The sequence below is a fragment of the Xyrauchen texanus genome, chromosome 13, assembly GCF_025860055.1.
Source record: "Xyrauchen texanus isolate HMW12.3.18 chromosome 13, RBS_HiC_50CHRs, whole genome shotgun sequence".
Classification (NCBI taxonomy): Eukaryota; Metazoa; Chordata; class Actinopteri; order Cypriniformes; family Catostomidae; genus Xyrauchen; species Xyrauchen texanus.
Window position 1 is genome coordinate 10,695,033 of NC_068288.1, and position 138,477 is coordinate 10,833,509.

Here is a 138,477-nt window from a genome sequence, read left to right on the forward strand (position 1 = left end):
GTACCCGTTGTGTTCCCCATGGTCTGTTTGTCTGCCCCTGGGTCTGCCCCCTCTCTCCTCGGGCCTCCTTTTGCTGGTTTCTTGTCTGTTGGGACCGTCTGGAATCCGGTCCTTTGAGGGGGGGCTATGTTACGATCGCCTGTTGTTTTCACTGTGTTCTCTGTTTCTCTAGTCACGTTCATGTCACGTTTCCATATGGTCTGCCCCGTGTTTCCTGTTTCACCCTCGCCAGTCACGTTCCTTGTCACTATTCCTTGTTACCCGTCCCGTGTTTTCTGTTTCACCAAACACGCTCCCTGTCATGTCTTCCTTGTTGTCCGCCTGTGTTTCACTGTCTCTGTTAAAACTACACTTCCCTTCTTCCTCACTCCTCATCACCGCTGTCACAGCGTTATTGTCTGCACCTGTCGCTTATTTTGTTAGCACTGTGTCTGTCTACTTAAACCCTGTCGTTTCCTCTCTCCTTTGTCGATCGTTGACGTGTCCTGTTCGTACCTACGTTTGTAAAGCTCTTGTGTGTTCTCAGTTCATGTTCCCTGCAGTCTGCTGGTTCGCTCGAGGATAACCCTGGTTCGCTCGAGGATAACCCCGCTGTTCATGTTTTCCTGTTGTTCGCCCTTCGTGGATGTTCGCTCCCTGTTCACCCTTTGTATGTTAACTCATGTTTTAGTTTCTTTTTCCCATTGTGGACTTTTCCTTTGTTCCTGTGTTTGTATTGTTATTATTTGCTTAATAAAACCGCATTTGGATCTGCACTTCCCGTCTGCCTCTTCCTCACATCATAACAGTTTCTCACCCAGCTATTTCATTTGTTTACATGCACACCAATATGCTGCTAACTACCAACAAACTGATGTTTTCTTTTAAGGAAAGGATTTAGCTATATAATGCTAACTGTTTAGTCTAATGATCTCAAATGATTCTTTTCAACTTCAGATGCACCGCTCAGATTTGTCTTTTGCAAAGGCAAAAACTTTCTCACATTCAATGAATTTTCTTAGTTGTGAATGTATGCTAACTAGACATTGTATCTCACCTCTTTCTCTCTCACACACAGCAAAAGCAAACCAAATGCTTCTTTAACACCATGAGCCACAAAACAGATTTAGAAACAGCAAATTGTTGTCCAAGTGTGTGTGAGAGGAATGAGCAATACAATAGATAACAAAAAAGGAGATAAATGTTGCAGTAACTGGGTTAGCATGAATTGTCAAATTTAGGCCACATCAACGCCAACCCGTTTAAGGTTGAAAACTCTGTTTTCAGTTTCCTAACGACAGTGTTTTCCAAAATATGCAGTGATGGGGAGTGTTTTTGAAAGTCTCCATTTTCAGTGGCGGAAAATGCTGTTCTAGTGTGAATTAGAGCCCTAAACGTAGCTAAATGAATGTGCTATAGTGGTACAATAATGGTAGATTAGCTTCCAAATAGCATTTTCTCCCCTCTATTTAAACACACACTGGACTGATCTGTTCTCACATAATCTGTTTTCTTTTATAGGGAGTTTCTATCAACTGTAAACATCCCTGAGTCCAAACTAGATCCATGATTCATGAACTAGATCATAAGATCTAAGTGATGCCATTCTGTGTATTTGTGAAATTAATTTATGAGAAAGGAAGAGATATGGAATGATAAAACATTCAGATGAAAAGCTAAAGAGAAAGGCAAAACATTAGTAATATACATTGCTCCAGATGTCTTTCTGGTACAGAGATTATCCAAGCAAAAATAACAGATTTATTGATACATTTATATCATCAGAATAATTGATCAGTTTTATTTGCATTTCTAAGAGGACCTATGAGAGATTGATGGTTATAAGAATTTGCCATTATTCTTTCATGACCAGGCACACATCCACGCAACTCATTTATCAGTACACCAACTTTTTTTTTTTTTAAAGAATAATATTCTCTCAAATGAATGTTTTAACAGTTTCCATTCAATTCAATAAGAGTGTATTTCAGTGTGCCGTTCTATGCGTTAGTCCCAGTTTTCCATCATCAGAGGCTCCTCTGGCTGTTTAAATCTTATCAAAATACCACAGAGATTCATCAACGACTCGGAGCCCCCACATAACTATATGGCCATCGCAGCAGGACTATGTTACTGGTTTTGGCCTATGGTTCCAAACCTTGGCCAGCGATTTCTCATAAACAGATTTCTCATTTATTATGAACACATGCACAAGCATTCTGCCAATTTTCAGGGTATTGTACAAATCATCAAACTTAACTTTTACAAGTTGAACATCCTCTTATATTTGTTTGAGAGAGTAATAATTCAGTCCGGCTGCCACTTTATCACCAAATGGCTTTATGATGAATGTGACAGAAATCACATTCAGTTGAGGAGTCACTGCTATAAATCCATTAGTTGCACTATACAAACATCTGTTTCTAAAGTTATTGCGTCAGAATTCCAGGTGACTAAAAGTATCATCATCCAAAGTTGCCTCATCAAAATAAAACCAAATTATACAGGTGTGAATCTCACAAACCTGTCAAGAACACACAGTGTTTTACCTCAAAATCAATATATATATATATTGATGTACTGTAATGAATGATTTAAAAGAACAAATTTTGTATTACAGTATTTTGAACTGTAATAAAGTAAACGAATTACAGTAGATGGGATCTATTGGGAAAATAATAGGAATTATAATAGTCAAAATTTATCATTAAGATTTAGGCATTTCGATTTTATAACAAAATTCCATCAAATTGAATTGTGTAATGTTTAACTAAATCATTTTAAGAAAACTTATATCACTTATTAAATATATTTTTTATAATTTTATCAAAGATTGCTCAGTTCGGGGGCCTCCACACGCACTATGTCTCCGCAGTAATGTGCTTATCAAGCCACGTGATAAAATACGCGGATTGACGGTCTCAGACATGGAGGCAACTGAGATTCATCCTCCACTACCCAGATTGAGGTGAGTCACTACGCCACCACGAGGACTTAGACCGTACTGGGAATTGGGAAGAAAAAGGGGAGAAAATAAATAAATATATAAAATAAAAAACAAAGATTGCTCAATTCAATTCTATGGAAATGTATGAAATTGAAATGTGTAAATTTTAAAAATAATTAGTGTTATTGTGAATTACTTACAAAAAATATATATATAATAACTTTTTCGTTTTTTTTTTTTTATACATTACAGTAATGAGTATTTGGTGTTTATCTGTCATGCAAATAACGTCACAATGCAAAAGAGCTTACAGTACTTAAAATTCTTAATTTTCTTAAAGCAGAATATTCTCCTGATCATTTTCTCTTCTTTTGGTTTAGGAGTGAAGTTTGATCAGGACAGGTTTCAGAAGATTCATCCGATGTTTGTCCACCTCACCTCATTAATTTGGCAAAATAAGTTTTCAACTGCGTTTTCTGTCGGGCGCGTGGCGCTCCACCTGGGCATTGCTCCTCTCAAGTACCCAGAGCTTATGGCCAAAAATGTCAATGAATGAACACATGAATATTCATTCTTGCACAAGAAACGCACAGAATCTTAATTAATTTAGGTGACGACACTACATCCCCACCCCTTTTCTGAAATATTCCACCCGATCCAATAACGAACGTTGTGCGAAGAAAAATAGACTTTCCCATTGGTCGGGAGACAGGTGGTTTCAAGGCGCCCTGCAGAGAGGTACTATGGACCGTGAATGAAGGGCCTCTTGAAACCGTTTCATCATTACTGGGGCAATATGTAGTATCAACTTTACACATAGAGCTGAAGAAGATTCAACAGGAGTGGCGGAGTTTTCATACATTGTGTTTTAGGAAAGAGGAGGGCCGAACACAAAACGCAGCAGATGTTTGGGAAGTTTGATAATGAAGTGTGCGGAGGAGTCTCGAAAAAGGGGCTCGTGAATACCTGAAGTGGAGGATATTTTGTATTTCTCCTTGTATTAGCGATTCGGACGCGTGAACGGATTCAAGGAATATCAGCCCAGCACGAGTCGAGTTTTCACGAGACAAGCAAAGTCCAGTAAGTTAACATTTTGTGTGTGTGTGTGTGTGTGTGTGTGTGTGTGTGTGTGTGTGTGTGTGCGTGCGCGCGCGCGCAACGTAAATTTATCAGCTAAGTTTAAGGAAAATGTTTAAAAAGAGCTTTATGTGTGTAGTGTGTTATAATCTTACGACCCCGTCTTTTCTCAGTCCGTTGCCTTGTTTACAAGTTTTCCCGAAACTCCTATGTGTCTTTCAGGGACTCAGTGATGGCGGTGAGGGGAGTCGCTCCGTGTGTTCGGGAGGTGTGCTGCAGGTTCATTGCTCTAGTTCTTCTGTTTAAACTGTGTTCTGCACAGTATCAAGGAGAAAAGGGCATGTCCGTCCCGGAACATGGGTTCTGCCAACCCATATCCATTCCTCTGTGCACGGACATCCAGTATAACCAAACTATCATGCCAAATCTCCTGGGACACACCAATCAGGAGGACGCAGGACTTGAGGTGCACCAGTTTTACCCCCTTGTCAAAGTTCAATGCTCTCAAGATCTGAAGTTCTTCCTCTGTTCCATGTATGCACCCGTGTGTACGGTTCTAGAACAGGCCATTCCACCCTGCCGCTCATTGTGCGAGCGTGCCAGACAAGGGTGCGAGGCTCTCATGAACAAGTTTGGTTTCCAGTGGCCCGAACGACTCCGCTGTGAGAACTTCCCTGTGCACGGAGCTGGAGAGATCTGCGTTGGACAGAACAAATCCAACTCCGGCAGCCCACCAACAGACCCCACGCCATACGTACCTGTCCCGTTGACACCACATGTGAACACGGAACGCCTGAGTCAGGCTTTCACTTGCCCTTTACAACTGACTGTCCCTTCCTACCTCAATTACCAGTTTTTGGGGGCGAAAAACTGTGGCGCCCCCTGCGAGCACAAGCAGCCACACGGGCTGATGTACTTCAAGGAGGAAGAGGTCCGCTTCGGGCGGCTCTGGGTGGGAATCTGGTCCATTCTGTGCTGTGTAAGTACCCTATTCACGGTTCTCACGTACCTTGTGGATATGCGCCGGTTCCGCTATCCGGAACGCCCCATCATCTTCCTCTCTGGGTGTTACTTCATGGTGGCGCTGGCTTACGCAACTGGGTTTCTGCTGGAGAATAAGGTGGTCTGCATTGATAAGTTTAAGGATGATGCTTACAAGACTGTGGCTCAGGGGACTAAAAAGGAGGGCTGCACCATTCTCTTCATGATCTTGTATTTCTTTGGCATGGCCAGCTCCATATGGTGGGTGATCTTGTCGCTCACCTGGTTCCTATCCGCCGGAATGAAATGGGGCCATGAAGCTATCGAAGCCAACTCCCAGTACTTTCACCTGGCTGCTTGGGCCGTCCCCGCAGTGAAGACCATCACCATCCTCGCCCTGGGACAAGTGGATGGCGACCTTCTGACCGGCGTGTGCTATGTTGGCATCTACAACGTTGACGCTCTTCGTGGATTTGTCCTCGCCCCTCTCTTCGTTTATCTCTTTATCGGAACATCGTTCCTGCTGGCTGGATTCGTCTCCTTGTTCCGCATCCGTACCATCATGAAGCATGATGGCACCAAGACCGAAAAACTGGAAAAGCTGATGGTGCGAATTGGCGTTTTCAGCGTCCTCTACACCGTTCCGGCCACCATAGTCATTGCGTGTTACTTCTACGAGCAGGCGTTTCGCGAGCAGTGGGAAAAAACCTGGCACATGCAGACGTGCAAGCGCTTTGCCGTGCCGTGCCCAGCCAACAACTTTGCACCCATGACGCCTGATTTCACTGTGTTTATGATCAAGTACCTCATGACTATGATTGTAGGAATCACATCAGGATTCTGGATCTGGTCTGGAAAGACTCTACAGTCATGGCGCAAGTTTTACAAACGCCTGGGCAACAACCAAGGGGAGACAACAGTGTAAAATGAACTTTCTGTGCACTGCATGTGTGAAAAATACAGGTCAATATCGAAAAGAAACTGCAAATATATCATGTCCTACATTGAACCATGCTGATGGTGAAAGACGCTGCATTGTGAGCCCAGCATGATACTTTTCTCATTTAAAGTGCCCAGACTTTGCCAACACTTTTGATAGAATTTTATTTGAAAAATGTTTAAATAAAAAAGCACAACTCCAAAGAACATGCATTTCTCAAATGGATTACATTTTAGAAAGTACACTACTAATGATTTAATGTAAGTGATGTCACATAACTTATGGATGCGGGTACTTTAATGCTGACTTTTGTTATCAGGAGTTGATGCTACGATTTCTTCACCCCATGGGGGCCAAAAATGTCTGCAATTTTGTCTTGTCTTACAGTACCAAACAATTCCTATTGTTGAATGCCTCTTTCTTTCCTTTTTTTCTACCACATTTTTGGTTGTTTTCCTCATAGATTACATATTTTAGGATCTGTGTGCACATGGCCATTTATTTAGATTTAGACTTAGTTAAATGGAATATTCTTTGGTCACGAGGTGCTTATTCATCAATGTTGCCATGTCAGGTCTCATGAAGTAATTTAATATTCGGGCATTTTAAAGGTGTGAAAGTGATGGACAGAATTAAAAATGTTAAGCAGAGAAGTATGTACAGGAGGAAATGTTACCAGATTTAATTTCTTTGGAAATATCACCTTACTCTTAAAAAGATGTATGTTGTATTTAAGCAGATTAATTTTGTTTAAGGCCTTTTTCCAACAGTTTCATTTAATAAAATGATTAGATTTTTAAAAGCTGTTTCGATTGCTTTTCGTTTCCACAAATGGTGACTTGTGTAGTTTCACCGTTGCTCTGATGACTTTGATCCCCTCCCAACAAGTTGTTAGTAAGGCGTTGATAGCAGCACAGTTTACTACAATAACAGACCTGAAGTGAGTATCCATACATGTATTGGGTCCACTAATGCTTCAGTCTGTAAGATGAACCTAAAGGGGGAGTGGAAAGCAAAGAAAACTGCTGAATAAAGCTGAAAGAATAGTGCGTTACAGTGCAAGAGTAAACATTTCTCTTAAGAAAGAGAGAAACATGTTCTCTACAATAACAGGATATATAATCAGTTATGGTGTGAAGTTTGTCACCCAGCCTCTGGGACAACAGGAAGCCCCTGAGATGCACAGAAGCATGAGATCTCTTCCCTTTCTCTCCAGATGAAACTAGATACTGTTTCATTCTTTAGGCTGAGGGGAACGCCCCAGCCCACGATCTCTTTTGTTGTTGTTTTCCAGGGAATCGGGAGGATTTTCTGTAAGGTGATAAGGGCTGGAATAGGTATGTTATCTGTCATCGTAGATACTGGACTTTTGATTTTAAGGAGGGAAGGATCCAGACTCCTTGTTTGTATCTGGAATACCAACACATGTTGCAACAGTGTTCAAACAGTACAGGACTTTGATTAAATGTCAGTGAGCCAATGATCAACTGCCCTGTAGAACATCCCCTGTATGACTGGGGAAAGTCATTAAAATATATAGTGAATATACATTTTTCATGTCATGCTGTGCTTTTAAATATTTTGGTGGCTAGATAAGATACAAGATGTTGTTTGGTCTAACTAGAGATATTTGTTCACAAAAAATTATAAATGTTTAAATCTGGGTTAAATTAAAGTTGGGCTCAATTAACAGCATTTGTGGCATAATTTTGCTTTCCACAAAAAATCTCCCTTTTTTTTTTTTTTTAAACAAAGACAAAATGGTGATCATAATTAGGTGCTTACAATGAAATTGAATGGGGCCAAACGTTAAAATGCATCTTACAAATGTATAGCCACAAGACATAAACATAACATCTTAACATATTAGTGTGAAGACAAAAAAATCACTTACTAACCTTACCTGTGAAAAGATAAATCCAATAATACAGTTTGGTTGTCAGAATAACGAAACCCTGTAATCCCGCTATTGGACAAAGCTTTACACAGATAAGGTCAGTAAGTGCTTTTATCACACTAAAATAATATAAACACGTCTAATGATCACATCTTGCAGCTATATGTTTAAAACGGTGTGCCTATCTTAGCATTTATGGGCTGGTCCCATTCAGTTTCATTGTAAGTGCCATACTGTAATCACTTTTATTTTAATAAACAAGGGGTGAAATTACTTTTTGTGGTAATCAGCATTATGCAACAAATGCTGATTGAGTTGAACTTTTATTGAACCCAGAACATTCCTTTAAATCTGTTATTATTAAGGATTTGGAACTGACACCAATGGAAATTCACCCCATTGATATCTAGAAAATAATTAAAAAAAAAAAAATATATCAAAAATGACTGGAATGTCAAGGACTTTTATTAGTCAAATGGAATGGGAATCCTGATGTATTTTAAACAACTATAGTGTACATATTCAATTGAAAGGAAAATTACTATGAAATCTACACAAACAGTAGATTGTTTATCCTGTGTAATATTTATTCCCCTTATTTGCATGGGTAGGCTATATGTTGGCAACTAGTGCCTCTAGGGATATGAGGTGTGTAAAATTAGCAGCATGTGCTGCCAAGAAATGTCCATCACTTGGATTGACGGTTGTTTTTTTTATTTTCACAACACCGTAAACTGTCATCACCTGATACGCTCCCCGCCCGCAAACACACACACATACACATGCTTATCATGTACCAGCAGAGAGCTTTTAGAAGGTAGGATGAGGGTCATTATCAAGAAACGGTGCCATTTGTGAGCTATGTGTGTCCACGTGACTTACTACTAACATAATTCAAAAAATACTTCACATTATTTGATCTTTTAAGTTTTTTTCCAGACTGATCTCATAGTGTAATTGGAAACAGTAGGTTGACTTTTCTTTAGCTAAAATTGGTCTGTTTACCTAAAGTGTAACGTTTGAGCTCCATCTTCTGGGTGTCCACAGAGGGGCGCTGGACAGGCTGTGATACAGTGAAGAGGAATGCATATTTTATAAACTCTTCCCCCAACCAAAACCTAAACTTAACCATCAGTGGAATAAAAATGTTGTTATAGGTAAAAATGCAACCTTCGAATCGCGCATGTCAGTGATTATGCGGACACGATTACTTCCTTGTTGTAATGCAGGATCCGAACCAGAGATATTTAGCAGAAATGGGCCACTTCTATTCAAATGGATGGGAGTCTACCACCCCTGGAGTTGCGAGTTCGAATCCAGGGTGTGCTCAGTGACTCCAGCCAGGTCTCCTAAGCAACCAAATTGGCCCGGTTGCTAGGGAGGGTAGAGTCACATGGGGTTACTAATGAATGGTTCTCGCTCTCAATGGGGCACGTGGTAAGTTGTGTGTGGATTGCAGAGAGTAGCATTTGCCTCCACATGCTGGGAGTCTCCGCGGTGTCATGCACAGCGAGTCACGTGATAAGATGCGCGGATTGACTGTCTTCGATGTGGAGGCAACTGGGACTTGTTCTCCGCCACCCGGATTGAGGTGAGTAACCGTGCCACCACGAGGACCTACTAAATAGTGGGAATTGGGCATTCCAAATTGGGAAAAAAAGGGGATGAAAATTTTTAAAAACATATGAATGAGAGAAATTGGTACACTCAACCTCCCGAGAGCATTCCAAAGAGGGTTGACAGTGGACTGGCATGCTAGGGAAGACTTTGATCCAAATTTGAGTCTCTAGTACTGTTGATACAACTCGCTTCCGATCTCGCCACAAGGGAAGGTAAACACATAGGAGATGATGCTTGTCATTGAGTCGATATAATATGGCTGATCCTAGGGTACTGGAACTCTCGGAAACAACATGCCGACTTCCCGTGAGATCATGATGCTTCTTCGTCTAATTATCTGCAAATTTTTAGGTCTTTTTCAGTATGTCCTAATGTTGACACTTATATTACCCTCAATAAGATCAAAAGTTCAAATAGTTTTGGGTAAACCCATCCGTTTTTAACATAAAAATCTAAAGCACAAGAATTTTGACTGTCAACTTTGTAACAAATTTCTTTGTAAGAAATTCTCTGGCACAAATGATGCTTTCCTGAGAAAAAACAGGAAGTGTGTGTGTGTTTTAGGCCCAAGCATTTAATACCGTAGGCCTACAAAATGAACGAGAAGCTTAGCTAAGCTCTGTTTACATACCCGCACAAGCTAACAAAGGAACCCACGGGTGGTTTTGCCACACCTTGACAATTAATGGTCACCCACAGTCAAAATCCTATTTGGTTAAAAGGTACATTTATGTGTGATGTGCTTTTCTGTGTGCATTTTTGTTGAAATCCGCTACCTATTGTGTATCCCAGGTGCCTTCAACCTCCTGAAAGAAGCATGTTGTTTTCCCAGGTAACTGCACACCCTTTATAAGAACTGTCTTTCAGTCTCTTGAGATGCAATTACCTGCATTTGTATCGATACTCAGCTCACAAACAAAGCTTTAACCAATGTTTTTTATGGTGTTAACAATGTTTACTTGTGTAAAGAGCTGTCTCAGCAGATCTTTACACAAGTAATACCTGGTTAAGGTATCTAATGTCTATTCTGTACTCTCTCATTGATAGAAATATGAAAGGGAAGTTGATTGCGGGGTAGCCCAGGGAAACATTCCTTCTTGATATATAAGATTTCTCATATCATTCCCACAGTACAGAGCAGGGTGGTATTGGGCTGAGTTGCTACACTTCTTCCTGTTCTCTCTCTATGTGTATCAGGCATATTATCTGTGCCTTTATAGGGGTCATATCGGAATTCGTTTTTAGATAATTTTTCCCAGAGGTCCAGTTATAATGTTGTTTAAGGTTTTTCAGACTGATCACACTGTGAATTCGGTAACAGCAGGTTGAAAGTTCCATAGCTGAAATCGCTCTGTGCTTACCGAAATTTGAATCACTGCCCCCAGTGGTCGATGCTGGACATTTTGCTGAATGTAGGGGAGCATGAGATCTTCAGTCACAGAGGGGCAGCAAAAGCACGTTGTATTTTTGTTGTAAATTATGTAATACAGTCAAAAGGAATGATTATTTTATAATCCCTATTCCCTAACCAAACCCCAACCCTAAACCTAACTGTTAGTGGAGTAAAAATGTAAATCTAGAGTGAAAATGGAGCCTCCGAGTCACGCTCACCATTGTATGTGTAAACGTGATTAACTCCTGGTTGCCATGGGACCAGAACCCATGTCTTGTGAATTGGTAGCGCCACACACTATCAGTAGACCCTTACAAAAATAGAGATTTCAGGGCAAATTCGCCACTGATTATTTTCACATGCAAATTAGCTTGTGGCAAACTTGAGGCAAATTGTTTTCGACCAAAAAAAAAAAGGTTTGCGGCAGGTACCAGTGAAGGTGCACACTTCTGGCAAACGTTTTTGGCAAATCACAAGCTCATTTCCATGTGAAAATAATGAGTGGCAAATTTGCCAGAACTTTAGATTTTTTTTAAGGGGCACAAAAGGGAAACAAGCCATTTTTGCTGCTTAGTTTCAACAAATGAACTGGGGAGGAAGTTTTGGGTTCTGAAATTTACGAATAAATTTCAGAACAAATAAAATGTTCTGTGAATAAAATGGTTTGGTCATATGTAAAGGAATACAGTAGGTCACCCCAAAATGAAAATTCTCTCACCCTCATGCATCCCTGATGTGTCTGAGTTTCTTTATTCTACAGAACACAAACAGACTTTTAAAAGAATATTTTGGCTTTAAAGATCCACACAATGTAAGAGAATGGTGGCCAGAACTTTGAAGTTCCAACAAGCACATAAAGGCAGCATAAAAGTAATCCATATGACTCCAGGGGTTAAATCCATATCTTCTGAAGTGTCAGTAGTGGGTGAGTAAAGATCAATATTTAAACCCTGTTTGACTATAAATCTCCACTTTCACTTTCACATTTTGTGTGTGTGTTTAGCGATTCGAACTTCATGTATATCACCATCTACTGGGCAGGGTGGAAAATGTATAGTAAAAAAGGACGTTTTATTTTTACCACTATTGTTTTCAATGATGATTCTCATCACTGTAACGCAGTCATTTTTTACTATATCACACATAAAGTGGTACACTACTATAATGTATAAATAGTTTACAATTAAATAAAAAGTTATATTGCAGTAATGAGAAAATTAGTTTGTGAAAATCACAAACTTTTTAATAATAAAAAAAAAAAGAGTTTTCATAAAATGACCCCTTTAATAAAAAAAAAAAAAAAAAGCATGTACACAACATATTTATCAATGTGATCCTTCTAATACATGCAAAACTTCAGTTAAATTGTGGTTAAATAGGAATATTTGCTCATAGGTGATCTGCACCCATCCCCCCAAATAAGCACACACACCAGCTCCTTCTCGACTGCTTGCGAGCCCTCATCTGGATGTGTTTAGGCTTTCGGAGATGCTGTATGCCAGGCATAGAAATCGGATCATCCCTTTGGGGTTCGGCTATAGCAGAGGCCCCACAGCAGAACACATTGTGCCTATAACAACCAACATACACATTCTAAACATTAATTTTTTTCTCTGCATGATGTTTTAACATTGGGAGGCAACCCCCTTGGTGGGATACTTTCTGCACATTTTTGACAAACACTCCACATAAACTACAAACAGACCAGCCTCAACAAGTCTAAAGTAACAATGAGGAAAGAAAACTCTTTGATCTAAGTATTAAAAACCATTTAATCTCAAAGGGGAGAACAGAGTCTTGTTTAAAAAGTACCCCTAAGGCCTATGTATGGCTCATATAGCACAACATGGACACAATCTCCAAGTTTTCCCTTTCTTTCCAAGAACACAATTCCATCCTTTTCGCTTTTGAATCTCATCTCCGTCATTATCTACCCTTCTGCTTTTTACCGAATCCATGTTTCCACTCACAGATCCCCCCAACTCAACACACAACACACACACACAACAAACTTGTTTTTATATCATTGTGGGGACTCTCCATAGACTTCCATGCATTTTATACAGATCTAACGATCATTTCTATCCCCTAACCCTACCCCTAAACACCCTCACAGAAACCTTTTTGCATTTTTACATTTCATGTTAAATAAGCAATTTTCCTCGAGGGGACCGCTGGGTGGGCCCCACAAGGTAGACGATCTCAGGTTTTACTATCCTTGTGGGGACATTTGGTCCCCACAATGTAGTATAAACATGTACACACAACACTCTCTTTTTCCCCAGCCTTAATAGCAGGGCCTTCCTGGAATCAGACACTTAAAATAAACAATCTCTCTGGATGTATGGCACAGTAAAGGCCTTCTCTCCCACCACACTGACATTCAGCAGTGCAGGGCCCTTAACATTGTATCCTTCAATGTAACCCTGGAGACACGTGGAATCAGAAGGTGTATTGTTCTGTTTTGACAAAATGTTCATCTATTTAGAGCTACAGTCTACGAACATTTTAAACGTTACGTAGAACTTAAAAAAAGAATGATCACACACAATGTTAAACAGTTCCAGACAGATCTTCACCTGCGTCCAGGATTTCGTGCCTGAAAACGTCAGCCAACGGATATTACATAATAACCTTGAAATTCTCAAGTAATAGCTTTATAGATGCCCGAGGCAAGCTTAGTAGAAGAAAGGAAACTGCTTCTACTACATGTTTTACTACATTTTCAAATGTGTTCCAGAACGTTCCTACAACCAAGAAAAAACGCTACCTACGTAGCATTCTGAAAGCTCCCAGAACTTTCAAATAACGTTTGAACAACCTAATGGAAACGTTAGGAAAATGTTCTTAGAACTTAAAATTGTTAGCTAGCCTCAAACTGGCCTGACGGAGTTTTAAGTACGTTTACTTTATGTGACATTCCTCATATTGACTATTATTTTTTTTTAAAGTAAATGTTATTACCTATTGTTTAAACATGTTGAAAGGTTTTTGCTATGGTTTTATTAACTAATAATTATGTTCTGTACCAGAAACAAACAAAAAAAAAAAAACAATTAAGAAAGGGGCTACAAACAGTGCCATTGTATTCCTTTTTATTTATTTATTTTTGTGAGAATTATATTAGCTATAGTTATAGGTCATTATAGAACTGTAGTTCCTTTAAATACTTTGGAGTACCATGTTAGTACCAAGATACATGAATGTGGTAATCATTCAGTACCACCACTGTATTTGTATAAGAGTGTATTCACTGTGGTTAAAATAAATACATGTGTGCCAAAGTATCTACCATTGAAAGAACTGTTAAATTAAAAAGGAAACACTCAAACAAAAGTGTTTTTTTACTTTTGCATTTATTTAAAAAAAAAAAATGTTGTGCAATCACACACATGGAGTTACTGCCATCTAGTGCTCATAAATGAAATATTCCCATGTTCATTTCACTCTAGTTATGTTTGGGTCATTTTTGACCCATTTAAAAGTTAAAAAAAAATAATAAAGTGTTTAATAAAAATGCTTTTTGATTCTCCACAACAATTAATAAATATATATAGAGTATTTTTTTTTTTATGATAATTGTTTATATTTATGCAATGTCAGGATGATTTGGATGGTTGTTGCGATAGGGAATCAAGTATTTATGATATCCTGATCCCTAGATATGTTGGGGATTCACTCATTATTCATCTGCCAAGCGGACATGTATAATTTAATTAGTTGAATTTAGTTCAGCAAAATCTTTTATAATTCTCTCATCATTTACTCACCCTAATGCCATCCCAGATGTGTGTGACTTTCTTTTTCTGCAGAACACAAATTGTGATTTTTAGAAGAATATTTCAGCTCCGTAGCTCCATACAATCAAGTGAAAGGGTGCCAAAATGTGGATGCTACAAAAAGCACATAAAGGCAGCATAAAAGTAATCCATACGACTTCAGTGGTTTAATCCATATCTTCAGAAGTGATGTGATAGGTGTGGGTGAGAAACAGATCAATATTTAATTATTTTTTAGCTTGAAAATGTTCTCCCTGCCCAGCAGCGAGTAATATGCATGAACAGTGTGAATCACCAAAAAAAAACAAGAATGTGAACTTTTTTTTATAGTAAAAAAGGACTTACATATTGATTTGTTTCTCACCAACACCTATCATATCTCTTCGGAAGATTTAGATTTAACCATTGGAGTTTTATGCATTATTTTTATGCTGATTTATGTGATTTTTGGAGCTTCAAAATATTGGAAACCATTCACTTGCATTGTATGGACCAAAAGAGCAGAGACATTCTTTTAAAAATTCAGAAGACAGAAAGTCATTCACATCTGGGATGGCATGAGGATGAATAAATGATGAGAGAATAAAAATTGTTTGGGTGAACTATCTGTGATGAGGAAAGGGTGTGGCTGGGCCATGACTAAGCGAGCCCGGCCCCAAATTGGGCTAATCAGCCGAGGAGAGGGATAAATGTGGCGGAACGACCGGGCTTGCTTAGTCACATCAAAGCCCCAGCCTTTCCTCCTCACACTATCCCTTTAATGTAAAGGAAGAGGTGTTCTTTTTCTACTGTACTCTACCAAGAGCTTTTTGGAACAAAAAAGGAATTTTGTAAAATAACTAAATAAAAACGGAGGGGTTATATGCAATATTTGTAAAGAGCACAGGTGAACACAAACTGTTTTATACATTTTATTAAAAAAAAAAAAAAAAAAGACAAAGGCAAAGTAATAATTCTCCTATATCCACAAAAAAACCCATCTGGACCAAATATCCCTCCCCTCTCGCACAGATTTAAAGGAATTGAAAATGAGATGTACATTGCTGTTTCTGTATATATTGTGTGTGTGTGTGTGAATTTTGCCCCTGAGTACTGATCAAAGAACATTATTACATTTCAGGTTTCATTCATCTGACAATTATTCAGGAAAGAGGTCTGTTCTTAGTATATTAATGTGGCTAAAAGAGAGCTAAATATCTAGAACTAGGTAGAATAGAAGGTAACAACACATTTGAACAGGGGCAGCACAAACTTGTATACATTAGAAAAAAAAAAAAAAAGAAATTCCCCACTGGTCGGTTACAACACAATACAGTGACTTCCTATTCATAGTGCACAACTAAACTGTACATAGTTGTTGCAGACACATATTACACTTTAAAATCAAACAACAATTGATCCTAAATAACCCACCGCTAAACATCTCAGAATCTAAAATACTCAACATGTTTCCTATGGCATTATGTCACAATGTGTTCACTGTTGCTTAAAATGAACCAATTTGAGACTTTCGGAGATGTTGTTTCCACACAATTCAAGAGCAATTGAATGAATAAGGCATTAAATGAATTCTAATAACCCTGACAAAAGACTTAAAACATGTCCAACAACATAGAAGAGAACAACGCCTCAGTGAAACAACACTCAAACGGTCTACTTTTTAACAATAAAATTGATAAAACTCCAAAATTTTGTTATTTTATTTTGATAAGGATTACTCTATTCAATTTGATGGAACTTTGTTATAGACCGGAGAGTAAATCTTAAAAAAATAAAAATTAGAATAATTTGAGTGAATGCAAGAATGTCAAAGCTGCCATCAAACATCTGTCTTGATTTGTTGATTGAATTTAACAGCAAAGTCTACAGATTTTTAACACTCTGATGTGATTGTATTTTAAAAGAATAGTTCACCCTGTCATCATTTACTCACCCGTATGTTGTTCCAAACCTGTATGACTTTTACATGGAACACAAAAGGAGATGCTAGCTAGCCAGTATGCTAATCTCAGTCACCATTCACTTTCATTGCATCTTTTTTTCCATAGAGTGAAAGTGAGTGGTGACTAATGGAGGCTAATATTCAGAGAGTGAGTAAATGACAACAGAATTGTTACTTTTGATGAACAACCCCTTAAAGTGAGAAGCTATTCACTCAGCTCAGGAGACGATTTATCACGTGTCATTCCGGAATCCTTTCAAATAGGTGCGTGAGGACGTGACAGAGGATGATTCAAGAGGGGTGTGGCAAGAGGAACATTTTCTATTTCGATTTGCACCAACCCCCTTCCTTTTTAATTCTTCCCTAATTCCTTCATACACAACAGCCCGAAAAGAATATCTATTTGATCCAGATGGTTTTTCTATTTCCCTTTGCGGTGAAGGCAAAAGGAAACAGAAGAAATTTCATACATACAAAATGAAGATAAAAATAAAGAGCTTGAAAATAAAGGTCTAGTCATTCCAACAACCACCAGTCTGTTCCTGATACACCTCGATCACGTCTTCATCTTCCATTCCCAGCTGAGTGAGACAGAGAGAGAGGGAGAGAGAGAGAAGTGGTGACATGAGCGAGTTTGTTCCAACTCTACATGCACAAATAAACATACTTTCATTGGATTGTGGAGTTTAGGGTTCAGATAAACAGTATATTCAGAAACTGCAATCTGACTGAATTGATTCGACTGATGAAAATCTGTGCATGAAAACATGGTCAACAAAACAGAAGCATTAGGTTCATTTAGATTTAGAATTATTTCAATAACCAATTCAATTGCACCAACACATTTCTACAATTAATAAACACCAATCATCCATTTATTTGACCTCAGTTCCTGACCCGAGTTTGATTTGACTAAACCCGTGTAATCTTGTGCAGCATTTTATTAATACAACAAATAAAACTGTGCATTGTACCTCTTTTGGGGTCTGGTTGTCTGCAATTCTCTGTCCCTCGAACAGAAACCGTAGGGAGTTCATGGGTACACCCTGCATACAATGCAAAACAAACATTATTAAAACAAGAAATTACATATGCAATACCTGGCTTATTTATTCCCCCACTTTCTCTAATGTTAGTATAAATTACAACCAAAATTGTAATTTAGTTGGTCATGATCATTTTTCACCCTCTCTCTATTGTGGCAACCTGTGCAGAAATATGCCACACAAACTGTTGAAACTACACTGAAGTGATCAGGGATCTTGTTAAAAATGTACTTCAGCAAATCACTTGTAACATTGGGATCCTTTAGAATAATATGCAGAGTTGTAGGTGCTACACGCAGCCTGGAACAGCAAAACTTTTGATGGATTTCCCCACATTTTTATCCCTATCATTCTTCTGGTGTTTAGGAATTGTAGTATTTACCCTGCTTCTTCCATTTTATCTCACAGTGACTAGACTTTACAAGTTTCTAAATATTCAATTTTAACAAGTAAGTTTGGCAAATAGTTCTGGTAACAAGCAGGTGAAAAAGGTTTTTCACTGGAGAAGTTAAGCAGACACTGAAAACGTTCCAAGGAACGAAAAACAAAAACAAAAAACATTTTGCAGACCGTAACCGAAAAAATAAAGTCCCTTTCAATCGTTTTGGAGTGAAACCGTTATTTTTAAATGTTGGACACCGGTTAATAACCAGTTCATTACAATGATTTAGTTCATTAAAGTGTTAGTTCACCCAAAAATGAAAATTATCCCATAATTTACTCACCCTCAAGCCATCCTAGTTGTCTATGACTTTCTTCTTTCAGCCAAACACAGTCGGTGTTATATTACAAAAATATCCTCCTTTATTGCTTTATAATGGGAGTGAACGGTACCTTTGATTTTGAAGTACAAAAAAGCGCATCATCCATGAAAAAAGTAATCCATACGGCTCCAGGGGGTTAATAAAGGCCTTCTGAAGTGAAGTGATGCATTTTATAACTTTATAAACTACAATCTCTGGCTTCCAGTAACGGCCGTCCACGTGTTCACAAGAGAGTCGAGTTCGGGCGTATGATGTAGGCATAGCGTAAGCTCCGTTGAGAAGTGACGAATTGCAAAGTTTATTTTAAGACTATAAAGTTATAAATATGGTTATTTTTCATACAAAAACGCATCTCTTCACTTCAGAAGGCCTTTATTAACCCACTGGAGCCTTATGGATTACTTTTTTGGGATTCAAAATCTAAGTTACCATTCATTCCAATTGAAAAAAAGCTTGGAAGAGCCAGGATTTTTTTTATAGAACTCCAATTGTGTTCGGCTGCAAGAAGAAAAGTCATATACAACTAGGATTTCTTGAACATTAATTATGGGATACTTATCTTTTTTGGGTAAACTAACCCTTTAAACCAATGTCTAAATGGTTTATCCCATTAAATATTCTGAATTACATCACTTCCTGTTGCCCAAAAAAATGCATGTGCTTTGATTCTGAAGGAAACTGCTGCATCACACATTTCTCTCATTCACATTCTGGATTGTAGCCTACAAGCCTTCAGTGACAAGCTGAAGACCTTTTAGACAACTATATATAAACATTTCATTATATATATATATATATATATACACACACACACAGTTTACCAGATACAGGGAAAAATATTGAGGGAACAATTGTATTTCTGAGTTGTTTCCAAGTCTTTACTGAATTATTGTTTGATTAGATGCATTAATACAGATTTAATGCTGCCGGGTTCTGACCGAGAATCTGTAATTAAAACAAAATAATGTTTAAAATAAAATGATTCTGCCCGCATTACATTTCATTACATTTAGTCCAAACAGGCCCAAGCAGCGTGTGCATGCATGCAGGTGAGAAATTTTGTCTGTTAATTGATTTAGATGGCCAGATGTATTTTTGAAATATTTGAAACATTTTTGGGGATGTATTTAATACTGAGAACGTATTTATTGAAAATAAGTTATTTTATATAGGCTACTGTATACTTTGCTTGTTATGATTCTTGTTAAGCGACTTACAGTGCATTTATTACAGGGAGGGCGCAACATTTTAGCTTATTATCACTTATTTTGGTTGAGGAAAGTCCCTCATTTTAAGCTTGTTTTTCAATCTAGACCAGTTCTTTTTTTTATTTTTCTTGAGAGATCTGGTAACACTGCAACTGGTATATCATCACTCTTAGCACAGAGTACTGTCATTTGTTTTGTTTTTTTTATTTCGTTCCCTGGTTTTGAGTTCTGAACATTGTGTTTTTTTTTAAAGAATTGATCACAAAATTATATATAATATATATATATATATATAATGTGCCTGAAGTACCTCTTTTAAAAAAGCAAAACACCAGAAATCTTATTCAAAATAATTTCTCACACCTAGGTATCTATGCCAGGAAACTAACCATTGACCATGTTGAGCCGATTTTCATCCAGAATTGAATTGCACCACTATACTTCCATATCTATTGCAGTGTATAGTGAACTTACAGAGATAGATGGACTTTTTCTAAACCCTGATCAGAAAGATGGGCAAATGTGTGCTACTGATTACTCACCTGTCTCTGGCTGTAGGATTCTTTCAGCTTCTTTAAATGTGTCGTCATCTTCACTTTGAAGTGAATTTCACTGTTGTCCTGCCAAATGAAATGAAGCCATTACGTCATGGCAGTTGAATGATAATAATAACCTCTTGCAGAATGATCACAGATCAGCTTCATCATTAGTTGCTGTAGTGTCAACCTGGACAGTATCATGTTGAGACGTCTACTGTTATTTGACATCCTGACTTTCCAGGTGAACTACCAGAATGTGCCTTGATTTACCTGACCGATCACTTTCAGCTTAATATATTCTCCATCCTTCTTCTCACCTCCGTCACTTGAAGGCTTGGTCTCCTATTAAAGCATAAAAGAGTCATTAGATTAAGCATGATTATCCATAAACCCACAAATTAAGCATATTTAGTTTTGAACAGTGTTGAGTAACTGTTACTCTAAAAAAGCAATTAATTACATATTCTACAGTGTAATAAGATTACTGTACTAATTACTCTGTCTAAAAAGTATTTGCATTACTTATTACTAATTACTTTCTAAAACCCTGATCAACCTCGACCAGATGAAAAATATAAGTATAGACATGAAACTGTTCTTTTAATTCTTTCAAATAAATCATACAAAATCAAATAAATAATTAATGTACTTGACAAATAATTTATGGCGTCTGAATTAAATTAGAATATATACACTTTAACATTAGACGTTACATTTCTATTAAAATGTACTATTGTTTTATATAGAATTTCTCTATAGTCTATACAGTATTTAACGCAATTACATAATAAGTAACTGTAATAATCCCTTACGTTACTTTTTTCAATGAAAACGTAATTTAATTACAGTAATTAATTACTTAGTAATGCATTACACCCAACACTGGTCAGTGTGTTTAGTCAACTTTTTCTTGGATATACTATAATATTTAAAAATGAATGTTACTTTATTTTCTTTTTCTGATGCAAAATAACACTGTTAGCCTAGCATTGTAGCACTCAGGCTATGAAGGATTGAGAAAGCCATTCGTCTCTTTTTACGTTTTCCGTCAAAGGTAATTCATATTGAAGTTAGGAAAACAAGAGCCAAAGGTTACATAGTATTTAAAAACATTATAGATATTTAATAAGCTAGGCTTTGCCCAACCATAAGCCAGTTAGCCATAAAAACACAGACAGGCTAAAGATGGGCCCTCTAATATTCATTATCTTGCTCAGGTCGTCTTACTCTACAGCTCATTCGAACAAGCTTATTCGAATACAGCTTTACACTCACCGTGTCTGACATTATATTCCGCAAAGTGCCGCCCTACGTTAAAGAACGATGGCTTGGTTTAAATAATGAAGTGTAGTGTTCAGTAATGTGGTCTTTCGCTTTTCTACCAGCAGACTCACAACACAGCGCTGCTGGTGTCACTAAACATGGGCGGGACTTCCGTTGCAGGCTCAACCAATCAGTGTATGTTGTTTTATTCATCAAACTCTTTCTGATTGGTTCAATTTGGCCTCGAGGAGGATACATCGGTGAAATGTTGTGGAGAAGCCATGTGTTTGGCTAAAACCTAAAACAAGATCTTGTACATTTTTCATGATATTTTTTGATCGATTAACCCCTGTGCGTCAATTTAAAAAAGTTACTCAGAAGTCCTTATGGGACAAAAATGTCCGCGTCAAAAAAACTGCCATAATAATATTATGTATTAATATTATTTTCCATTTTCAATTAGTTAATTTCTTTAACCAACATCAGTCCTGATCATAACTACCAAATATTCATTAATTTTCAGGATTTTGACCCTTTAAATGTTAGTTTATATAATGCCACTGTTAAACACACTCACACAAAATTAATTATTTTCCACATACTATATGCCACAGGGTTTTTATTATTTTATTTTTTTTATTTCATGATTTTATGCTTTAGCGACACCGGGATAAAAAATTGGAAATTTTTGTCCTGAAGGTCCTGAGTGTAACTCTTTTGTTTACAAAGTGTAATATAGATGTACAGGGTGGGGAAGTAACAAAATACATGTAACAGGATTACGTATTTAAAATACAAAATATAAGTAACTGTATTCCACTACAGTTACAATTTAAATAATTGGTCATTAGAATACAGTTACATTCAAAAAGTATTTTGATTACTGAAGAGATTTTATTGCATTTTACTGTCATTTGTTTTATTTAATATTTAGTCCTTTCAGATGGAAAACATTTATACATATAAATTATGCGATCCAAAGTGCATTTGAACAGCGGTGAAACACTTTCTTATGATGTGTGACATTCATACGAGCGACAGAGAAGTACGTTTGAAGTAAGTTTGGAGCAGAAGAAATAGAAATAAACCTTGTGTAAATTGTTAGCTTTACGCTAAGCTAAAATGCTATTTCTAGCATGTTTACATGCACATGTTACCAAGAATGATTATATTTTTTTATCAAGAAAATTCACATTGATCATAATTTATTTTTTCTAGTAAGACCTTTGATTTTAGAGCAAACATTTTATTCTTGATAATAATTTTTATATTGTTTTCCTGTAAAAATATCTAAAAATCCTTAAAACAAGATCAATTAGATTTATTTGTTTTAGAATCAACACTGCGTAAGATATTTGGGTTTTTCAGAGAATGTATTTTTAACGTGTATTTTGTCTTACTGTACTGCCAGAGTTTTTATAGCTAAAACAAGTGGAAAAAATCTTCCAGTCCTGAAGAAGTAATCCCAAGTATTTAGACTACGCTACTTACCTTGAGTAATCCAATGGAATATGTTACAAATTAAAATTTTCAGCACGTATTCTGTAGTGGAATACATTTCAAAAGAAACCCTCCCAACTCTGTAGATGTATTATAAGAACGGAGGTTGAAATAGAACAATTCCCCAAAAAATACATGTATGCCATTGGCATTAACGAAGTAATCGGGGGAAAAAAAAATTAACAAGACAAAAATGTCCCGGAGGACACACAAGGGTTAAAGACAGTGCAAAATAATAAACAGTATTAATCCACGTGTAAATTTCCTCGTGACTTTTTTCTGTGTTGGACTGTGAACATTCAGCATTGCCCACAGAAATCAATGCACAAAGTCAACATACACAGCTGTTAAAATGAATGTGAACGAGCTGGTGAAACGGTTATTAGATGCATTAACACTCCTCCAGACCGCATGTGAACTACTGCGCACACATGCGCAAAATACATTGATAGTACTGCGCAGGCGCAGACTGTCCATGTGCACCTCGTGGAGAGAAACTCCTGGTAGCGGAAAGCTCTCGTGCGGGGAGCTCAGTGTTAAACTTTATTTAGAGCTAAATAAACAATTTAAGCATGTTAGTGTTATTTGAAACCGCCGCCGGATATGCCATTTTCAAGGTAAGCATATTTATTATGTTGAAAAATGAACACCTAGACGCTCTTTGAAGTAAAATTAATAGATTTTGAACATGCTATTAGCTACCCGGCGCAGTTAGCAGTGATATCAGACCAAAGCCTTCGTTAAGTCGCACAAATTAAACGTTCTTAGTCTTTTCGTGAATGCGTGCGGCATCTCTTTGTACAACTACAGTTTTAGCGTGTTTAGTTTAGGTTGATATGACTTGTGAAAGTGTTCCCTGCGGGCCTGCTGTGCCACCACGTTGTGTCTTCTGAAGAGAGCTCTTCTCTGGCTGGTCATCACACTAGGACGACTTTCTTGTAGAAAAGTCGTGGAAAGTGCAGTTTAAATCTGGCTTATCACTACTGGAGAAAGAATCTCATCAACTGTGATTAAACCACCTAATCTTGTTTCTTTTGCTGTGCAGGTCCTGGATGAGCAGAAACTCCAGCAGGTGGACAGCCTGTGGAAAGAATTTGAGACACCAGAAAAGGCCAACAAAATGTTAGTAGTTTTTGTGTGTGTGTTTGTAAATAGTCTTGCATTAAGAGTTTATTATAAACTACTTTGTAAAGGAAAAGTTCACATTAAATGATAATCTGGTCACTTAACCTCATACCATCCCAGATGTGTATGACTTTGTTTCTTCTGCTGAACACACTAACATTTTTGAGTAATATCTCAGCTCTGTTGGTCCATACAATGCAAGTGAATGGTGACCAAAATTTTTAAGCTCCAAAAAGGACATCAAGGCAGTATGAATGTAATTATACATCTCAAGTGTTTAAATGAAGAGATTTAATACACTTGGGTGAGAACAGACCAAAAATAACCCCTGTTTCCCTATAAATCTTACGACAGCAGTCTCAATGGTGACTATGATTTCGAGCTTGATTACACTTCCTATAGCGCCATCTAGTGCCCTGCGCATGCATCTAACACTAGAAAATGTAATTGAACTTGAAATCATGATTGAGCCTTGAGACTGCAATGGCAAGATGTACAGTGAAAAAGGAGTTACATTTTGGTTTGTACTAGCCCAAAAACAATTGGATTTTTTCTGAAGACATGGATTTAACCACTGAAGTCGTATGGACTTTATGCTGCCTTTATGTGCTTTCTGGAGCTTCAAAGTTTTGTTCACTTTACTTGCATTGTATGGACCAACAGAGCTAAGATATTTTTCCACAAATTCTTTGTTTTTGTTTGCAGAGTATTAAAATCGTATACATCTGTGATGGGATGAGGGTGAATAAATGATGATAGAATTTCATATTAACGGTTTTCATGGTTATGGAAAACCTGGAAATAACAGATTTTAAAATAGGTAATGGAAATTAATATATAAAAAAGTTTTTGAAATGTATGTGGTGGGTACAACATTTTCTATGTTTGGATCAAATAAATGTAAACTTCAAAATGATGTCATAAAAATCCTTATCCAGTAATCATAACTAGAAATGTTGTGAAAATTCATTGGTTAAAAGGAGTGGAAACCCTTAACCCTTTTTTGTTTCGTTTTATTTTTAAAACTCTTTGTATGCTCCTTTCAGTGTCAAACTGAAGCACTTTGAGAAGTTCCAGGACACGACAGAAGCTCTTGCAGGTAATGCTGTCGTCATGATGAATTAATACCTGAATGCCATGATATGCATTAGTGATGGACTCAAAGCAGTTTAAGATTCATTCGGCTGTGTGTCTATGATGTATCTGTGTGTCTGACTCAAACATGAGGTCACCCAACAATAATTCGTCACTACCACTGAGACCACAGCCATTCAGATTATTGTGGATTTGATTCTGCCTAGTGGTTGATCGATATATCGCAGAGGCTAATCAAATGGCAGATATTCACATACATTTTCCCATTTGGACGGTTTAAGGCCACGAGAGCGCAGAGAATCACCTGCTTGTGCATAAAGAGCCATCTGAGACAGTTAAATGACCTATCACAGACCTATCACAGTTAAATGTGATAGCTAATGTGCACATGCTGTCCATGGTTACTTGACTACTGCAAGCACTACTATTTCCCTCTACCTAATATATTAAACATTTATTTATGTGCAATTAAATGACTAAAATTGGATGACCAAACGGAAATCAGAAGAAACTGCTGTCTACCATTTAAAACACAATCTTATTTTTATTAAATTTTTTTATTCCTTTTTACAAAATAACATTTTTGTGTGAAATCCAGTAAATATAGTGCTAATAAGTGTTTATAATTCTTTTTAGCAATTAGATGTGCTTGTTGTTTACTGTATTAAATTGTGATATATCAGCATTATATCAGCCACCCTGCTATCTGGATATTGGCCATAAAATAAAACCATAATCGATTGACCACCGATATTGTGAAAATATAAGACTCTTTAAGGACTAGCTCATACAAAAATTTCTTCTGCAGAACACAAATTCTTTTGAATTTAGAAGAATATGTCAGCTCTGTAGGTCCATACAATGCAAGTGAATGATGGCCAGAAATATAAAGCTCAAATGCAGAAAGGTTCTGTAAAAAGACTCCAGTGGTTTAATCCATAATCTTCTTTTTCACTGTACATCTTGCCCTTGTAATCTCTATGCAGTAGGCAGATCATAATTAAGCTCGATTACGCTTTCTAGTGCTTGACGCATGTGCATAGCACTAGATGGCGCTAGAAGTATAATCAAGCTTGAAATCAAGATGTACAGTGGAATTGTTTTGCTCTGTTATCAAAACCATTTGGATCATTTCAGGATTACTTTTATGTTGCCTTTGTGCTTTTTGGAGCTTCAACGGTTTTGGTCACCATTCACTTGCATTGAACGGACCTATAGAGCTGCGAAATCTTTCTAAAAATGTGTTCTGTTGAAAGTAAGTCATACAAATCTGGGGTGGCATGAGGGTGAGTAAATTATTAATTTGAATTTTTGGATGAAATATTGCTTTAACAACAAGAATATAAACCTTTTGTAAATTAGTCTAAGCTCAATCTCATTATCTTGTCATGTCTATGCCAGCGGCCACAGCGATGGTGGAGGGGAAAATAGGCAAGAGTCTGAAGAAGGTCCTCAAGAAGGTTGTAGCAAAAGAGGCTCACGAGCAGCTGGCCATCACTGATGTTAAACTAGGAGGCGTCATCAAGGTAAATGGCAGGCCAGTGCAATTGCAGATCTGTAATTTTACTGATGTGTGCGTGGTGAAATGGTACAAGCTATGATGATGATGACCTTTGCGTCACATTGCTGAAAAATCATGTGGCCCTTTAAGTCACTACCTCATCTGAGCTTGTGTTTAGGACAGCTGGAACAACCATTGGGGTTAGTGGTAGCTTTATGTTTAAGCATCAGGGCTGGTAATGCAAAGATAGCAGGTTAAAAATCAGAAAGGAGTTAATAATAGGCTGTTTCTTTAAAGCTTTTTTTTTGGCTGAGACTTGCTCTCTGTCGCCCCCTGCAGGATAAGCTGAACCTGAGCTGTGTGCACAGCCCTGCTGTGGCTGAACTCATGAGAGGCATCAGGAATCAAATGGAGGGACTCATCACAGGTCTGCAGGCCAGAGAGATTAGCGCCATGTCTCTTGGTTTGGCACACAGGTTAGTTTTTGGTTATAAAAAATTATGTTATAGTCCCCGAAATAAAAATTTTTCCACCCCAGTGACTATTCTTTGCTCCTGTCAATGATTATCTCCTGCTGACTGATTTCTCTGAGGATTCTAATCAGCATTCGTCACTACCACTGAGACAACCTGAGCAGAAAGTGCAGTGATTTCTACATGCTTACATTTGTTTCGCGACTGACTGATTTTCTTTGATCTGTCCTCAGTCTTTCACGCTACAAGCTGAAGTTCAGCCCAGACAAGGTGGACACCATGATTGTTCAAGCTATTTGTAAGGAATGCTTTTATTACACTTGTATGTGCTGCTATACTTGCATCCAGAAAAAGGCTTAACTGTCATCCTGTTTACTTATTTGTCCAGCTCTCCTGGATGACCTGGATAAGGAGCTCAATAACTACATCATGCGCTGCAGGGAATGGTATGGCTGGCACTTCCCAGAGCTTGGCAAGATCGTCACAGATAACCTGGCATACTGCAAGAGTGTCCGAAAGATCGGTTAGTGGAAGCACGTGTGTGCATTACATGGGGATATCTAGAAACGCATCAGGAACCTTGTGGATGGCAACATGTGTCTTTTTCAAGTCAAAGTTTTTATTTCCCTTAGGGTCAGTGAGGGTTAGGCGTGTAACGGTTCAAATTTATCACTGTTTTAGGGTCAGAATACCAAAAAATTTATTGTTCAGAATAAAAATATTACTGCCAAATTCAATTTAAGAATACTCTATTTGGTAACAAACACTTCAACAGGTTTGCCCTTACTAAAATCACCATGATTTTACTACAGTAACCATAGTTTAACCATGGTATTTGTTAGGGATGCACCGGTACCTGGATCAGTATCGGAGCCGAAGTTTTTAAACGGATCAGGTATCGGTCCGACGAACCCGCTCTAAATCTGATACTGTGTGTTAGTCATGTTCATTACTGTCAAGCTCAAAAAATGACATAAAAGAACTATAAATACACGATTTTATTCAAAGCCACTTGAAGATGTGCGATAGCTCTGTGTATCACAAATGTTTGTGTTTAATAAGTAAATGTATAAAATGCACACACAGCACCAGCACGTGATTGAATGGTGCTGCTCTGTTTACACACATACAGGCTGTTTTTAGCCTTCACAACGGTGCGCAATATTTGAGCGCTACTCGCAAACATTACCAAATTAGTTCCACACAATAATGTAAAGATATTCTAAACTGATTATGCAAAAAAAATCTCACTGGTATCCTTTCGGCCAATACTGAGATTTTCGAAATCAGAATGGAAGTGAAAAATGATATCGGTTCTCCCTAGTATTTGTAGTAAAATCATAGTAACCAAAAAATGTAAATGGGTACTGTCATGGTTACAATACTATAGTAAAATCATGGTTACTATATGGAAACTATTACTGTTGTAAAACCATGTTTAATTGTATCAACTGATTTCTGCCATGAAAACCACGGTGACTGCAGTCATAGTTATTACAGTCATGGTTACTATAATATTACAATAGTAATACCATGGTTAACTAAAAAAAAAAAATTACTTAATCAACATTTTAACTTGATACCTGCATTATTATGCTCCATGCATCAACAAAGTGCATTTCAGACTCAACAGATGGTCAACATTCATGCGTCACTATAGAAGTTATAACTTTGCTGTTAAAATCGATACGAGAAGGGATGTTGTGATGCGACTCGAGTACTTTAATCATATGCGGAAATCCCACATCTACAACAACAGAGCAGGGCAACACGACTTTGGCAATGAACACCCCAAGTGCTTTAGATAAGTCAGTCTTACAACTTCAGATTAAATATGATGGCTAAACTTTTCCTTGTCTCAAATGTGTAGGTGTTCGCACAAATGTGGTCTCAACTGACTTGTCTGAGATTCTTCCAGAGGAGATTGAGGCAGAGGTAAAACTGGCTGCAGAGATCTCCATGGGAACAGAGGTGTCTGAGGAAGACATCACCAACATCATGCACCTGTGTGACCAGGTGTGTTGAATGAGAGAAAACAATACTTGTACACTGTGCTCATGAGCAAAAAATAGATGGCGAAGCACTTTGTTTTTATTATTGATTAGGTATGTTATTTTTAATGTTGACTGTAGAGTATTGATGCAGTTTGTTTGGGGGTTTTTCCCTCTAGGTGATAGAAATCTCACAGTATCGTACCCAGCTGTACGATTACCTGAAGAACCGTATGATGGCTATCGCACCCAACCTTACAGTCATGGTGGGAGAACTGGTAGGAGCCCGTCTCATATCTCATGCAGGTGAGCACTAATTGGCCAGGAATGTGATGATGCTTTAATGCAACCAATCAGCAGTTTGGTTGATTACTACTTGCATTGCACAACTGAAACTGTAATCAGTTATGTAATCTTTTAGAGTAAATTTTAGGCAATTTAATTTGATTACTTGGTGCATGTTTTGATGATTCATCCACTTTTAAGGGAAAGTACCCATTTACAATCCTTCTATTAAATGAGTAAACATGAAATCAAAACAACAATTTGCTATCCGTCTGTCCCTGAGTTAGTGCTGATGTTTAACCATTAAGTCTGATTTTATTTTACATAAAACAATGAACTCAAAGATAATTTTTTTGTGTGCAACTCATCAGGATCCCTGTTGAACTTGGCAAAGCACCCTGCATCCACTGTACAGATTCTAGGGGCGGAGAAAGCACTCTTCCGCGCACTGAAAACTCGACGTGATACGCCCAAATACGGTCTCATCTACCACGCTTCCCTGGTGGGGCAGACCACAGCCAAGAACAAGGGCAAGATCTCTAGAATGCTGGCTGCTAAAACAGCCCTGGCCATCCGTTATGACGCCCTAGGTGAAGATACAAATGCAGAGATGGGTGTGGAAAACAGAGCCAAGCTGGAAGCCCGATTACGCTACATGGAGGAGAAAGGGGTGAGTTGCAGCTGATAGATGCCCAAAAGATCCCAAAGTTTAATTCATCCATGATCAAGCGGTGATGATGACGACTTCATGTCACAGTCCTGAAAATCCCCTGTGGGTCTTTAAGTCACTACCTCATCTGAGCTTTGTTTTGTTTGCTGTTTATGTGCAAATGTTTTATACAGTCGTTCATTCATGGGAAAGCTACGTTTTATCATGCAAACAGTGGCACACTATTTGATCTTAATGGGTCTAGTGTTTGTGTTTTTGCTGTCTCAGATCAGACGCATCAGTGGGTCAGGCAAAGCTCTGGCAAAGGCCGATAAATATCAACACAAGAGGTAAGCATCATCTTACATCCACGTCCTTTTTGGCATACTTTACAATGGTGTTATTGTCTTGGTCCTAATACAGTCTTAATACAGTGAGATTCTTCTGATCTATAAAATTAGAAAAGATTGCATAGGCCTTTTGTGATCATTACAGGTTGGCCATTTATGATAATTTGATTAAACCCAATTGAGCACTTAACTCGCAATCCTTGTGCACTTTTAAGCATTCCAAGCATGTATTGGCATCCAAATAAGGTCGCTCCAATATCAACATTTTGGCTTCGGTACGATACCAGCCCTGGTACCTCGGTATTGATACTATAATCAACAAATAAAAAGCCTCGGATTTTTGATGAAATTACAAGGAATATGACTTGATTAAAAGAACTGCATAAAGTCTCACAGATACAAATTATTCATTTTCCATTTAAAAAATGTCTGGATTCTATATTAAATGTGAGTGACTGGTGGTGGCGTAGTGGGCTAAAGCACATAACTATTAATCAGAATGTCGCTGGTTCGATCCCCACTAGGGTTGTGCCGATGGACGATATCATCGTCCATCGTGATGGCTGACCAACATCACGATGTAGAGCCACCATCGGGATGCCACGCCCCCTTTTGCGAGTCTTGCTAGTGTGACTCACTAATCCTAGTCTCTTCTATAGTTAACCTAAAAACTTTGCAGGGATTGCTCTGTAAATTAAATTGAGAATATAACTAATGCATATTTGCTATTTTAAATACTGTAGTATATGCCAGAGACGTGACGTGTTAGTCTGTGAAAATACCGTGTCAGGCAGGCTACACAAATATTGATCTTGACATTGTTAGCTTCTTGTCTTTTTTTTTACATGTCTTACACTGTACATTTAGATAAAAATATTTTATGTTGTAGGCTACAAGAAAATAGCCTTTATTAATTAATTATTAGTAGTTGTAGTGTCTCAGAAAATCTTGCTCATTGTCACATAACTCTTGTATACACTGAAGCGGCAGTTTAAGATAAACCCAGACCAGCGAACGTCAAATAACTTTTGTCTGGTTAATACTTTTAAAGAAAAATTTCCTTGGCCATAAATCCATAATGTCAAATCAAATGAAAGAAACAAGGTGAATATGAATAACACACATTTATTAAAACATAGAAGAACAACAAATAAAGAACAAGAAAACGGGAACAACACTCAGACCGAAACTCGGCATTAACATTTCACTTATAATTAGCAGCACAACTAACTTCAGCACAGGCTACAAAATAAATTATGTTATTGAAATATTGCAAAGTGGTCATATGAACTACACAAATGAACGTTTAAAAATAATATGCAAAATCGAATAGCTCACAGAACGGATGGCGAAAAATGCGGAAAGAAGTCTAATATCTTTCACCATAGACCATGTTTAAATTTCGATGTTTCTGGCCAGAAATACCAACATATTCACTTTATCTGGTTTTAATAAGCTGCGGATTGGAGTAACTACACTACCCGCTGTGCTGAAGACCCGCTCTGATGGAGTACTGGTAGCACATATGCACAGATATTTCCGTGCTAAACTTGCCATGAACGGAAACATTTTGTCGTTTGTTTTCCACCAAGTCAGCGGGTCCTCTTCCCCAACAATGGCCATTTCCTGCAGGTACATGGTCATGTCTGCCTCGACCTTTTGCTCATCAGTGAGTAAAATAACGAAATTATAGTTTTTAAGTGGAAAATAGTAATTATGTAAAGAGATATATTAAAATAAAAAGTGCACAACTCTTAAGTGAAAGCTAAAAAAAAAAATGCTTCACATGTCGTGCAACCATTAGTTGGGTTAGTAAAATAACAAAATTATAATTTTTCATATAATTTTTGAAAATTATATGAAATTATATAATCCCCCGCCCCACTCCACCGACGATATCATCGTCCATCGCAATGTTTTACTGTCAACATCGTCAACTGCCAATTTAGGGGACATCGCCCAACCCTAATCCCCACAGTCACCACCATTGTGTCCTTGAGCAAGGCACTTAACTCCAGGTTGCCTCCGCGAATCTGTTGCCTCCACGTCTGAGACCGTCAATCCATGCATATTATCACGTGGCTTGTTGAGCGCATTACCGCGGAGACGTAGCGTGTGTGGAGGCTTCACGCTATTCTCTGCAGCATCCACGCACAACTCGTCACGCTCCCCACCTTGAGTGAGAACCACATTATAGCGACCATGAGGAGGTTACCCCATATGACTCTACCCTCCCTAGCAACCGGGCCAGTTTGGTTGCTTAGGAGGCCTGGCTGGAGTCACTCAGCAAACCCTGGGATTCAAACTTAAGACTCTAGTGGTGGTAGTCAGCATCAATACTTGCTGAGCTACCCAGGCCCTCCCTGATCAAATGGTGTTTAATCAAATTGATAGACAGTTTTAATAAAATAAAAATATTTATTTATTTTACCAAAAATTGTTTAAAATGCTGCACAATAGGGCTGAAACGATTAGACGTTATAGGCAACGTCAACAATAAAATAAATTGTCGACTAGTCGTTTGATCTCATTTAACGGAACATGAGATCACATTAAACTGTAATGATGACTCGTGATTTTGGGGGGGTCATATGACATAACAGAGTGGCACCTCTTGTTCATTCTGTAGCATGAAGCGCATGTGACTGTATAATATTTAATTAAATTACATCCTTCTGCTTTTTAATGGTCACACTTGGCCATATCTGGAAGATTTTTTTTTTTATTTCAAATTGTCATTGATTTAATCTTAAAACTGGCACATCTCATATCATTTTGCTAATGACGGCATACTGCAATATGGCACTAAAATTAGATATCATAGCGTTTAAAATTTTGGCATCATGATACTTCGTTAGTACCAGTATACCGCACAACCCTACATCCAAATATGAGTGTTTTAAGCGAATATTAATTGCACAAAAAACCTTTTTGACCATTTCCGATATGCAATTTGCATATCATACATTGTAATTGTAACATGCTCCAGGTTTGCTTTTTCACATTAGTGAAAAATTTTTGGCCATTAGAGGTTACAATCTTGAGGGGAATTACAGTATTTCTCTAGATTTGGCATTAGTATGTCAAAATAACCGAAAATACGAAATAATAATTCTTTAACCTCATGAGACCCCCTCGTGACCGCTGTATGCATTTTCCATTTCACTTTTTGATTTGTAACTTGTAGCACCTAGGACTACATTGTGAAATATTAAGTTATACCAAACTATAGAGAGTCAGATTAAAATTAAGTGAATGATGTTGAAAGTTATTCAATAATAATTGAACATGTTTTTTTTTTTCTTTTGAGGGAATAAGGTCCCAATTTCCACACGTGTGTACTTCATCTTTATCAGTGCACTGAAACGCGGAAAATGATTTTTTAAAAAGCGGCATATCAAACAAAACTATAGATACTATTTACAACCAAACAGGTTTTAATCAAAAACGTTAAGGTTTCTTACCAGAGGCACTTTTGTTGGCGCTGCACCCGTAGGAGCGCTTAACAGCGTGACGTTGATTTCTGTGATTTCACGTGACACAGTGCGCCACAAGTTTAACCCTTAAATGACTGTAGAGTCAAGTGTACAGTATTCAGTCAGTTTAATTGATTTAAATTATTCGTTGCGTATAGCAAAGCCAAAATACAACGTCCACATATGTAGATGCAGGGTCACACAAGGTTATTACTAAAATAGAACATTAAGGCCTGTGTGTGAATCACAACTAAAGTGGACCAAATTAGAAATGTAAAGAGTAAATATTTAGAAAATGATGCTTGTCATTTTACTCTGTAATTGCTATCCGTCCCTGATTACTCTGTAATCTGTAATTTACATGAAAGTAATAAATCGTTAATCACAATTTATTTCAATGGCAATTGTCAGCCAGTTTAATTGCGACACCCCTTAACTTATATTCGTTTTTTTTCACTTCCTGACAGTGATGTAAAAATATATGACCCATCTGGTGACTCCACACTCCCCACTGTCTCAAAAAAGAGGAAGATAGAAGAAGTAGAGGAGGGTGATGAAGAAGAGAAGCCCGTGGAGGTGAAAGCCAAGAAAGTAAAGAAAGAAATCCCCACAGAAGGTAGGGTTCATACACTGCAACACAACGGTTCTGCAGACACTTGTTAGATGTGCAGTTAAGTTACGTTAACAACAATGACCATTTAATGAATATGAATCACAGGTGACGTAGAAGCCCCTGCAGAAACAGAAACACCAAAGAAGAAGAAGAAAAAGAAGAGAGTAGAGGAACCCAAGCAAGAGGAGGAGACGGCTGTCAGTCCAGCAGAGGAGGTTCGAGAGAAATCCTGCTCCACAATGTCATTAATATGCAGCGTTCGATCGTTTTCAATATACCAGAGCTTGTCTAGGGACTAGATTTTACTTCCTATTGGCATAAATTAGAAAAGGGCATTTTGTGTAACCTTGTAGTCTAGTACTGTAACAGATAATTGATTAAATGTAATCGATTACAAAAAAATCTATGTGTTTAGCTAGTTTATAACTCGTGCACACGGAATGAAATGCAGACCTACATGGAAGGGTTGAGAGCACTGTTATAATGGAATATGGTGTATTGATTGTTTTCTTTTATAGATTACAGAAAAGAAAAAGAAGAAAAAAGAAAAGAAACGAGCAGCTGAGGAAGAGCTGAAGGAAGAGGCAGAGGTGGCGACAGAAGAGGTGAGGGTCAACATGTCAAATACATATGTGTTTCTTTTTACATATCATTGTTCTGGAAGTTCTCAAATAATTGCTTTCATTTATAGACGACAGAAAAGAAGAAGAAAAAGAAGAAAAGGGTTAAAGAAGAGGACTAATAAAAAGAACAGGACTTTGTTCTATGAACTTGTATATAAAATTACATTTTATAGTGTTATTGGACCATTATAGTGATGTCACATCCCCCTTTTGTGTGTCTGGCCCAGTTCGCTGATCTTTTCTTTTTTTTTTTATATAAAGCATTTTTAATTATTGGACCCATTTTCTCTGCATATAGCTTGCAAGTGAAACAAAAATGTCATGCTTTTCTTTGTATTGAGTTGTAAGATATCATGCTGTTCAGTTTGTCTTTTAAAAAAAAAAAAATTTTTAAACAAATGTTTTTAGTTTTTTTTATTGAAATTGGGTCACATTTTAAAAATACATGTTTTTAGGGAGCGAGTTTTGTAATGTAAGAATGGGTCATTTGTGTCTGAGGATTATTAAATACTGTACGTTTCTATATCTTGCATGTGGTCTCCTTGACTGATTGTTGGGTTGACTGTTTACATAAGAACATTCTGATATCAGAATTTGGTCCTATTCTGATTATGTAACCATGTGTGTAAATGATAACCAGATGAGCACTGTGACATGGACTTTGAGGTCATAGCTCAGTAAATATTTGGTTTTCTCAATCCAATTAAGACAGCTGGCATATTCCCATATTAATCAGAATTTGGGACATTCAATAAAATTGATTTGTACTTTACCAAGACACTTGTCATTGAACTACAGCCAAAGAGCTTCTCGTCAAACACTGTAATGCTGCAGTTGACCAGTTTTAATTAAAAATACCTTCGGTTATGAATCCAATGGGTGTCATTACAATTTATCTAAATCCCAAAGAGGAAGTAAGATTTTGCTTACAAATTTAACACGAGATGAAACTCCGGACCATATGGATATCTAGCCCGATCTCAGGAAATGAAGTACTTTTTGTTTTATTTGTGTGCTTTTACATTCCTCTCTGGTTCCTCCTCTTTCCATGTTCCAGTAAATTCGGGCCAAGTTGAAAATCTTGGCAAAAACATTGCATAAATTTAGAAGCCATCAGCGTGTACTAGGTCTAATGAGCAGGAGATAGAGCAGCTATTTTGATATCTCTAACATGAGGAAGTGTCAGAATTGAGATCCATTGGTCCTCTGAGCCAAGAGATGGTAAATCACAGCGTCTTAGGAAAAAGCAGGCAACTGTGCTTTTTTCTTTTTTAATATATATATACTTTAGTCTAAACATGTAATTCACCCAATTTTATGTTGTGAGAATTATTAGCTATGCAAGGAACTATTTTCCAACACTCATTAGTTTAGCATTCAAATGTATGTAGATTTAAACCTATAATGTCTGTACTAAAAATTCTTAAAGGAACGTTCCGGGTTCTATACAAGTTGAGCTCATTTGACAGCATTTGTGCATAATGTTGATTTACCACAAAATGTACTTTTGACTAGTCCCTCTTCTTTTTTTAATTTGATCCCCTTTTCTCCCAATTTGGAATTCCCAAATTCCACTACTTAATAGGTCCTTGTGGTGGCACGGTTACTCACCTCAATCTGGGTGGCAGAGGACAAGTCAGTTGCCTCCACTTCTGAGACAGTCAATCCGCGCATCTTATCACGTGGCTCGCTGTGCATGACACCACGGAGACTCCCAGCATGTGGAGGCTCATGCTACTCCCCACAATCCACGTGCAACTTTCCACATGCTCCATTGTGACCATGTTACCCCATGTGACTACCCTTTCTAGCAACCGGGCCAATTTGGTTGCTTAGGAGACCTGGCTGGAGTCACACGGGGTAACATCCTCATGGTCGCTATAATGTGGTTCGCTCTCATTGGGGCACGTGGTGAGTTGAGTGTGGATGGCATGAAGCCTCCACTCGTGCTTTGTCTCCATGGCAACGCACTCAAGACACATAAGTTGCACGGTTTGACGGTCTCAGATGCGGAGGCAGCTGAGATTCGTCCTCTGCCACCAAGATTGAGGCAACCACAAGGACTTAAAAGCACATCGGGAATTGGGAATGCCAAATTGGGAGATCATTTTTAAGGGTGGAGATGAGTTTGGACATATTGAATTTCTTCGATTAACTCCGTGTTCTCAATAGGCCACAACTATCTTCACCTCCACGTTACAAATCACCTTAAATGGTGAGAACATGTTGTTTTGGTGGCATGCATGCAAACATTTGCCCCTCATTCTCTGTCTCCATAACCCTTGCCTTAGTATAGCACTGTTCTCTCTGGACCACTTTGGCTATTAATATGAGAAAAAAGTTTTATCTGGCATTTAGACAGATTTATAGAGTCAGCCTTGACCGTTTCTTATGGACAAGAGCCCATGAGTCCATGTGCAAGACCTGAATCTCTGGATGTGAATGAATGAGGATTGTTGTGTTCCTCACTGCATAAACGACACAATTATTCATGTTTTTGGTGGATATTTCTCAGCAAAGCAATTTGAGTATTTTCCACAATTTAGAATCATAGTAAAGTCATGAAAACTATTAAATAACACAAAAGAAAGTTTGGAAATTGTGTAGAGACCATAAATGTTGAATCTTGTATTTTAGTTTCTTCAAACAAGCCACCCGTTGTCTAGATTTCCAGCTGTGCACACTCTCTGGGCGTTCTCTCAGCCAACTTAATGAGGCTCCACATGGGATGCTTTTTTAATGTATGCTGGGCAATAGTTGAAAGCTACTATACACCCCTTAAAGCCTTGAGATCACATGTTTGAGAAATGCATTGTCAATTTGTCCAAACTTTTGACTGGTGGTGTGAACATTACATTGTAATGCACATTACCAAATTACAAACAAACTAAAAGTTGACATGGGAGTCCGAGTATCTGGGAACACATTGTACATTTTTTTTCTTTTTTATTCTGTATTTTGTCTTGTCTTGTCTTTGAAGATCAATTTACTTGAGAATTAAAGTGTGAGGGTCTGGGTAGCTCAGCGAGTACTGACGCCGACTGCTACCCCTGGAGTCGTGAGTTCAAATCCAGGGCGAGCGGAGTGACTCCAGCCAGGTCTCCTAAGCAACCAAATTGGCCCGGTTGCTGGGGGGTAGAATAACATGGGGTAACCTCCTTGTGGTCTCTATAATGTGGTTCTCGCACTTGGTGGGGTGCGTGGTGGGTTGTGTGTGGATGCCGTGGAGAATAGCGTTGGCCTCCACATGCGGCCTTTATTGGCTTTAGCTGTCACGTGAAAAGTTGTCACAAGAGCTTTATCTTAATAACTATAAGGTTTTGAGTCAAAAATCCAATTACATAAAGGTATTCTTGTGTTTTCTCTCACAGTGGTTCTGTGAGTTTGTTTAAAATTTGTAGTTCGAAATCTTCTAAGCATAATTGTTGTGAATTTATCCACCAAACTATAATTTTACTCTTATATTTTTGCTATAGCTGTTTGGTAAATAAGTGAACTAGCATACATTCAGGCAAAAGTCCATATTTTAAACTAAAGGTCATGAGTATTATTCATCAGTTCGGGGCAAGTTGTTAATTTTTGTTGGGGCAGTTTTTACATGTTTTATTTTTAAATTACAATATTCGCTTCCCTAAAAATACTTTGATATTTTTATAAATTACCTATTACATTTTTGCTGTTTCTTAAATAGTTTTTTGTTTCATTATTGTTTTACATTTAAAAATTTCCTGAAAGCCTAAAAATAATTATCAAAAAAGAAAACTGGTAAAAAAAAGGTAAATAACTGGCAGCAGTGGTTCGCTCATTTACTGTAAAAAAATTCAGTGATGCTTCCGGCATTACAGGATGTCAGTTTGATGCCTGTATATTTTACAGTTCACTACCGAACACTAAAAAAAATTCAGTAATTTTAACAGTAAAATACTTAAAAAATGCTACAGAAATAAAATGTTAATTGATTAACAAATATTAACTGTAAAATATACAGTAAAATGTTTTAATATATTTTAAAAGACAATACAGTAGTTTTTACAATAAAATGATGTCAAAAATACATTTAAATGTAAAAAGTAAGATTTTCCTGTATAATTAATGGTAAAAAAGAACAAGAGAGTACATGTACTTTTTACAGTAAATTATTGTTAAAATTACAGTAATAAACGGTAATCGGGCGTTCCCACAATTCCCTGCATGACCCATTACATTTCATTGTATTTTATGGGAATAGTTGTTTCATCATATTTGTAATATCAGTTACATACACTGGGGTGTTCTGTGTTTTATTTGATGTAACTTAGTTAATGTTTACTACATTATTTAAATCTCACATGTGTTACCGTGATGGTGTTCAGTGTTTGTGTGAGTGACACTGAGACTGTCTCTACATGTTTACTGGTCATTGCTCCTGGAAGAGCCACTTCTGATGAACTTCATGCCATCATGTGCCATTCTGTAGTTACTACGGTGATTAACAAAATACCTTATAAAGTAAACAACAGATTTTTAGAAAGCATGTTTATGATTTTTTTTACTGTAAATTTAACAGAATATTTTTTTTATACAGTGCTAGTGTGTATATTACAATCATAATTTAAAATGTACAGGTTGTTCTGTAAAGTGGTTTACATTTTAACTGTATTTTCTACATAATTATTCTGGCAACCACAGCTGCCAGATTTTTTTACAGTGATAATGTTAATATACCAATCTGCTTTGCAATTTCAATGTACTATTAACCACCACAGATAAAACACAGTAACACAGATGGTACAACTATAGACCACGTGATGGCTTAAATTTCATCAACATCATAAAATAATGCAATAAATATGAACTAAACTGCATCAAATGTCACATAGAACAAAACTAATTGTCATTACTGATATCAAAAATAGAACAAACCATTATTTCAATAAAATCATGTCAAATGTGATGGGCCACACAGGGACTTCTGGGAACACTCAATTATTGGTTTTCACTGTAATTTTAACAGCGTACCGTAAAAATACATTTATTGTCTTGTTAAACATAAAATTAAATTTCACCATTAACTAGGTTAGGTAAAACATAATTATTACTACTAAAAACATTTTGTGTAAAATTACATGTATTGTCTTTTCGAACTTACATTTTCACCAGTTTATCAATTATAAGCTTTCTACTGTTGCATTTTTACATTATTTTTCTGCTAAAATGTATTAATATTTAAATTTTTTTCATATTTAATAGCTAGCCATTTAATAGCAGGATCCATTGTGCCAACTTACCTATAGCGGGGCATGTTGTCACAAAAGGTCAGATCTTTTTTTCCTGGGTAATAACAGTGGAAATCTTCCAAATCTTTTTAGTAGTCAAGAGTTTAAGGTGCAGTATGAGGCTATACAGAAATTGACTTTCAAAAATAAAACAGAGAATTGTGAATTTAGAAAAAACAAGCCTTAATATCTCATGCAATTTTGCTACTCAAGTAAAAGTATCTTTATTTAAGGACGAGTAAAAAGAAAAAGAAAATATTTAAGATTTTAAGAAAAAGATTTTTGCTGTGAAGACATGCAGTATCTGGTGTTCACGAGGTCGTACAGACTTAAGGTTTTGTTGAATGCATAATATACTGTACAATACAAAATATGACGTATGTAACTCCATTCTACAGTCATTTAAAAGTAAACATTAATGTTTTGTGTACCAAGCCAATACCAAAAGAACACTCACTCCTTCAAGGCTGAGCTCTTTGTGAGGGCAAAGGATATCACAAGACTGTCTATTCTGCATCTAATGATTTTGAACGATCACATGGGATTTGTGCAGTTAAATAAATAATGAACAAGCTGTGTTTTTAGAGGATTTAAAGTGTAGTTCTGCTGAGCTGTCCATGATGGAGAGGACATGGGGGTTCTCCACTCATGTGTGGTTGCCAAGTGTTCCTTATAACAATCCTCCCTTCCCACTAATCAAGTGCAAAACACACATTAAACCCAAACACTCAAAGATACCAACAGTAGAGATAAAGTACACTGTTAACCAAGCAGTCAACGGGTAAGATGTTAAAGGAATATTCTGAGTTAAATACAAGTTAAGATCTACAGTATATACAGCTTCTGTGCAAACATTTGATAACCACAGTCACTTTTACAATCATTTTGACTTGCACTTCCGTTTGTAAAAATAAAGAAATGCAATTACAGTAACGCACTTACAATGAAAGTTTATGGGGCAAGTGCACAACGGGGTCTGGACGAAAGCAGTAATAATATTGTTTTATCAAATAAAAAGGAAATAATGTGGAATTATTTTTAACTTGAGTATTAGTGTGGTTATAAATGAAAACAGACTCTATTTAGCCTGTTCAAATCCATGTCCCATTCCTAAATATACATCACTGTTTTCCAACAATTATTGAGTATGCCCTCTCAGTCCATTAATCTGCTTTCACCTTAGAGGCACAGGTTGGTGGGCAAGATCCCTCTTGATTGGTCTGAGCTCCTGTCAATCGCTCTCCGATGTTCCCACAGTAAAGAAGAGAGCGCATGGGCCATTTCTGTTTGAGAAAATACAACTCCATCACTTTCACACCTTAAGCTTTAAAGAGATGGTTCACCCAAAAATGAAAATTCTCTCGTCATTTACTCACTCTCATGCCACCCCAGTTGTGAATGTCTTTCTTTCATATGCTGAACACAAACTAAGATTTATTTATAGCTCTGAAGGTCCATATAATGCAAGTGAATGGATGCCACAATTTTGAAGTGCAAAAATCCACATATGGGCAACATAAATGTACTCCAGATAACTCTGGTGGTTAAATCCATGTCTTCTGAAGTAATATGATAGGTGTGGGTGAGAAACAGATCAATATTTACATCCTTTTTCCTTCACTTTCACTTTCTACTTCTTCTGTATTTGGTGATTCGCATTCTTCATGCATATCGCCCTCTCCTGGGTAGGCAGGAGAATGTATGATAAAAATGATTAAATATTGATCTGTTTCTCACAGACACCTATCATATTGTGTCTGAACACATGTATTTAACCACTGGAGTTGTATGGATTACTTTTATGCTGCCTTCATGTGGATTTTGACGCTTCAAAATGGTGGCACCCATTCACTTGCATTGTATGAACATACAGAGCTGAGATTTCTTCAACAAACCTTCATGTGTTCTGCTGAAGAAAGAAAGTCACACACATCTGGGATGCCAGGAAGGTGAGTAAATAGAGATAACTTTTGTTTTTGGGTGAACTATCCCTTTCAAGAAGACCAAAGAACCAAATAAGGTTAAACATACATGGTCTTGCCTTAAGTAATGAAACTTATCTAACTGAATCCATAAACAAAACATGATAAAGTGATCAAATATATTTCTAAAGCACATTTAACATGCTATTTTTGACTGGATCCCTCCTTTTAGAATATAGCCTCCTGTACATTAGGCTACAATAACAAGCTTCTCTGGTTTCTCCAGTAGAAACACAACAGTACACACATGGGTAAAGTTTATTGGTCTAAACCGGAGAACTGTATATGTGGCAAAGAATCATTCACCTTGATCGGGTGTAGGTATCCCTCTGCTCTCTGCTGGAAGGACTGGTCGCCCAGCACTCCACCCTGGTCCAGGGTTTCAGTTAGGTGGGCGATGTAGTTGGTGGCCAGGATCAGCACATCTAGCTTGGAGAGTTTTGTGTCAGGAGGGACGGAGGGTAAAGCAGCCTGCAGACTGTGGAAGGCTTGTCGAAGGTTACGAACACGACTCCTTTCTCTCGCTGCAATCTCTGGGGAGTTCTGAGTCTTACATACCCTTGATGCAATGGTCTGCCCTGACTTTACCTAATAAAATCAAAAAGGCACAGGGAAAGATTTTGTACTATATTACGAAAGTAGTTTCGATGTAGGACGAATTTGTAAAATATTGATGGCAATGAGACATTATTAATTAGTCTTGTTGTAAGCAATGCTTGCAGACGACATCTTAATACTATTTGAATAAGAATGGATAACCTTCGCACTCTGTTTTTAACAAATATAGGAAAATGTAAAACACATACAGTTAAATCAATATTTTGCACCAAACGGATGTTCTCCTACATTAAGAATTTGGGCATTTAAGCCATTACTGTAAAATAAATAAAAATAATTATAATTAAAAATCTATAACATTCATGGATACCGGCAGATGTGGCTGTCAAAAATTATTGGATGTAATTTTGATGCCTGTATATTTTACAATTCACTACTTTTATATTAGATACAAACTTGATACCTTCTGTAACTATAAAGTGCTTTTCACATTAAAATGTATTGTTAGTAACTGTAGTTACTATAAATGTCCACATGGTGACTTAAAGCTCATCAAGACTAGAGTGGCACATTTCAGCAGCAATAATTAATACACATGTGCACGTTGTCACTCACCCAAACACAAAACACCATTGGGGGAACACACATACCTGTCAACACTCTCGTATTTTCCGGGAGTCTCCCGTATTTCACACTCATCTCCCGCCCCCCTCCCGTTTTGTTATTTCGCTCGGGAAACTCCCATAATTTGTATGGCCCAAACCTCGTTATATGATAATCACATCAATATATTATTCCAAGGTTGTCCAGTTGCCAGATCTTGTATCAAACGCAACCTATTCACACACTCGACCCATAATACAAATTTCAATTCATTTGTGACCTCAACCAGGCAACCTACAACCCAGTTGCGCAGTTGATATCTGCGCAGGTAGAAGACGCGGGAAGTTGAATCAAGCGTCACTGATAGTTGGGAGAAGACTCAGCTGGTGCTCCGGCGAAAAAACTAAATATACTAGTAAATTTAACAACAGCTGGACGGAAGAATTTAATTTCATATCTCAAAGCCATATCGACAAAACCACGCCTTTTGTAAAGTGTGTCGCTCTGATTTTAATATCTGACAGGGTGGTAAAAATGACGTTACTCAACATATTAAATCACAATGACAAAATGTGTATGTATTTAGCCTGCCTCTGCCATCCAGCATTATTGTTTTTTTTTTTACTGTAATTTTAAAAATAGTTTACCATAAAAAGTACATGTATTCCCGTGTTAAACAAAAGTTACATTTTTACCGTTATTTATACTGTTAAATCATCATTTTTAAATCTACAAAAAACAAAAATGTCAACATTTTACCATAAAATTACATATATTCTCTTCTTAAATATATTATAATGATTTTTTTACCTTATATGTTAAGGTTTTTTTAATGTTGTATTTATACATTCTTTTACCGTTAAATCTATGGACATTTTTTTACAGTAAGAATGTACAATTGTCTTTGCGTTCGATAACAACATAGCAAACCAATTTGTGTTTATTTTAAAGAATAGCACAAACAGACTTTTCAAGCAAAATGTTTTTTAGGTATCAAATTCTAAAATAATATGTATATTGGTCAAAAAATATTTAGATAATTTCTGGTTGAGAAACATAGTGCATGTCCATAGCTGATGTCATGAACTGTCATTACACTTTTAGGACACCTGTGTGAACTTGAGGCGAAATGACTTCGTACATCCAGTAAAGGTTACCTTGGGACCAGTTAGTTACAAGTAATATGCTAAGAAAAAAGTTAGTTTTGACAGAAGCTCCAGCATCATTTGTTTGCAAATGCCACCTGGTTGATATTTTGTTAATGCAATTAAATCCATAAGTTTTTAAATGTGTAACTTAAGTGGATAAATACTTTTAGGGCCACTGTGTTGCTCTTTACATCCAAAGCATATAAATTCCCTCTCTTCATCCGCTGATTCATTCACTCACCCACTTTGGCTCTTGGTGCATTTGCTGTTTCACGCCTGGCTGTGTCCATCTCTGACTCTGTAAACTCTTTCCTACCACATTTCTCCGCTCCTGTCCCACAGTCTCTTCCATCACTCGCTCTGCCAGGGGAACCAACGGCACTACCACCAAACCGACCTCTAAATGACAGAGCTCGAGTGTCTCCTCTGAGCTGCATGAAGGGGCTCTGCCCTCTCTTCCACCCAAAGGCCCAATGTCCACTCTGCCTGGCTCCATCTTCCTCCCTCTGCCTTATCTGGTGAGGTAATGTAGGGATCTTCAAGAGGTACGTTATCTCTCTGCTTGCCTCCCCCGGGTGCTCATTGCCAAGGGAGCAGACTCAGGGGAGTAGCATGGTGTCCCCAGGCAGGTCAGCAGCCGTGGAGGGTCTTGGGAAAAGCAGAGGGCCCTCCTGCAGCTGCAGACCCACAACAGACACAACCTTGACCCCACAGGCCTGCTGGGGCGACGTGACCTAAACAAAGTTACTGTGTCGACTGTCAACATGATGAGTGTTGTTCAGACATCATGAGCCCAGTTAATCAAGGACATCTGGATAAAAGGATGTGATGTTACATTAAAACATGGAACGTGCTCTTAGTCCAGACCTGTATATGTAAGAAAGAACACAACATCACGTGTAGGATAGAAGAGGAGAGGACTGGATGGGACGGGATGGGACGGGACAGATGGGATAGGATAATAGTAAAGTCATTAAAACTATCAAATGACACAAATGGAAGTATAGGAATATGTACTGATTAAATCAAAACTATATTTTATTTTCTTCAAAGTAGCCATCCTTTGCCTAGATTACAGCTGTCATTCTCTAAACCAACTTGAAGAAGAATTCCAAGACCATTTTTGAGTTCATATTTAGATCTTTTGATTGCAAATTAAATCTGAGCATATTGTCAGACATTGTTAAGAAACTCAAAGATGAGAGATGTGAGATTACTGACGTCTTTGTTACCTGTTGGGAAAACAAACAAACAAACAAACAAACAAACAAGAAAAATAAAACCGCTTAAACCCGCAAATCCAATTTGGATTTCAATATACAATTTTTAAACATATTTTAACACTCTTTAACACATTTTAGCTTAAAGGAACATTTTGAGTTCAATCGACGACAATTGTGGCATAATGTTGATTGCCACAAAAATTCATTTTGACTCGTCCCTCTTTTTGTTTCAGTCAGGCGTGACTGAAGTGAATGGGGCCAATTCATAAACATTAAAAAACTCACTGTTTCAAAAGTATAGCCACATGAGGTAAAACTAAATGTGTGCTACCATAATTTAGTGAGATAATATCGCTGACTAAACTTATATATCAAATTTTACAACTCCGTTGTCATGACAACATAACACTATAAACCCTAAAACGAACATAAAAATAACAATTGAAACAACTTAACTGCACTCAAATAATAACACACAAGTTTTAACAGAACAGTAAATGTAACTGCTTGTATAAAATTAAAAGCTTCACGTTGCCCTCCAAAATTTGGCCCCATTCACTTACATTGTAAGTGCCTCACTGTAACCTCAATTTTTGTTTTAGAGAAAAGGAGGGACGTTTCAGAATTATTATTTTTTCTTTTTGTGATAATGAACGTTGTGCTATAAATGCTGTCGATTGAGCTAAACTAACGTACTCGATCTTAGTACATCAGTGAATGGAGCTGAAAACAGACATTAACAGTGGCGCGCAAATTCGTCAAACCTCGATAGCTCTGCGATCGACTGTCATGTCTTCTCCACGCACGCCTTCGCCTTGGGAACCACATGGTGGCAAAGTATCCGCATACAGAGTGAAGTTAGCTGATAATCAGATGTGCATTTCAAATATTTGCTGTCAAATAAGATAACATGTCGCAGCTACAGGCACGGTTCTTCACCGAAAACAAAAAGTGAGTATTACTCGATATGCATGAAGCAACAGTACAGCTAGCTGTTAGGTTTTGTTATGGTAGCCAAGAGATGTGAAGCTGACTTCTGCTCAGTAAGAGCTGTCGTGCTCCCAGTGTTCAGATGATAGAAATTCTTGAATTATATCCACTGTTTTTACATTATGTTTGTGTTTTACATTTTTAAGATGTGTAGGTGTAGTCTGTGTTTGCATCATAAGTTATGCTCTTTTCTGTAGGTATCTGATAGATGATGTCCCATTCTCCATCCCTGCTGCTTCTGATGTGACAGATCTCAGCGGTGTCATCAACAAACTGCTCGATGCTAAGAATGGTGAGCTGACTATTGATGTGTTTTTCAGGCATTTCTTTTAATGACTTTTTTGGCCACCATGTAAGATTCCTATTAATTAGTCTTTTATATTCTATTGATCTAATGATTAGACTTTGACTTTTGGAGCAGCAGTGCTTAGTTATTATTTTCCATGTAGTGTGTTGTTATTAATGATGACGTATGTGTGTGTTTACAGTGGGACACAAACATGTTGAGTTTGACTTCCTGGTCCGAGGACAGTTTCTGCGCACCTCACTGGCAAATCATATGGAGGCAGAGAACATCTCAACGGTATGGCAATGTACTTAAAGGAATAGTTCACAGAAAAATTAAAATCCTCATTATTTTCTCACCCTTATGCCTTCCCATATGTGTATGACTTTCTTTCTTCTGCAGAACACAAACAAAGATTTTTAGAAGAATAGCTGAGCTCTGTTGGTCCTTACAATGGAAGTGAATGGTGACCAAAATTTTGAAGCTCCAAAAAGCACATAAAGGCAGCATAAGAGTAATCCATATGGCTCCAGTGGTTTAATTCATGTCTTCTGAGGCGATCCAATTGGTGTTGGGTGCAAACCAAAATAAGACTCGATTACAATAGGAATTGAAATCGAGCTTGAAATCATGATCGTACCAAGAAATTGCAATATTAAGATGTACCGTTTAATAGGAGTTATATTTTGCTCTGCGCTCACCCAAAATTGCTAAGAGTTTTTTTGAAGACTGTTTATTCATGTGGATTATTTTTATGCTGCTTTTATGTGCTTTTTGGAGCTTCAACGTTTTGGGCACCATTCACTTGCAATGTATGGACCTGCAGAGTTGAGATATTCTTCTAAAAATCTTAGTTTGTGTTCTGTGGAAGAAAGTAAGTTATACGCTACAAAAGGGCTGCAACTAACGATTATTTTGATAAACGATTAATCTAACGATTATTGAAACGATTATTCGGCTATTCTGCGATTGCAGCGATTAATCATTAGCTCTTAACCGATTATCCAGCTTCTACCCTGACTTAAAAGGTTGTATTAAACGTGCTTACTAACAATAAAGAGGACAAAATCATCTTTTAAAAATACCTCTAAAAGACATTCACTGAACTAACGTGGAAAAAAATACTTTTTATTAAGTTTAATTCAGTAAAGAAATTCACTGCAAAAAAACTATTATCAAGTGTTTTTGTCTTGATTCCCATTTAAAATTGTCTAAAAATCCTTAAAACAAGATGCATTTACTTGAGAAGCAACATATAAGCTATTTAGACTTGCTTTAAGAGAATGTATCTTAAATATAAGTGTATTTTGTATATAAGTGTATTTTTTCACTTGGTTATACTTCTGCGAGTGCAGAAAAGACAAAATATAAAATCAAGTCTAAATATATTATATGCTGCTTCTCAGGTGAATGCATCTTTTTTTAAAGGATTTTTAGATATTTTAAAATATTTGTATTTTTACAAGAGAGAGTGCTGCTCTCTCACTTCATCATTAGAGTTTAATGTGATCTCATTTTATGTTAAATGAGATCAAACGACTATTCGACAATGAAAATTTTAGTTGTCGATAACGTCGACTAATCGTTTCAGCCCTACCCTTCAATTCATCAGCTGTGTAGCAGGTTGCTAATAAAAAAAAAATTACAAAATGGTAAAGGAGGTGTTTCTAAACTTTTGACCTGTTTTCTATATCGCCTGTTTATAAGCTTCATCTGTGCACTTGTGTCCTTCCAGGAAGAAGTGGTGGAAATAGAGTATGTAGAGAAGTTTACAGCCCCACAGCCAGAGGAGTGTATCATGCATGATGACTGGATCAGCTCTGTGGATGCAGATTCTGAATGGTGAGTTTCATGTGTCCGTCGGGACACACCAGGGTACCCTTTCAGTCTTCTTACTTTCACACATTATTTCATTCTTCATTCCTCTTAACTTTCTCTCAATGAACCATGCTGCACTCCTACAGTTGTAGTAAAAAAATTCTTAACAGAAGGCAGAAATCTGTGTGCTTGAGCAGTTTCATGGCAGCTGAATCTGATCTGTTTAACTTGTTCTTCTGCCTCGTGTTCAGGATCCTCACAGGCTCTTATGATAAGACCGCACGAATCTGGTCTTTGGAGGGAAAAGCAGTGATCACTGTGGCTGGACACTCTGATGTTGTAAAGGATGTGGCGTGGGTGAAGAGAGGTTAGAGACTTAAACAAACTTAACTCAATTAGATCATCTATTTGTTAGATAATCAGCCAAAATGAAAGGATGAGACACCTAATTGGTATTTGTTATGGCTGTCAATCGATTACAAATTGTAATCGCATATATACATATTTGCAGAGAAGGGCCCCCAAAGAACAATAATTCAAAATGTAATGGTTAAATGATTATATTGAAATATTTATAAATGTACATAAATAAATATCATATGCGGTTGAAGTCAGAAGTTTACATACACCTTAGCCAAATACATTTAAACTCAGTTTTGTTCAGTTGCTGACATTTAATCGTCTATTATGCCAGAATAATACTTGAGAGAATTATTATTTCAGCTTATATTTCGTTCATCACATTTCCAGTGGGTCAGAAGTTTAAATACACTTTGTTAGTATTTGGTAGCATTGCCTTTAAATTGTTTAACTTGGGGTCAAACATTTTGGGTATCCTTCCACAAGCTTCTCACAATAAGTTGCTGGAATTTTGGTCCATTCAGACAGAACTGGTGTAACGGAGTCAAGTTTGTTGGCATCCTTGCTCGCACACGCTTTTTCAGTTCTGCCCACAAATGTTTGTTGTCCTTAAGCCATTTTGCCACAACTTTGGAGGTATGTTTGGGGTCATTGTCCATTTGGAAAACCCATTTTCGACGAGCTTTATCTTCCTGACTGATATCTAAAGATGTTGCTTCAATATATCCACATAATTTTCCATCCTCATGATGGCATCTATTTTGGGAAGTGCACCAGTACCTGCTGCAGCAAAGCACCCCCACAACATGATGCTGCATCCCCATGCTTCACGGTTGGGATTGTGTTCTTCGGCTTGCAAGCCTCACACCTTTTCCTCCAAACATAATGATGGTCATTAAGGCCAAACAGTTAAAAATGTTTTATATCAGACTAGCGGACATTTCTTCTAAAAGTAAGATCTTTGTCCCCATGTGTACTTGCGAACTGTAGTCTGGCTTTTTTATGGTGGTTTTGGAGCAGTGGCTTCTTCCTTGCTGAGCAGCCTTTCAGGTTATGCCGATATAGGACACATTTTACTGTGGATATAGATACTTGTCTACCTGTTTCCTCCAGCACCTTTACAAGGTCCTTTGCTGTTGTTATGGGATTGATTTGCACTTTTTGCACCAAACTACGTTCATCTCTATGAGACCGAATGAGCTGTATGATGGCCGCATGGTCCCATGGTGTTTATACTTGCGTACTCTTGTTTGTACAGATGAACGTTGTGCCTTCATGCGTGTGGAAATTGCTCCCAAGGATGAACCAGACTTGTGGAGGTCAACAATTTTCTTATTGGCTGATTTCTTTGGATTTTGCAATGATGTCATGCAAAGAGGCACTGAGTTTGAAAGTAGGCCTTAAAATACATCCACAGGTACACCTCCAATTGACTCCAATTAGCCTGTAAGAAGCTAATTGCCTAAAGGCTTGACATAATTTTCTGGAGTTCTCCAAGCTGCCTAAAGGCACAATTAGCTTTGTGATCCACTGGAATTGTGATTTAAATTTAAATTGTGAATTAAAAGTGAAACAATCTGTCTGTAAACAATTGTTGAAAAAAATTACTTATGCACAAAGTAGATGTCCTAAACGATTTGCCAAAACTATAGTTTGCTAATATGAAATCTGTGGAGTGTTTAAAAATATGAGTAAATAAGTTCACCCTAAGTGTTTGTAAACTTCTGACTTCAACTGTACCTATCGTATCTAATAATTAAGATAATTGAAGTGCATTACATGAATGTGGCAGATGAGTAAAGCATTGATAATTAAAAAATATATTTTTAATGCAATATATTGTATATTTCGATATTATTGAACATAAGACTATCATTGGCCTACAGTCCACAGCAATCCATTTTGTAATTTAATTCATCAGTCTGTCCTAGATAGATTTATTATAAGGGCTTTTCTAAGAATGTGTCAATGTACTTGTGCGCATTTAGAGCATCTCACTTTGGTTGCCTTGTGTCATACACACCCAGTATTTAGGTTGCTGCATCAAGTTATACGTAGTTTGAAATGTATAAAAACATGACTCAAGGTCCCTGCATTCGGAAAAGCACTCTGTCCAGCAATGTATGAACGCAAGAAGGCGTTCAAATTTTTTATGCGGCCTCTAGCGTCAAGCAAGCCTCAGCGTTGTCTGTACAGCTGCACGATGCCTATACAGCTGGAGTTTTGCTTACTGCCCCCTGCTGAAAACAGGTGGTACATCAAGCTTGAATTGCTCAGATGGGGGGATATGTTCCTTTTTATAGTCTTGATTAATTACGCAATGATTAATTATAAGAGGCATTTGTTTCATCAGCCAAGAAGGAAAGTCTTTTCAGAGGCGGCGCATGTTTTAACATTTTAATGACAGGTTCTGAAGACAAACATTTAATTTACTTGTAATAATGTGCACTGAAAATCAGAAATGTACAAAATCATAAAGGGGTCAATTATGATTTCATGCCGACTTCAACAGCAGAATGAAGCATGAGGTTTCTGTATGTGTAATTTCTTCCTCTGGTTGATGGTTGTGGTTCTGTGGTTGTTAGATGGTCTGAACTCTGTGCTCCTGACTGCATCTCTGGATCAAACCATCCTAGTGTGGGAGTGGAACTCGGAACGGAACAAAGTGAAGCCCCGACACTGTTGCCGTGGACACGCAGGAAGTGTAGACACAGTTGCTGTCGACCCCAGCAGGACAAAGGTTTGTGCATGTCCATCTATAATGGTAATCATTGAGAACGAATTTCATTAGCAATTAGTTGGATATGTGCGGTGAGCACGGTGAAGCTACATATGCATGTAAAATCTCGTGGCTAACATTCTTCCGGTATCATATGACGCAAAATTGTCAAGAGTTGTAGCAAACTACTATTCTTTCTAAAATAAAGTGATTTATTTTTTCACTACAAATGTGATTTTATTTCGTAAAAGTATACAAATATTCTCAGGAATGAACTCAAAAGTGTAAATACATATGCTTTTAAGCTTGCAGAATGGCCGCGCACTGCTATACCGTTGTGTAAGGCTTCCTCTGTGTACAAATTATTTACATCCAGCGATTGTAGTGATTTACAAGTGAGAAATCCAGCATCACAGCATTATGGGACAGCTGCTCCATTACTCAGCTGAGCGGTGCCATCCGCTGGGTGACGAAACATTGATGACACTTTACACCGTACTGATGTTTTTGGAAATTATTATATTTTCCACCTATCAAAGCATGAGATTACACATGAGTTAAGCATTACTGAGAAAAAACACTCAGTTGAGGATTTTTATTCATATAATCTGTAATATTACACCACAATATTCATAAATAAAATTAATAACACAGTTGGTAACATTTAACAATAAGGTTATTTGTTAACATTATTTAACAACATTAGGTAACATGAATTAACAATGAACAATACTTTTACAGAATGTATTAATCTTAGTTAATGTTAATTTCAACATACTAACAGATTACACATTTTTTAATTGTACATGTTAACATTAGTTAATGCACTATGAACTAACAATGAACAATTATATTTTTATTAACTAATATTAACCAAGTTTAATAAATACTGTAAAATATATATTGTTAATTGTTTGATCATAATACATGAATGCATATTGACGAATTGAACCTTATTGCAAAATGTTAACACACAATTTAATATACATTTATTGTGTCAAATTACTGCATCATTGTTAACTGTCTTTTTTGTAAATAAAAGAAAAAAGGGAGAATAAAAATTTCACTTCTCATAAGCATTTATCCATCATCAGTGCTCTCTTCAGTTCAACAGAGCCCTGCACACGCACACATGACAAATCTCTCAGAAATGGGACACGATATTTATTAACGTAAATTTTACTGAAAGTGAAAATGATAAAATACTGCATAAGTACAATAAAATAATATTGACCACTATTAGGCAAATTGTATTGTTAAAGTAAGAGTCACTGTTAAGAATACTGTATATTATCGTTCACTCCAGCATTTGCTGTGAAGCTGGAGTATTATAAATTGTCGTGTTACTTTAATTTATATCACAGAGGGATATACTTTATCTAGCAAAATTATTAAAAATAATTATACGTGTAATACAGTCGGAAACATTGACCTTGCAATTTGATGGCCTCATTCCTTGATCATAGTGAAGCAAAAGTGTGTAAGCCCCCTAAAGCAACATTGACGCTTCACAGGATGTGTACATATCTTGGTCTTACAGATATTTGGAGACTTTTGAAATCTGGTAGGGACTATACATGTTTATCATCAGTCCAAAAGATTTATTCTAGAATCGATTTTATTTTTATATCTAATTCCATCATTTCATGTGTTGTTGATTGCTCAATTGGAAACATTTTTGTCTCAGATCACACCCTGGTGAGATTAGAGGTGTTGCCACATATGGAGAAAAATAAATCATGTAGTTGGCGCTTTATTGTATCCCTTTTGCAAAATCCAGAATTCCAACAAATGTTAAAGGCTGCAAACAATGTTTATATGGAGATAAACTGATCCTCTGTGGGCGTGGCTTGGGAGGCACTGTATGCCTCATTCACCAAAAAATCCACATTTTGTGGAATTGGAAGGGAATATTAAAAGTGCAGAGACGAAGCTGAAGCACTGAAGGTTATCTAATGGCCTCAGAGAATTGACCCAATTGAAATACAGATATAATACTATTTTGTATTAAGGTGGAGTTTTAGCTGTTCAGGACAAGACGGTCATTCTTTGAGTCAGGGGACAAGGCAGGGAAACTCTGGCTATAAAATTGCTTAAAAGTATTTTTCTACCATTCCCTCCGTGAAATCTGCTGGTGGTAAAATATTTACTTCGGCCATTGATATTAAATAATGCCTTTTAAGAATTCTATCTTGATCTCTATTGTTCCACGTCTTCATCTAATGATGAACCGTGGAGGAGCTTGGCGAGGTAATTAAGGCCTTGCCTACACGCAAGGCTCTGGGGCCAGATGGCTTTGCAAATGAGTTATTTAGATCTTATCCTACAGAACTGGCTCTACATTTGCTAGATTTTTATACAGAATCATTAAAGAATGGAAAGCTTTCGCCAACCATGACACAAGCACGGATCTGTCTGATTCTTAAAAAGGACAAAGATCCAAGCAAGCGTAAGAGTCACTGTCCAATTTCCCTGATCTAGATATTGCCAAAAATCTTAGCTAATCGATTAAGTTATGACATCTCTTATACATCTAGATCAGGTGGGGTTTATTCGGGGCAGTAGGTCTTCGGATAACATTAGACGTCTCATCAAAATCATGTGGTTGTGGCGAATGATAAGATCTGTTCACTGTCATCTCACTTGATGCCGAAAAGGCGTTTGATATGGTAGAATGGGATTATGTTTTTAAGATTTTGGAAATGTACGTGTTAAGGAATACTTTTATTGGTTGGATTATGCTACTTTATAGACAGCAGGTAGCAGCGGTACAAACTAATGAGTTAATTTCCGATTATTTTACTCTGGATAGTCTTTCCAATTATTGTTCTGTCTTTCCCTGGAACCATTAGCAGCCAAAATAAAAAAGGAGGATGATTTTCCAGGGGTGATTGCGGGAGGTGTGGCGCATAAGCTTTTGCTTTACGCAGATTATATTTAATTATTCATCTCCCACCCTACTAGATATATGCCTTGCCTCCACAGAATTATTAATTCCTTTTCTAAATTCTCAGGATACAGATTTAATTGGTGTAAATCCAAAGCTTTGGCTCTGACAGCATATCACTTCCCAATAATTTATCTATTATTGGGAAGGTTCATGTTATTAAAATGAATTGTATTCCAAAATTCAACTACCTGCTACAGTCTCTCCTTTTAGATATCCCCCTCTCTTATTTCAAGCAATTTGATAGCATAGCAAAGTCCTTCATTTGGAATGGTAAACGTCCCAGACTACATTTCAGTAAGCCGCATAGGCTGATTGACAAAATTGAACTAGGCCAACCCAAGATTTTGTTTTGTTATTCTGCATTTGCAAAGGCTTTCTATCAAACTAATTGGAGAAGTTAAGGTACACCCCGTTATCTAATGTTTGCGCTCGGTATGGACAAAAGTGTCCAGAGTGTTTAATTCTGGCATTTATTTAAATGTTGCCTCGAGCATATGGCCAACCCAAAATTATGTATTAACAAGTCCCTTTCTGCTGGTATTGATTGTGAGGGAGGTTAATACACTCAGTGACCTGTATAAGAGTGGAGTGTTGAGATCCTTTTAAAAATTGGTTCAACATTTTGCGATTCTCAGTTCTTTAGGTATCTACATCTGCGCCACCTGCTCTGTAGGTCAAGTGGTTTTTATTGTCATTCAACCATATACAGTTAGTACAGTGACAACGTTCCTCCAGGACCATGGTGCTACATGAAACAACATAGGACAAACACAGAACCACATGAGACTACACAGACTAAATAACATTTCTACATAAAGTGCACGTGCAAACGTGTGCAAAAAGTACGGGACAGTACAATAAATTACTAAAAATGAACAGGACAATAGGCACAGTGAGAGACAGTGCAGTGCCGACCAGTTCACAGTAGTGCAAAAGATGACAGTTTCTAAAAATGCCAAATGTAAACATAACATACTATGAGATAGCAGAGCTGTGCAGTCTGAAACGGTGCAAGTCCCAAACCAGGCAGTGATGCAGCTGTTCAGGATGCTCTCAATAGTCCCTCTGTAGAATGTAGTGAGGATGGGGGTGGGAGATGTGCTTTCCTTAGCCTTCGAAGAAAGTAGAGACGCTGCTTTCTTGGTAATAGAGCTGATGTTGAGGGACCAGGTGAGGTTCTCCGCCAGATGAACACCAAGGAATTTGGTGCCCTTGACGATCTCCACAGAGGAGCCGTCGATGTTCAGCGGAGAGCCAAAGAAGTCCCATAAAGAAGAGGTCATGAGGCATCAGTGTATTACTCCCTGCTAATTCAGAGTCTGGTGGATGGAGCTTCAACTTCTCTCAAGAGATTATGGGAGAAACATTTAAACTTGGTATTGAAGGAGGGCGTGTGAGCTAGGATTCTAAAAAACGTCAAGTCTGCATGTAGAGATGCAAGGGTTCGCCGTATGCAATTCAAGATTTTACATAAATTCAATTGGACCCCCTCTAGATTGTATAAGCTTGGTCTTAAAGACACGCCCACCTGCTGGCGATGCCAATCAGAGGATGGAGATACAACCCATGTTTTTGGTGATGTGTTAAGATCCAAGAATTTGGGTTGAAGATCAGAGTATGTGACGTATTGGGCACTCAAATTTCATTGCGTCCCAGACTCTGTATTTTAGGCGATGGGGCGGTCATCAATATAAGGAATAAACACATAAAAAATTGGATCCTAACCAGTGTTATGATCGCCAGACAAGTTGTTTTAAGGGGATGGAAGTCGGCTGGAGCCCCCCATTTCAGGAGTGGTGCTTGGAGATAAGAAGTTTTGCGCTTTCGAAGAAAGGTCATTAGAAGACTGGGGAATTTGGATTTGTTTGTTGGGAAATGGGGCAGATATTTGGCATTGTTTGAGGGCTCTCTGGATAGGGCATTGGAGAGAGAGTTGTCATTATTAATGTGTGTGGTTATTATATATCATTTTATTTTTTTCATGTGTGTGTATGTGCTCGTGCTCCTGTGTGACACGGGTGTTTGTTGAGGGGTGGGGGAGGGGTAGTAGTGGGGGTTAAATGTTGATTATGTGTATATGTTTTGCTTTTCTTTGTTTGATGTGTGAATAAAAAACTAATTTAATCACAAAAATACATTTTGTTTTCATTTTCGAAAGGCTCTAGAAGTTTCTCGTCTACACTGACACTGATGAAAACGCTTGCTGCGTATGCGGAATATTCCATACCGTTCCATGTACGGTCTGAAATTGAATTATCCTGGTGTTCCGCCACTGTACACCAGTTCTGAGTAAACTTCCCGTCACCTTTAAACGAATGCAATGCTAAGGTTGTACAAAGTAATATTTATCTTTAACAATGCTGTCAAAGTGGATATCAGGCACAACAAAGCTGCTACTACATGGGCCGCCATCTTGATTGTTTTGGGTTGAATGGATCACATGTCTGCGTCACATGACAACAAATACTTCAAATATTTCCAATGTCTCCGTTTGCCCAGTCCACTCTACAATTCGAAGACGGCATTTTCAAATGTATCCACTTGGGAGGGCGTTTTCGAAAAGCTAAAATTTTGCAGTCAAAAACGCTGTCTCAGTGGACGGATAGCCAAAACGTAGAGAAGAAGATGCGTTTTCAAATGAAAACACATGAGTGTGGACGCCAAACACATTGTCTTAATTATTTTTTTTATCGTTTAAAACTTTTTTATAATTTAAAGCATCAAAGTGGCAAATACTTTATTTATCTTAAATTGTTTTGCATTTAAAACCGAGAAACAGAGAAATTGTCATGAATTGTGTTTGTGCTATATTTAAAAATAAATGCCACATGGTTTGATATTTTGTTATCCAGTGCAATTACATTAAAAAAAATGATATGCTGTTTGCAGTATCAGCGGTTGCTTGCATATTTTACTAAAGTGAATACTGAACTGGTTCATACTAATCTTTTATGCCAGACATTTGCACCGAAATTAACATAATAAATCTGATCAGCTACTCATAAGTTTCATGTTTTGTATCCTCTTCAGTTCTGCAGTGGCTCATGGGATAAAATGCTGAAGATTTGGTCAGCAGGTATGCTTTCTTTAGAATGTCTTTAGATAGGGTTCAAACTTGTGATGTGTAATATAAAATATTTGGAAACCTTCCACTTCAAAAAAGGAAATTGATGTCAATTAATTTAGCAGCTTTTAAAATTGTGATAACCATTTATTTATTTATTCTGTTTAGTGCCGACAGATGAAGAAGATGAGATCGTGGAACCCAACAGGCCACGCAAAAAACAGAAAACGGACCAGATGGGGCTCACACGGGTCCGAATCTATCTACACGTCCTCTTGATGCATGGATTTTTGTCGATTAATGATTGACAATTTAACAAACTCTTGTTGTTGTGCTGTAGACTCCGCTCATGACTCTGTCTGGTCATAATGAGGCCGTGTCGTCCGTGCTCTGGATGGCTGCAGAGGAGCTGTGTAGTGCATCATGGGACCACACCATCCGCCTATGGGATGCAGAGACCGGTGGGCAGAAGAGTACTCTAGTGAGTCTAATGATTGAAGAGTCTATTGGTTAAAAATGTTTGTGTGACTGGATAGTATAAGAGCTGATGTATTTACATGGTGATGTTCTTGCATTGCAGACGGGCAGCAAGGTTTTCAATTGTATCTCATACTCTCCACTGTGTCGTCGCCTGGCCTCGGGAAGCACTGACAGACATGTGCGACTGTGGGATCCAAGATCTAAAGGTAAAAATCAGAGATTTCGTATACCGACACAGACTTGAGCTGCTTCCTCTTAAACTACTTTTGTCATCTCTACTACACTCTCTCTATCTCTCTCTTTCAGATGGCTCTTTAGTTCTCCTCTCTCTGACGTCCCATAATGGTTGGGTGACGGCAGTCAGGTGGTCTCCCTCTAATGAGCATCAATTAGTGTCAGGATCTCTAGACAACATGGTTAAACTGTGGGACATCAGGAGGTGTGTGACTCCCATGTACACTACATTCTTAACATATTCTATTATCAGTAGGCTGCATTTTGTTCCCCATCTGTCCCTAATCATCTTGGTTTCTTCTCTCTTGTTTATAGCTGTAAGGCTCCGCTGTATGATCTTGCTGCCCATGAAGACAAAGTACTATGTGCTGACTGGACAGCGAATGGGGTACAACATCAAAACTTCCAATAATTGTCTGTGTATTACACTTTAGTTCACCCCAAAATAAACATTCTGTAATTATTTACTCACCCTTACCAAACCAGTATACTGTTGAATGAATGAACATCTCTTAATGTCTTTTATGAGAGAGTGAACTACAATCCCATGAAGCATTGCTAGTGACATACTATTATTGAATTAATAACACTGGAAAAATTTCCATTCAGATATATACAAATACATACAGTAAGTAGTTTGAGTGTGTAGAGAGACCAAATCGATCAGCCACAATGCTTCATGGGAATTGGTGGTCACTTCTGAGTTCTTTTGGTGTGTTTTGATTGCTGATTGGTGGATCTCTCTTCAGAATTCTGGGTAGTGTAGTTCTTCACCAGGAATTACACTACTAGACACAATTTTTAAATAAAAAGTTAAAATAACACAGAGTGATGGCTTCAACAGAAGCATATACACTCACTTAACAACCCCAGAGCTCACAGTAGGTCTATCTTTAAAGGATTATACGTTATTGTTAAAAATCAGTTACTCTACGGAGAATATGAATGGGATTTTTACTTCCGCAACTTGTGTTTTTCTCTGTTCCTGTGGTCTGTAGATGTGTCATAACCTCTCTTTTTCTAATACTCCTTATCTTGTTTTCTATTTCTAGTTGATTTTGAGTGGAGGAGCCGATAACAGACTCTACACATACAAATACTCGAACTGCCTTTGACGCAGGAAGAATTGAACACTGTTCATGGTTGCCATGCCAATAGAACAGCCTCATTTTTCATCAGTGTCACCATGGAAACGGTGGTGCAACATGTGCTTTGCTTCATAACCTCCAAAAAAGAAAAAGATAAAAGTACTTGTGTACTAAAACACAAGACCCACAGCCTTAAAAATGTTTGATTTTGATTTTCAGTGTTTATTCCTCCGATGTTCAATACAATGTCTAACAGCAGTCATGTTGTGTCTGTTTTTACTCTGTTGCCTTTTCTTAAATTACTAAATATTAAATTAACATTGGCTAATGTTGTTTAATGTTGGCTGGTTATGTTAGATTTTGAAGTGTTCTGTAGTTTTATTATTTTTACAGAGAAAATCATGAACTTTATGAATATTTGTTGAGTGTGGTGTTCAGAAGATCTTCAAAACATAAGAATCTGTAAGAAATATTTCACTATTTAAGAAATATGTTGATTGTTGGACTGTATTCCAGTTGTTCCAGTGAAATAAATTCGACATTACGAGTGAAGTGGCAACTTTATTTTGTGTGTAGTTTAATGTGGGTAGTTGACATTAAATTTCAAGCAGTGTACTTTGTGACACGCTATACTTAAAGGTACACGCATTTTTTTGTTTCCTTACTCTTAAATAAATTAATAGTCATTTTTAAACATGTATAAAAAGCATGAACACTTACATTAGATGAAGACAGAAGGTTATACACATCTGGGATGGCATGAGGGTGAGTAAATGAGAGAATTTTCATTTTATGTTTTTAAAGACGTGTGTGCACTTACATCTCCCGCCTGCAGGAGGCGGTAAGGGTTTGAGGTTTGGGTTACATTGCTTGATTGCTCTCTGCGTAGAGGAAGAATGTGCTGCCATGGCCGCACAGCAGTTGCGTTATCGTTAAAGTCATGCAGATGAATTCATGAAAAATGTATTAAATCATCACATAATTTACAAAAAGCGGACTGAATACTACAGGACAGCATGGGAAAGAAAGATAAAAGTGATCGAGGTAAGAGAGACGCCATACTTTAAAAAGAAATACACAAATTTAATGTACAAAGTTACATGAACCGATGTAAGACCTGCTGCTTCTATTGATATCTAGTATATGAATGTATCTAGTCTTTATAACGCAGACAATATTACCTATCTGGCATCTACAGTGTATGAGAGCCACTGCTTAACCAGTAATATTATTATATATCAAATATTCAATAGTGGTTGAATAGCTAGGGCATTTTTGTCCTCCTGAGCGCTGCTGCTTAATTTCTGACACTATTTAATTTCTGGCTTTAGAGAGAAAGTCCAAGAAGCGTCATTACGATGAGGAAGAAGAGGACGAAGAGGTGACGGGCAGTGAGTCTCAGGAGGCCGTCCCTGCAGCTGCTGGGAAACAGGTGGATGAATCCAGCACTAAACTGGACGAGTATGGAGCCAAAGACTACAGAATACAGATGATCCTGAAGAACGACCACTCTGCACGACCGCTATGGGTGGTAAGGCTGAACATATTTGTTCAGGTTCTGTCACAGCCTGTAAAGCTTTGCCACTTTGCCACTTTATACACACATTGGCATCCGTAGCTCAGTTAAATCTCATTTGTAACTTGATGTAGTAAACCCTTGTGAAAAAAACAACAGTGGCATTATATAAACAAACTGGCATTTAAAGTTTTAAAGTCCTGAAAATGAATAAATATTTGGTAGTTATGATCAGGACTGATATAGGTTAAAAAAAAATTAACTCGCTGAAATTGGAAAATAAAATTACTATATAATATAATGGCAGATTTGACAGACATTTTTGTCCTCTAAGGACCTCTGAGTAACTTATAAAAGGGTTAATTTATAACTTGAATAAGTTGTAATCAATTACTCGTAAATTCTGGTTCAGATTGTAGTATATTCTAGCCTTGAACCGGCCACTAATACCGGGATTTTAATTCAGATTTGATGCCATTAAACTGGCAAAAACTGGTAATTAGTTTTTCCTCTAAAGCAATCATTGTAGCAGCCTTGTACCTTGTAAGGGACAGACTGGTGCACCCTCAGACTCCTTTAAGTTGTGTAGTGCCCACTAATCTGATCGCAGTTGCTGAATTCATCATGCACTTGCCATTTAAATTTTTTGGAAATTATATTTGTAATTTTGATTGTCTTGTAGGCTCCTGATGGTCATATCTTCCTGGAGGCTTTCTCTCCTGTGTATAAATACGCTCAGGACTTCCTGGTGGCCATTGCAGAGCCGGTGTGCAGACCCATACATGTACACGAGTACAAGCTGACGGCATATTCTCTGTACGCCGCTGTGAGCGTCGGTCTGCAGACCTCTGACATCATAGAGTACCTGCAGAAACTCAGCAAGACCTCTGTGCCAGATGGAATTGTGCAGTTTATTAAGGTCTGTGTATGAGCTGCCAGATAATCAAATGCATCTGAATTTTACAGGGAGTTTAAAAGCAATCCCTGTGTATCAAAGCCAGTTTCTCTCACTTCATCAATTTCTGTTTTTCTCTCTTTTCTCCTGCAGTTGTGCACAGTGAGCTATGGTAAAGTCAAACTGGTCCTGAAACACAACAGGTGTGTTTATATTTCAGAAATTTAGAAGTCAGTTTTTACATCTTAATGTTACTTGTGGCTGTGGGTTTTTTTATTTTCTCCACTTTTCTCCCCAATTTGAAATGCCCAATTACCAATGCGCACTAAGTCCTCATGGTGGCGTAGTGACTCGCCTCGATCCGGGTGGTGAAGGACAAATCTTAGTTGCCTCTGCATCCGCGCAGCTCAATCTGCACATCTTATCATGTGGCTTGTTGATCTTGTTACCGCTGAGACATTGCACGTTTGTAGGTCCACGTTATTCTCTGCGGCATCCATGTACAACTCACCACGTGCCCCACCGATAGTGACCAAAAGGAGGTTACCCCATGTGACTCTACCCTCCCTAGCAACCTGGCCAATTTGGTTGCTTAGGAGACCTGTCTGGAGTCACTCAGTACATCCTGGATTCAAACTCGCGACTCCAGGGGTGGTGGTCCGCGTCAATACTCACTGAGCTAATCCAGTCCACACTGGTGGCTGTGCTTTATGTAGTCTGCATTTTTAAGATTCAGTACATTTATTTTGTATTATAGTAATGTTTCAAAGGTTAACAGTTTAATTTGCATTTTAAGTTCAATCATATGCCTTTTGGTAAAATAAGTAGATTTTTTGGCTATTCCATGCATACAATTCACACAGTGTGTATTGGCTGTACAGTATTCTTTCTGCATTCTACAGAAATGGTGTTAGATGTTTGGTATTGTTCTATTCCAAACACAGCCGCATGTGACTTGGAATTAGAAGGTGACCGATAATGGATTTTGCCTAAACGTTGCAACTAAGGTGGTGGAAATTGCTGACAGCAGATTTTTATTATATATACATAATCTATAGCAGGTGGGCTACAACAGCAGAAGACCACGCCGGGTTCCACTTCTGTCAGCCAAAAACAGAAAGCGGAGGCTGCATTGGGCACAGGCTCACCAATCATATATCCTGATCTGATGAATCTCGATTTCTGCGAGTTACACAGTTGGTAGGCCCACTGCAGCCTCAGTTTTCCATTCTTGGCTGACAGAAGTGGAACCCGGCATGGTCTTCTGCTGTTGTAGCCCATCCGCCTCACGGATCGACATGTGCATTCTGAGATGCTATTCTGCTCACTAAAATTGAACAGAGGGGTTATCTGAGTTACCGTAGCTTTTCTGTCAGCTCGAACCAGTCTGACCATTCTCCGTTGAGCTCTCTCACACCAGCCCTTCTGGCACTGTCAGTCATGGTCGAAATCACGAAGATAATACATTTTCCCCATTCTGATGGTTGATGTAAACATTAACTGAAGCTCCTGACCCATATCTGCATGATTTTATGAATTGCGTTGCTGCCACATGATTGGCTGATTGGCCCGTAGCCACTCATTTGTTATCTTGGCTGTGTGCTTAGGGTCGTTGTACTGTTAGAAGATGAACCTTTGCCCCTGTCTGAGGTCCAGTACGCTCTGGAGCAGGTTTTCATCAAGGATGTCTCTGTACATTGCTGCATTCATCTTTCCCTCGATCCTGACTAGTCTCCCAGTTTTTGCCACTGAAAAACATCCCCACAGCTCGATGCTGCCACCACCATGCTTCACTTTAGGGATGCCAGGTGATGAGCGGTGCCTGGTTTCCTCCAGACAAGACGCTTGCCATTCAGGCCAAAGAGTTCAATCTTTGTTTCATCAGACCAGAGAATTTTGTTTCTCATGGTCTGAGAGTCCTTCAGGTGCCTTTTGGCAAACTCCAGGCGGGCTGTCATGTGCCTTTTACGGAGGAGTGGCTTCCGTCTGGCACTCTACCATACAGGCCTGATTGGTGGAGTGCTGCAGAGATGGTTGTTCTTCTGGAAGGTTCTCCTCTCTCCATAGAGAAACACTGGAGCTCTGTCAGAGTGACCATCGGGTTCTTGGTCACCTCCCAGACTAAGGCCCTTCTCCCCCGATCGCTCAGTTTGGCCGGGTGGCCAGCTCTAGGAAGAGTCCTGGTGGTTCCAAACTTCCATTTACAGATGATGGAGGCCACTGTGCTCATTGGGACCTTCAATGCTGCAGAAATGTTTCTGTACCCTTCCCCAGATCTGTGCCTCGATACAATCCTGTCTTGGAGGTCTACATTCCTTGGACTTCATGGCTTGGTTTGTGCTCTGACATGCACTGTTAACTGTGGGACCTTATATAGACAGGTGTGTGCCTTTCCAAATCATGTCCAATTAACTGAAATTACCACAAGTGGACTCCAATCAAGTTGTAGAAACATCTCAAGGATGATCAGTGGAAACAGGATGCACCTGAGCTCAATTTTGAGTGTCATGACAAAGGCTGTGAATACTTATGTACATTTGATTTTTTCCCCGATTTTTATTTATAATAAATTTGCAAAGATTTCAAACAAACTTCTTTCACGTTGTCATTATGGGGTATTGTTTGTAGAATAAGGCAGTAACATAACAAAATGTGGAAAAAGTGAAGCGCTGTGAATACTTTCCTGATGCACTGTATATATTGTAAGATAAGGTTTAATGAGGTGTAAGTTTATTATTATTCAAAAGAATATGAAGTTGGAGACACAATGTATGTGCTGCTGGAGCACGTTTCCATATACTCAAAATAGTTCGTGCCCTCGCTTCAATTTAGAACAAGCATTGAAGTGAGGATGAAAATATGGGTGAATATTGTCAAAGATGTAAAAAGAGTTAAACTGCGTGAGGTGTCAGTGATTTTATTTTGCCTCTAAAATAAACCAGAGGAACAATAAATAGATTAGGCATACATTTTTGCCAAAAACTGATTCCAAAAAGAAACCAATTTATCGATAAAATGGATATATCAGTCTACCTCTACTTTTAATGGCCCTAATACTGGTCCAGTTTCTCTGACTGTGAAGTAACATTTTGGGTATAAGCAATTTTGCTTTTGTTTTGTGTGTGTGTATGTTGAAAACAGGTACTTTGTTGAGAGTACTTTCCCTGATGTCATTCAGAGGCTATTACAGGACTCAGTGATTCGAGACTGTCGTCTTCGGTCAGCTGTGGGGCAGGAGACTGAGCTCATCACTGAGGTCATCTCCAGCAAATCAGCTGTGAGTATGCGTCACCACATACGCATATGCTCTCAATGTTCCTCTTTCTCTTTTGCATTCTCCCCCACACACTAATATAACATTACACTAACATTTACCACATCTAAATTAAACATAATGAACATTAAGAGACTTAATCCTCCAGTGGAGAAATACTTATTTCGCTTACTAACGCCTTTTGTATGATCCTGTCCAGATCTCAAAGTTTCAGCAGGATAACGGAGGTCCATCCACCTCTCAGCCTGCAGATGGGCAGCACTCAGGAACTCAAGTGCCTGAGGACATCTTCAGTTACTATGAACAGATGGATAAAGAGGAGGAAGAAGAGGAAGAGACACAGACAGTGTCATTTGAGATCCGTCAGGTGTGTGTATGGACACGAGTAGGGATGCTGCGGTGTGATTTATTTTTTTTGACAGTGAGATTACAGCCTGAGTAAAAATCATGGTTAACCGGTTTTGCGATTATTTGCCATTTTTATAGAACAGCACTGATGCAAAAAAATGCGTAACATATAACAAATAAAACGTCTTTGTGAACGTATTTCTGGGGGATGTGTGGATGCTAAGGGCAGCCCTAGAATAAGAATACTGATAAATACACAAAAAATAAATATGATGTATATAATAAGAGACGCTCCAATCTAGGGCACGGCACCGCTTATACGCATCCCGAGCTCAGTGATGTGCTCCGGAGTGCTTCAAAAGAGCTTAAATGCATGAATATTGTGGGTGCGCAACATGTAGCCTAGTTCAAGGCATCCAACAGTTTTTTTTTCTTCTGCAACAGTTTATTAAAGAAATCCATTGTCTGTCTGTTATCAAATTCGGTTGGAAATGCAGTAAAGTGCTGATGCATGGTGAGTTAGAGGTGATATGATAGATGTTGGTGAGAAACAGAAACATTAAGTCATTTTTGCTAGAAACACCTCTCTCTGTTCTGTAGGGGGCGGTGTGCATGAAGAAAATAAATCACCAAAAACACAAGAAGAAGAATGTGAAAGTTTTCTGTTTCTCATCCACACCTATTATATCGCCTCTGAAGACATTGATTTAACCACTGGAGTCTTATGGATTACTTTTATGCTTGCTTGTGTGATTTGTTTGAGCTTCAAAATGTTGGCACCCATTCACTTGCATTGTATGGACCAAAAGAGATATTCTTCTAAAAATCTTCATTTGAGTTCAGCAGATGAAAGAAAGTCATATGCATCTTACTTGGCATGGGGGTGAGTAAATGATGAGAGAATTAGAATTTTTAGGTGAACTATCCCTCGATATTTCTGACTCCACTTAAAGGGCACATTAATGTTCACTTGCTGTGATTAATCTTCACCACTGGGTGGTGCAATCACATGTTAATGAAGATCAAGAATAATAGTTTTGTTCCAAAGACATTTGTCATTAATATACTTCTATATCTTATTGTTTTCTGTGGAACGCTAAAGGAAATGTTAGGCAGAATGACAGTGCCTCAGTCACCATTCACTTTTATTGCATTTTTTTATTTTATTTTTTCATTAAGTGAAAGTGAATGGTGACTGAGGTCATTCTGCCTAACATCTCATTCTGTGAAAAAACATTCTAATTATTGAACATTGAATATTTTTTTTTGCTGTCTGTGTGTGCCTTCAATAGGAAATGATTGAGGAGCTTCAGAAACGCTGCATTCAGTTAGAGTACCCACTCCTTGCGGAGTATGACTTCCGTAATGACACGGTGAACCCCGACATCAACATGGACCTGAAGCCCACCGCTGTACTAAGACCCTATCAGGAGAAGAGTTTGAGAAAAATGTTTGGGAACGGCAGAGCTCGATCTGGAGTCATTGTGCTGCCTTGTGGTACACAATGCATTATTCACTCTCTAATCGTGTGCTCATGCTACAGCTGATGTCTAGTCCTGGATTTGATAGCATTTTTAGCAATCTTTCATGGAATATTCATTTATATGTAATCACAAATCAATCGTCCCAATCCAATCAATTCGTACTAAGAAAAAAAATATACCGTCCTACTTTTATTCTCATTGAAAATTCAGTTTCACTTACAAATTACAAGTACAATAGGTTGTAAATAGGTTTGTTCAAGTGTTTTATTTATCCTCTTGTTTTATCGTACAGGAGCTGGTAAGTCACTGGTGGGCGTAACTGCTGCATGTACAGTTCGTAAGCGCTGCCTGGTGCTGGGAAACTCCTCCGTATCAGTGGAACAGTGGAAGGCTCAGTTTAAGATGTGGTCCACCATTGATGACTCCCAGATCTGTCGCTTCACTTCCGATGCGAAGGACAAGCCCATCGGCTGCTCGGTGGCCATCAGCACATACTCCATGCTGGGTCACACTACCAAACGCTCATGGGAGGCTGAAAGGGTCATGGAATGGATGAAAAGTCAGGAGTGGGGGCTCATTATACTGGACGAGGTGCACACTATTCCAGGTAGGTTGTGTGTGTGTAACCTCTCACTTCTAGCCTTTCCATCAAACGTGTGCACAATCTGGAGCCATTCCAACACAGAAAATGCAGTTCCTTTAAAACCTGCTGGTCTCAAACCAGAAACCGAACCAAAAGTTGTGTTCTGATTCATTCAATTCTGTCAAAAATGATTTGCCGCTGGAAACTTAAAGGGATAGTTCACCCCAAAATAAAAAGACTCTCTTCATTTACTCACCCTCATGCCTTCCAAGATGTGTTTGACTTTTACAAGAAATATCTTGGCTCTGTTGGTCCATTTAATGCAAGTCAACAGGGTCCAAAACTCAAAAAGCACAAAGGCAGTGTAAAGGGATTAATGCAAAGGAGGAGGCGAGAACCGGGTTTAGAATATAAATAATATTTTAATAAGAAACTTAAACAAAAAGACAAACACACAATGGTGTCGGACAGCTTTCCGGAATCTCTCTCGATGACCCGGCAATTTTTGGCGAATTGCATTCTTTGTGCATATCGCCACCTACTGGGCAGGGACAATTTTTATGCTGCCTTTATGTGCTTGTTGAGCTTCAAATTTTGGTCACCATTCGTTTGTGTTCTGCTGAAGAAAGTCGTACACATCTGGGATGGCATGGGGGGTGAAGTCAGTAAATGATGAGAGAATTTTCATTTTTAGGTGAACTATCCCTTTAAGAAAAAAAAACTACATTTGTGAAAAGCCACATAAATGGATTGTAAAGAAAACATGCTGCTGCTTCAGTGTCTCTGTTTGTCTTGCAGCAAAAATGTTTCGTCGTGTTCTGACAATAGTCCAGGCTCACTGTAAACTGGGTCTGACTGCCACACTAGTGAGAGAGGACGATAAGATTGTCGATCTTAACTTCCTGATTGGGCCGAAGCTGTTTGAGGCAAACTGGATGGAACTGCAGAACAATGGTTACATTGCTAAAGTCCAGTGTGCTGAGGTAAGAAGACCAAAAGATACAACATCTGTGTAATAGGAAAACAAAATCAAAAGACTTTCTCCCTAAAGTACAAAAAGACAACAAACAATCATTTCATATGTGCGAATGATGGAGAAATGGTTCTAATCATTAGAGTAGGTCAACAGAGTGCATAGACTTGTGAAACAGATTTGAAGCCTGCTGTACAAAAATTAATACCGTTACTCAATGTTCTGTCTAGTTTATATTGTGCAGATCCTTTGTCCACTTGTGCAGAAAAATGCCATGTCATGGTCTTTAATTCACAACAGCTAATTTCTTTATTAGGCACATTTATCACAATCTTAAAGATTAAAAATAGAGTTGGATTTAACCGATACCAATAACTAAGGTGGTGAAATTAATCGGACAATTGTTTTTAAAATTGAGTCTTTTATTACCATGATGGGCACAGACACAACCAGAAATCCCAATAATAACCAGACATGCCAAGTCATGCCGTCAGAGAAACACATTTATTAATGGCTGTGAGAGTTCATTAGACAAACGTTTGGCTACAGCTTTGAGAAGCTAATCCATGGGTGAAGTAATCCAAGGGATGTCGTATGGAAAATGCGTTATGCGGTCAGTCAGTGTTGTCCTCATGCCACAATTAGCCTAAATAACTACTTCCTTCTGTGTGTGCTTTAAGAGTTACCTTTAAAATGTTCCCTGAATGTTCACTGTAGGTGTGGTGTCCCATGTCTCCTGAGTTTTATCGTGAATACGTGGCCATAAAGACAAAAAAGAGGATTCTGCTCTACACCATGAACCCCAACAAGTTCCGTGCATGTCAGTTCCTGATCCGCTTCCACGAGAGAAGAAACGACAAGATCATGGTCTTCGCCGACAACGTCTTCGCTCTGAAAGAATACGCCATTCGCCTGAACAAGTAATCCCTCTTTTCGTTTGTACACAAACACATGTGCAATAGTGCCTTACCATAACAACATTGTGCTCTGTCATTTAAATGACAGTTTTAAAGTTTTAAATTGAATCGATCACTTCCTCCCACCACAAGTATTTTTCTCATTCACTTTCTCCAAATTAATTTAAAATAATTTTTAAGAGGCTAAGCCATTAATCAAACCAGCCAGAGATTTTTTATTTTTAAATAAAAAAATTTAAATCAAAAGTTGTATTTTGTTTTCCCCTCCACTTTTTCTCCCCAATTTGGAATGCCCAATTCCCAATGCGCTCCAAGTCCTCGCGGTGGTGTTGTGAGTCGCCTCAATCCGGGTGACGGAGAACAAATCTCAGTTGCCTCTGCGTCTGAGACCATCAATCCATGCATATTATCGCTTGTGGCTTGTTGAGCTTGTTACCGCGGAGACATAGTGCGTGTGACGCTGACTACGACACCTGGAGTCGCGAGTTCGAATCCAGAGCGTGTTGAGTGACTCCAGCCAGGTCTCCTATGCAACCAAATTGGCCCGGTTGCTAGGGAGGGTAGAGTCACATGGGGTAACCTCCTTGTGGTCGCTATAATGTGGTTCTTGCTCTCAGTGGGGCGTGTGGTGAGTTGTGCGTGGATGCCGAGGAGAATACCGTGAAGCCTCCACACGCGCTATGTCTCCGCGGTAATGCGCTTAATAACAAGCCAAAAGTGATAAGATGTGCGGATTGTCTGTCTCACTGAGATTCGTCCTCCGCCACCCGGATTGAGGCGACTCACAACACCACCATGAGGACTTGGAGCGCATTGGGAATTGGGTATTCCAAATAGAGGATATTTCTAAAAATGTATATAAAGTTTAAATAATATATATAAATTGAAATCACTATGACTGGGGGCTTCATATAGCATTGTTTGAAAGGTTTTAAACATTATTACCAAAATCGATTTGACTTTGATTTTCTCTTCTTATGAGAGTTTTGTAGAAAACAGTAAAAAATTGCCCTTTGGTTTCCTGGTCTGGTCAGGAGCTCGGAGCACTGCAGAATGGACAAAGTCACGGGCTTTATTAAGCTGATATGGAGCACTAAGGAGCTCAATACACCACATGAAATCTAGTATCCCTGATGCAGATTGTAATCAGATTTACTTTGCTGTTTTGTTAATCACCATCAAACTTGCCAAATGAAAGGGCTTTTCCAAGAAAACTTTCCAAGCAATTGTGAAAGGCGACACACTAAATCCCAGAGGACACACTTTCTGCAGAATTTATATTAGGACGTTGCTGGGCTCTGAGGGTTTGTGAGGTCAAATTTGCCAACTGAAAACACTGTCTTCCTGTGTGTTTGTTTACTTATTATATTTTATATTGTTTATTTATATACATTTGGATATTATGACTGTTAGCTAATAGATTGTGATACATTTATATAATTAATTTGATTATTTATAATGAATATTTTATTAGTAGTTAACACGTTACATTTTTAAAGACAAAAAACATAATATGTGTTGGATGTGACAATTTGACATCATGAAATGATGCAAAAGTTTGTAGTGACCCCAAAATGTTAAAACACCTGCAATGCTTTTTAAACAGTTTTGAAGGAGTTCCCCATTTGTACAGCCACTTATTGGCTTCTTTTTTCCAAAAAAAAAAATAGTTGTTTTGCATTAAGCTTTATCCTTCAGGCCAAAAGGATTTTAAGATCATGTGAAACGAATTCTGTGACCTGTGCCCAGACTTGACAGATATCTAGAGATATATACTCTTCATAATGGATGCACACAATGAATTTTCTTTTACTCTCTTTATTTAGACCGTATATTTATGGACCCACATCACAAGGAGAACGTATGCAGATCCTTCAAAACTTCAAACACAATCCCAAAATCAACACCATCTTCATCTCCAAGGTAAATCTTCACAGATAAAGAATTGAGGAAACACTTTTAAAATGTGAGGGATCCTTAATTCAGGTTTTATGCTATTGATTTCATAGATTTCTTTAAAAAAAAAAAGCCCCATACACTATCGTTCAGCTTGTAAAACTTTAGAAGCTTACAGCATTTTGGTCAAAAACCTTTCTCCAATTTCCAATTGCAAGGGAAATATCACTGTTACCATAAGATTGGGGGGGGTTATAACGCGGCGCCATTTTGTGGTCCGTTCTGCATAACACGGCAGCTCATTTTAGCATTTCACGGCCGTCCCCCTGGCCCGCTCTGTTCTCCCGATGGCCAGTCCACCCCTGAATGGCCCCAAAGTGTGCCGGCCCACCGGGAAAATGCCCGGTATGCCAGATTACCAGTCAAGCCCTGGTTGCCATCATAATTTACCTGAAAGGTTTCACCAATGATGCTGGCCATGTGCTCAACTGAAGGTGGTTAACATCCTCCTCCCAGCGTGAACTGAAATTTTTTTATGCTAAAGCTTTATCAAGCTATTTTTATTGACCTCTTGGATGGTTTGATTAAAAAATTAACCTCCGATGACAGTAAATTACTCACATTCTTCGTGACCACACCAGGGTGTTTGCTAAACCAATCCCTTTCATTTCTGTTCCGCATATCCCTATTCACATTTGCCAGCACGTCTGATGCCTTCCTTATATGGTGTTTTTATGGTCATGGATTATGATCGTTGTGATTGAAAGTGCACATGCCCCATATTTACACATGCAAATAACACATCTGGGGTGTGCGACGGATTTATAAATACAGAGGAACGTTTTCGGGAAGGTCTATGTTATGTGCAAATTACTCCTATATTTACTAAAGTTTCATGAATGAGGCCCATTGAGTCTAAATAGATTTAAAACGGACAGAATTTCATTTGGACACCCAAATGACAATTGCCAAATCAAACTGTTCATGTGTTGTACTTTCTATAGTTTACTATTGTGTTGCGTCTTCATCAAACAGCAATGCCAAGTGGAAATCAATTCAATCAGTGAAACCGTAAGAAACAAATAACACGCATAAGATGTATGTGGATATGCATATGTGATACGGATCATTTACCATAATAGTGCAGAAAATCAACATGATGTAGTAGTAAACTGTATGAATATGACACTCATTTGTCTCATAACAAACTAAGAAATAGATATCCTTTGATATTAGGGCTTCAACTAACGATTATTTTGATAATATAAATATATAAAATAAAAAATATACTTATATTCAAGATATATTCTCTAAAATCAAGTCTAAATATCTTATAAGCTGCTTCTCAGGTGAATGCATCTTTTTTAAAGGATTTTTATATATTTTAAAATATTTTTATTTTTTTATCTCTGTCTTATTAATAAATCTGCATACTGCCAATTGTCTTCACGAATGAAATGCACAGTGACAAATATATTATGATTCAATAAATCACGAGACATCACGTTTTAATCTAGCTGTATTAAGCGCGCGCGCGCTTGAGAGACGAGCGTCCCCGTGACAGAATGTGCCTCAGCCGGGTGCAGTTGCAATCTCAACTCCCTTAGATCGGGACATTTGTGCAACTCATAGAAGAGGCTGCTCTGCCAACAACGCTATTGAAAATTTGTGGACGCTCTGACGTATTTATTATAGGCGGTAACGTTCGTTGAGAATGCTTGGTTTTGTGAACTATATTTAAAGGGGCCACAAAACATCCAGACATGTCGACTTGTGATATGTTTGACAACATATCACAAGTAGTGTATATCTTCATGAAATATTTTAATATATTATTATATAATATTAAATAAACCATAATATCCACTTCATCAACTCACCTGGCACACCAACAATTTCAGACACCTTTGTCCACTCATCGTTTTTTTATTTTATTTATATCCCTTACAGGGGACAGATCAAGTATTACGGGAAAACCCGCCACTGCAATAATCAGTTTCTCCTCCATTTTGTCTTCGGAACTATTGTTTGGTGGGAACCAAAGTTTACACGGTTGTGTTCTCTAGACTTAACTAGAGCGGAGCACTTCTATATTCCAATAGTTTGCAGCCGCACCGCGTCAAAGCTCGTTACCATAATGTTGGCTGCACTTGAACTTACCTCTGACGCCCACACCGCCCAAGACTCGCCGCGCCGCTTCTCGCTGCCGAGAGACGCTGGCTGTCATAGACAATGAATGACTTCCGGTCGATTTGACGCTCTCGCCGCCTGGTCTGAACGCACGGTCAGGCGCAAACTGCAGTGCTGCTCTCTCGCGCCATCATTTACAGTTTAACGTGATCCCGTGTTACGTTAAATGAGATGATTACTATTCGACAACGGAATTTTTTGTCAACAATTTTTTATTGTTGATAATGTCGACTAATCGTTTCAGCTCTATTTGATGGTAAACTTAAACAGATATGAAATAGTCATACAAAATGATTTTTAGAAGTGGAAACATACATTGCGACACTATTACATATCTTGATTCACTAAAAACCCCTATACACTTTTGGTAATTAAACAGTTAGTGCAATTTTGGCTTTTTTTTATTGTTAGATGATTAGTAAAGAGAATGGTTGAGAAATACTTAAAATGTGGGGGCATAACACCAAACTTTGGATGTGGTAAAGGAGGTGAAATGATTTCCGGGGTCGCTAAAGACCCAATGTATGCTTTTTATATTATAATTATTATTTTATAATTTATCTCCTTTTCCGCCCAATTTGGAATGCCCAATTCCTACTTCTTAGTAGGTCCTCGTGGTGGCACTGTTACCTCAATCCGGGTGGCGGAGGACAGGTCTCAGTTGCTTCTGCGAGATCTGAGAGAGTCAATCCGCGTATCTTATCACGTGCCTCGATGTGCATGACACTGCGGAGACTCGCAGCATGTGGAGGCTCATGCTACTCTCTGTGATCCACGCACAACTTACCAGGTGCCCCATTAAGAGCGAGAACCCCTAGTCACATCCACGAGGTGGTTACCTCATTTGACTCTACCCTCCCTAGCAACCAGACCAATTTGGTTGCTTAGGAGACCTGGCTGGAGTCACTCGGCACACCCTGGATTCAAACTCGTGACTCCAGGGGTAGTAGTTAGCGTCAGTACTCGCCGAGCTACCCTGTACCCCAGTGTATGCATTTAAGGGTTAACCTGAAACTCTTTCTGTGAGACTGCGTTTACCTCAGGCAGAGTTCAGTGGAGGTGACACACTGATCTGGTTAAACCCGTTTAATTCTTCTCAGAACTCAAAGTGACGTCCCCTTCCATGTTATAAAATAAACAGGTTCCATTGTTTATAAGATGATGGATAAAGTGTCATGGCCTCAAAAATCTCTCAACAACAGACCACATCCTCTTTATCATAATCTACTACAAACCCTCTCTGCTGATGTTAAAAACATGCATGTCCTTGTGTCCCTAAAAATTAAGCAGACCTAATGATTTGCTGAATGTTGTCCAGAGTAAACCTCTTGTGGCCAAATCAAGCATTAAATTGTCAAAATAATAAATTAGATTAAGGTTGGGTTTTTAAAAAGCACACCTCAATGGCTATGCGCAAACCTAAAACATAAGACACCACTTGCACACCAGAATAGTTATGGGCTGGTGTGTAGCAACTAGCAGAAGCTTCGTCTCGAACAGTTTTATGGACTTGATCTTATGTGCACATTCTGATCTGACCTGCTCAACTTTACATCCTCAAATGTAAATGATTGGAAATGATTTAGTGGGAAACTGATGACAATGTGCTGATATAATTGTCCACAAATGTCAGGCTATTCAAAGAAGATAAGAGGAGCTCGATAAGAAAGAGCTGAAGGTGAAGGGGTGCTAAAAGGGAGATATGCAGTATATAAGCAGTGTGTAGATTTTAGATGCATGTCCTATAAAGCCTACAAATAGCTCATTTTAAACAATAATAACAAAATCATATTTTGGTTAATTTATATCAATGTTTGGTATATTTAGATCTAAATACATGCCTGTTGCGCATTCTGCAACAAAGTGGATGCTCATCTAAATGATGGAATTATTTAAGGAAACCCTGTGTTGACTGGTCAGAGATTCTCTCCGTTCAGTTGTATTAAACGCTGAATATTTCAGAGACATAACTGAGAAAATGAAACAAGATTCAGTTCAAGGAATTTGTTGGCAAATTAAAGACACGAGCCTGGCTGTACACGGTTTTCACAAAACTCTTGTCCTAAAACATAATGCCATAAGCCTCACAAACGTGACAAATCCTGCTTTTTTTTTTTTCTTTTCTGTAAGTCCTCATTATAACAGTATGCTAACTCCTTAAAGCACTTAAACAATGCCATGATAAAAAGTCTTTTTAACTATGGCATTTTAAACAATGTAGAGTAAAAATAATGCTCTACAGATTTGTGGGGCATTTTTAGTTGTAGCTCCAGTGAAATTGAAATATTTACTGCTTTAAAATGACTGATTACTGAATCCTTGTTTCAAAATGTATTTGACTGTGTATTTATAATGATATTTCATCAAAGGATGGTCACAATGTTGGTGTTTCCGACCGCTCAATAAATTCGATTTTTGGTTCAGCTTGACCTGGACTCTGTGTCATGCTACTTAAAGGTCTCTTCATAAAGAACTATGAAACTGTTTGCGGTTTCCTTCATATGTTATCTAAGCAATTCCATGGCATCTCCTTCAAAACACAGTGTCTCAACTTACAATGCAATTTGTACATGTCCTAAAGCTCTCAAACTATTTGGGAATTGGTTTTAACATGTTTGTCCTTTTATTCCAGATACGCATTAGAGCTTTTCAGACTGAGCAAATGAAAATTCTCTCATCATTTACTCACCCTCATGCCATCCCAGATGTGTATGACTTTCTTTCTTCAGCAGAACACAAATTAAGATTTTTAGAAAAATATTGCAGCTCTGTAGGTCTTTAAAATTCAAGTGAATGGTGATCAAACCTCCAGAATCCATACGACTCCGCTTCAGAAGCAATATAATAGGTGTATGTGAGAAACGGATACAAATTTAAGTCACTTTTACATCTGAAAATCGCACATGGTGCCTGATTTGTATTTTTTTTTGGAGCTACAAAGGTCTGGTCACCATTAATTTGCATTGTGAGGACCTACAGAGCTGAAATATTTTTCTAAAAATCTTAATTTGTGCTGTGCTGATGAAAGAGCAGGGTTTACCCAAGGGTAAAGATGATCTGGGTTAACATTTCCAAATGTTAAAATCCCTATCGATGTTTCAGGCATTTTTAGATGTTTTCAACCGTTTTGATCTGATAATTGTTGTACAAGATGTTGGTGCATCAAAATTATTGTCCTCCACTAGAGGTCGACTGTCAGGGGATTTTGTCGACACTCATAACTAAGGTGATGAATTCTTGGGTGAAAAATGTCTTGGTCTTTCATTACTATGATGGGCACAGACACCGAGGCTACAGGTTCAAACTAAAAAGTCTATGGTAACTCAGATAACCGCTCTATACAATTGTGATGAGAAGAACAGCATCTCGAAATGCTATTCTGAGATGTGGGTTGGCGATGTTTTGGCTGCACGAGGGTCAATGTTTGGTCAAAAATGGCAAAAAAGAAACAACTTTATCTAGAATCTCATCAGTCAATCATTGTTTTGAGGAATGAAGGCTATACAATGCTTTAAATTGCCAAAAAACTGAAGATTTCATACAAAGGTGTAACTACAGTCTTCAAAGACAAAGGACAACTGTCTCTAACAAGGATAGAAAGAGATGTGGAAGGCCAGATGTGCAACTAAACAAGAGGATAAATACATCAGAGTCTCTAGTTTGAGAAATAGACGCCTCACATGTCCTCCGCTGACAGCTTCATTGAATTCTACTCGCTCAACACCAGTTTCATGTACAACAGTAAAGAGAAGACTCAGGAGGACATGTGGGAAGAATTGCAAAGATAAAGCCACTTTTGAAACAGAAAAACATAAAGAAAAGGTTTGAGTGGGCAAAGAAACACAGACATTGGACAACAGATACTTGGAAAAGAGTGTTACGGATCTTCACCCCATTGAGCATTTGTGGGATCAGCTAGACTGTAAGATGTGTGAGAAGTGCCCAACAAGACAGCCACATCTATGGCGAGTGATACAGGAAGTATAAAAATATAGATGAATATAGTCAATTATGAAAGATTTGGACACAGTAAATTCCAATGAGATGTCTGTGATTGTTTTTATTTCACCTCTGCCGCTGTTGTAAGAACTGTCGAATCCTTCAGTGCTGGCCACAGTGTGTAACAGAGGAATTTGTTTTTAAAGCAATCCAAAAAGCAAAAATTGGTAAACCGATATATTGGTCTACCTCCATCCTCTTCCTTTCTTATTCTATCTTACTCTCTCGTTCTCTCACACTGTCAGGTAGGAGACACTTCATTTGACCTGCCTGAGGCAAACGTACTGATTCAGATCTCTTCTCATGGTGGTTCTCGCCGTCAGGAAGCTCAGAGACTGGGCAGAGTGCTGCGAGCCAAAAAAGGTAACCAGCCATGGGAAGTCAACACCTTCAACATTATTATAGAAAAGCTTTTTGTAACCTGCATTTGTGTCAATTGCTCTGTGGCATGATCAAATATTCCCTGTACTTAAAGGGATAGTTCAACCAAACATGTACATTTTCTCATCGTTTATTCACCCTCGTGCTATCCCAGATGTGTAAAACTTTCTTTCATCTGCTGAAAAGATTTTTTGAATTTAAATTTTTTTAGAAACATATCTCTGCTCTGCATGTTCACACAATGCAAGTGAATGTAACCAATTATTTTAATCTCCAAAAAGCACATAAAGGCTGCATAAAGGTAATCCATACGACTCCAGTGGTTTAATCCATGTCTTCTGGAGTGATCCAATCGGTTTTGGGTGAGAACAGACCAAAACTCCTTTTTAAGTTTTTATTTTGTTCTGTTTTCATTCAAAGCCAATTGGATCGCTTCATACAGTGCCTTGCGAAAGTATTCGGCCCCCTTGAACTTTTCGACCTTTTGCCACATTTCAGGCTTCAAACATAAAGATATAAAACTGTCATTTTTTGTGAAGAATCAACAACAAGTGGGACACAATCATGAAGTGGAACGAAATTTATTGGATATTTCAAACGTTTTTAACAAATAAAAAACTGAAAAATTGGGCGTGCAAAATTATTCAGCCCCTTTACTTTCAGTGCAGCAATCTCTCTCCAGAGGTTCAGTGAGGATCTCCGAATGATCCAATGTTGACCTAAATGACTAATGATGATAAATAGAATCCACCTGTGTGTAATCAAGTCTCCGTATCAATGCACCTGCTCTGTGATAGTCTCAGAGGTCCGTTTAAAGCACAGAAAGCATCATGGAGAACAAGGAACACACCAGGCAGGTCCGAGATACTGTTGTGGAGAAGTTTAAAGCCGGATTTGGATACAGAAAGATTTCCCAAGCTTTAAACATCCCAAGGAGCACTGTGCAAGCGATAATATTGAAATGGAAGGAGTATCAGACCACTGCAAATCTACCAAGACCCGGCCGTCCCTCTAAACTTTCAGCTCATACAAGGAGAGGACTGATCAGAGATGCAGCCAAGAGGCCCATGATCACTCTGGATGAACTGCAGAGATCTACAGCTGAGGTGGGAGACTCCGTCCATAGGACAACAATCAGTCGTATACTGCACAAATCTGGCCTTTATGGAAGAGTGGCAAGAAGAAAGCCATTTCTTAAAGATATCCATAAAAAGTGTCATTTAAAGTTTGCCACAAGCCACCTGGGAGACACACCAAACATGTGGAAGAAGGTGCTCTGGTCAGACTTTTTGGCAACAATGCAAAACGTTATGTTTGGCGTAAAAGCAACACAGCTCATCACCCTGAACACACCATCCCCACTGTCAAACATGGTGGTGGCAGCATCATGGTTTGGGCCTGCTTTTCTTCAGCAGGGACAGGGAAGATGGTTAAAATTGATGGGAAGATGGATGGAGCCAAATACAGGAACATTCTGGAAGAAAACCTGATGGAGTCTGCAAAAGACCTGAGACTGGGACGGAGATTTGTCTTCCAACAAGACAATGATCCAAAACATAAAGCAAAATCTACAATGGAATGGTTCACAAATAAACATATCCAGGTGTTAGAATGGCCAAGTCAATGTCCAGACCTGAATCCAATCGAGAATCTGTGGAAAGAACTGAAAACTGCTGTTCACAAACGCTCTCCATCCAACCTCACTGAGCTCGAGCTGTTTTGCAAGGAGGAATGGGCAAAAATGTCAGTCTCTCGATGTGCAAAACTGATAGAGACATACCCCAAGCGACTTACAGCTGTAATCGCAGCAAAAGGTGGCGCTACAAAGTATTAACTTAAGGGGGCTGAATAATTTTGCACGCCCAATTGTTCAGTTTTTTATTTGTTAAAAAAGTTTGAAATATCCAATAAATTTCGTTCCACTTCATGATTGTGTCCCACTTGTTGTTGATTCTTCACAAAAAATGACAGTTTTATATCTTTATGTTTGAAGCCTGAAATGTGGCAAAAGGTCAAAGTTCAAGGGGGCCGAATACTTTCGCAAGGCACTGTAAGACATGGATTAAACCACAGGCATGATATGTATTACTTTGAGGCTCCAAAAAGCGCAAAGGTAGCATAAAAATTCTGTAAATCATTAATTTGCATTGTGTGGTACTACGGAGCTGAACATTTGTTCTAAAAATCTTTCATGTTCTGCAGAAGGAAAGTAAGTCATGGACATCTGGGATGCAATAAGAGTCAGTAATTGAAGAGTTTTCATATATGGGTGAGATATTCTTTTAAGAATGATCAGAGCAACTTGCTGAAGGGCACAATAGTGACTGTTCATGAATCACCCCATCCAGGATTTGAAGCTTCAACCTTTCTTGGCCGATAACATGTGACTCCAGCAACCTTTGTTTTAGCGACCCTTGCGTTTAATGCATATAAAGCCGACATATTATTGCTGTTTTGCACAGGTATGGTCGCAGAGGAATACAACGCTTACTTCTATTCACTTGTCTCTCAAGACACACAGGAAATGGCATATTCCACCAAGAGACAGCGCTTCCTGGTGGACCAGGGCTACAGTTTCAAGGTTTGCCGTATTTTAAAATGCAAATACACATATTTGAGTATGCTAATTAGAAATTATATCAAAGTATTTATTAAAGTGCTTGGTGAGCGCTATATTGAAATCCCTTTTAATTCCTCATACATATTTTTCTTCTCCACATATGTCTACAAGTAATTCAGCCTGAACTTCTTTACATACAGGCTTGTAGTGGGATTAAAGGATAACAGACAGTGTTTGCCGGTCATTAGTTACCCCGAAGGGGCTTTTATTGCACAAATGGCAGAAAAGTGAATGAGTTATCTGGTGTTTATGATTAAACTCCATGGCTGTAGTGCAGTGGTGTGTCCTCGGTCCCCTCAGGTGCAAACCACACAGTGGAGCAGCCTTCTAATCACTTAGTCCTATTAATGAGAGAAAAAAGGGAGAACGCAGTGTTAGTCTTCAGCATGGAGTCTCAGCTCACCCTTCTCTTCCAGCATCGTGTTAATATCCCTGGAGAGCGATTTGTGTCAGTTGAGCATGATCAGCCTGCTCCGCCTCTTTCTGGTTGCTCCTTATTGCCAACTCCAAGGGCAACGCTGGTATATGCATGGAATGCTGGCCACAGGCTCAAATAAAAAATACAAATATAATATATTCAATTAAAGTATTTAGGTTGTCAATTTTGGGGTTTTGTAAGATCCAAGTTTGAAAATATCCCATTGAAAGAGCTCCTAAAACTTAAAGGTTTTAAAAAAAATTTAAAAAATTAAAAATTTTTCTCATCATTTACTCACCCTCATGCCATCCCAAATGTGATTTTCTTTCTTTTGCTGCACATAAATGAAGATTTTTAGAAGAATATCTCAGCTCTGTAGGTCCATACAATGCAAGTGAATGGGTGCCAAACCTTTTAAGTTCCAAAAAGCACAAAGGCGGTGTTACGTCCAAGGACGTATTCATTTATTTATTCATTTACTTATAGTAATATAAGTATCTTCTTCTGAACCTTTGATTTACTTTATTTCTGAAAGTGTGGGCGTGGTTGTGTGCCCTGTGTTTGTTTTGCTTGCTGTCTCTCCTTCACTCTCTACTCGCTCTCAGGCCTAATCATCAGCACCTGTCACTCGTTTGTGAGTGTGCCTGAGATGGAGAGTATAAGGTTGCCGTCCAGTGTTTGCAGAGGGAGACGCACTTCTCCGCTGCTCTAGATTGAACACTGGTGTTAAATTGGGCTAGTTTCTGATTTAGACACTGTAGTTGAGAGTTAGCTGTGGCTAACTGAGAGTCACTGACTTGTGTTAATGAGATCCTGAGCTCATTTCAGCTAAATACTAGGCAGAAGTTAAAGTTATTGTGTGATTGCTAACCTGTTTAGTAGTTATTGTTGTGAGGGGAGCTGTAGGGGGTGAGTGCCTTTTTCTTTGAACTCTGTTTGTCCTTGTTTCTGCATAGCAAGGGAGTTGAGGGAAGTTTGGTGTTGTTTATTTCTTTTTGGTTAACCTTTCTTAGGTTAGTTAGGACTCCTCCCAAACTTAGTCAGTGGGTTGTTTTCTTTGTTATGTTAGGCCTTGCTCACCCCTGAGCCATTGCTCCCTGACAATGTATGTTCTGTCCTTATTTTCTTTTTTTTTGTAAATAAAATCCTTTTGTTGATATCCTCTGGTGTTGTCTTCACTCTGGGACAGAGGTTTGAAGTGTGTTCGCGCCTTTCTTTTTTTTTTTATCTCTTCGTTACCTCTCCTTTCGACCCCTAGACGGATAGGAGAACGTAACAAGTGGGGGCTCGTCCGGGATTTGAACCCAGGACCTCATAAAAAGTAAGGTATCTTCTGAAGCAATATAAGTGTGGGTGAGAAACGGATCAATATTTAAGTTAACTATACATTCTCCTCCCTTCTCTGTCAAACTCCACTTTAACTTTCACATTCTTCTTATTCTTGAGTTTTAGGTGATTCACATTCTTAATGCATATCGCCCCCTACTGGGCAGGGAGAAAAATGTCTTGCAAAAATTGAATTAAATATTGATCTGTGTTTCATCCACACCTATTATATCACTTCTGAAGACATGGATATAAAAACTGGAGTTGTGTGGATAACCTTTATGCTGACTTATGGGATTTTTGGAGCTTCAAACTACTGGCCACCATTCACTTGCAATGTATGGACCTACAGAGCTGAGGTATCTTTAAAAAAAAATATTCATTTTAGTTCAGCAGAAGAAAGAAAGTCAGACACATCTGGGATGGGGGTATTTTCATTTTTAGGCGAACTATCCCTTTAAGCTTACTTAATACTTCAACACTTTTGCTGCCTTGCAAGCACTGGTATTTCCTTCTGGAAATACACACACAAAAAACATCTAGAGAACAAAATGAGTTGCCTTATCCACTTCTTCTCATTCTCTTTGTCTGTGTCACACATTTGGTCTCTCTTTTTTCCATCTCTTTCTAGGTGATCACAAAATTGGCTGGGATGGAGGAGGAAGACCTAATGTTCTCCTCTCGAGATGAACAGCAGCAGCTCTTGCAGAAGGTTCTTGCAGCATCAGATATCGATGCAGAAGAAGAAGTTGTGATAGGAGAGATTGGAGGGAAAACACAGGTATGATGCACTTTTCATTTCCGTTTTGTCCTGTCCCTCACTCGTGCTCCCTGTGTTACACTCGGCCAGGATCAGTTTTTGTGCCGATCTTGGTCATTATAGTAGAAATGGCAAAAACTGGTCTCAGGTCTGCATTAAAGAAATAGTCACCCAAAAATGTCAATTCTGCCATCATTTACAGTACTCACACACATGTTATTTTAAACCTATCTGACTGACTTATTTCTGCGGAACACAAAAGATGAGTCTTGCAAGCTCTTAAAAGCACCATAAAAGTAGTTCACACAACTTCAGATGTCATATAATGATTATTTGATGAACAGGCCATAATACATTATTCACTGAAAATCATTCATGCCTCATATTTAATTATGATGAATTATGATCCATTGCGCCATGATGTCATTGATGCCAAATGACATTGGTACTCGCGTGTCTCATAACATTGATTAGCCATTTCAATTTCGGCCTTTTCTGCACACATAGTATGTTTTCTTTCATCATTTATTGATTTTATAACTGTTGGCTCTTTGTCAATATGTACTGAGCCCTAAGAGATTTTTGCTTGTTTTATAACATTAAACCAGATTCATATATAAAAAGGATTGTATAAGCTGTATTTGTGTTGTAGCGTAAGAAGATTTATGCTACCGTGCTTACCTTATCAGTTTAATCGGTCCAGATATAGGCTAAATTATTCATTTGTTTCTCTAGTTTTCTCGTCGTATGGGAACTATGAGCTCCATGTCTGGCGCAGATGATACAGTCTACATGGAATACCAGATGTCCCGTGGAAGCAAGTCTTCAGCCTGCAAGAATATCCACCCTCTTTTTAAACGTTTCCGCAAGTAAAGACATTCACAGCCCGGCTGCAGCATTAAAGGGACATGTTGAGCCAGAGGGGTGTAAGTGGACACATCTTAATCAGGTTGGCCAACATAATGATACAAGATGGTTCATGGCTGCTTGTGTTTGACAGAGCCAATTAAGGGGATAGTACACCCAAATATGAAAATTCTCTCATCATTTACTCACCCTCATGCCTTCCCAGTTGTGTATGACTTTCTTTCTTCAGCAGAACACAAAGGAAAAGATTTTTTGAAGAATATTTCAGCTCTGTAGGTCCATCCAATGCAAGTGAATGGTGATCAGACATTATGTAGCTCCAAAAATCACATAAAGGAAAAAGTAATCTATACGACTCCAGTGGTTAAATCTACGTATTCTGAAGCAATATGATAGGTGTGCATGAGAAACAGAACAACATTTTCAGATGTAAAAGTGAAAGTGGAGATTTAGAGTACAAAATAACTTACATTTTGAACTGTATCTCACCCACACCTATTATATTGCTTCTGAAGACATGGATTTAACCACTGGGGTCTTATGGATTACTTATATGTTTCCTTTATGTGAGTTTTGGAGCTACAAATGTCTGATCACCATTCACTTGCTTTGTGAAGAGTCAGCCGAAGAAAGAAAGTCAAACACGTCTGGGATGGCATGAGGGAGAGTAAATGATGAGAGAATTTTCATTTTTGGGTGAACTGTCCCTTTAAAGACTGTCAGAAAAAGATTCAGAATGATTCAAGAGTCTAATATAATCAATATTACAAACAGGATGTTTGAATTTGTTCAATGAAATAGAATTGTAAAGAACTTTAATTTTGTAAGTTAAAAGCCAAACATAACCCTGCCTTTGAAATGTAACAGGAAGCTTTTATCAACTTAAACTTTGGTAACACTTTAGTAAGGTAAATGTTAATTTTTATATAAAAAGTTCATTTTTTTTTGTGTTAGAGCGCATTGTATTGCTAACGTGTACCACTTACAGGGTTAAAAATATTTGAGTAAATGTAGAAATTAACATTAAGAAAGATTAACAAATGCTGTATAAGTATTGTTCATTGTTATTTGATTTAAATTATTGTGTTAGTACAACCTTATAATAAATTGTTTACCACACTTTTATTTACAAGTGTGGAATAAATGCATTTGCAATGAAGCTTTTGTATTTCATCCGTCTCTCTTTCCCTCTTGCAAAAACAATGATATTTCCCATTGAACTTTGTTGAACTCTCTAGTCTGTATATAATCTTCTTCACACAGTGGTGGTAGAGGTAGCACACTCCAGTCATGGTCCTGTCCCTGTGTAACTTAATTCGATTTGCTGAATCATGTAATCCTCCTACTCTGCCCCACATTTCAGGGGGCGTTTCCTGTCCAGCATGTATGCCTCTGACGTTCAGTTGAATGTCTTCCCAATCCCTGAGTTTGTAATCATATTACAGATGAATGTTAAAAGAACAAAGCTTATATTCTTCATTGTGCAAACCTGTGGTTCAGCTCCAGTGGTTTACCTTTGTAAAACTAATAGCTAGTTTGTTTTAACATCCTCAGTGCATTCATTCATTTACTAATAATGTACAGATATTTGGCAAGTTGATATGACATGTCGCAGCAGAATTTAAAACAAAACATTTTTACAAATCATTTATTATTAATGTACATGCAGTTTTTAATTACCTCATATTAATTGAGAGACTCAACACTGATCAGCCACAACATTAAAACCACCTGCCTAATATTGTGTAGGTTCCCCTCGTACCGCCAAAACAGCGCTAACCTGCATCTCAGAATAACATTCTTAGATGCTATTCTTCTCGCCACAATTGTACAGAGTGGTTATCTGAGTTACCATAGACTTTGTCGGTTTTAACCAATCTGACCTTTCTCTGCTGAACTCTCTCATCAACAAGGTGTTTCCGTCTGCAGAACTGCCGCTCACTGGATGTTTTGGCACCATTCTGAGTAAATTCTAGAGACTGATGTGTGTAAAATCCCAGGAGATCAACAGTTACACAAATACTCAAAAGAGCACATCTTGCACCAACAGTCATTCATGTGATTAATCAGTCAGCCAATCGTGTAACTGCAGTGTGTAAAATCATTCAAATATGGGTCAGGAGCTTCAGTTAATGTTCACATCAACCATCAGAATGGGAAAAAATTGTGATCTCAGTGATTTGGAGTGTAGCATGATTGCTCCGGAACGGCTGGTTTCTTCGTAAAAGAAAATGTATACAATACTAAATTTTTTTACAAAAAAATCTGTTTATTGTGTAATTCTAGGGGTTCAAATGATGCTGAAAAATTGCACTTTCAAGACATATCTATGCCTTATTTTTATGTTCTAGTTTTATGTAATCTCTCAAGAGGGGAAAATCATATTCACACATTACTTCAGGTCACAGGCAAAAAAGATATACATAAGTGTATGATGGTATGGCTCATGTAATCTGTTAAAAAAAATAATCTTCTCAACTTAATGTTCAATTTCAAATTTAAATCAATAGAACTTGTTAAATGAGTGTTATGTATTTTTAAGTAAACTTGATTTTCTTAGTTTAACTTCATTCTTACTCATTTCAGACTGAATAGAAAAGTTAAATTATTTACATTATCATTTGATTTTATTCATAACCATAAAAGTAATTAGTCTTTTGTCAGATGTAAAATAAATATAATTTGATGGTAAATGGCCAGTTGATGATCAAAGGTCAACAATTGGTCCCTCTATCATATTCAAATTGATCAAGGAGACTTGCATGATCCTTCACTTTACATGCAAATCACAATGATGGTGACAATCATCAAACATCTCATTAAAGACATGAGTTTGAATCATTGACAAATGTCAAATAACTGAAAGTGACAACAAACACAACAACCAACTGCATAAATAAAAGCAGCAAACAGTAAAAAAAAAAAAAAAAAGATAAGACCAGACAGTAACACTGCAATTTGCATTATTTATTCATGCCGCAGTGCATTCTGGGAATCCAAATACATTAGCGTGATTGTGTAAATAGTATCTGCCTTATTATTTAGGCAAAAAATACAGACATGTCATGCCCACAATTTGAAAAAAATTGTGTATGTATGAAACGCATTGGCAGAAATCATATTTATCCTTACAGCTATTGTGTTGCTTACATAAAGTGTTTTTTAGTCATGTCTTACTTTCCCGATCACTGTAAAAAATGTACAGATTCTCAAAGCACCATATAGGGTTGCTCAGATGCCACAATGGTGGAACCCTTTGGAGATCCTCTAGACAACCTTTAGAGGTGCCTCATATATTCTATTTCTCAAGAATCTTGAAATGATTTATTTTATTATGATGGGGTTACTGAAGGAACAGTTGATAATTTCTAGAGTACTTTAAAAGTTCTTGTAGGAACAAAGAGTAGGTTTCTCAGATAACAGAAATGGTGCATGGAGGATCTTCAGAAGGTTTCAATGTGGCATCTGAGGAACCCCAAATAGTGCCTTAAGTACCTTATCAAGTGAGCCAGGAGCGAGGATCTGAGCAACTTTGACAAGGACCAAATTGTGATGGCTCAAAGACTGGGTCAGAGTATCTCTAAGACGGCAGGTCTTGTGGGGTGTTCCCGGTATGCAGTGGTTAGTACCTACCAAAAGTGGCCCAAGGAAGGACATCCGGTGAACCAGCGACAGGGTCATGGGCGCCCAAGGCTCATCGATGCATGTAGGGAGCAAAGGCTAACCCGTCTGGTCCGATCTCACGGAAGAGCTACTATAGCACCAATTGCTGAAAAACTTGATGCTGGCTATGATTGAAAGGGGTCAGAACACACAGTGCATCGCAGCTTGCTGCGTATGGCGTTGCAGAGCCGCAGACAGGTCAGAGTGCCAATGCTGACCCCTGTCCACCACTGAAAGTGCCTACAATGGGCACGTGAGCATCAGAACTGGACCATGGAGCAATGAACGAAGGTGACCTGGTCTGGATAAATGTTTTCTTTTAGATCATGTGGTAAAGAGACATGGGAAAAGAGATGGCAGCAGGATTCACTATGGGAATTCACTATTAGGCTGGCAGAGGCAGTGCGATGCTCTGGGCAATGTTCTGCTGGCAAACTTTAGGTCCTGACATTCATGTGGATGTTACTTTGGTACGTACCACCTACATAAAGATTGTTGCAGACCACGTTCACCCCTTCATGGGAACGGTATTCCCTGATGGCAGTGGCCTCTTTCGGCAGGATAATGTTACTTGCCACACTGCAAAAATGGTTCAGGAATGGGTTGAGGAACATGACAAAGTGTTCAAGGTGTTGACTTGGCCTCCAAATTCCCCAGATCTCAATTCGATTGAGCATCTTTGGGATGTGTTGGACCAATTAGTCCAATTCATGGAGACCCCACCTCGTAACTTACAGCACTAAAGGATCTGCTGCTAACGTCTTGGTGCCAGATACAACAGGTAATCTTCAGAGGTCTTGTGGAGTCCATGCCTCGACGGGTCAGAATTGGTACCTTCCCACTGTGCTAAAACTACTAGTAACTGGTTTACTGACCATGGTATTACTGTGCTTGACTGGCCAGCCAACTCACCTGACCTGAACCCCATAGAGAATCTTTGGAGTGTTGTCAAGAGGAAAATGAGAGTACCAGACCCAACAATACAGATGAGCTGAAGGTCGCTATCAAAGCAACCTGGGCTTCCACAACACCTCAGCAGTGCCACAGGCTGATTGCCTCCATGCCACATCGCATTGATGCAGTAATTCATGCAAAAGGAGCCCCGACCAAGCATTGAGTGCATAAATTAACATACTTTTCAGAAGGTCGACATTTCTGTATTATAAATCCTTTATTCTAATATTTTGAGATACTGGATTTTTGATTTCCATGAGCTGTAAGACGTAATCATCAAGATTACAACAAAAAAAGGCTCGGAATATTTAACTTGAAGTGTAATGAATTAGTAATACATTTTTAAAATCAAAAGTTGTATTTGTTAATATTAGTTAATACACTATGAACTAACAATGAACAATTGTATTTTGATTAACTAACAGATCAAATATGTTGTTTTTAAAATAATAATAAAGTAGATTTGTGTGGCATGAGAGAGGTTTTGTAAATACAATAGCAAGTGTAAAGAAAACAATGTATTTAGTATATTTGTAAGATCTATTAATTAAAACAATAAGTGGATATTGTACTGGATTAGTGGACCTCGTGCGCTGATGGCCGCCAAAACCCTGGCACAACAATTTTACTAAGTACCTCAGAACAACAGCGGCTACACATCTTTCAGAAGATAAGTGGACTGGCACTAGTGTTTGTCTTCTGGCATTGCTCGTGCTGTTGATGGTGTTTGTTGGTTTTTCGGTGAAGTAGCGTTCCACTTGTAATGAGTGACCATGTGAATATGAATTCTTCAGAAAGGATAAGCAGCAGAGAGTTTTCCTAAAAAAACCTTCCCTCAACGTGTGTGTTTGCATGTGCAGTTGAACGTGAGGAGCTCTAATATAAAGAAAAAGACTAGATTTATATGGAACACAAAAATGGTTTTCAGTCTTATCAAACATGACTCAGGTTTACATGAAAAACATGGCTTCAATTCATATTAAGATGCGAGAATCCGGAATAAACACACTCGTCCTGAGCCTGACTCGATCCCTTTATTCAAAGCAAATCAAACAGAGCAACTAAATAAAACAGGCATCACATAAACAAAACTCCTCAAGTCCTTTCATGCAGCATTCATTTTCATGATTAGCAGTTAAGCTGCTGCATCCCCCAAAATAACATGAATGGGTTCCAAAGAGGTGAATTCCCCTTTATGCCAGGAATACTTAAGAGGCTTGTGGGAATGTGCCCAATAGTGTACCCTGCCCAGTGTTCTGGTGAGGTTTATTATTCATGTACGGTACAGTTCTTCCTTACCCCAGGTGCCCCTAAACCACAAACTCTTTCAGTTATAACTGCCAATAGTGAAAGACCTGGTTTGACATGAACTTAAAACACCTTTGACATAATGCCTGTGAGCACTAGCGTAAGACTTGGCCAAGGACGGATTATAGTCCCGTGAGGCCCAAACACACACATACTTGAAAGGGAAGGACATAAAATACGCTTATAAACTTTTTGGGGAGTGTCAGGCCCTTCCAGGTCTCTCAGCTTGAGACCCCTGGCAGTCAGGGACCCCCAAAGCACCAGCCATAAAGTGTGAACCCCAATCCTTTATACATTTGGCATAAATATTACAATTAATAACATAATAGTAAATCCCACACCGTATATATTTCCCATCTATCTATCTATCTATCTATCTATCTATCTATCTATCTATCTATCTATCTACAGTGAGGAAAATAAGTATTTGAACACCCTGCTATTTTGCAAGTTCTCCCACTTAGAAATCATGGAGGGGTCTGAAATTGTCATCGTAGGTGCATGTCCACTGTGAGAGACATAATCTAAAAAATAAAATCCAGAAATCACAATGTATGATTTTTTAACTATTTATTTGTATGATACAGCTGCAAATAAGTATTTGAACACCTGAGAATATCAATGTTAATATTTGGTACAGTAGCCTTTGTTTGCAATTACAGAGGTCAAACGTTTCCTGTAGTTTTTCACCAGGTTTGCACACACTGCAGGAGGGATTTTGGCCCACTCCTCCACACAGATCTTCTCTAGATCAGTCAGGTTTCTGGGCTGTGACTGAGAAACACGGAGTTTGAGCTCCCTCCAAAGATTCTCTATTGGGTTTAGGTCTGTAGACTGGCTAGGCCACACCAGAACCTTGATATGCTTCTTACAGAGCCACTCCTTGGTTATCCTGGCTGTGTGCTTCGGGTCATTGTCATGTTGGAAGACCCACCCTCGACCCATCTTCAATGCTCTAACTGAGGGAAGGAGGTTGTTCCCCAAAATCTCGCAATACATGGCCCCGGTCATCCTCTCCTTAATACAGTGCAGTCGCCCTGTCCCATGTGCAGAAAAACACCCCCAAAGCATGATGCTACCACCCCCATGCTTCACAGTAGGGATGGTGTTCTTGGGATGGTACTCATCATTCTTCTTCCTCCAAACACGGTTAGTGGAATTATGACCAAAAAGTTCTATTTTGGTCTCATCTGACCACATGACCTTCTCCCATGACTCCTCTGGATCATCCAAATGGTCATTGGCAAACTTAAGACGGGCCTTGACATGTGCTGGTTTAAGCAGGGGAACCTTCCGTGCCATGCATGATTTCAAACCATGACGTCTTAGTGTATTACCAACAGTAACCTTGGAAACGGTAGTCCCAGCTCTTTTCAGGTCATTGACCAGCTCCTCCCGTGTAGTTCTGGGCTGATTTCTCACCTTTCTTAGGATCATTGAGACCCCACGAGGTGAGATCTTGCATGGAGCCCCAGTCCGAGGGAGATTGACAGTCATGTTTAGCTTCTTCCATTTTCTAATGATTGCTCCAACAGTGGACCTTTTTTCACCAAGCTGCTTGGCAATTTCCCCGTAGCCCTTTCCAGCCTTGTGGAGGTGTACAGTTTTGTCTCCAGTGTCTTTGGACAGCTCTTTGGTCTTGGCCATGTTAGTAGTTGGATTCTTACTGATTGTATGGGGTGGACAGGTGTCTTTATGCAGTTATCGACCTCAAACAGGTGCATCTAATTTAGGATAATAAATGGAGTGGAGGTGGACATTTTAAAGGCAGACTAACAGGTCTTTGAGGGTCAGAATTCTAGCTGATAGACAGGTGTTCAAATACTTATTTGCAGCTGTATCATACAAATAAATAGTTAAAAAAATCATACATTGTGATTTCTGGATTTTTCTTTTTTGATTATGTCTCTCACAGTGGACATGCACCTACGATGACAATTTCAGACCCCTCCATGATTTCCAAGTGGGAGAACTTGCAAAATAGCAGGGTGTTCAAATACTTATTTTCCTCACTGTATCTATCTATCTATCTGTCTGTCTGTCTGTCTGTCTGTTTTTCTAGCTGATTGTTTATTTGACTGTCTATCTATGTCTGATCTATCTATCTATCTGTCTGTCTGTTTTTCTAGCTGATGGTTTATTTGACTGTCTGTCTGATCTATCTATCTATCTATCTGTCTGTCTGTCTGTTTTTCTAGCTGATGGTTTATTTGACTGTCTATCTGTCTGTCTGATCTATCTATCTATCTATCTATCTATCTGTCTGTCTGTCTGTCTGTCTGTCTTTCTGTTTTTCTAGCTGATGGTTTATTTGACTGTCTATCTGTCTGTCTGATCTATCTATCTATCTATCTATCTATCTATCTATCTATCTATCTATCTATCTATCTATCTATCTGTCTGTCTGTCTGTCTGTTTTTCTAGCTGATGGTTTATTTGACTGTCTATCTGTCTGTCTGATCTATCTATCTATCTATCTATCTATCTATCTATCTGTCTGTCTGTCTGTCTGTCTGTCTTTCTGTTTTTCTAGCTGATGGTTTATTTGACTGTCTATCTGTCTGTCTGATCTATCTATCTATCTATCTATCTGTCTGTCTGTCTGTCTGTCTGTCTTTCTGTTTTTCTAGCTGATGGTTTATTTGACTGTCTATCTGTCTATCTATCTATCTATCTATCTATCTATCTATCTATCTATCTATCTATCTATCTATCTGTCTGTCTGTCTGTCTGTCTTTCTGTTTTTCTAGCTGATGGTTTATTTGACTGTCTGTCTGTCTGATCTGATCTATCTATCTATCTATCTGTCTGTCTGTCTGTTTTTCTAGCTGATGGTTTATTTGACTGTCTGTCTGATCTATCTATCTATCTATCTATCTATCTATCTATCTATCTATCTATCTATCTATCTATCTATCTATCTGTCTGTCTGTCTGTCTGTCTGTCTGTTTTTCTAGCTGATGGTTTATTTGAATATCTATCTATCTATCCATCTATCTATCTGTCTATCTAACTGTCTGTCTGTCTGTTTTTTTAGCTGATGGTTTATTTGAATATCTATCTATCTGACTGCCTTTTTCTAGCTGGTATTTTATTTGTCTGTCTGTCTGTCTATATTTTTCTAGCTGATGGTTTATTTGACTATCTGTCTGTCTGATGGTTTATTCTATCTGTCTGTCTGTCTGTATTTTTCTAGCTGATGTTTATTTGATTATCTATGTCTGTCTGATGGTTTTATCTATCTATCTATCTATCTATCTATCTATCTATCTATCTATCTATCTATCTATCTATCTATCTATCTATCTATCTATCTATCTATCTGTTTATCTGTCTATCTGTCTATCTGTCCCTGTCTAATGGTTTATTCTATCTGTCTGTCTGTCTTTTTTCCGTCTGTCTGATCTCTCTCTCTCTCAATTCAAATTTCAATTTAAAAGTACTTTATTGGCATGATTGTCTTTACATACAATATTGCCAAAGCATTAATACACAAAACAGATAATGACAAGACAAATAATAATAATAAAATAGTAACAAATAACAATAAAGATAGAATTAAAATAAGGTGGCAGGTAATGAATCAAATCAAATAAAAACTATAATAACAATATAAAATAAAATACGCATTTAACAGGACATTATGAACATAAGAGAATAAAAGTACTGTGACTGAAGTACATTAAGGCAGTAATTGGTTTCTGAGGAGGTGCATCTCAAAAATGAATTTTGTGGCAACTGGTGCATAATGGTCCTCCCCCAGTAGACTCATTCATGTTTGTCTGTGTCGGCCTTTTTCTACGGCCAGACTGTGATCACTGAGTCTGTATTTGGTGAGGATCCGTCTCTGTTTTGGATCTCTTACATGTGCAGATATTCTGCCAGATTATACTTTCTGTTTAGGGCCCGATAACATTCCAATTTACTTTGTTTTTACTTTAATTTTCCCAATGGTCCAAATATGCATTTTTGCTTTCATTTATGATTTGGTTTATTCTGATTTGGTTTTGTTCAGCAGTGCTGGTCTGAAACTGGTGTTTGTAAGTTGTTAGTGAGTTTCAGAGCCAGCTGACACAGGAGACTGGTTTTAGGCTTCAACTCTTGGGCTTTAAGGGCTTCATGTTTAGGAATACACCATGTGGGAATTTAGGTGTGTCCAAAATTTGAGGGATCATTTTTCAATATGTATAATAAGGGGGTATCTGCCTAGTTCGGCCCGGCATGCATTAGTAGTTGTTCTTCTCTGAACTCTTAGAATGTTTCTACAGAATTCTGCATACGGGGATTCTATGGGGTGTCCCATCTCGAGTAATCTGCCAAACAGAGTGAACCCCAAACCTCACATCTCTCTCTCTCTCTCTCTCTCTCTCTCTCTCCTCACTCATGGGTTAAATGAGGACTACGAAGTCTTGCGGTTAAAGCGGGTGAATTCAAGAACTTCCACACACAATCGAGGTAAACCAGCCAAGTGTGTGATATAATCCCCAATTTATTTTGCAACAAAAGAAAATCCCCACACTCAGTTTTTCATCCGACACGCCCACTCCCTCGTTGGGTGTGACTAAGGACCACTATTCATCCCAGTGCCAAATTCCAGTGTCCAATCCCCTTCCCTAATGCTGCACTTCTCCCGTGAATCGTTTAAAAGCCGCTGCGCTCCACACATCCAGCACACATTCGCTTCTGTCTTCTAGCGGTGTCTCACCTCAGCTACAATAAACGCGTAACTCGTTGTCGCCTCGTTACACTTTAGAGATGGCACTTCAGAGCACTATTCTTCACTTGGGCCGCATGAGTCTGCTCCAGAAGACTTGCAAGCAGTTTTTCCTGCAAGCCCACGGGCTGCACAAGTCCGTGGCGAGCGGCTCTCTGGAGATCGCGGCACACAGTCCGGAGGATGTCAAGGAGGAGAACATGGAGGAGACGCAGAAGGTGGAGAGAGTAAAGACCCTCCAAGAGATGCCCGGACCCAGTACTATCACCAACCTCATGGAGTTCTTCTACCGGGATGGCTTCAGCCGCATCCATGAGATCCAGGTGAGTGGAGACTTTTGTGCATTCACATTTGCTTTGAACTTCTTTGGTGCATTTTTAATCGCACAGTTCAATACACATGGATTATTATTATTTTAATTTTTTTTACCATAAAATGTGCTTAACGTGGTAACTAAATAAACTGGTTTTATGTAAGTCAAAATATTATTGAATATAAATTAATGTATTAATTTGGTTACATCAACAAAACTTATTTTAAGGGTTAATCAGGTTAAAAAATTGGGGTACACGATTGCAGTTTACCGCTTTTTACAGTGCACGATCAGTGGAAAATATATTTTAAAAAGCGCAAAATACATTAGCCAATCAGACTCGTGCTTTTGTCCTCATTCGTCCTTTGCACTGCAACTTTACCTTCCAAGTAACTTTATTTTCTTTCTTTTTTACCTCACAGAAATGTCGTTTCACTGCTAGTAATCACTGTTACATGAGTACTGTTGCGCGTTTGATTAATAAACTTTGATTTTAGTGGATTGGGATACAATAAAAAGGTTGCTTGGGACTCTACAGTGCGGACACGTGAGGGGTGTTGAATTACTTTTGGAGTTGCATAAACTGGCGAGTCTCCACCCCATCCTTGGGGTGAGTTGCAAAACCTTATTTTGTCGCAGGCACAGTCTGGCGAGGGGTATCAAATGAAAATGATATAGCAGGCAATAAGGTGTCCCTGCCAAACACTCCTGGAATGCCCAACTATAAAGGATATATTCTTAGAACTGGTCTAAGAAAACTGTCCCAGTGGAGTCCAGTGCTTTTCCAACATGATCAGCTCTGAATGGAATGTATAGATTTGGTCATGTTGAGTCTTCTCAGTCTTAGTACAGTAAAATGTCTTCCAGGATATCTCTCACTAAGGAAACTGGAAGGGGAGACAGCACAGAGGTGTCTTTGTGTTGTCTTCACTTGAATAGGTTGAAGACTAAAATTGGCCAACCTTATTCAACTCTCACTGCAAGAGCCGCATTTGCAAACGACCTCAAGCATTTGCAAATGGGCAATCTTTACCAGGAAATGGGTTCTCACGCATATTGAAACAGTTGGCTAGCAGTCATACAGTCTTTGTGGAGACGTAGATAATGTCAGTAAGGAAATTACATTGTTTTAACAGTTTCCTCATATATATATATATATATGCTTCAATAAAGCTTTCACAGTTTTAAGAAGGTTTCACGGTGTTGGCGAAAGTTAAGATTAGATTAACTTTGATAGGATAGACTATATACACTACCAGTGAAAACTTTAAACACACTTATTTCTTACATATTTGTGAAGTCATCGAAAATATGAAATGACACAAATAGAAGTATTGGAATTATGAGTGACTAAAATGTTAAACAAATCAAACCATCTTCTATTTTAAAGGTTCCCCATTTAAAAAAAAGTTTTACACCTAAAGCCACGAATAGTACTTTTGAAACATGTATAAAATGATGAGCACTCACATAAGATGAAGACTCCTGTCATAATAGTAACCTTATAAATTCTGTTTTATTGTACACGGAGAGGGTCCCCTCATGGGGCTGCCACATTTGAGATCACATGATCAGCCGAATTCTACTCGCTTAAAGTAATATTCCAGGTTCAATACAAGTTAAGCTCAACCAGCAGCATTTGTAGCATAATGTTGATTTCCACTAAAAAATATTTTGGCCCTACGTTTCTTTAAAAAGCACAAATCGTTACAACGACGCACTTACAATGGAAGTCAATGGCGGCAAATTTTTGAAGGGTTTAAAGGCAGAATTGGGAAGCGTATCATTTTATAAAAGCACTTGCATTAATTCTTATGTTAAAACTCATGTATTATTTGAGCCATAAAGTTGTTTTAATTGTCATTTTAGGGTTTGTTGACATTACAATGTCATGGCAATGAAGTTGTAAAATTGTCTATAACTTTACACATAAAAGTTTAATAAGTTCAAATGGATTTTTGTGGTAATGAATATTATGCCACAAATCCTGTCGATTGAGCTTAACTTGTATTGAACCCGGAATATTCCTTTAATCTCAGTAACCTCAATAGAGCACAACTGTGCCCGTCCACTGTTTTGGCTGCTTGAGTTCTGGAAATATTTCTCCCAATGATATCTTTCATAGACTTTTCATAAAATAGTAATAAAAGAGTTCTAAAGCATGAACCAAACCAACCATCTCCGACGTGAATCACAACATTACAAGAATGCGTACTTACAGTCTTTCACAAAGGCATGAACGACAGTCCCATGAAGTAGGGTTGTGCCGATGGACGATACCATCGTCCATCGTGATGGCTGACCAACATCACGATGTAGAGCCACCATCGTGTTGCCACGCCCCCTTTTGTGAGTCTTGCTAGTGTGACTCACTAATCCTAGTCTCTTCTAACCTAAAAACTTTGCAGGGATTGCTCTGTAAATTAAATTGAGAATATAACTAATGCATATATGCTATTTTAAATACTGTAGTATATGCCAGAGACGTGACGTGTTAGTCTGTGAAAATACCGTGTCAGGCAGGCTACACAAATATTGATCTTGACATTGTTAGCTTCTTGTCTTTTTTTACATGTCTTACACTGTTCATTTAGATTAAAATATTTTATGTTGTAGGCTACAAGAAAATAGCCTTTATTAATTAATTATTAGTAGTTGTAGTGTCTCAGAAAATCTTGCTCATTGTCACATAGCTCTTGTATACACTGAAGCGGCAGTTTAAGATAAACCCAGACCAGCGAACGTCAAATAACTTTTGTCTGGTTAATACTTTTAAAAGAAAAATTTCCTTGGCCATAAATCCATAATGTCAAATCAAATGAAAGAAACAAGGTGAATATGAATAACACACATTTATTAAAACATAGAAGAACAACAAATAAAGAACAAGAAAACGGGAACAACACTCAGACCGAAACTCGGCATTAACATTTCACTTATAATTAGCAGCACAACTAACTTCAGCACAGGCTACAAAATAAATTATTTTATTAAAATATTGTAAAGTGGTCATATGAACTACACAAATGAACGTTTAAAAAATAATAAACGTTCAATACAAAATCGAATAGCTCCGCAACGGATGGCGAAAAATGCGTAAAGAAGTCTAATATCTTTCACCATAGACCATGTTTAAATTTCGATGTTTCTGGCCAGAAATACCAACATATTCACTTTATCTGGTTTTAATAAGCTGCAGATTGGAGTAACTACACTACCCGCTGTGCTGAAGACCCGCTCTGATGGAGTACTGGTAGCACATATGCACAGATATTTCCGTGCTAAACTTGCCATGAACGGAAACATTTTGTCGTTCGTTTTCCACCAAGTCATCGGGTCCTCTTCCCCATCAATGGCCATTTCCTGCAGGTACATGGTCATTTCTGCCTCGACCTTTTGCTCATCAGTGAGCGTGGCTGTGGCTGCTCTCTTCGCAAGAAGGCTGCCCAAAGACGACTTTTTTTTCTTAGGCGCAATATATTAAAAAGCCCGGATGAGTACTAATTAGTTGGGCTAGTAAAATAACGAAATTATAGTTTTTCAGTAGAAAAAAAATATCTATGTAAAGAGATATATTAAAATAAAAAGTGCTTAAAAGTGCACAAATCTTCTTAAGTGGAAGAAATATTTTCCCCCCTTACGTGCAACCTATTGGAAAGCGCGGATGAGTCAGTTGGGATAGTAAAATAACGAAATTATAGTTTTTAAGTGGAAAATAGTATTTATATAAAGAGATGTATTAAAATAAAAAGTGCACAACTCTTCTTAAGTGAAAGCTAAAAAAAAATGCTTCACGTGTCGTGCAACCTACTGATAAAGCGCCGACGAGTCATTAGTAAAATAACGAAATTATAATTTGTCATATAATTTTTGAAAATTATATGAAATTATATAACCCCCCCCCCGCCCCGCCCCACCGACGATGTCATCGTCCATCACGATGTTTTACTGTCAACATCGACAACTGCCAATTTAGGGGACATCGCCCAACCCTACCATGAAGTGTTGCGAATGACAAAATCGATTATAAAATGATGGAAATATATAAAACTATTGATTTTAGGTCATTGATTATACGTATACAAGCAATATAGTTGCGAAATTGTTTGCAAAATATTACGATCTATACAAATATATGAGTAGTTTGAGTGTGAAGGGAGACAGACTCTTTTGTCATTCACAGAACGCCATGGGAGTGGTCGGTCTTTCCTAGGTTTGTTTGGCAGGCTTTCTTGGCCACAGTTCTCTGATTGGTGGATTTTTCTCTGCTGGATCATGGGTAGTGTAACCAGGGTCGCCTTAATGTATAGGCTTATATTGGCTGAACCCCAGGGGCCTACAATTTTCCCATATTCATGTTCGCGGGAGGATCGCGAATAAATGCTTTCATCAGGAGACATGGTTTTTGACGTGGTGACAGTGCACAACTGTTAAAGGCTTCTGTGTAGTGCTTGTTCAGTGCACAGCAGTCCCCCCCCACACATGATAATGAAGTTGAAATAACGTGGACAGATGGCTTCAACAAAAAATCATCAATGAACAGCCTCGGATCTCACTGGAGCTCTGTCTTTAAAGGTTTGCAAGTTATCAGTAAATATTAGTCTATGGAAAAAAATGTATGCCATTTTTACTTCCAGAACTTGACTGTTGCGCTCTCATATATACATTTCTGCAATGCATCAGTCATTGAAAGCTATTGCGTTTATGAATAATGCGGCACCCATGCTCCTATTGTCAGTGTAAGTCCAAGCCAACATAAACAAAACAAAAAATACAGAGTGCACCTTTCAATTCTTTAAAGAAGCCACTTAGAATATTAGATTTGTAAAGGAGGTCATATATAGGCACAATTTAAATTGGTCTACAAAACTAATTTAAAGCATTTAAGCATATGCTTTTAGAGCTAAAGGTTTTTATGATGACGAGAAGGTGTATCCTTCGACTGACAGTGAGTTTATACAGTATATTTGAGGTTTATACCATATAAATTAATAGTAATTAGTGATGATGACCCTAATGCAGATTAGCAGGTGCTCAGCTTCAGAAATCCAGACTTTGTTAAGCTTTAAATCCAAAGTATACTTGACTTATTATCAGTAATCCACTTAACAACACTAAGAGTGAATGAGTGGGCAATTTTTCCACCTGCAGGAAAAAAATCTGTTTAAAGTAAAGTACAAGGAGGTTTAGGTGAGAGCTTTAAATGATTAAATTACATTTGCGAGACCCACATAAGTCAAGTCCATGAACTAACATATCATAACGTTCCCTGTTCCACCCTCTCCGGTAGATGGAGCACTCCCAGAAGTATGGCAAGATCTTCAAGTCTCGATTTGGACCTCAGCTGGTGGTGTCTATCGCTGACAGAGACATGGTGGCTCAGGTTCTTAGGGCTGAAGGTGCGGCTCCTCAGAGAGGCAACATGGAGTCTTGGAAGGAGTACAGAGACTTGAGGGGGAGATCCACTGGACTCATTTCAGCGTAAGAACCTACTGATGTGCTTTCTGGATGAGTGGTGTTGTTAAGAGGTTAAAGAACTCAGATGGTAACTGAAATGTTGAAGGTTCAAACTTTACAAGGGTTATTCATAAACATATCATCAATGCTCCTGCTGAAAAGACTAGCTTAGGCCAGCATGAATTTCCATGCTGGTCCAGGCGGATTTATGCTGGTTTGGTTGCTGTCCAGCAAACATTGCTTGTCAACCAGTATGATCTTTCTGGTGAAGCTGGTTGACCAAGGAAGTCTTGCTGGCTATGCTAGATTGAAGCCTTGTGGAAACACCAGCATACCAGCATTCCATGCTGGAGACCAGCATTCAAAGACTAACTGCATAGCAGCAATGCTGGTATTTTAAAGGGTGTGAATATGTATGCAAATATTCCATTGTTAGATGCCATCTTTCTGCTGGTTTCTCAGTCTCTGCTAAAAAAGATGTATGATGTACGACGTTTTCTTTATCCAGCGAGGGTGACGAGTGGTTGAAGATGCGCAGTGTTCTTCGTCAGCTCATCATGCGCCCAAGAGATGTGACCGTTTTCTCCCCAGATGTTAACGCTGTGGTGGCTGACCTGGTGGACAGAGTCATGACACTTCGAAGCCAACATACAGATGGCCGTACTGTCCTCAACATCAATGACCTGTTCTTCAAATATGCCATGGAAGGTGAGGCAGATGTTTTTTTTGTGATGTTGTGGTAACTGGACATGGTTTTTCCTTCATTGTGTTCTGATCTTCACTACCGTTATGGTAGAGACTATTTTTTTAATTAAGAAGAGAATCAGTTAGCACTGTATATTGGTCTTCCTGAATTAATCTGGAAGGGAATTTTAGGGCTTTGTCTAAATGAAATTAGATCCAGCTACCTGGGTAGTCTGTTAGACAAGGAGGATTACTACTCATTCATAAAATTCAATAGAATTAATCAGGTGTTCCACAGACAGAAAAGCCCAAGGATTTGAATTGTGACGAAATGGAATTTATTCACAATGGAGCATTGAATAGGATAATCTTCCAAAACCAAATTATTCTGAGTAAACCCTTTTTGTTTAGGGGGGATTTTTTGGGATTTGGCCTGGAAACGTTCTAGCGAACTCTTTTGACTGTTGAAGAACATTGCCTATTAAATTGATTAATGGAAGTCCAATGTATTGAAAGCCTTCAAAGTAGGATAGTTTGTGGAATCTCACAACACTAATAAGAAAAGAAAAACAATATTTTGAGATTCACATCAGATCTGTGCTATTATTTGTAAAACATAATTTTCAATATGCAAAGTATATAAATGTAAAGAGACACACATTGTTTAAATGTTAAATGTTTTCTAGGTGTCGCAACCATTTTGTACGAGACCCGCCTGGGCTGCTTGGAAGACAAAATTCCCAAGATGAGTCAGGAGTACATTGCTGCACTGCACCTCATGTTCAGCTCTTTTAAGACCACCATGTATGCTGGTGCCATTCCCAAATGGCTACGTCCTATCATTCCCAAACCCTGGGAAGAATTCTGCAGCTCATGGGATGGCCTCTTTAAATTCAGTAAGAGCAGAGGGAACTGTGATGGGGTTTAGTGCTATTGTTAGTCTTCTATTTACGGTGTCTATTTGTGGTTCTGTTTAAAGTTTATATATATCTGTTTTTTTAGGCCAGATCCATGTGGACAAGAGGCTTTCAGAGATCAAAAAGAATATGGAGAAGGGTGAAGCGATTAAAGGAGGGTTGTTGACTCACATGCTCGTCACCAGAGAGATGAATTTGGAGGAGATCTACGCAAACATGACAGAAATGCTCCTGGCTGGGGTGGACACGGTAAGCTCAAGGGCTTCTGGGAAGGTTTTATTGCTCGGAGGTTGCTCTTTCATTGCTCACGAGACTTAATGTGATCTCAGCTTCATTTTAGTTTAACCTTTGTCTCAGATGTTTCTCCTAAAGTTCCTGCGGAATTCAAGTAGTGTCAAACGAGACAATGTTGACATCAGACTGTTAACACGGTGAATTCGGCAAAAGGAGTTAGAAAGTTCTGCAGCAGAAATTGGTCTGTTTACCGAAATACAAACCACTGCCCCCAGTGGACGAAGCTGAAAGTGTAATTAAAGGGATAGTTCACCCAAAAATGAAAATACTAAACAATTTTACTCACCCTGATGCCATCCCTGATGTGTATGACTTTCTTTCTTCTGCAAAACACAAATTATGACTTTTAGACGAATATTTCAGCTCTGAAGCAAGTGAATGGGTGCCAAAACTTTGACTCTCCAAAAAGCACATAAAAGTAATCCATACGACTCCAGTGTTTTAATCCATATCTTCAGAAGTGATGACAGGTGTGGGTGAGAAACCTTTTTTTTTGCTAGGAATTCTTCTCCCTGCCCAGTAGGGGGCTATATGCAAGAATGTGAGTCGCCATAAGCACAAGAAGAAGAATGTGAAAGTTAAAGTGGAGATTGACAGAGCAGGGAGGAGAATTTGTAGTAAAAAAAGACTTAAATATTGATCTGTTTCTCACCAATGCCTATCATCTCGCTTCTGGAGACATTGATTTATCCACTGGAGTTATGGATTACATTTATGCCGACTTAATTTTTGTAGCTTCAAGTGATAAACATCTGGGATGGCATGAGGGTGAACTATCCCTTTAAGGTGAATGTCCACAGGGTGGCGCCAAAAGCGACTTGTATTATTAATTGTTAGACAAATTGTTAATTGTTATACAGATTAATTGTTATAAAATGTTGTACAGTAAAAAAGAATCCATATTTTATTAACCCTACCCCCTAATCCAAACCTCAACCCTGAACCTAACCGTCAGTGAAGTCAAAATACTGTATTAATAATTTAGAGTAAATAATCTTGTTTATGTCTCGAAGGTTGCTCGTATATCCGTAACGCCACAGGAAAAATGGTTTGAAAGTTTGAATCGATGCAAAAATATCTGATGGGTGATCGATCGTCTGTTACTTGGTCGAATAGGGTCGATTTCAGGGTAAACTAACTTATGTGGTTGACCTACAGTTAGAGCCATCACATTAACATGGATAGCATAGAATAGATAATTTGGTCTTGTAAGGATTTGTTGACAAATATTTGATTTCATATAGAATGACTTTTGATGGCAGACTTTGTTATGCTGGTAAATCTGAGCACATTTTGAGGCATTTTTTAGATCTCTTCTGAAACACTAGAGGAGACCAATATGAGATTGTTTGAAGCCTTTTTCTTTGGAGGAAACATCTTAGAAGCAGGAGACTTAAGCAAAGCCCTCCATTTAATCTCACTGCTGTCTAGGATAAACCGTGAAGAATTACAGTTTTTAGTTACACAGTGTGAAATATGACCTGTTGGCAGTGCCTGCACTGACATGATGCTTTGTTTTAATTATACAATGCATCCAAGCTGTGAGTGTGTGCGCATGTTGATGCAAGAAGCCAAGACACACTTTGTATTGAGACAGCTGGAGAAGCAGTTGCCTCTAATGTTGATGACAAACGAATTTTCCCATCAGGATGGTGTCACCGGGTGCCTTTTTCTCTTCCCATGAACTCTTTTCAAATGGTCAGATCGTGACGGGTGTCCAAGGTCTTCATGGAGAACTCTGTGTTCAACTGACCTCATGCTGACCTCTCCCAATACGTCTCACCGCCAGCCACCCACAAAAAACTAGATTTGCCTAGACTCTCTCATTTCACTGATGTGTCTGTTGGCATCTCCTTCCCTTTGATCTGTCCCTCTCTTTTTGTTTCAACTGTAGGATCGTGTTAGCAATCATGAGCCAAAGCTGGTCATGTAACTTCTCTCTTTCTTTCCGTCTCAGTTTCTCTTCATCTCTGGGAGCCAAGGTGCATGTTTTGGGTTATTGCTCCAAAAAGGAATTAGTCACCCAAAAATAACAGAGGAGGGCATAAAAAGGCTTTGTTCACACTGCACACAAATCTCATTTGGACTTAAATCCGATCTTTAGTACTAACTATTTGTGAAATCTAATCCATTTGTTCCAGTATGTCTACATCATTTGCTATAGTAACTATGTAAGTAGTATCACGCTGCCAAGAGACTTTCTCATACAACACCTGCAAGTGAGGACAGGAAACTATAAATATAATAAAACCACTTTTGGATGAGTAACCTTAGTGGGTTTGCAAACATTGGGCTTCATGTTGTATTTAGCTGTTCAGACTACAAAAAAACGAAACAGATTTGGGTCAAATATGGTCAAAAATGAGATTTTTGCTGCCTGTCTGCACAAAGCCAAAGAGTTAGTGAAGGGCTGTGTGATCACTGGAGCTGAACACAAATGTCATATGCATTTTGGGTTTTGGTTGCTGAGGAATTGGTGTTAGCGTGGCAGGTGTTTGATTACAGGATAATGGGGCCAAAAAGGGAGAAAGACCCCAACAAGCGGTAGAGAGTGAATGATGTCAGCTGGGCGATCTTTGAAAGAAAACTGGAAAGAGCACCATGGGGGGAGAAGTGTTTTTTGTCCATGGACCTATAGAAAATCAGTGGTTACGTAAAGCAGCATCTTATGCAACGCTACAAGACATAGTGGTGAACCATTCTTGAACAGTCTGAGGAATTAGATAATGTAAATATTGCTAATCTGCTTGAAATCTTCAACTTTTTCTTCTCTCTGTCCTCCTTCTCTTCACCTCCCCTCTACAGACCTCTTTCACACTGTCATGGAGCACGTACCTTCTGGCAAGACATCCCATGGTACAGCAGGATATCTTTGAGGAAGTGGACCGTGTGCTGGGTGGGCGGGTCCCAACTGGAGAGGATGTTGCTAATTTACCCCTGATTAGAGGGCTTGTCAAAGAGACCCTCAGGTAAGCTCCACCCAACAACGGTCAACAGGCATGTTCTTGTACTGAAGACATCTTAAATGATCAAACATCAGAACATCAGTAACTTAAAAAAGTTTGTTAAGATGGCTTGACAAAGCCTTGACAGAAAGTTTTAATAGCTTGAAAGTATAACGGTTATAATTTAAAGGTTAAACAGACCTTAGGGTGGTCTGGGTGGTTGCTAGGACATTGCTATGGGGTTGCTAGGGTGTTCTGGGTGGTTAATTGGGCATTGCAAGGTGGTTGATAGATAGAGGAAACATTTTATTCACTTACATTCTGAGACAAAGGTCAGTCTATGGGACTTTGGGATTTTTTTTAAAGTCTTTGGACCCGCTTTATATTAGGTGTCTTTAACTAATAGGTACTTAAAGGGATAGTTCACCCAAAAATGAAAATTCTCTCATCATTTACTCACCCCAATGCCATTACTTTTTTCTTCTGCTGAACACACTATGATTTTTAGAAGAATATTTCAACTCTGTCGGTCCATACAATGCAAGTGAATGGGTGCCAACATTTAGGCAACCAGGCATCATAAAAGTAATCAATATGAGGGTTTTATTCCATATCTTCAAATTGATCTGTTTCACACCCACACATCATATCACTTCTAAAGACATTGATTTAACCACTGGAGTTGTATGGATTATTTTAATACTGACTTATGCGATTTTTGGAGCTTCAAAATGTTGGCACCCATTCATTTACATTGTATGGACCAAAAGAGCTGAAAAATTCTTCTAAAAGTTCAGCACATAAAAGAAAGTCACACACATCTGGGATGGCATGAGGGTGAGTAAATGATGAGAGAATTTTCATTTTTGGGAGACCTATTCCTTTAAGTATTTGAAACAATGTACTTATTATGTACATACGTGTTGTTGCATTGTACTTACATTAGAAGTACCTGCATGTAATTACATCTGTAGTTATACTGTTAAACTTATCTCTAAACATAACTCTACCCTAACACTTAACCTAGACCCTAACACCTAATCTTTGGGGGTTTTGAGCGTTTGCTGTGGGAAAACTGTTGGTCTGATCAGAACAGGCTGTAGGACTGTGCTGAGTTTGAAGGATATGTGTCTCAAAAGCTTTAGGAGGAATAACAGTCAGAAGTGTTCAATGAAAGTGTATTGGATTTGTGATTGTTTGCTATGGGAAAACAGTTAAAAAGATATATACGGCTGTAGGACTGTGTTTGGTGGATGTAGAAAGCTCTAGGAAGAGTTAGAGTCTGTTAAGGTTCTGTCAAGCCGACATATTTTACAGAATTGCATAGTTTGTTCAGTCGATGTGCTCTTTAAATTAACAAGCCTTATTGATCACGATTTAAAGAATGTCTAGTCATAAAGATTCCGGGCTCATTCATCTCTCTCTAATGTCTCAGGCTTTTCCCTGTTCTCCCTGGAAACGGCCGTGTTACACAGGATGATTTGATCATTGGAGGTTATTTCATTCCTAAAGGGGTAAGAGCAGATATTGTGTGATTGTGTCAATGCATTAATCAAGTTACAAAGTCCATTGTCCTGCAATTAAACTTAAATCAAACACTCGCCAATGAGTCATACCGTGAAAAACGAACAACCTCCTGTATTCGCAGACTCAACTGGCTCTGTGTCATTACTCAACCTCCATGGAGGAGGAGAACTTCCCCCGCGCTGATGATTTCCGTCCGGACCGCTGGATCCGCAAGGATGCCTCTGACCGCGTCGATAACTTTGGCTCCATCCCGTTTGGCTACGGTATCCGCAGCTGCATCGGGAGAAGAATAGCCGAATTGGAGATGCATCTGGCTCTTACACAGGTGTGTGTGCATGTACAGCTCAATAAATGCAGCATATTTATACAATATAAGCAGAGCGTTTGAATTCAATGTTTAATGGTATGTCGGTGTTCTTCTCTATCACAGCTCCTTCAGAAGTTCTGCATCGAGGTGTCTCCCCAGACCACTGATGTGCGTGCTAAAACTCATGGCCTCCTCTGTCCGGGAGCAAACATCAACCTGAGATTTGTGGACAGAATGTAGACTGCCATTACACTCTGTAAATACAGGATAAACCTTAGTCCACCTTGTGCTTTTAGAAGTCCAGAGACGGTTCGTTTCATTATGTACTATAGTGCCTTTTGCTTTGTGTCTTTTTAAAATAGTTTTAAATAGACTTTTTTTTTTATTTTGTATTAATTATTGCTGCTTTGTAAGAATGTACATATCCAAACAGAAGACCAAATGTTTTGAAAAATGTAAAAAAAAAATTTTTTTATTACAAATCAATAGCGATTATTTTTAGAATTGTGTTTGAAATTGCTAATCTTTTTTAAAAATGTTTTATTCAAATTCATTTAAATTTCTCTTACTTTGAAATATGAATTCACGTGAAATATGGTCAAGGAGACTTTGTATATAGAGGTTTTACTGTTGCATTAGCTTTAGTGATAAGCTCATTATTTATTTAACATGGTTACTTATCCCTAATCGTACACATGCAAGTATGCTCATATGCGCTTAATGACTTCTAGCTTACAAGCAAGACTTTCCTAAGCAAACATCAAACATAAGTAAATCCTATCACAGCTGCAAAGCTACTTTAGAAAATTAGGAGTTGTGTTCATATCCTGTCCCGTGGACACTATTGTCATAAAATAGTGTGTACATGAAACACTTATCAGAAAGACGTCCATCTTGATTTCAGAGTGAATGTGTTTTTCTTATGAATATTAAATATCATGTCACTGTCGTATAAGAGCAGTGATTTTGTAAATGGTTCCTCTGAAGAAAACATTTAAATGCCAACTACAAATGTGTGGCTCTTTGTTAGTGCACTTGCCTGGTAGGCAAAAGATGGATATTGGGACATGTTGAGAATGAACTTCTTGAAGGTAATCTGAAGATAGTTTTTGGGGGTGTGAAGCCACTCAAAGCATTGTGTCAAATTTGAAAGGTTTTGGTATGTTGACACTGTTGAATGAGTTACTGAATTTTGTAAGAGAACGAATAAATGAATGAATTGCATTTTATTGCGTCTGTTGTATTATTAATTAATTATAGGCTACCATTAATTATAAATGTGTTCCCAATATCATAATTGTCTTCATTATCAGCTAATATTTTCTTAAAAAAAGGGTCAGTAAATTAGAAAGAAAGTAAATGTATTTGTCCAATAGTCAATACCTGCCATATCTATCTATCTCTCTATGATGTAATCGTTATCTCTCTCCACCAGATGGCAGGATGGTATTAAGCAAAGGGAGGGGCAAATTATTAAATTATTCCAAATAACTCAAGTCACGTTTGCCGCTTAGAGGCATAAGAGTGAATTATCGAAAACATCAATGCCTATAATACAATGAATAAATATAAAAAAATGCCAATACCAAGTGCGGTTCTATGTTCATTGCTTGTGAGATGTAGAAAATAGGATATGGAGCTAAATTCATGTCTAAAGTCTTTGACGCGTAAAAGCATGTTGAATTGCTCTAATCAAAAATCGAAATGCATTGTATTATCTGTGCTTGCATTTAAATGTGTTGCATTTACACGGCTTGCATTTTGGAAGGCTGAAATTTAACATGGTTTTATTTTTAAGTATTGAATATTTCATTTAGAATCATTTCACAACTCATTTCAGTGTTAAAAATTAAACCATAAATATTCACCTTCCAAAGTTTGTTTCCAAAATATTCAATTAATTTGAAAATACCATCTAGATTTTTCGAGAGGTAAAATTCATCCCATTGCTTAACAAAATTTGCTTCCTCAAATTCTGTGGAAATTCGGTTGGATATTCAACCTCCCACATCCGAGAACTGCAGGAAAAGCAGCAGAGTACTGATGCACAATCTCAACCTGGTGCTATTCGTTCTCACCAGTAGGTGGTGCAATACGATCCGGTGTGGACTGCTGAAGACCAAAGCTACAGGTAGAGAGAACAGTCATGTATAGTTTATTTTTCAAAATTGTTCATGGGTAGAAAATAGATATTTGATTTGCACATGTGGGTGGGCATAAAACACACCTTTCCATTGATTGGTCAACCCATTTCATCATCAGTTCCTCAATGCCGTGCAACAGAATAATTAACCGTTGCTCAACTTTTATTGCAAGTACATAGTATCTCTCTCTCATTAAGCAACCGGACTAAGGAATGCTTGTGACACAAACCGTACTAGTCAGGGAAGGGTCTATAGACAAGAAGCCCTGTCTGTAGACACGCCAACATTCTTCGTCATGGGCATGGGTTCTGCAACCTAGGTGTGCCAGAGAAATATTAGTTTTCTGTTGTAGAAATAGCCTATTGATGTATAGCCTTTTTTCTTCTAACTTTAGAAAAGCTGTATTGATATTGACGTAGTTCAGGAAATGCAAATAAATAAATAAACAAGGCTCAGTTTTCACCAAGGTACCATGTTAAATAAAAAAAAACATTTTCCAGCAAATCATATTAATGGAATAATTGCATCTTGCATATTAATTTAATAAACTGTGGTCACCCCACTTTATTGTGCCTTTGTCTACCTACACAGCAATTGAGATTCAGGGCCGGTTCAAGACATTGAGAAATGTATATTTTTTTTACTTATTTTTATTATTTAATGTGGCATGACATACAACAAAGTAGTAGCTCATTCAAATAAACTCTTTAACAATCGGTTTCAAGCAGTACTCTTAACTCTTTATTTGTTTATTTGCAAGCTTAGGAAAATCTAATCAAAAGTCAAGTAGTTTTCGACTACTTCTGCCACAGAGGTGCTCATTTTAGGCTGGTATCTTCTAAACAACACTTTGTTATCTGATAAAGGGATAAAAGCCTGTGCACCTCATAAGAGCTGCCAGCCAATTGAATGGATTTTCTGACATCTCTTGCAGATTTCATGCCGTCTGAGACCGAGACTAACCCTTAGCATTGACCAAATTAAATTCACCTTCCAACATTCTTGAATTAACTATTTAGTGAATGGGCAGTTCAAGGGGGCACAAGGGGCAAGGGGAGCAGAGGAACAAAGCAAAGTCAGGGAGGTTTGAGACCAAGGTGGAGCCGAAGGGATGGAGAGCGAGGGCGACACTGCAGGCTCAGAGGACCAAGCTGGTTCCAGAGGTTCAGAGGGCTGAGGTGGAGCTGGGGCTCGGAAAGCTGAGACAGAGCCAGTGGGAGTGAGGACCCAGGTGGAGCCGGAGACCAAAGAGGCCAGAGCAGATCAGGCCGACGGCCAGGAGACCAAGGAGACCAGAGCAGATCAGGCAGATGGCCAGGAGGCCAAGCAGATGACCTCAGTGTGGGTACTGGGCATGGAGGCCTGGGAGGCGGCCACAGGGCTGTGACAGGGTCAGCAGGCCTTGGAGGTGGCCGCAGGGCCAAGACAGGGTCAAGAGGCCCGGGAGGTGGCTGCAGGACAGGGACTGGTTCAGGCGGCAAATCCGCTGTAAGAGAAGTCTCTGGTAAGGCAGACGGAACCGCTGGAGGAGGAGTCTCTTGGGGAGCGGGTGGAACCGCTGGAGGAGGAGTCTCTTGGGGAGCGGGTGGCACCGCTGGAGGAGGAGTCTCTGGAGGAGCGGGTAGAGCCGCTGGAGGAGGAGTCTCTGGAGGAGCGGGTGGAGCCGCTGGAGGAGGAGTCTCTTGGGGAGCGGGTGGCACCGCTGGAGGAAGAGTCTCTGGAGGAGCGGGTGGAGCCGCTGGAGGAGGAGTCTCTTGGGGAGCGGGTGGCACCACTGGAGGTAGGAGTCTCTGGAGGAGCGGGTGGCACCGCTGGAGGAGGAGTCTCTTGGGGAGCGGGTGGCACCGCTGGAGGAGGAGTCTCTTGGGGAGCGGGTGGCACCGCTAGAGGTAGAGTCTCTGGAGGAGCGGGTAGAGCCGCTGGAGGAGGAGTCTCTGGAGGAGCAGGTGGAGCCGCTGGAGGAGGAGTCTCTTTGGGAGCAGGTGGCACTGCTGGAGGAAGAGTCTCTGGAGGAGCAGGTGGAGCCGCTGGAGGAGGAGTCTCTTTGGGAGCAGGTGGCACTGCTGGAGGAAGAGTCTCTGGAGGAGCGGGTAGAGCTGCTGGAGGAGGAGTCTCTGGCGGAGCGGGTGGAGCCGCTGGAGGAGGAGTCTCTTGGGGAGCAGGCGGAGCACGAACGCGTGACTCACTTTTAAGTGCTTCTTTGCTGTCCATTGTTAAGTGCTGAAATCTGACCGTATAGTGTCGCTCATTCATAGATTTGTTCATTACTTTATAAATACTTGTAATTTAGCTTGCTGAGAAATGTTCAAAGTTATTTTCTTTCATAAATAATCTAATAAACTACATAATGAAATGCATAGTTTTGTAATTATTTTTGTGCTGGAGGCTACGATCTACTGTTTTTTGTTCGTTTGCAATTTTTCTTTTATCATCTGTGGGTCGACCATCGGGGTGCAAGCTTCTAGGGTCTATGAAGACTAAATAATAAGTATAAAGCGGTATATGTGTTGGCAGGTCTATTTCATGTGCACAAAAGTGTGGTGGAAGCACTAACATAGGGTAAATGTACAAACATTAACTGATTAAGCGGAGATATGCGCTTTGTGCCCAAACTGATCATCAATGCATATCAGTGTGCACGTGACAGCACTCTTCAGTGTCAGAGAGGAAGATGAGAGTTTATAAAGAGAAGGAATGTTGGAAGACGCACCAAGATGGACAATTTCCCCGTAAATACAGTGTAATTTCGGCATCATTCCTTCTGAATTTAATACTATATAATGCGGCCACTTTGTACCAACTCGTGCACAAAGATAGGCCTATTTTTTATTGATTTAGGCATAATTCATTGTGTATTCATTTATTATTTTTATTGTAATATTTTATTAAATGTTCTTGTTTCTTCTCATTTATTTTAAAATTGAAAAACAAACTATGAAAACATACACGACTGTTCTCTCTACCTGTAGCTTTGGTCTTCAGCAGTCCACACCCGATCGTATTGCACCACCTACTGGTGAGAATGAATAGCACCAGGTTGAGAATGTACATCGGTACTCTGCTGCTTTTCCTGCAGCTCACGGATAAGGAATGTTGAATTTCCAATTGAATTTGAACCATTGAATTTGAGGAATCGAAATAGAATGGGCTGAATTTTACCTCTCGAAAAATCTAGATAGTATTTTCAAATGAACTGAATATTTTGGAAATTAACTTTTGGTTGAATGTTTATTGGTGAATATTTATTGTTTAATATTTAATAATTAAATGAGTTGTGAAATGTTTCCAAATTAAATATTCAATGCTTAAAAATACAACCATGTTTAATTTCAGCCTCCCAAAACGCAAGCACTGTAAATGCAACACATTTAATTGCAAGAACAGATAATGCAATGCATTTATTTTTCCGATTAGAGCAATTCAACATGGTTTTACTCTTCTAAGACTTTGGCCATGATTTTTGCTCCATAATAGGAGAGCACTCAAGTAATCATTGGTCCAGACAAAGCACACCACGCTCTTTGATTGGCTAGAATGCGCTGTCGAGTCTCTGGCCATCCGAGCCGAGAGATACTATTATTATTTTTGAGCCGGTAGATGACGCTGTGGAGCTTCCCGAGTTTTTGAGCGAACGGGCGCATCACTCACTCTGTTCACTAAACTGAAGTCTGTGTGTACAATGTTGTTTCAAAAAAGTGTACTTAATTCCTGATATTTTTCGCTGTATGTGTAGTTATGCTCTCTTGGATTAATTTCCTGTCCAGACCACCTCTGTGTTCTCGCTGTTATTTTCCAAGTGCGGGGATTTTAATATTATTCTCTCAGTTGAAATTGACAGCAGTTGCGCGCGTTGAGCCTAATGTAAACATACCCCGATCGGCAGTCGCAGATTAAGTGTTTTTTGTTAATCCACTGATTCACCTGGAATCACCGTCAGCGGCTGCCAAAGGCTTCAAAGTGTGTTAGAGTCCGTGGGAAATGTTTCGGTCTATTGTTTAGGCCCTGAACTGAAGTTAACCCGTTTATTTGAGTCTGCCAGAGTGTGTCTGGTTTATCCCGAGGCCTCAGATCTGTGGATGAGGAAGTGAACGGACCGAGCTCACCCAGGTCATTAAATGCTCTTTATTTTGTGTCGGTTTTATCATATGCATGCTTGATAAAGACATCGTATCCGTTTATGTCTGTCACGAATCGGTTTATTTGCTTGTAAAGCGGGAAGTGTCTCTTTAGCATGTTAGCACGATGCTCATTTTGGCCTACAGTGTCAGGCGGCTAACTGAAAATTAGGATTTTAACCTGAAAACTGATATGAATGATTGATTCAAGGTGCCATGGAAAATGCATGTGTTTATGGTCTTAATTATGTGTTAACATCTAAACACAGTGGCTGAATTGAATTGGCAGTACTTTTGACAGGTATGTATGACAGCGAGCTAAATGATTAGCTTCATGAACCAAGAGTAAGAAAATTGTATTGGCTTCTTAATTTCAGCTCTTAGTTTCTTCAATTGATTACATGTTATATATATTATAGGTTTAGGAGTTGTTATTCTGTTGTACTCTTTAGACGGTCATACTTAGACATAACTGTGTCTTTTATGATCAGATAAGCTATTGTATCAGTATTTTGATATTTACTTGTATTTGAGTTGTCATATGATTTGGGGTAGATTAAGTAGATCGGTAAATGTTTGTATACACTTAATTGATCATCAAAATAAATTCTGAAAGTTGAACTAACTAGTCTATTTCTTGTGATTGTGAAACTTTATTATTCTGATGTCATGAGATGATACTGTTTCTTTCCAGTTGTATTTTAACCCTTGTGCTTCAATAAAATAGTTACTCATTCGAGGGCACAAATGTGCGTCAAAAAACCGCCATAATATTATTATTTATTCATATTATTTTCCACTTTAAATTTCAGTCATGATCATAACTACCAAATATTCATTCATTTTCAGGATTTTAACCCTTTAAATGCCAGTTTGTTTAAATAATGCCACTGTTGTTTTTCACACACACACACACACACACACACACACACACACACACATTTCTCAATTGACTCTTACAAAACGCACTCTGACATATATACCAACACACCCACACAAGTTTAGCTGCATCATTAATTCAATTGGGCTGCAGTGCTCTATAATACAGCAAACAGAAAATAGGGAAAAAGCATGTATTTGCTCCACAGGCTCATGAGAAAAATGGCGCCATCTGGTGGAAAATATAAAAAAATAAACAATTTGAAGCCAGGGCTCCGGAATGAAGGCATAATATCATAGAATTCATTATTTTATGTTTTAATGGCACTGGGATCAAATATTGCTGTTTCAATGGGGACATTTTTGTCCTGAAGGTCCTGAGTGTAACTATTTTGTGTACACAGTGTACTATAGATGTATTTTAGGAACTGAGGTTGAAATATTTACCCCCAAAATACACCCCTTTGGCCAAATGTATGCCGTTGGCATTAACAGCTAAAATAATCAAAAAAGACAAAAATGTCCTGAAGGTCGCACAAGGGTTAATATAAACCATCTACTGTTCTAAAACAAGAAATAATTAATTCCCAGTTATTGTGTAATTGATTGTTTATAGTTTATGATCACATAGCAGAAATATTAGCACACCTATGTTTATGGTGGGTTTATGCAATAAACTTTTATTCTTCTTGTCTAGGAGAAAGGATCCCATTTCATGGGAGAATCCTCTGTCCTTTGCTCCTGGGTGAATCGGTGATCTGTCAAAATGGGTATGTTATCAATCAAAAGACCTTCGTTAACGACTGTAAGATAAAATATACTGAATGAATGTAACTTTTATCTGTATATTGTTATAATTATGCAAACTGACACTGAAGAAACAGATGCTGTTATGTTTAATTTAATTGGTCATAATGATTTTACCCTTCAGATGAGCAAGAGGCCCTGAATTCCATAATGCAGGACCTGGTGGTATTGCACCGATCCAGCCGACCATCCGGTCTGTCTGACCTGGGGAAACCCAAGGCCTCCTCCCCCAAGAACCAGGTCTGACTCAGCACTCTTTTGTAATCCACTTCAGTACCCATAGCTCAAACATGCCTCTTCAAAAACATGCTTGACACACTAAATATGGTGATCTAACCAGTATTGTGTAGCTGAGATCGAAGCTGCTATCTCACTGTAAAATTATTTACATGTGAAATAGCAGCTTCGATTTCATCTACACAATATTTACAGCTGTGGTTGAATAAGAGCGATGACATAATTTAGCAGTTCGGGCTCTGGCTCATACTGTTCTGATTGCACATATCTGTGCCATATTATATGTTTGTGAGTTTGTGTAAAAATGTGCGTGTTTGTCCACAGAATGATGTAAGGGTGAAGTTTGAGTACAGAGGAGAGAAGAGGTAATGACCACAAGTGCTGCTTCTGTTGTACATCACTTCCTATATTTAGCACTTCCCTCTCGAGCTTTCTCTTAATTAAACCTGTCCAACTGAGCACTGTGCTCTCTTTGCAATGGATGTTGCGCTGGTTTCTCTAAACCTGCGTTTTGATTCCCAGTTCTTGAGGATGACTTAACACAAGACGTTTTGTTCTGATCCTAATGAACTTAGTCACTTTATTTAAATTGAATTCTACTTGAAATATGTACATGTGTGTATACAAAGGCTTGAGACTAAACACTGCCAGAGGAGATGTTAGGACTGGGAATATTAATGATATTCTTAATTTTTTCCTTGTCATTTTTATGTGATCACTTACTCATTAGGAGCTATGTATCAATGAATGAGTGTGGAGGAACTGTTTGGTTGATTCTGTTGAAGAACCAGATGATGTTGTGGTTAATAATGCATTGTCTGTTGCTTTAGGATCCTACAGTTCCCACGACCTGTCAGTCTGGAAGATCTGAGCACCAAAGCTAAAGTAGCCTTTGGGCAAATCATGGAACTGCATTACACCAATAATGAGGTAACAGATATGCCACTTTTATCACATTTATGATATATTTATTTGAATATATTGAGAACTTGGAGAATTTATTATGCAGTCACACCTCTGCCTTCAATCACTCTTGTTTGTTTCTGTTAATTTTTGCTTGTAGCTTGTGATTCCGTTGAGTACTCAGGATGATCTGGATAAAGCCGTGGAACTGCTGGATCGCTCCGTGCACATGAAAAGCCTGAAAATCCTACTGGTGCTCCCCTCCTGCACTCAGGTCAGTGAGCGATTGAGATGTTCTGCATTATAAACCATCCTCAGAGTGGGGGAGCTGATCTGAAAGCTGGTATTGTGACCAATATAAAAAAAGCGAGTCTGTGATAACTTGAAAACGTAGCTAGATAACAAAACTCAGCAAAAAAAGAAACATGATGACGCTGACACTTTAATTTAAAGATAATTTTGTAAAAATTCAAATAACTTTACAGATCTGTATTGTAAAGGGTTTAAACAGTTTTCCATGCTTGTTCAATGAACCAAAACAATTAATGAACATGCTCCTGTGGAGCAGTTGTTAAGACACTAACAGCTTACAGATGGTAAGCTATTAAGGTCACAGTTATAAAAACTTAGGACACTAAAGAGACCTTTCTACTGACTCTGAAAAACACCAAAAGAAAGATGCCCGGGCTCATCTGTGTGAACGTGCTTTTGGCATGCTGCATGGAGGCATGAGGACTGCAGACGTGGCCAGTGCAATAAATTGTAATGTCCGTACTGTGAGACGTTTAATACAGCACTACAGGGAGACTGGACGGACAGCCGATCGTCCTCACATTGGCAGACCACGTGTAACAACACCTGCACAGGATCAGTACATCCGAATATCACACCTGTGGTACAGGTACAGGATGGAAACAACAACAACTGCCCAAGTTACACCAGGAACGCACAATACCTCCATCAGTGCTCAGACTGGCCGCAATAGGCTGAGAGAGGACTGGACTGAGGGCTTGTAGGCCTGTTGTAAGGTAGATCCTTACCAGACATCACCGGCAACAATGTCGCCTAGGAGCACAAACCCACCTTTGCTTGACCAGTCAGGACTGTAAAAAAATGCTCTTCACTGACGAGTCGCAGTTTTGTAACACCAGGGGTGATGGTCAGACTTGCGTTTATCGTCTGAGGAATGAGCGTTACACCGAGGCCTGTACTCTGCAGCGGGATCGATTTGGAGGTGGAGGGTCCGTCATGGTCTGGGGCGGTGTGTCACAACATCATCGGACTGAGCTTGTTTTCATTGCAGGCAATCTCAACTCTGTTCGTTATAGGGAAGACATCCTCTTCCCTCATGTGGTACCCTTCCTGCAGGCTCATCCTGACATGACCCTCCAGCATGACAATACCACCAGCCGTACTGCTCGTTCTGTGTGTGATGTCCTGCAAGACAGGAATGTCAGTGTTCAGCCATAGCCAGTGAAGAGCCCAGATCTCAATCCCATTGAACCTGTTGGATCAGAGGGTGAGGGCTAGGGCCATCCCACCAGATACTGACTGGTACTTTTGATTTTGACCCCCCCTTTGTTCAGGGACGCATTATTCAATTTCTATCAGTCACATATCTGTGAAATATTTTCAGTTTATGTCTTAGTTTAATCTTTTTATGTTCAAACAAATATTTACACATTTTACGTTTGCTGAACATAAGACGTTTCTTTTCTTGCTGAGTGTATATAAGTTGTAATATTAAATGGCTGTGGATTTTAGTACTGACTTTGAAGGTCTGATTCAGTTCCTCTAAAATTGTTAAGGCGGGTGCACACTGTACGATTTTGGCCACGATTCTGCCATCTGAGACAAATTTCGGGAATCCTAAGGGATTTCTGTCGTCGCAGGGCAAAATCAGCAATCTTAAAACATTCAGTGTGTCATGTTCACAGATGGCCGATTAATAGCCTTTGTGATGATCTTCAGCCTCCGAAGTTTGGGCAGTGTCTGAAATTTAGCATCGTAGCCGTATAGTGTGTCTGCTATTACGACGGCCAGATGAGATATTCCGTTCCTCTCTCGCACCCTAATTCACTTGGAAAGAAACCTGCTCCGCGTTTGCACCATTGCAACATTTGTGCCCAGTTATCCCTCTACTTGAGCACTTTCAATGTTTTTTCTTCTTTTCATTTTATATAAAAAGTTTTAATAAATAAATAAGCAGAAAATACTTCGAGAAAAGTGTAACACGTCAACAATATGAAAGCATTATTCTTTGAATTAAATAAATACAGAACTTACAAAATGAAAATAAATAAATGATTGCATTTTCTCTTTTTTGTCTTTGTATTTATCATGCATTTTCTTTACAACGTTATTTTAATTACCATTTTATTTTTAATAAATTAATTTAAACGTCTGGAAACTTCTTTAGTTAAGATTCACACTACTCCAATTGTATTTATAAATAAATAAATAAAATAGAAAGATTGAACAATTTATACTGATAAGTATTTATGGGACGTTTTAATCCAAATCAGCAAATACAGTTGGATACAATTATAGAAATCTACGTCATGTTTGCGCATCATCCATAGGGAATTTGCAAGCATGATATATTATCAGCCTTTATGAATTTTCAAAATTTTGCGTGGCCGATAGGTTACTAATCTAAAAGAGGAGAAAGACGTACTATAACCCACCTTTTTTGTTTTCTCCAATGTGAACAGAGAAATTAATTTATTATTTATTTATTATTATTACGTTTTTTATTTCCACAATGAATATTTGCTTGTGGTAGTTCATTATTACTGTAGGCTATCTCCGGCACTGACGTTCATTTTCAACGTCTGTCATGTTCTGTATTTGTGATCAGGCTGTCTTATTATAGGCCTATTTGACGAAATCCATCTTTCTTGTAAATGTTAGCCTATGCTCGTGATGGAGTGATATTACAGCAACGGAAATGCTGATGTCCTGACTTTCAGAGAGAAAGAAAATGCTCCTCCGTGGTGGGCCATTTTGCTTCTGTTCCGCAACAATCCCGAAACGTGAGTCACGTTCACTGATCGTGACGATTGGGACCATAGTCGGCTATGATGTATATTGTGCAGTCTGACATAACACAGTGTGCCATGGCTATATCAATGTGTTCCTATCGTATAGTCTGACAAGCAACAATCGTAAAGTTTGCACCCGCCTTAAGTCACACTATTCCTGCTACTTTAAAGGAATATACTGGTTTCACTACAAGTTAAGATCAATTGACAGCATTTTTGGCATAATGTTGATTACCACAACAATTAATTTTGGCTTGTCCCTCTGTTTCTTTGAGAAAAAAAAAGCACTCACAATTGAAGTGAATGGGTCTGATCCATAAACATAAAAATCTTCACTGATTTAAAATGATCAACATGCATGTTAACATTATTTTAGTGTGATAAAATCGCTTACTAACCTTTTCTGTGTAAAGTTTTATCCAGTTGTATAACTTTGTTGCCATGACGACTTTATGGCTCAAGTCTTAAAACAACCAAAAAACAACGATTTAAACAACTTTACAACTCTATACACAAGTTTTAACAGAATAATTAATCTCAGTGCTTTTATCAAATTAAAAGCTTCCAATTTTAACCTTTTAAACCTTCCAAAATTGGCCTCACTGTTTCAGCTTTTCAGGTTCAGTCAAAAAATGGTAATCGACATCATGCCACAAATATTGTCGATTAAGCTTAACTAACTGGAATATTTCAGAATCCTTAACAGAATTTTGCCTTGTACAGAACTGAATTCCTCCCACATGGTGGCCTAACAGAAATAAAAAAGTATTTTATTTAAATTGAATGCTGTATTGTAACTGCTGCACTTTATGTTGTATGTTTTTATTGTCTTGCTTTTTTTTTCTCAATGTATTGTTTATTTGTTTTTTTACAACGTTCTGCCATTTGTCTGTCTGGGCACTTTTGTAGCCCAACATTGGGATTAATAATGTTCTAAAGTATCAAATGCTAAATGCCATAAATGTAATTTAGACTGGGTTTTTCCTCTTTCAGAACTCCAGTAAGGACCTGATGCCTACTCATGAGAACTTGGACAACAAAGACTTCAGAGCTCCAGATAAAAAGAGCATGCTGGCACTCATAGGTGTGTTGCAGTGTCTTTAAAGTATTCTACCACCTAATATGTGAACAATACTGATAAAAATAAAAGTTTAGCACATTGGCATTTTTGCAATTTAGGATCAAGTGAAATGGATCAAAGAGACGTTTAGCATTACAGCCACATAGCCATGTAAACCTTTCACAGCTTAAATAATTGTATTCTTGTACTGCGTTAGTTTAAACAGCTTTTACATTTTACATGATTTTAAACAGCTATTTTAAACAGCTTTCTGGCCGTGTCCACTCTCTCGTCTGCTCTCTTTCTAGGTTCACATTCAACAGATCGCAGTTCTCCTCCTCCAGGCTATATTCCTGACGTCTTGCAGCAGGTGGCCAGAAATGGCTCATTCACCAGCATCAATAGTGAGGGCGAGTTCATACCAGAGAGCATGGACCAGGTACAATGATAACACACAGCAATATCATCTGTAGAGTTTGACCGAGAGTGGATTTGCCAAACTAAGTTGGTGGGAAAAGCCGATGAATCGGACGATAGTTTTTTTTAAAACTGATTTGTGGAATGTCAAAAAAAAAACGTATTCTTTCCTTACTATGGCTTATTTTAGACAAAGAGTCCTAAATAAACAAAATCCCAGATGTAGTTTATTGTTCAACCAAATTCCCCCAAATATCCAGAAAAATTTAAGATTTGGTTCATAACATGGGACTTTAAGTATAAACATGCCCGAAGCACACTGGGACTCTTATTTTGAAAATGACCACATTTTATATATACATACATACACTATTGCTATCGTTTTTTTGGCCATAACGATAGTTCCAAAAAGCAAATATCGGCAATGATATATATATATATATATATATATAAAACTGATATATCGGTCTATCTCTAATTATCAGCCTTTGTCCTGATTGCTCAGTTATGTTTTCCTGTCTCTCTCTAGATGCTGGACCCTTTATCAATGAGCAGTCCTGAGAATTCCGCATCAGGCAGCTGTCCTTCCCTAGACAGTCCACTCGATAGGTGAACTAACACACAAATACTAACTCTTACTCATACACGCACAGATCTACACAAGTTTACAGACTATATTAAAGGTGAAATGTGTCATTTCTGTGCTACTACTGGGATTAAGCAGAATTACAATTCTTTAATTACAATAAAGTGTGTTTTTTTTAAACAAGCTTTGGCAACACCCCTTAGACTCATCACGTCTTAGACTTTCACACTTTTGGATTCCCTATGAACAAATAGGCCATAGTAAATAAAACGTGATTAAACGTGCAAAGTCAGAATGAACAAGACTTCTATAACATATACACACTGGACAGAAAGCGTGTCTGAGGAATCGGGATGTCCGAAAACATCGCCAGATTGAATGGCAGCTGGGTGTGCGGTGCGGGTATACTGTGCATGATGTAGACGGATCTGGTTACTAGTAAGCGTAATGTCAGCGCCATTTCTGACCATTTTGATGCCCTAGGCAAGATCGCTGTTGTTGATGGGGGGAGGGGGCGGTGTATTAACAAATTGCATGACAATCTCGTTATTGCCGCTTCCATTTGCCCATTTGTGTGTGTGCCTCCACCTTGTAAATGTGATGGCAATGTTTACTCTGGTTTTACTCCGTTCTCCGTCTTTGTGTCTTTAAGAAAGTCTATGATATTTTGCGAAAGCTACATTTATTTTCCCCTGAACTGCCATAGTTCATATTCCCCCGGCTGAAAAGCTAGTTCAAGTAGCCATGCCTCAAACGCTATTGGTTGAGCTAAAAATCGATGGGTGGAGCTGAGGGGGTCATTCAAAATATAAACATCAGTGTTTTGAAAGTGCATGGGTGGCAAACCCACAAATGGCTTACTTATAGTTGTCAATGAACAGTAAACTGGGAAAGTAGAACGTATTTTGACATAAGTGGTTACATACTTCACTTTCATTTCCCAGTATGAGGTTGGTGCTTTTGATTGAACAGTGTCCATTATAATATGAAGGCTTCCTTATTGTGAGATTGACTTTTGTATTGATCTTTCGCCCTGCAGTGATAACTATCCCAAATCACGTATGCCACGTGCCCTGAGCTACCCGGATAACCATCAGGAGTTCCCTGGTAAGCCCTCGCTCACCTTGCTACTTTGATATAACATGAAACTGCATTAGTTTAACATTTCTCAATATCTCATGATTTGTGGTTAATATGGATTTTTTAATGGCTGATGTCATTACTACTACCTAGTGAGCAGGGTGATCCATGGCTGATAAAATGCTGATATATTTATATTACAATTAAATGATAGCAGAATAGATGTACACAGAATTGCTAAATATAAACGAGAATGTTTTTTTTTTTTTTACATTATTTACTCAAAATTCTATTAAAAATATTTGAAAACAGAAAACGTGAATTCTCCATTGACAAGGCTGTCAGTAGATTTTAAATCTGACTATCGGGCTATATCGATTACATTTATTCATTCATTTATTCATTTAGCAAAATGAGGGAGGATACATAAGCATAACATAAGCAATTCATCTTAAAGTGTTAGTTCACCCAAAAATTAAAATTCTCATCATTTTCTCACCTTCATGATATCCCAGGTGTACATGATGTTTCTTCCCCATAACACATTTGAAGAAAAACATCTTCGCTCAGTAGGTCTTTTAAAATGCAAGTGGATGTGATCACACTTTTGAAGCTCCAAAAAGAACAGACAGTCAGCATAAATGTCATCCATAATTGACTCCGGCAGTTAAATTAAAGTCTTCTAAAGAGACACAATCTCTTTTGGTGGTAAAAAGATAAATACACTCACCTAAAGGATTATTAGGAACACCTGTTCAATTTCTCATTAATGCAATTATCTAATCAACCAATCACATGGCAGTTGCTTCAATGCATTTAGGGGTGTGGTCCTGGTCAAGACAATCTCCTGAACTCCAAACTGAATGTCAGAATGGGAAAGAAAGGTGATTTAAGCAATTTTGAGCGTGGCATGGTTGTTGGTGCCAGACGGGCCGTCTGAGTATTTCACAATCTGCTCAGTTACTGGGATTTTCACGCACAACCATTTCTAGGGTTTACAAAGAATGGTGTGAAAAGGGAAAAACATCCAGTATGCGGCAGTCCTGTGGGCGAAAATGCCTTGTTGATGCTAGAGGTCAGAGGAGAATGGGCCGACTGATTCAAGCTGATAGAAGAGCAACTTTGCCTGAAATAACCACTCGTTACAACCGAGGTATGCAGCAAAGCATTAGTGAAGCCACAACATGCACAACCTTGAGGCGGATGGGCTACAACAGCAGAAGACCCCACCGGGTACCACTCATCTCCACTACAAATAGGAAAAAGAGGCTACAATTTGCAAGAGCTCACCAAAATTGGACAGTTGAAGACTGGAAAAATGTTGCCTGGTCTGATGAGTCTCGATTTCTGTTGAGACATTCAGATGGTAGAGTCAGAATTTGGTGTAAACAGAATGAGAACATGGATCCATCATGCCTTGTTACCACTGTGCAGGCTGGTGGTGGTGGTGTAATGGTGTGGGGGATGTTTTCTTGGCGCACTTTAGGCCCCTTAGTGCCAATCGGGCATCGTTTAAATGCCACGGCCTACCTGAGCATTGTTTCTGACCATGTCCATCCCTTTATGGCCACCATGTACCCATCCTCTGATGGCTACTTCCAGCAGGATAATGCACCATGTCACAAAGCTCGAATCATTTCAAATTGGTTTCTTGAACATGACAATGAGTTCACTGTACTAAAATGGCCCCCACAGTCACCAGATCTCAACCCAATAGAGCATCTTTGGGATGTGGTGGAACGGGAGCTTCGTGCCCTGGATGTGCATCCCACAAATCTCCATCAACTGCAAGATGCTATCCTATCAATATGGGCCAACATTTCTATAGAATGCTTTCAGCACCTTGTTGAATCAATGCCACGTAGAATTAAGGCAGTTCTGAAGGCGAAAGGGGGTCAAACACCGTATTAGTATGGTGTTCCTAATAATCCTTTAGGTGAGTGTATTTAAGTACTTTTGTAACTCTAAATCATCGCTTCCAATCAGCAGCTGTATGCGCGTGTGACGTAATCGCGTTGGCATGTGAGACACGAGAACTAACGCATGTGCGACACCCCCGGAAGAGCAGCACTGTTTACAATTGATTAGAAGGAATGCTGTACAGGGACTAAATCGGTTTTGGTTTAGATCTGTATTTATCTGTTTCTTTACTTACAATTATGCATTTGTGTGCTTATCCTGGATGTCTCAACCGAGAGGAGAATGTCACATTGCGTCTATATAGCAACATGAATTTGTCACACGAGAGACCGCATGAACTCCACCCCCAAGAAGCTTACTGGAAGCGATGGTTTACTGTTTAGTTAAAAAGTAACTATTGATCATAAATTTTGAATGATTAAATATTGATCTATTTTTATGATCCAAATGCGATCGTATTGCTTTTGAAGACATTAATTTAATCGCTGGATTCGTATAGATGAAGTTTATGTTGACTGTCTGTGATTTTTGGTGCTTCAAATGTCTGATCACCATCCACTTGCATTTTAAGGACCCACTGAGCTGAGATATTTTTCTATTTTTCTTCAAATGTTTTCATGAGGGTGAGTAAATGATGAGAATTTTCAGTTTTGGGTGAACTTTCCCTTCAAGCAGACCATAACACAAAGTGTTGCATTACAAAGTTTCAATTGTAATAGAAAAGTACTAGCCAAAACCAAGATTTTTTCATTAGTGTAGGGTCAAGTGCTTACGAAACTTGAGCCTTTTGTCGTTTTTTGAAGACAGAAAGGGAGTCTGCTTCTTGGATGAGTTGGAAGGTTGTTCCACCATCGAGGTAAAGTGAAGCTAAAAGTCAGTGAATTTGATTTGGTGCCTCTTTGGCACTCAGAGATTGAACAAGGAGTTGTGCACGTGTTTGGAGTATTTTCCTAATGTTGCGTAAATCCCCATGATCGGGCTGTTTTTTTAATATGTGATTGGCGAAGTTGAGTTGGTTGTCGATGGTTACCCCAAGATTTCTGAACGATTATATCGATAATCTCAAAATGGGGTACCATTATGCTATCTGGTTGAAAAATCGTTCTGTCATTACTCTGATTGTTCCCTCATTGCAAATGTTAAAGTGTTTCTGCTGTTTCTCAGAGTACGATATTCCAGTGTTTGAGAAAACTGGGAAGGGAGGCACTTACCCGAGGCGATATCACATCTCGTTTGGTCTGCAGGACTACAGCGATGGTGAGATTTGGACCATGATCATGAACATATGTTTTGCCCACATTTCCAACAGGCAGACTATTTTATGTCTGAAATAGTTTCTGTTGTTCCTACATTGGGTCTGCTCACTCTGTCTTCTTACTTCTCTCAGGGCGGAAGACGTTTCCCAGGGCACGACGGACACAGGCTCATGGTTTTCGTTCTCCGGTGAGTTTTAGTCCGACAGAACAGCAGAGCCCCAGCACCAGCAGTGGAAGCAGTATCTTTACGCCTGAGCTAGAGGAACCTGGACGCAGACGACGCGGCAGCGATATAGAGCACAGCCCCAACCCCACTCTATCAGTGATGGACATCAGCCCTCCCAGCCGCTGTAAGTGGATTTACAGTTGAGCAGTGGACATGCTCTGTTCAGTAGTTGTAGCAGTAGTAATTGTAACCATAGTTCTATGGGATCTCTGTTGTTAGGGTTCCCATGTTTTTGACAGTTACCGGTGGTTAGGGCTGGGTATCGCAAATTTTATTTTGATAGTGATACCGATGTCTTGACTTCGATACCGGTTCCTAAACGATACTTTTTTCGATACCAATTTAATGAAATCCGTTTTAACAAGATTACAAACATTATACATTACCTACATTTTTTTTTCTTCAGTTTGTTGAATTTTTACAGACTCATAGACTCCTGAGCTACTGCAGTTCCAACAAAGGAACAAAATGTAACAACACAATAAATCAGTGCAAATAGTTTTAATAAAGTTCAAATAGTATAACATTAGTGTGAAGAGGGAAAAAAAACAAGAAAGCTAAACTGATAATTCAGTCAACCCTAAGGATAAGTACGGTTTAACAAGATAACTAGTTTAATGTACGTTAAACTTGATCAGTTACTGTCAACCTTGAAGCATTTTTAGCATCGTTTTAGCTAGCTTTCCATAGCCATACATCCTAACAATATATGACGTTACGTAGGTCCCATTTATAGGACTATGTCACCCGCACACAGAAACGTTAATTTAATAAGTACACAAGCATGTACCACTACAAGTTAGCTGATTTTGTTTGTTGGTGTGTTTGCTAAACATTAACCTTACCTGTCAGAGTCCCAGTCATAGCGTGACATCTGAATGACTCAAAATAAGATAAATTAAAATTTTGGAGTGGCCTTAACTACAACTACAAAATACATGCTAAAACCAGTCAAACTAGTCAAAGTCCTGACTTGAACCGATTTAGATGCTGTGGCAGGACCTTAAACAGGCAGTTCATGCTCAAACCTTCCAATGTGGCTGAACTGTAGCAGTTTTGTGAAAGACTGATCTCCAGTTATTGGAAGTGTTTGGTTGCAGTTGTTGCTGCTAAAAGTGGCACAACCAGCTATTAAGTTTAATGGGTCAGTTCGTTTTTCATATGGGTGATATACGATATGGATTAAATGTTTTGCTTCAATAAAAAGATATATATAAACTAGCGGCCAAAAGTTTGGAATAATGTACAGATTTTGCTCTTATGGGAAGAAATTGGTGCCAAAGTGGCATTCAACTGATCACAAAGTATAGTCCGGACGTTAATAATGTGAAAAATTACTATCACAATTTGAAATAAAAACTACTTAAGTACTTAGTACTTAAACTACTTCAAAGAGTTTCATCAAAAATTCTGTTTCAAAAGTGGCTTTGCAATTCTTCCCATAAGTCCTCCTGAGTCTTCTCTTTACTGTTGTACATGAAACTGGTGTTGAGCAGGTAGAATTCAATGAAGCTGTCAGCGGAGGACATGTGAGGCGTCTATTTCTCAAACTAGAGACTCTGATGTACTTATCCTCTTGTTTAGTTGCACTTCTGGTCTTCCACATCTCTTTCTGTCCTTGACAGTTGTGCTTTATCTTTGAAGACTGTTGTGTACACCTTTGTATGAAATCTTCAGTTTTTTGGCAATTTCAAGCATTGTATAGCCTTCATTCCTCAAAACAATGATTGACTGACGAGATTCTATAGAAAGCAGTTTCTTTTTTGCCATTGTTTACCTAATATTGACCTTAAGACATGCCTGTCTATTGCATACTGTGGCAACTCAAAAACAAACACAATGGTGCTATTTTTACATCAGTAATGTCCTGACTATACTTTGTAATCAGTTGAATGCCACTTTGGTGAATTAAAGTACTAATTTCCTTCCAAAACAGCAACATTTGTACATTATTCCAAACTTTTGGCCGCCAGTGTATATTTGAAAACTGTATGTTTACTCAGGTTGCCTTTGTTTTATGTTAAATCTTGTTTGAAGATCTAATACAATTTAGCATGAAAAATACACAAAATAAAAGAAATCAGGGAGGGGGCAAATCACTTTTTCACAGAATTGCAAGTATTAAACATTGGCATCCCACCCTTATAACACCCTGGTTCCAAAGAACCTTAGCATTTTGGTAGCGGGTTTCACACTGGACTCATTGCTATCTTAACATAAATTTCAAAAAATGACAATCAGTTTATAAATATCCCTGGTTTTATTGTGCGTGTTAAATTTTTAAGCCTCTAAAACAACTTTTCAAACTTGTAGTACATGAATTGGAGGAAAAACAATTACTAATAATATTTTTGCCTACTTTGTCACCATCCAATTAAATCCGGATTGATAAAATCAAGTGCCTCTGTACCGTAAGTTTTATGAAATTGCAAATGCCATTTTATGTTAATTAAGTAAAAAATACTTTTTGAGAAGTTTTTTAACCTATAACTTTCCAGCCTCTCATCTTCATCTACAGCTCCTCGGGCTCCAACAAACTGGCGTTTGGGGAAACATTTGGGGCAAGGAGCATTCGGACGAGTGTTTCTCTGCTACGATGCAGACACTGGCCGAGAGCTCGCCGTTAAACAGGTCCAGTTTGACCCGGATAGCCCTGAGACAAGCAAGGTAAATCAGGTTTTTCAGTGTTCGGAAAACAGATTTACATGGCTTTACATGGTTTATGTTTAGAGGAGGAGTATGGTGAACCTTTGCAGTTATTGTGGCGTGCGTGTGTGTTTAGGAGGTGAGTGCCCTGGAGTGTGAGATCCAACTACTGAAGAATCTCTTCCATGAACGCATCGTTCAGTACTACGGTTGCTTGCGGGACACACATGAAAGAACGCTCTCTATCTTCATGGAGTACATGCCTGGGGTGAGTGTGTGACTAAACAGACTTGAGCGCACATGTTCTCATGCACTGATTGTGGTTCAATCAGCCTGCCTGTGCAACCATATAAAGATCTAAAGTATTTATCTCTATACGGGGCCTGGGTAGCTCAGTGAGTATTGACACTGACTACAACCCCTGGAGTCGCGTGTTCGAATCCAGGCTGTGCGGAGTGACTCCAGCCAGGTCTCCTAAGCAATCAAATTGGCCCGGTTGCTAGGGAGGGTAGAGTCACATGGGGTAACTTCCTCTTGGTCGCAATTAGTGGTTCTCGCTCTCAATGGGGTGCATGGTAAATTGTGCGTGGATCGCGGAGAGTTGCATGAGTCTCCACATGCTGGGGTCTCCGGTGTCATGCACAATGAGCCAATCCACGCATGGATTGACGGTCTCAGAAGCGGAGGCCACTGAGATTGTCCTCCACCACCCGGATTGAGGTGAGTAACCGTGCCACCACGATGACCTACTAAGTAGTGGGAGATGGGCATTCCAATTTGGGAGAAATGGGGATAAAATAAATAAATAAAAAAGGGAAAAAAAGTTTTTATCTCTATAAATATTGAAAAATGCTGTCTGATCAGATATATTTTAAGAGATACTTTGACAGGATTCAGTCAGGACACAAGTAAATGCTTTGTGCTTTATTTGCATTTTTTTATTTTATTTTCCACAGGGCTCCATTAAAGACCAGCTGAAGTCATACGGTGCTCTAACGGAGAACGTCACACGGAAATACACACGGCAGATATTGGAAGGCGTGTGCTACCTGCATAGTAACATGATCGTCCACAGAGACATCAAAGGTGAGATCCAGCTGCCTTTCCTGATGTTTGTGTTTTTGAAATCTGATTTTTTTTACTCTCCAGTGGCTAATAAAATTCATATTTTAGTCGCAAAGCGCAAAATTTGGTTGCATATGTGAGTGATTTACTCGCTGTTTAGAGGGCTGCGTGAAATGAAAAAGGGGTGCCTGATTCGTGTCTTTGCAAACACAAAATACACAGAACAAAGCAAAAGGAAACTTTTACTTGTATAATGTGTATGACTTGATGTACAAATATTTATTTGAACACGTTTTCATATTCAAATCTACAAGCTCTCGAGTTTTGCAACACTTTTACCTTCTAACAGATGTCCAACAGGTTACTGGTCTCTAACCATGCTGTAAAATGGAGAATGTAGAGAAAACAGTTCTTGGAAAAGTTCAACACTAGTCAGAGTTGACTTTGTTAAATGCAATGTCAATGCCATTTCACTGCTGAACTAAATGGTGATGGTGACTGAGCTATCACGACAGAACCAGACACATTGCTGCCAAATAAGGTCAGTTTTCTTCAGGGCGTGCGCTTACAAGAGACAACACGCTGTAAAAGATGTGGCTGAATCCAGCTTCTTAATCGCCAGCTTCTGATTCAGTAAAAGGATCATGGTGCTTGAAGTCTTCTTCGCCACTACACAACTCAATCTCTGGCCAGTGGCTAATAAAATACTTATTTTAGTCGCATAGTGTGAATATGTTTGCATATGCAAATGATTTACTCGCAATGTAGAGGGCTGTTACCAAAGAAATTATATTGTTGGACTTTCAACTTCCTAATGCAATTTATAATCAGGTGATAACCCCACCTCCCCCACCCTAATTCTTTTTTTATCCAGCGTTTTTAATCTTGATGTCTGCAAACCTACAAATCCTCTTCTCTCCTCTCCTGTTCTCATTCATATAGGTGCCAATATCCTCCGAGACTCTGCAGGTAACGTGAAGCTGGGTGACTTTGGAGCGAGTCGGCGGCTTCAGACCATTTGCCTCTCTGGAACGGGCATCAAGTCTGTGACTGGAACACCCTACTGGATGAGCCCTGAGGTCATTAGTGGAGAGGGCTACGGAAGGAAAGCTGACATCTGGTAAGGCAGAGAGCCCTTAATCATACATACTTCTCTGGTTAACTTGCAACTATGTGCCTCAAACAAAATTCTGAATAGCTTTAAAAGATTGTATTGTATAATTAAGCTTGATTAGAAACGATTGGTTTTGTGTGTCCCACGATAATAATCATGGTAATTTTGCCACGGTTCAAGGAGCATCGGCTGCACCGTGGTGGAGATGCTGACTCAGCGGCCGCCCTGGGCAGAGTACGAAGCAATGGCAGCCATTTTTAAAATCGCCACACAGCCCACCAACCCCACTCTTCCACCTCATGTGTCAGACCACTGCCGCGATTTCCTTAAAAGGATTTTTGTGGAGACAAAACAGCGACCTGCTGCTGAGGACCTATTACGGCACACTTTTGTCTACTAGACACTCCCCCTTCTATCTCTGACCAATCAGAGACTTCCTTAAGTGTCTGTAGGATCATCCACTTTTGAGACTCTTCCCAGCAGGCTTCAGCGCCACCACTGGACAAGAGCGCATTGGGGTGACAAACAAGGCGGCAACGTCCTAAATCTCAGTGATTTGGAGAAGCTTGATTCTGTATGAAAACATTGCACCTTAATTTCACTCAGGGGTAAGTACCCCTAAAGACATATGGATAACGGTACCGTGAAAGACTAAAGGTTTTCTTTTATGTGTTTGAAATATTCTGATATTCCCCTTGATTGTCGAGAGAGAGCCTTAGCTCTGGGGAGTCCAGTTGAGTTCTGGATGCACTGTGTTAATGCAGGAAGATATTGGAATGTCAACGCCAGAACAAGGCAAGTACGCCAATAAGCTGCTAACGGTTAAATGGGAAAAAATGAAACGAAAAAGAAGAGATGACAGGATGCGTGGGACTCTCCAGCACAGCTGTCATGGCACTTCTATAAGTTCTCGTTTTCTTGCACAGTCCTCGTAGAACATACACACTTGTACAGTGGGGTCCAACAGTCTGAGACCACATTGAAAAGTATGTGATTAAACAGGAATAAACCTGGATATAAACTATGTTTTGGGGTTTTGTACATTTTAAAACAGTAAAATGAAGAAGAAATATTTAAGATTCTGCACCATTTCTAGCTCACTAATCAAATGTAAGCAAATTTGTGACATTGACCTTTAAGTTCAGAAGTTCAGATTTCCTTGCTTCCATTTGAGGCACACAAGATTTGACCAAATCCTAATAACAGCTGTTATACTGATAATACAATTTGTAATGAAACAGATTGTATTCAATTAGGAAAGAGTGCAAAATAGAATCATTTTCATAGTAGTCTCATACATTTGGATCCTACTGTACAAACACTGATCAAAGGTCTTACTATAGAATATTTATTTACTATGCTGTACAAACATTACGTTTGCTGGACTTTTCCATCACCACCTGATTGCGCCACATACCAGAGTGCACTCACTCTCTAGCTCTAGAATCGTCAGGGTCTGTCGTACCTCTGTTCTTTTCTACCGCCTGATACGTTTCTGTCTTTACTGTGTGCCTTTTTCAAAAAACAAAAAAACAACAAAAAAAACAACAATAACAAAGCCCTTCCGTGTTTTTCTATTCTGCTCTGTCATCAGTATCCGCTCACTTTTCTAGAATTCAAGTCTTTCTGACTTTAGCCTGTACAGGAATTAGGAACACTCAGCTCTTCATACGGTTTCTAGATTAGCATAAGCAGCTCTACTCTGCCTTCTTTCCACTCAGTCCCACTGCTGGTAAACTGACCTCAGGTCAGATTCACCTGTGCATTCTTTCAACACAGTGCCGTACACTTCAATCTGATCAAATGCAGGTTGAATATAGACATGCACTCACCAAAGCGAAAAACCCAGATCACACAGACAAGGTTTAGTGCCTGGACAGAACTGCCCTACAAAGCCAAAACGCAGTAACTATGCTAACAATGAGACTAAAAAAAATGGCTTCAAAATGTAAAATGGTCTCACTCCATTTTTTCTGAAACTGAGCAAATTTGAGCCAAAGCTGTCTGTTGTCTAAGAGCCGTAGCTCATAGGATAACTTATAAATGGCCATAAGAGGGGGAACAGAATTGAGAAAGGACCTTTAGCCGGGACTCATACTCAGGTAGCCGGTGTTGCTACCACACCTTATGTCGAAGAACTGCACATGAACATGACTCTTAACATGGTCAAAGCTCAGTTTTAGCTAAATTTGTAGTTACTGCTTTTTGCCTATGCAGGACAGAGTAGATCATCATATTTAAGTAAGGATCGCTCAATTCTAGAATAAATCAAGATCATAGAGCGATAGATTGGACTGTAGACTTTGATTGCTCTCTATATGGGAACATGAAAAGTAAAATGTCACTGTAAGTGCACTTTTTGTGAAGTCTACAAAATCTGGAGCTTTCTAGAAGTCTTGTAAGATTCCTACTGATGTTCCAATTCATTAGTTGAAGTCGCAGCGTTCTCGTCAGAGGTTCACACTCTAATGTATTTCAATAGAATTAAGCATATGCAGAATTTCACAAAACATAACGATACTCTGTACTTGACCGTACTTAACGGTTTGCCTATAAATGAAACCTCACTATCTCACAATGCCTTGGGACAGGACGTTTCACCAGTTCACACACTAGATTACACGCACTCCTTGCTGCAGTGCGCACACTCCATGATATTTGAGTGAGCTGTCTTTCACATTGCAGTTTAAGATACATTCAAAGATCTCATTGTCTGTCCTCCATGTAGTGCTGTAGTGCCTGCCTTGAGACGTAGGTGAATACGTATCTTTTGGCGTTACCTTTTTTCTTTCCCATAAGCCAGGGGGTTAATTATTTATATTCATCTGTTTTGTTTTATTGCTAATTTTCTCATGCACTGCCATTCTTAATTAGAAAGTTATTCATTTTACCCCCTTAAATAAAGAAGATGGTATGGTACTTGTTGTATACGTCCCCATAAGCATATGTTATGATGTCACAGACATTTCAAATTCAATCCAAGCAGGAAATTAATATGTTGCTTGCTTGTTGCCATAGTTACCTAACTATATTAAAACAAAGCTCAATGTTGTAAGGGTGAATCTCATAAAAACTATTCAGGTCAACACCATTTTTAGAACTATTAGGATTTTTTGCCTCGTGACGTTATTTTCACTACAATTAAACACATGAATTGTGCACATTAACCCCCCCCCCACCCATTCTTGATAGCTTACTGTAATGTAGTCATATTTTTGTTAATACAGTGCAATATCTGACATTGTGATTATGTCTGCTTAAAACTACTCAAACACACATTACTCCCGTAAATTTTCGGCGTAAATTAGCAAACCATTGTTAGAGAAATGGTGGACGGCAACAGTTGCTAAGATACTATTGGTCAGAAACACTTAAGGCGTGGCTTAGCGAAGGGACAATTTATCATTCCCCCTGACCGAATGTAAATACCATCACAAGGAATTTTCAAATTTAAGCTTGCGGTACCACCTTTGTTTTTATGTCACACTCAGCAGGAGGCAGTTGTTACAACTCCAGCTGTACAGGCAACTAAACCGACAGCTGTTCAATGACAGCTGGACAAAGTACAGCAGAATGCAGGTATCTCAAGACATGTTGTTTTAAAGTTTTATGTAATATTTTATATTTAACCTGAAATAGCTTTCTAAAAATGTGCCATTTATGACTAAAGATGCTGAAAACCAATGAAACGCAACACAACCACTGTGACATACTCAAAGTGTCCATGTGATGCCAATATACGGTTGCTTATAGGTGCACTCAGTAACTTTTTGCTTGTCATCTTGGACTTACAGTGACACCTAGTGGTTTGGATGCAGCAGTGGTGTGGATGCAGCATTTGATTCAAAAGCAATCGTTTTCAGTCACAGATGTCCTTATAGAAAATCACTCTTCACAATCAGCCATGATTAATGTAATCCAAGAGTACATGTCCAATAACAAGCCGGTTACTGAGATTAAGCGAGTAGTATTCAGCTGGTCATGTGATTCAAACATGGCAGCCCCCATGTGGGCTCCCCTGCCTCATGTAGAGTAAAACAGCTTTTATAAGGTTACTGACATGACTAGAGACCTCATCTCATGTGATTACAGTTGAATGAAAATTACAGTTAATTTCAAGTTAAAAAGTTACAGTTAAAAAAAAAGATATATATTTTTAATGAGGAGAAATTACTAAGTGCACCTTTAATTGTCTTGAAAATGTCACAGTGCAAAAAGTGTTTAGTGGTCCTTAAAAATACACTTATATATATTAAATATGACCAAGACCATTTTTTGTGAGATTTGCATTACAACGATGTCACTATTGCAGCATAAACTACCCCAAGACAGTAGAATGTGGTCACATGAGTAAAATTACTTTTGCTGTTGGTAGGGGTAACTATAGCAACGTCACGATTAAACTGCATCATCACATATGCTACTAACCTATCAGATGGTATAATTGCACTCCAAGCAAACGTTTACAGTTTTGTTTACTGATGGTGACTAAAAAAAGTCTACCTCCATATTGTGTTGTTAATTTGGAATGATTTCATGGGATATGGAAGACCCACTCACAAGTAGTAGACCTATTGTATTATCAGTCGTCTTTCCAAGTCACCTTCAAGTCGTGACGTCACTTTCTTGACTTGGCCTACAGTCATTTAAACATGGGCAGCCCCACTTTGTAAGCCCATTCCAGCTCTTTCTTTAATGTCTTTATTTTATGTTGCCGTGTGATGCTGACCCGCTCTTGCCAACCCTGGGTTGCATTGGCAGTATTTGAAGGAGTTTCTCAGCACCCAGTGTAATGAGCTAAATTTCTGGTCCGTAGAGGTTTTAAAGTGCCAGTTCGTAGAATGAAAAGCATTACCCGTTCAGATGGTGAACAAACATATTTTGTGTGTTTGAAAATGTATGTACTGTTTTGATTTTCTTTTGATGCTGAAATGTTTGCACATTTTGAGACCATGATTTTTACACTGATTTTAGTACTTGTCCGTCATTCTGTTTGTTTGGACGTGCGATGTTCTTGCGTGAGGATCCGAGATAAAATGGTTGCCCTGGTTACCAGCTTTGTTGGCCAAGTTGGTCACGTGGGCACTCACTGATATAAATTCTGCTTTCGTTTGTCAGGTCTATTTGTGGTAAATGTTTTGCTGGTTGTAGACCGTGCCATTGCCATGCCAGCTTTTACATTATATTGGTAGGTGCACAGTCAAACAGACTAGTGAAATGAACATTTAAAAGATGACCGGTTTTATAAATTCTGATTATAATATCTAGAGCCAGACATCCTATTGCTGGCTGGTGCCAAAGAATCTGACTTGATCAACATAACTGGTACCCCGGCTAGAGGATGTCATAATGTGTGAATTGGAAAACTTCCTATATGAATGTAATGTCAGATTATAATTATTTCTTTTTTGGCACCACTAGGTGTCATCATAACTGCTTGCCTGTATATACAGAACATTCTAGGACCTTTCCAATGTAACAGAGCTCTGTAGCTGCAAAATTCACCATGTTTAATGTGTGAATGTCACATCTTTTGATAAGTTCTCCCTAAGCTCAACAAACAGGTTGAATTTGTCAGTGAAGCCCAACACACCACTGCTGCCACTCCAGGGTTATGAATGCACTTTGTATTTGTGTGGGTGAGTATATTGTCTGATATAATTGAGTGTGTCTGTTTGTCTGTGTTTCAAGCAAAGAGACTTCTTTTCTGTATGATGATTGAGAGTATTGCCAGCGCACTCTGGCCAAAACGCCTTGCGCCTCATGTAACCGATGACAGAAAAGTAAAAGAAAAGACAAAAACAAAAGAAGTTTATGACTCTGAAATGAATTGTATGTTTTTATTAGACAGTCCACTTATCTGGTACCGAACTTGTATCTGTTGTTTGTCCACTTTGTCTATTGTATAAGAAAAGCCATGTTTATAATTGAATTTGGTTTGTGACCAATAAGCCTGTTTATATCAAAACTGTATATCAGTGGTATGCATATTTTTTTTATATATATAAATATATTTTTATTTTTTCTCTTTTTTTTTTTAAACTCCAAATTCTACGCATGAGTGGCATCTGAAAGGCCCATTGAGGTAGTACTGATTTGACAATGTGCAGGAGGACATCATGAGTTTGCCTATGACGGCTGGCGCTTTGAAAGTGTTGCTAATGATAATGAAAATAATAATAAAATATATTTATTTCACATTTCATGGTGTTACGCTGAAAGTTTGTACTTCGGTGCTATGTAATATACATGTAATAGTTACAGGGCTCCCACTGTCATGGAAAACCTGGAAGTTTAGGAAAAGTAAAAAGAGTGATTTCCAGGTTAGAAAAGTCATGAAAATTTTTACAGTGCATATCATTTTAGAAATGTTTAAATATAAACATTTCATGCAATGTACTGTTCTTAATTATATTAGAAATAATTGTATATAAAAAACAGAAAGAACAGTTTTTGTTCCCATTTATGGTTTTGCTATACAGATTTGCTTTTTTCCATTTTAGTTGAGCACAACAATTATGTTTTTTGTTTCATATTTGGAACATAAAATGATAGAAGAGACCTGAACTTCCAAATAAAGAGCTGTCTAGATAATAGACAATACTTCAACATGTATTAATGAGCATTAAAGGAATATTCCGGGTCCAATACAAGTTGAGCTCAATCGACTGCATTTGTGGCGTAATGTTGATAAACACAATTTATTTAGTCTCGTCCCTCCTTTTCTTAAAAAATAAATAAAATAAAAAGCTAAAATCTGTGTTACAGTGATTCACTTACAATGGAAGCGAAAGTGGGCCATTATGTTAAAATACTCACTGTTTCAAAAGTATAAAGCAAAGACGTGTGTACAAATTATTTTAGTGTGATAAAATCCCTTACTTACCTTTTCTGTGTAAAGTTATAGTGAATTTTACAACTTTGTTGCCATGACGATGTACTGTCAACAAACCCTAAAACAACAGTAAAAATGACAGTTTAAAATTTTACAGCTCAAATAATACAGTTTTTAATAACAGAAGAATGAATGTAAGTGTGTTTATAAAATTCTAAGCTTCACATTTCTGAAAACTGGCCCCATTCACTTCCATTATAAGTGCTGCACTGTAACTTCAATTTTTGCTTTTTTAAAGTAAATAAGGGACGAGATTAACTATATTTTTATGGTAATCAACATTATGCCAGAAATGCTGTCGGTTGAGCTTAACTTGTGTTGAACCTGGAATATTCCTTTAAGAGAGGCCAATAACGATTTGTTTCCCAATACTTCAAGGGAAGTGCCTGTACAAAACTGACAAATGCATAAGTTTCACGGAACATGTTATTGCACTGCTTCTGAAATATTTGAATTTAGTGCCAAAGAGTAATAAACGGTAAAGCCTGTAGGCAGTGCTGCTCCCTTTACAACAATATACGCAAGTTGCGTAGGGACTTTCTGCTAATTTTTCCGTTTCGGGAGATAAACAAATATTGGGCATGTTTATGTGGGCACTTTATATCCCTAGGGTTTATTTTTTATCATTGAGGTTTCTGCTCTTTTCTTTGTTATAAGCAAAACTTTCTACCAGGCCATCATCATTTATTTTTATGGTTTATTTTTTAGATATCCTACATTTTCACCACACAACACAAAT

General features: G+C 38.5%; 8 protein-coding genes and 2 non-coding genes across 11 annotated transcripts; 8 read left to right on the plus strand and 2 right to left on the minus strand.

Moving 5' to 3' along the window:
• Positions 1 to 3,648: 3,648 nt before the first annotated feature.
• LOC127654375 (frizzled-7-A-like) lies at positions 3,649 to 6,908 on the plus strand. The gene is made up of 2 exons (XM_052141517.1): positions 3,649 to 4,006; positions 4,226 to 6,908. Exon 2 carries the CDS (start codon positions 4,236 to 4,238, stop codon positions 5,907 to 5,909), a length of 1,674 nt encoding a protein of 557 aa, XP_051997477.1. The 5' UTR covers positions 3,649 to 4,006; positions 4,226 to 4,235; the 3' UTR covers positions 5,910 to 6,908.
• Positions 6,909 to 15,880: 8,972 nt separating this feature from the next.
• On the minus strand, positions 15,881 to 21,533 carry LOC127654380 (small ubiquitin-related modifier 1). Its single transcript, XM_052141523.1, has 5 exons — positions 21,388 to 21,533; positions 20,383 to 20,454; positions 20,116 to 20,193; positions 17,530 to 17,601; positions 15,881 to 17,136 (listed from the first exon to the last, which is right to left on the minus strand). The coding sequence occupies exons 1-5, from the start codon at positions 21,397 to 21,399 to the stop codon at positions 17,068 to 17,070; spliced, it is 303 nt and encodes a 100-aa protein (XP_051997483.1). The 5' UTR covers positions 21,400 to 21,533; the 3' UTR covers positions 15,881 to 17,067.
• Positions 21,534 to 23,357: 1,824 nt separating this feature from the next.
• LOC127654376 (nucleolar protein 58-like) lies at positions 23,358 to 35,855 on the plus strand. Its single transcript, XM_052141518.1, has 15 exons — positions 23,358 to 23,492; positions 23,921 to 23,997; positions 25,047 to 25,099; positions 26,497 to 26,621; positions 26,936 to 27,072; positions 27,303 to 27,367; positions 27,458 to 27,592; positions 28,940 to 29,085; positions 29,240 to 29,366; positions 29,717 to 30,015; positions 30,283 to 30,344; positions 34,288 to 34,436; positions 34,539 to 34,648; positions 34,952 to 35,038; positions 35,125 to 35,855. The coding sequence occupies exons 1-15, from the start codon at positions 23,448 to 23,450 to the stop codon at positions 35,173 to 35,175; spliced, it is 1,668 nt and encodes a 555-aa protein (XP_051997478.1). The 5' UTR covers positions 23,358 to 23,447; the 3' UTR covers positions 35,176 to 35,855.
• LOC127654503 (small nucleolar RNA SNORD70) lies at positions 25,181 to 25,271 on the plus strand. Its single transcript, XR_007971941.1, has one exon. It is a non-coding gene; the product is annotated as a small nucleolar RNA SNORD70 (small nucleolar RNA).
• On the plus strand, positions 26,685 to 26,769 carry LOC127654504 (small nucleolar RNA SNORD11B). Its single transcript, XR_007971942.1, has one exon. It is a non-coding gene; the product is annotated as a small nucleolar RNA SNORD11B (small nucleolar RNA).
• Positions 35,856 to 41,474: 5,619 nt separating the features above from the next.
• LOC127654318 (transcription factor 23-like) lies at positions 41,475 to 45,098 on the minus strand. The gene is made up of 3 exons (XM_052141440.1): positions 44,844 to 45,098; positions 42,600 to 42,881; positions 41,475 to 41,594 (listed from the first exon to the last, which is right to left on the minus strand). The coding sequence occupies exons 1-3, from the start codon at positions 45,096 to 45,098 to the stop codon at positions 41,475 to 41,477; spliced, it is 657 nt and encodes a 218-aa protein (XP_051997400.1).
• A 1,533-nt stretch (positions 45,099 to 46,631) lies between these two features.
• On the plus strand, positions 46,632 to 60,365 carry LOC127654379 (ribosome biogenesis protein wdr12-like). Its single transcript, XM_052141522.1, has 13 exons — positions 46,632 to 46,776; positions 47,013 to 47,107; positions 47,304 to 47,398; positions 48,837 to 48,943; positions 49,171 to 49,286; positions 51,865 to 52,019; positions 57,979 to 58,024; positions 58,181 to 58,263; positions 58,353 to 58,493; positions 58,593 to 58,698; positions 58,799 to 58,931; positions 59,042 to 59,114; positions 59,779 to 60,365. The coding sequence occupies exons 1-13, from the start codon at positions 46,736 to 46,738 to the stop codon at positions 59,839 to 59,841; spliced, it is 1,254 nt and encodes a 417-aa protein (XP_051997482.1). The 5' UTR covers positions 46,632 to 46,735; the 3' UTR covers positions 59,842 to 60,365.
• Positions 60,366 to 60,715: 350 nt separating this feature from the next.
• Positions 60,716 to 85,392, plus strand: LOC127654373 (general transcription and DNA repair factor IIH helicase subunit XPB). Its single transcript, XM_052141514.1, has 15 exons — positions 60,716 to 60,858; positions 61,146 to 61,345; positions 62,013 to 62,249; positions 62,379 to 62,428; positions 65,367 to 65,502; positions 65,699 to 65,866; positions 67,140 to 67,344; positions 67,624 to 67,938; positions 68,713 to 68,897; positions 69,605 to 69,807; positions 71,631 to 71,727; positions 78,135 to 78,252; positions 80,733 to 80,851; positions 83,266 to 83,415; positions 84,130 to 85,392. The coding sequence occupies exons 1-15, from the start codon at positions 60,831 to 60,833 to the stop codon at positions 84,265 to 84,267; spliced, it is 2,349 nt and encodes a 782-aa protein (XP_051997474.1). The 5' UTR covers positions 60,716 to 60,830; the 3' UTR covers positions 84,268 to 85,392.
• A 9,438-nt stretch (positions 85,393 to 94,830) lies between these two features.
• Positions 94,831 to 108,562, plus strand: LOC127654377 (cytochrome P450 27C1). The gene is made up of 9 exons (XM_052141519.1): positions 94,831 to 95,223; positions 100,504 to 100,694; positions 101,179 to 101,378; positions 102,041 to 102,250; positions 102,357 to 102,520; positions 105,371 to 105,534; positions 106,946 to 107,024; positions 107,159 to 107,362; positions 107,468 to 108,562. The coding sequence occupies exons 1-9, from the start codon at positions 94,942 to 94,944 to the stop codon at positions 107,582 to 107,584; spliced, it is 1,611 nt and encodes a 536-aa protein (XP_051997479.1). The 5' UTR covers positions 94,831 to 94,941; the 3' UTR covers positions 107,585 to 108,562.
• A 4,564-nt stretch (positions 108,563 to 113,126) lies between these two features.
• On the plus strand, positions 113,127 to 137,006 carry LOC127654374 (mitogen-activated protein kinase kinase kinase 2-like). 2 transcript variants are annotated; one of them, XM_052141516.1, is made up of 17 exons: positions 113,127 to 113,904; positions 115,180 to 115,252; positions 115,414 to 115,529; positions 115,851 to 115,891; positions 116,357 to 116,456; positions 116,590 to 116,703; positions 120,467 to 120,557; positions 120,842 to 120,972; positions 121,480 to 121,559; positions 122,576 to 122,643; positions 125,701 to 125,793; positions 125,924 to 126,142; positions 128,537 to 128,685; positions 128,801 to 128,932; positions 129,621 to 129,750; positions 130,672 to 130,849; positions 131,024 to 137,006. In XM_052141516.1, exons 2-17 carry the CDS (start codon positions 115,249 to 115,251, stop codon positions 131,241 to 131,243), a joined length of 1,866 nt encoding a protein of 621 aa, XP_051997476.1. In that variant the 5' UTR covers positions 113,127 to 113,904; positions 115,180 to 115,248; the 3' UTR covers positions 131,244 to 137,006. The 2 variants fall into 2 exon arrangements, with proteins under 2 accessions (XP_051997476.1, XP_051997475.1); XM_052141515.1 differs by having other exon boundaries at positions 113,127 to 113,595.
• The last annotated feature ends 1,471 nt before the right edge of the window (positions 137,007 to 138,477 follow it).

Coding starts and splice junctions, on each gene's coding strand:
- LOC127654379 (XM_052141522.1), top strand. CDS start 46,736: ATGTCGCAGCTACAGGCACGGTTCTTCACCGAAAACAAAAA. Junction 49,287..51,864: donor TGTGGCGTGGGTGAAGAGAG/GTTAGAGACTTA, acceptor TGTGGTTGTTAG/ATGGTCTGAACTCTGTGCTC. Junction 59,115..59,778: donor CTGACTGGACAGCGAATGGG/GTACAACATCAA, acceptor TTCTATTTCTAG/TTGATTTTGAGTGGAGGAGC.
- LOC127654376 (XM_052141518.1), top strand. CDS start 23,448: ATGTTAGTGTTATTTGAAACCGCCGCCGGATATGCCATTTTCAAG. Junction 23,493..23,920: donor CCGGATATGCCATTTTCAAG/GTAAGCATATTT, acceptor TTTGCTGTGCAG/GTCCTGGATGAGCAGAAACT. Junction 23,998..25,046: donor CCAGAAAAGGCCAACAAAAT/GTTAGTAGTTTT, acceptor TGCTCCTTTCAG/TGTCAAACTGAAGCACTTTG.
- LOC127654374 (XM_052141516.1), top strand. Junction 120,558..120,841: donor GAGCATGCTGGCACTCATAG/GTGTGTTGCAGT, acceptor CTCTCTTTCTAG/GTTCACATTCAACAGATCGC. Junction 126,143..128,536: donor CATCAGCCCTCCCAGCCGCT/GTAAGTGGATTT, acceptor CTTCATCTACAG/CTCCTCGGGCTCCAACAAAC.
- LOC127654318 (XM_052141440.1), bottom strand. CDS start 45,098: ATGGAGCCAGGCAGAGTGGACATTGGGCCTTTGGGTGGAAGAGAGGGC. Junction 42,882..44,843: donor TGCACCAAGAGCCAAAGTGG/GTGAGTGAATGA, acceptor TGATTTTATTAG/GTAAAGTCAGGGCAGACCAT. Junction 41,595..42,599: donor GATACCTACACCCGATCAAG/GTGAATGATTCT, acceptor TTTCTCAAACAG/AAATGGCCCATGCGCTCTCT.
- LOC127654377 (XM_052141519.1), top strand. CDS start 94,942: ATGGCACTTCAGAGCACTATTCTTCACTTGGGCCGCATGAGTCTGCTC. Junction 101,379..102,040: donor CTTCAAATATGCCATGGAAG/GTGAGGCAGATG, acceptor AATGTTTTCTAG/GTGTCGCAACCATTTTGTAC. Junction 107,363..107,467: donor TGCATCTGGCTCTTACACAG/GTGTGTGTGCAT, acceptor TCTCTATCACAG/CTCCTTCAGAAGTTCTGCAT.
- LOC127654380 (XM_052141523.1), bottom strand. Junction 17,602..20,115: donor AATCCTACAGCCAGAGACAG/GTGAGTAATCAG, acceptor CATTGTATGCAG/GGTGTACCCATGAACTCCCT. Junction 17,137..17,529: donor ACAACCAGACCCCAAAAGAG/GTACAATGCACA, acceptor TGTCTCACTCAG/CTGGGAATGGAAGATGAAGA.
- LOC127654375 (XM_052141517.1), top strand. CDS start 4,236: ATGGCGGTGAGGGGAGTCGCTCCGTGTGTTCGGGAGGTGTGCTGCAGG.
- LOC127654373 (XM_052141514.1), top strand. CDS start 60,831: ATGGGAAAGAAAGATAAAAGTGATCGAG. Junction 65,503..65,698: donor TCATCTCCAGCAAATCAGCT/GTGAGTATGCGT, acceptor GATCCTGTCCAG/ATCTCAAAGTTTCAGCAGGA. Junction 65,867..67,139: donor TGTCATTTGAGATCCGTCAG/GTGTGTGTATGG, acceptor TGCCTTCAATAG/GAAATGATTGAGGAGCTTCA.